Below are 144,179 nucleotides of genomic sequence, written 5' to 3'. Positions count from 1 at the left end.
GGCTCTCATGAGGGCCGCCACATGAATGGAAGACCCAGAGTTACCTCTGCTGCAGAGGATAATTTCATTAGAGTTAGTTACCAGCCTCAGAAATTGCAGCCCAAATAAATGCTTCATAGATTAAGTAACAGACACATGTCAACGTCTCCTCTGAACAGTTGATTGCGTGAATCAGGCCTTCGTGGTCGAATTGCAGCAAAGAAACCACTACTAAAGGACACCAATAAGAAAATACTTGAGCTAAGAAACACAGGCAAAGACCATTAGACCGGTGGAAATCTGTCTTTTGGTCTGATGAGTTCAAATTCGAGATTTTTGGTTCCATTCGCATATCTTTGTGAGACGCAGAGTAGGTGAACGGATGATCTCCGCATGTGTGGTTCCCACCGTGAAGCATGAGGAGGTGTGATGGTGTGAGGGTGCTTTGCTGGTGACACTGTCAGTGATTTATTTAGAATTCAAGGCACACTTAACCAGCATGGCATCCCATCTGGTTTGGGCTTAGTGGGACTATCATTTGTTTTTCAACAGAACAATGACCCAACAAACTTCCAGGCTGTGTAAGGGTTATTTGACCAAGAAGGACAGGGAAGGAGTGCCGCATCAGATCACCCGACCTCAACCTAATTGAGATGGTTTGGGATGAGTTGAAGGAAACGCAGCCAGCAAGTGCTCAGCATATGTGGGATCTCCTTCAAGACAATTGAAAAAGCTGGTTGAGAGAATGCCAAGAGTGTGCAAAGCTGTCATTTAACACTTTTTTGGTTACTACATGATTCCAAATGTGTTATTTCATAGTTTTGATGTCTTCAATATTATTCATCAATGTAGAAAATTGAAAAAAATAAAGAAACATCTTTGAATGAGTAGGTGTGTCCAAAGTAAAATATATATATATACACACTGCTCAAAAAAATAAAGGGAACATTAAAATAACATCCTAGATCTGAATGAATGAAATATTCTTATTAAATACTTTTTTTGTTACATAGTTGAATGTGCTGACAAAATCACACAAAAATTATCAATGGAAATCAAATTATCAACCCATGGAGGTTTGGATTTGGAGTCACACTCAAAATTAAAGTGGAAAACCACACTACAGGCTGATCCAACTTTGATGTAATGTCCTTAAAACAAGTCAAAATGAGGCTCCGTGGTGTGTGTGTGGCCTCCACGTGCCTGTATGACCTCCCTACAACGCCTGGGCATGCTCCTGATGAGGTGGCGGATGGTCTCCTAAGGGATCTCCTCCCAGACCTGGACTAAAACATCTGCCAACTCCTGGACTGTCTGTGGTGCAACAAGGCGTTGGTGGATGGAGTGAGACATGATGTCCCAGATGTGCTCAATTGGATTCAGGTCTGGGGAATGGGCGGGCCAGTCCATAGCATCAAGGCCTTCCTCTTGCAGGAACTGCTGACACACTCCAGCCACATGAGGTCTAGCATTGTCTTGCATTAGGAGGAACCCAGGGCTAACCGCACCAGCATATGGTCTCACAAGGGGTATGAGGATCTCATCTCGGTACCTAATGGCAGTCAGGCTAACTCTGGCGAGCACATGGAGGGCTGTGCGGCCCCCCACAGAAATGCCACCCCACACCATGACTGACCTACCGCCAAACCGGTCATGCTGGAGGATGTTGCAGGCGGCAGAACGTTCTCCACGGCGTCTCCAGACTCTGTCACGTCCGTCACATGTGCTCAGTGTGAACCTGCTTTCATCTGTGAAGAGCACAGGGTGCCAGTGGCGAATTTCCCAATCTTGGTGTTCTCTGGCAAATGCCAAACGTCCTGCACGGTGTTGGGCTGTAAGCACAACCCCCACCTGTGGACGTCGGGCCCTCATACCACCCTCATGGAGTCTGTTTCTGACCGTTTGAGCAGACACATGCACATTTGTGGCCTGCTGGAGGTCATTTTGCAGGACTCTGGCAGTGCTCCTCCTGCTCCTCCTTGCACAAAGGCAGAGGTAGCGGTCCTGCTGCTGGGTTGTTGCCCTCCTCCACGTCTCCTGATGTACTGACCTGTCTCCTGGTAGCGCCTCCATGCTCTGGACACTACGCTGACAGACACAGCAAACCTACTTGCCACAGCTCGCATTGATGTGTCATCCTGGATGAGCTGCACTACCTGAGCCACTTGTGTGGGTTGTAGACTCCGTCTCATGCTACCACTAGAGTGAAAGCACCACCAGCATTCAAAAGTGACCAAAACATCAGCCAGGAAGCATTGGAACTGAGAAGTGGTCTGTGGTCACCACCTGCAGAACCACTCCTTTATTGGGGGTGTTTTGCTAATTGCCTATAATTTCCACCTGTTGTCTATTCCATTTGCACAACAGCGTGTGAAATTTATTGTCAATCAGTGTTGCTTCCTAAGTGGACAGTTTGATTTCACAGAAGTGTGATTGACTTGGAGTTACATTGTGTTGTTTAAGTGTTCCCTTTATTTTTGAGCAGTATATATATATATATATATATATTTTTTTTTTTTCTTCTTCCAAGAACTACAGGAAACGTATGATCTCTGTAATTGCAAACAAAGGTTTCTGTACCAAATATTAAGTTCTGCTTTTGTAATATATCAAATACTTATGTCATGCAATAAAATGCCAATTAATTACTTTAAAATCATACAATGTGATTTTCTGGATTTTTGTCTTAGATTCCGTCTCTCACAGTTGAAGTGTACCTATGATAAAAATTACAGACCTCTACATGCTTTGTAAGTAGGAGAACCTGCAAAATCGGCAGTGTATCAAACACTTGTTCTCCCCACTGTGTGTGTGTGTGTGTGTGTGTGTGTGTGTGTGTGTGTGTGTGTGTGTGTGATATATACAGACACACACTAGAGGTCGACTGATTATGATTTTTCAACGCCGATTCCGATTATTGGAGGACCAAAAAAAAGCTGATACCGATTAATCGGCCAATTTTTATTTTATTTATTTATTTGTAATAATTACAATTACAGTAATAGTGAATGAACACTTATTTTACCTTAATACCATACATCAATAAAATCAATTTAGCCTCAAATAAATAATGAAACATGTTCAATTTGGTTTAAATAATGCAAAAACAAAGTGTTGGAGAAGAAAGTTAAAGTGCAATATGTGCCATGTAAGAAAGCTAACGTTTAAGTTCCTTGCTCAGAACATGAGAACATATGAAAGCTGGTGGTTCCTTTTAATATGAGTCTTCAATATTCCCAGGTAAGAAGTTTTAGGTTGTAGTTATTATAGGAATATTTCTCTCTATACGATTTGTATTTCATATACCTTTTACTGTTGGATGTTCTTATAGGCACTTTAGTATTGTCAGTGTAACAGTATAGCTTCCATCCCTCTCCTCGCCGCTACCTGGGCTCGAACCAGGAACACATCGACAACAGCCACCCTCGAAGCAGCGTTACCCATGCAGAGCAAGGGGAACAACTACTCCAAGTCTCAGAGCGAGTGACGTTTGAAACGCTATATATATATATATATATGCCATTTAGCAGACGCTTTTATCCAAAGCGACTTACAGTCATGCGCTCACCCCACTAACTAGCTAGCCATTTCACATCGGTTACACCAGCCTAATCTCGGGAGTTGATAGGCTTGAAGTCATAAACAGCGCAATGCTTAAAGCACAGGGAAGAGCTGCTGGCAAAACGCACAAAAGTGCTGTTTGAATGAATTCTTACGAGCCTGCTGGTGCCTACCATCGCTCAGTCAGACTGCTCTATCAAATCATAGACTTAATTATAACATAATAACACAGAAATACGAGCCTTAGGTCATTAATATGGTCGAATCCGGAAACTATCATCTCAAAAACAAAACTTTTATTCTTTCAGTGAAATACTATTTTATCTAACAATTGGCATCCCTAAGTCGAAATATTGCTGTTACATTGCACAACCTTCAATGTTATGTCATAATTATGTAAAATTCTGACAAATTAGTTCGCAATGAGCCAGGCAGCCCAAACTGTTGCATATACCCTGACTCTGCGTGCAATGAACGCAAGAAAATAACAATTTCACCTGGTTAATATTGCCTGCTAACCTTTCTTTTAGCTAAATATGCAGGTTTAAAAATATATACTTCTGTGTATTGATTTAAAGAAAGGCATTGATGTTTATGGTTAGGTGCACGTTGGAGCAACGACAGTCCTTTTTCACGAATGCGCACCGCATTGATTATATGCAATGCAGGACACGCTAGATAAACTAGTAATATCATCAACCATGTATAGTTAACTAGTGATTATGATTGATTGATTGTTTTTTATAAGATAAGTTTAATGCTAGCTAGCAACTTACCTTGGCTTCTTACTGCATTCGCGTAACAGGCAGGCTCCTCGTGAGGCAGGTGGTTAGAGTGTTAGACTAGTTAACCGTAAGGTTGCAAGATTGAATCCCTGAGCTGACAAGGTAAAAATCTGTCATTCTGCCCCTGAACAAGGCAGTTAACCCACCGTTCCTAGGCCGTCATTGAAAATAAGATTGTGTTAACTGACTTGCCTCGTTAAATAAAGTTGTAAAAAATATATATTTTTTTCTTTAAATTGGCAAAATTGGCATCCAAAAATACTGATTTCCGATTGTTATGAAAACTTGAAATCGGCCCTAATTAATCGGCCATTCCGATTAATCAGTCAACCTCTAATATATACACACACACACACACACATTTCACCCTGATCCCAAAGTTGACATTAGAAAGTTACATCTTAATAATCATACCTGACTCTTCGTCCCCTTCACTGTCTGAGTACTGGTCTGCATCCCCTGTGCCACCGTTCTGCCTGGGCTGGGCAGGTTTTAGTAGCCTCTGCAACTTCCTCTCATATATAGACCTAGTGGTGGCTATCACACACACAAACATAAGATGAGAATACATTGTATAATAATATAGGTAAATAGACCGTCTGTAAACAGTATAGTCTGGGAATAATCTCACCTACAATGGGTCCAGCTTCCACTCCATATTTGAGTAGTGTGGTCTTAAGCTCATCATCTGTCAGTACACTGGGGTCTAACATCTCTGGATCTTTCTCCTCTTCCTATGGGGACAGGAAACTACCATGTATGATGAAAAGACATTACACAACTTTTACCATAACTGAGAACTATCTCTTAAACTAGACAGGGTAAAACACAGTCATGTTGATCGTACTAATAGAAACATATACACTGCTCAAAAAAATAAAGGGAACACTTAAACACAATGTAACTTCAAGTCAACCACACTTCTGTGAAATCAAACTGTCCACTTAGGAAGCAACACTGATTGACAATACATTTTACATGTTGTTGTGCAAATGGAATATTTTATTTATTTAACCTTTATTTTACTAGGCAAGTCAGTTAAGAACAAAATCTTATTTTCAATGACGGCCAAGGAACAGTGGGTTAACTGCCTGTTCAGGGGCAGAACGACAGATGTGTACCTTGTCAGCTCGGGGATTCGAAATTGCAACCTTTTGGTTACTAGTCCAACACTCTAACCACTAGGCTACCCTGCCGCCCGGCAAATTATAGGCAATTAGCAAGACAACCCCAATAAAGTAGTGGTTCTGCAGGTGGTGACCACAGACCACTTCTCAGTTCCTATGCTTCCTGGCTGATGTTTTGGTCACTTTTGAATGCTGGTGGTGCTTTCACTCTAGTGGTAGCATGAGATGGAGTCTACAACCCACACAAGTGGCTCAGGTAGTGCAGCTCATCCAGGATGGCACATCAATGCGAGCTGTGGCAAGAAGGTTTGCTGTGTCTGTCAGCGTAGTGTCCAGAGCATGGAGGCGCTACCAGGAGACAGGACCGTACATCAGGAGACGTGGAGGAGGCCGTAGGAGGGCAACAACTCAGCAGCAGGACCGCTACCTCCGCCTTTGTGCAAGGAGGAGCAGGAGGGGCACTGCCAGAGCCCTGCAAAATGACCTCCAGCAGGCCACAAATGTGCATGTGTCTGCTCAAACGGTCAGAAACAGACTCCATGAGGGTGGTATGAGGACCCGACGTCCACAGGTGGGGGTGCTTACAGCCCAACACCGTGCAGGACGTTTTTCATTTGCCAGAGAACACCAAGATTGGCAAATTCGCCACTGGCTCCCTGTGCTCTTCACAGATGAAAGCAGGTTCACACTGAGCACGTGACAGGCATGACAGTCTGGAGACACCGTGGAGAACGTTCTGCTACCTGCAACATCCTCCAGCATGACCGGTTTGGCCGTGGGTCAGTCATGGTGTGGGGTGGCATTTCTTTGGGGGGCTGCACAGCCCTCCATGTGCTCGCCAGAGGTAGCCTGACTGCCATTAGGTACCGAGATAAGATCCTTAGACCCCTTGTGAGACCATATGCTGGTGCGGTTGGCCCTGGGTTCCTCCTAATACAAGACAATGCTAGACCTCCTGTGGCTGGAGTGTGTCAGCAGTTCCTGCAAGAGGAAGGCATTGATGCTATGGACTGGCCCGCCCGTTCCCCAGACCTGAATCCAATTGAGCACATCTGGGACATCATGCCTCGCTCCATCCACCAACGCCACGTTGCACCACAGACAGTCCAGGAGTTGGCAGATGTTTTAGTCCAGGTCTGGGAGGAGATCCCTCAGGAGACCATCCGCCACCTCATCAGGAGCATGCCCATGCGTTGTAGGAAGGTCATACAGGTACGTGGAGGCCACACACACTACTGAGCCTCATTTTGACTTGTTTTATGGACATTACATCAAAGTTGGATCAGCCTGTAGTGTGGTTTTCCACTTTAATTTTGAGTGTGACTCCAAATCCAGACCTCCATGGGTTGATAATTTTGATTTCCATCGATAATTTGTGTGATTTTGTTGTCAGCACATTCAACTATGTAAAGAAAAAAGTATTTAATAAGAATATTACATTCATTCAGATCTAGGATGTGTTATTTTAGTGTTCGCTTTATTTTTTGAGCAGTGCATGTATCATGTCTACTATAATGATAATTGAATACTGAATCAAACATCATGATAAACTAGCTGTTACAGCAGAACATCAATATAACGGCAAGTTGTACAAATTGGTTTAACAGAAGTTCAAATTCCACCCCCATTATAGCTTCCATCGAAGACACCCTGTTTTGTCTACAATTCAACTTATCCATAATGCTTGGTTCTAGCCTTTATTGAAAAATACTTCAGTGTTCATATATATTCATTGACAGACGAGCAGACTAGCTGACTGTGCTGTAAGTTGCAAAGACAATCCGGTACAGCAGCAGCAGCCTTTGAAAGCATCAAGCATGTGTTCGACCAGAGAAAGCAGCTGAGAAGACATCGGAGAACACAACCCCGGGTGTCGCTAGTTACCAGAGCCAGTCACCATTACAGCTAAACCAAATCAAATCGGATTTGTCAAATGCGCTGAAAACAACAGGTGTAGTAGACCTTACCGTGAAATGCTTACTTACAAGCCCTTATCCAACAATGCAGTTAAGAAAATATTTACTAAATAAACAAAAAAAGTAACACAATAAAATAACAATGAGGCTCTATACAGGGGGTACCAAGTCAATGTGAATGGTTATACAGGTTATATGTACATGTAGGTAAGGGTAAAGTGACTATGTATAGATAATAAACAGCAGTGTAAAAAAAAAGGGGGGTCAATGCAAATAGTCCGGTTATCCATTTGATTAGTTGTTCAGCAGATTTAAGGCTTGGGGGTAGAAGCTGTTAAGGAGCCTTTTCGGCCTACACTTGACACTCCGGTACCACCTGCCATGCGGTAGCAGAGAGAGCAGGCTATGACTTGTGTGGCTGGAGTCTGACAATTTTTTGGGCCTTCCTCTTACACGCCTAGTATAGAGGTCCTGGATGGCAGGAAGCTTGGCCGTACTAGGCTGTATGATAGTGATGCCCGGGTTGACTCATAACCACCAGTCCCCGCAGGCTGGGTTTAGGGTCATTAAATATTGTGTGGCTGTAGGGCGGGTGGGTGGCGGGCAGGTGGAATAAAGAGAAACAAAACTTTAAAAAAAACAGAAAATGTATAATTATTGTGCAATTTACATAATATACACCAAGGTTTTTCTTTCATTATCTTAGGCTATTTTGAATTAGTGCATAACCCTAAACTTTAGGTCTTAAATTAACTGTATGCGCGCCAAATTGCCGACACAGCCAATCCCCAAATGATGCTTTTGGTAATGGGCAGAAAAAGTTAACATCAATCCCCGGAGGCAAAAGAATAAGATAAATGCTGCGAAAGGAGAGTTGAAAATAAAGACAAGGGAGGGCCAGACAAGTAATGTTAGAAAAAGATTTGGTGAAGTGGTAAAAGAGAATGATAGTAGTGTCGACTATGTTATGTGACCCGATTCCGGAAACTAGGTGTAGGACACAAATTCACAGGAGAGCTGTTTGAATGTAAAAATATATATTTTTTATGTGATGATTGTGAGGTGCGTTACAAATTTGACAGTCACAAGACAGGACTTCAAATAGGCCAATGGCAAGTCAGGGGAACTGTAACCTACTGTTTAGATGGGTTAAATGAAAACTGACATCTGGACGACTAACCAGAATAACCTACTGTTAATAATAGTAGTCCAGTGTGAATCGACATCCCTGTGTTTTCAGTGAAAATGTCTGAGTTTTACAGGTGTTGCTCACGGTTTGAGCAAGAAAACAAGACCTGAGTGGATAAATTGTGCTACGCATAGCCTATATATGAATGGCCTACACGTAACAACTTTGACAGTGAATGCTTTTGTTTATATGTTTTGTGCAAATGAATTGAACATGGCCAAATGCATCATTAACAAAAATATTGCGCCTGTTTAATGCAACCCTTGCTGTTAATAGATCGCAAAGCAGCATACAACTGAGCTACACGTTTGGAACAAGTTCACTTTCTCATCTATAGCCTAAAAACACATATCAAGTGCAAGTTAACTGTTAAACACATCTGAAGGCTGGGGGGCATTTTGGAAGTCTTCTACTGCGGATCGGTAAAATATCCTAATGATTATGATCACACTTCCTCAATTCAAATATTATGGCGACACTATAATAAAGATGGTTTGGTATGGTTTAGAAACTTGGGAACCAAGCTGGAGTTATCAGTGTATCCTATTATCACCTGGACTTGTTGAAATATCTTCACACCTAGAAAAACAAACCTCCAGGATTCGGTCAAAACGGTCCATTTAAAAAACAATAATTACAGGGGGCATATCCCGTCTGAATTGTCCTCAGGAATAACGGATATTCTGGGGTAATAAATACATAACCAACGTTCTCTGGTAAAAACTAGTCCTGTGCAAATTGGGCTATCGTCTTAAGTAATAAGGCACGAGGGGGGTGTGGTATATGGCCAATATACCACAGCTAAGGGCTATTCTTAGGCACAACGAGTGCCTGGACACAGCCCGTAGCTGTGATATATTGGCCATATACCACGAACCCCCGAGGTGCCTTATTGCTACTGGTTACCAATGTAATTAGAGCAGTAAAAATAATGTGTTTTGTCATACCTGTGGTATACTTTCTGATATACCACGGCTGTCAGCCAATCAGCATTCAGGACTGGTAGCACACAGTTTATAATTCATAATAACTCCTGCAAAATTAAGCATTTTTTTGCAGTAAAATAATACACCAAATGTCGGCAAAATTGGGATTTGGGAACAGGAGTGGAGAAATATGATTGAGAGAATGCAATGCTCAGTTAGATACGATCTGTAGAGGTGCTGTCTTCATCATAAAAGCATAATAAAAGTTGATAGTATTTCAACCACATAAAATATGCATTGCTTTATTGTATTTTCATCCCAGTCCATAAACGTCTTTGCTCCGCAAAAGATGACAGAGAAGACTTTACCGATGTTAACTACTATAGATTGAAGAATTCATTCTATCGATCTATTACATTGTTCTTTTGTGCAATGGTATATTTAGTCGTCAAGGGCAACATATAATGACAAAAGAAAAGCTACAAGTATCTCATTATAGACAAGTTGACTAACAAATAGCCTACCAACATGTTGTAAATTATAAACAGAAACATATCTAAATCGGGCAAAACAAAATCCTGCACCCTCTGTCAAAAAAATAATTCTGCCATCTTTGACTGTAGCCTATAGCGCATTTTCTATATTTGCGGGTTAGGGTTGGGTGGGGGCCTCAGATTTTCACTTTATCACATATAGTCGTGCGGTTGCGGATGGGTTATTAGAAATTGCGGCCAGTGAACAAACAGCTGACCCGAGCACCACTACAGTAAGCACTACCCCCAGTAGCGCCTTACAGTCGGATGCCAAGCTGTTGCCATACCAGGCGGTGATGCAACCATGCTCTCGATGGTGCCTATTTCAACAATGTATCTTCTTAAAATCTGACTTGAAATCTAACCTTTAACACACTGCTAACCTTAAATTAAGACCAAAAAACGAATTCTTGTTGAAAGCTCTAGTTAAGTGTGAAACCACACTGAATGATGGCATGGCATTGTTGACCCAGTTCTGGAAGACCCACCCTTCATGGGCCCCTCCCTGCCCCCCTCTGCAGACCAGCCAGCCAGGCCGAATATATAGCTGACCTTGCAGAGTTCAGGCTATTAGTTGATATGGGGTTACAACAGCTGCATGCAACCTTGTGTCCTCCCTTTACTATTAGGCAGTCACCCTGGGACAGTATCAAGAACATGTTTAACTTAGTTTACCAGAAAATCTGACCCCATAGACATAGTAAACACTGTATGCTAAATGTTAGTATAGAATAAAGTACAGTAAAGTATAGCATTCGTTTATAGTTGACTACCTCTGCTAAACTAAAACCATTTGAACGTTCCCTAGTGAGCAGATGACTGAATAAGGGAGGAGCACATAATATTATACAACGGGTGGGTCTAATCCTGGATGCTGATAAAACCGCATAAATGATTTATGATCAGAGTTTATATGAGATCGATTCCTATTCCCAAATAGGTTAGGAGGACTGGGTATAGAAAGCTCAAATGATCTAGATCAGAACACATATGTTGGCTTGAACCAGTCAGTCAGTATACGTTATAAAGCGTTTCACTCGAGCTACTTGATACAAAATAATTAACGAGCCATCCGATTGACATGATAGCTCTACTTACAAAGTCCTGACTGTCCTGTACTTCCACAACATCGTCATCTTCCTCATCACTAGAGAAATCTGCAGCACTTTTCTGAACGATATGTTTCAAATATAGTTCCACATAAACTTGCTTCTTGCTCTCCACCGCAGGCAGGGTGACGTTGTGGGCTATTAACTCCGACTTCAGTCTCGGCTTGGAGAACTGAGCGGGGTCTTCTACAAACACGGGCATGTCACGCGTCCAGGGGCCGACCAATACACCAAAGCAAGCAATATGCCAACTTGTTTAGCAAGCTAGCTATTGAAGTAAAGAGACGGTCCAATGCCAATGAACCAGCAATCGTTGCTAGCTAGCTACCGCGTCACCCAGCGGGAGAAACAGGTGCTGCCTGAAAGAGGGCAGAGGGCACGAGTTACTTGATTTGCCAGCCAACACAGTCAAGCAAGCAGCTGCAACTGTAGGAGCTACAGTAAGTTAAGCTAACTACGCTAATTGAGTCAGACTAGTCATGATTCCTTAGCTACGTCAGTAGCATTTCACTTTAATAGTATTAACTGACATTAGTTGTTGATACCGTTTTTATGCATTATTTAGCGCTTGTACCCTTAAAATAGTTACCTTTGTTTGGCTGGTACTGCAGTGAAGGCACGGTTGTCGGCTGTTTCTCTGATTTGGCGCCGAATGACTTGTGTTGCTTCTTGATTAAATGCTTTTTCAAATCACACTTGCTTGCGTTTACAAATGTCACTTTGACGAAATACTTTTCTACATTTACATGTGATGCTGGCTGGGGCATCATTTGGGGAAGCGACAGGTACATTTTTCTACTTTACCAGGTTTGTCATATATATATATATTTATTTATTTAAATTGTATTATTATTTTTATATTTTTTATATTAGTTAATGTCGGAAGTTCACCTACACCTTAGCCAAATACATTTAAAGTAATTTTTCACAATTCACGACATTTAAGACTAGTATAAATTCCCTGTCTTAGGTAAATTAGGATCACCACTTTATTTTAAGAATGTGAAATGTCAGAAAAGTAGAGAGAATTCATTATTTCAGTTTTTATTTCAGTCATCACATTCCCAGTGGGTCAGAAGTTTACATGCACTGCCTTTAAATTGTTTCATTTGGGTCAAACGTTTCGGGTAGCCTTCCACAAACGTCGCACAATAAGTTGGGTGAATTTTGGCCCATTCCTCCTGACAGAGCTGGTGTAACTGAGTCTGATTTTTAGGCCTCCTTGCTCACACATGCTTTTTCAGTTCTGCACACACATTTTCTATAGGATTGAGGTCAGGGCTTTGTGATGGCCACTCCAATAAGCTTGACTTTGTTGTCCTTAAGCCAATTTGCCACAACTTTGGAAGTATGCTTGGGGTCATTGTCCATTTGGAAGACCCAGTTGCGACCAAGCTTTACCTTCCTGACTGATGTCTTGAGATGTTGCTTCAATATATCCACATAATTGTCCTTCCTCATGGTGCCATCTATTTTGGGAAGTGCGTCAGTCCCTCCTGCAGCAAAGCACCCCCACAACATGATGCTGCCACTCCCGTGCTTCACGGTTGGGATGGTGTTCTTCAGCTTGCAAGCATCCCCCTTTTTTCTCCAAACATAACGATGGGCATTAAGGCGAAACAGTTCTATTTATGTTTCATCAAACCAGAGGACATTTCTCCAAAAAGTACGATCTTTGTCCCCGTGTGCAGTTGCGAACCTTAGTCTGGCTTTTTTATGGCGGCCTTTCAGGTTATGTCAATATAGGACTCGTTTTACAGAGGATCTAGAATCTAGATGCTTTTGTACCCGTTTCCTCCAGCATCTTCACAAGGTCCTTTGCTGTTGTTCTGGGATTGATTTGCACTTTTCGCACCAAAGTACGTTCATCTCTAGGAGACTTCTTCCTGAGTGGTATGATGGCATGGTCCCATGGTGTTTATACTTGCGTACTATTGTTTGTACAGATGAAGGTGGTGCCTTCAGGCGTTTTTAAATTGCTCCCAAGGATGAACCAAACTTGTGAAGGTCTACATTTATTTTCTGAGGTCTTGGCAGATTTCTTTTGATTTTCCCATGATGTCAAGCAAAGAGGCACTGAGTTTGAAGGTAGGCCTTGAAATACATCCACAGGTACACCTCCAATTGACTCAACTGATGTCAGTTAGCCTATCAGAAGCTTATCAAAAGCCATGACATAATTTTCTGGAATTTTCCACGCTGTTTAAAGGCACAGTCAACTTAGTTTATGTAAAACTTCTGACCCACTGGAATTGTGATACAGTGAAATAATCTATTTGTAAACAATTGTTGGAAAAATTACTTGTGTCATGCACAAAGTAGATGTCTTAACCGACTTGTCAAAACTATAGTTTGTTAACATGAAATTTGTGGAGTGGTTGAAAAACAAGTTTTAATGACTCCAATCTAAGTGTATGTAAACTTCTGACTTCAACTGTATGTGTGTATATGTGTGTGTGTGTGTGTGTGTGTGTGTGTGTGTGTGTGTGTGTACATATATACATACATACATACATATATATATGTATGTATGTATGTATGCATGTGTGTGTGTATATATATATTTGTGTGTATGTGTGTGTGTGTGTGTATGTATGTATGTATGTATGTATGTATGTATATATATATATATATTAATGTGTGAGTATATGTTATAGATGTTTCATTCTCAGGATAAACCTAAACATGCCCATACAGTACCTATGAGGAGGTCCACAGGTGACGTAACCTACCTCTGGCCCAGTCGTTTTCCATATCCTCCGGACCCTCCATAGTTATCCATTTTTCCTGTCGTCTTCTGTCATTTAGGCTGGCATAAAGAACGCAAGACATAAAAAGAATGTGGAAGTTTGAGCATACAGTCATGCTTGCAGAAGAGAAGATGCTTATTGGTTTACCGGCTTCGAAAGGTATGCCCTGTAGTATAGGACCCGAGTAACAAATATCCTTTTACCAGTTTGCCTACCTGTATGTAGGCTATTTGTCTGGGTTTGGTTTGTTTCCCATGAGATCACAGTGGCGGACTTGGGTCCTCATTTTGTACAATTGTCTTACATTATTACACCCAGTGGCTACAGCAGCCATTCCCATCCTCGTTGGCAGTTTTCTCAGAGACAGGTTTCATTTACTCCTTGAAAAGTGGGATTATGTGTGTATAACAGCGGTTTCAAAAGGATATACATGCCAAACAAGGTGACTGAGACAGATTTACTGGCATGTGGACATAGACAGTGATAGAGTACCAACCTCATTGCATTTCCTCCAGGCAGGGAGGAATGCCAGGTTTTTAAACCGTGATCTAGGCAGATGTAGACAGGGGACTGAGCAGCTGGAGGGAGGATAATGATCTGACAGGATACTACATCCTATCTCCAACACAAAGGATAGAAGGTGTTTATGCTTTAGGCTATCACTAAATGATGGACAGCTGATTTTAATTAATTATTTGACAAAAAATATTATTTGGCTATTTAAAATGTTATATGAAGCTCCTACTGTTGATTTGGAGACCAGATTTTGTGATATCTATGGTTATTTTAATTTTATTTAACCTTTATTTAACTTGTCAGTTAAGAACAAATTCTTATTTTACAATGATGGCCTACCCCCAGCCGAACCCTCCACTAATCCGGACAACTCTGGGCCAATTGTGCGCCGCCCTATGAATCAATAAATAATAGATGTACAATAATTAAAGAGACTATGACTATATGCAAGTGATAGAGGCAAAATTATATTCCTTCCTCATGGTCTATGTTTAGAATACAGTCGGTACCCTGGTTGCGTTTCCACTCTGTACACAATGGCTTTAAACCCTACATGACATACCAGAGAGAAATCACATAGGAATAGAAAGCCATAGAACACAGGCGTGACTAAATGATCAGGGAAAACAACAAACTTCTGAATAGTCCCAATGTGCTTCTTTTGTTTATTAACCTCCAAAATGTTATGCAGCAATATGTTGAGACGCATTATTTTAATATCAAAAGCTGGAAAAGGAGTAACAAGGGCAGGTTGCAGGGAGGCACTGGTCAGGATTTAAAACTCATATCCCTTTGAATAATTGACCAAAGACACTGAACTGGTAGTCTTCAAGGCCTCGGAGGAAATAAATTCTAGTATCTCATTATTCTTTTATTTTTCTAACTGATTCCTCGGTGAATGAAGAAGAAATGTGTTTTTGACAGAGGAAACTGAAATATTCGGCTATACGTACAGTGATCCCTATTCAACACATCATTCTACAATATCTATCTGCAAGCCATTTAATACTCAATTACACAAATACTCTTTCCAAATCTTTCAGTCAATGTCTAAAGGAAAAAGGTAAAGTGTTAATCAAAAGGGTGTTTGTGGTGTTAAAGGAAAGCAGTGAATACAAGACAGATTATATAAACAGTCATTTCTATTCAGTGGCAGGCCTCTTCCTGACGTTTGGAACCACAGACAAAGGATCGGAGAATGACCTCAGCATTGATTCATTCATGACTGAGACACAGAGAGCTAAGCAGTTTTGGGTAATTAACTAAATCTTTGTGCAAACAGAGGCAATATTTGGGATTGGGAACTGGACGATAAGCTTTAGTTGCATGGACAGAACAGTCTGCCCATTTAAGATATGCTATTTTTAGAGACTCAGCCTTGTCCAATCAAAACTGGTAGCCTAACAGTGTTTCCAGGATAAGTCCAAAACACACAACCCTCACACCTCAAGATTTTTTTTTTGAATTAAAAACAATGCAATAGATAGGATTTTTCTTCTGTTGTAAACCAATTCCCTATACAGCATACCCAAAGCTATAGAGACAGACATCCAAACATGTTATTTAACAAAGGGGCCAACTGAACCTACCATTAGTGCAATGTCTTCTGTGCAGCCCTTCTGACTGAAATACATACATAAATCACTGTTAAAGGTCCAATGCAGCCATTTTTATCTTAATATCAAATAATTTCTGTGTAACAATTAAGTACCTTAATGCAATTGTTTTTGTTTAAAATGTTCAAATGTTCAAATTTTTTCAAATTATTCTTAGTAAAGAGCAATTTCTCAAGCAAGAATTTTTCTAGGACTCTCTGGGAGTGGGGAGGGGGAAACTGAACACTAGCTGTTTTTGACAGAGAGGTTTGAAACTCTGTTTCTTATTGGTCTATGAACTAATTCACCACCTGCTGATGTCACTAGGAAGGCCACAAGAACAGGCTGAAATTTCAGGCTCTATTTTCTAAATGTCCTGACACTAAAATGGCATTATCATAATTTTCACAATTTCATAGTGTGGAAATATATATAAAACACAGGGAAATCATGTTTTTGACTACATTGGGCCTTTAACTCAATCACTATTAACTCTCCCCTTCTCTTTATTGGTCTGTACCAGTCAGACACGTCCCCTGTTCACTTTATTCAGGTCATTCAAGCTGGCCATCTCTGTTGAGGAAAAAGTACAAACATGGATGCTGTAGTCTAGCTCAGGGAAGAAAATGGGGAACTGAGGAGGACAGAGGCAGTATTTGTTGAAATTGTATCAAGAGCAAAGCTGAGGTATTTGAGGCACAGGGGGGCCAGGTATTTGTCAGTCAGTGTTCAGGGTTTCTGGTGCTTTCTGTGTCTCCAACTCAAACAACAAAAGCCCCATTGAGGCAAGCTTTTTTTTCTCTGAACTCGAGCACAAAGCTTCCTGTACGGCTATGACTGTCCACTGCAGAACAGGGCTTCTGCTCTGCAGTGGACAGTTATTCAGACAAAGCACAAAGAGGGTAGGACGATTATAGACTGCCAACCAATTTTGTTCTTAAACCTGCACTTTTCCATGTGGGGTTTGTAGACTGAGTATATTAAAACATTAAGAACACCTGCTCTTTCCATGACATAAACTGACCAGGTGAATCCAGGTGAAAACTATAATCCCTTATTGATAGTAAATCCTCTTCAATCCTTGTAGATGAAGGGGAGGAGACAGGTTAAAGAAGGATGATTAAGCCTTTAGACAATTGAGACATGAATTGTGTATGTGTCCCATTCAGAGGGTGAATGGACAAGACAAAAGATTGAAGTGCCTTTGAACGGGGTGTGGTATTAGGTGCCAGGCGCACCGGTTTGTGTCAAGAACTGCAATGCTGCTGGGTTTTTCAGTTTTAATTTCCCGTATGTATCAAGAATGGTCCACCGACCAAAGGACATCCAGCCAACTTGACACAACTATGGGAAGCATTGGAGTCAACATGGGCCAGCATCCCTGTGGAACGCTTTCGACACCTTGTAGAGTCCATGCCTTGACAAACTGAGGCTGTTCTGAGGATAAAAAGAGGTGCAACTTAATATTAGGAAGGTGTTCCTAATGTTTGGTACACTCAGTGTATATAGCCAGGCCATCTTAAGACAGAAAGTGTGTAGAGAACAGGCCAAAATGCAATAGAACTAAGGCTACAGTACATTCAGAGCTTTATTTGCACTGTCCTTTGTACCTGGAATTAATGCTTTAGATATGAAGGCCCTACAGTACCTACAATTATATGACAATGCTCTAGTAACTTACTGTACTATCTTGCCTGCCATTGTACTATTGTCCCATCTCATTATTATTCTGTTCTAATAGTCCCCCAGCCAGCCAGGGTGATCATTCATTTGTCTGGCAGACATTAGATGGCTATTATTGGTGAGAATATTCCCTGCTTACTTTTTTGGAAAGCAGTGAGCTCTCACACCCCTAATAAGTCTTCTTTCCCCAGACACCCAATTCAAACCCTGGGTTGACAGCCCCCTCTGGCCCCCTCCTTCCTCCAGATCCTATAACGCCAGGGAGCCTACTGATGCATGTCCAGGCATAAATTAGCAAGGCCTCTGCTCTGCTGTGTGTCAGACACTGGCCAGACGATAAGGTGAATCTCAGGGAAGCACAGCCAGGAGGATTAGCACTAATCCCAAACATCCTACAATGTTTCATCTCCACTGGGAGCCAATTGAAGTCATTGTCACACTGTCAGACACACCAGAAGTGTATGTCAGTGTGTTTATGTAATATATGTCTGTGTGGAATGTAATCACATACATACTGTGGAATAATGGACAAAACAAAATGAAGATAAAAATAAATTCTGGGTTGCTCTTCACTATTACAGTGCAGGATATGATACATTCCATTATTTGCAGTTGTGTTTTAAACTCCATCTCACAGAGGTATTTGCTTGTTTCTCTAATACACAGGAATAAGGGACAGCAATCAAATGTCTAGCGAGTCACATTGCAACCCACTATTCATTCAATACACATGCACCTACTACTACTGTCAGACTACATAGTCACTATCACAGACCAAACACTGCATTCTGTAAGCAGAAGAACAACATTAAGATCTTCTCATTTGAAGCTGCCTTTTTCATACAACCAGATAACAATTACCAAAACATGGACAAGTAGCTTTCACACACTAGCCCTAAGTCCACAGTTTACTGATGGGCAGATTTATTCGATGTAATAAATCTTTCACTTACCTCCATTTCCTCATCTTCTGGCTGTGTCCTCACTGGAGCGAGTAGGCTATGGCATCCCCTCAGCCTGATACTGTAGAGAGACAATGGGTAGTGGGGAGGAGGAGTTAATGTGTAAGCAGGAGGCGAGAGAAGAGTGGAGAGACCGAGGGAGTAAAGCAGAATGAAAACTGAAAGAGAGAGAGACCTTTGAAGGATCAATTGCTGACAATACTCACAAATTCACAAATCTGACGAAATGCTGCTGGAATGACAATTTTAGAAACCCTAGTTGCCATGATGGAGAATAATCAAGCAAAAATCCCTCTTCACATGGGGAAATGAAAGGGGAAAAACACAAGGACTGGGAGAGAGAATGTGTCCTGGCTTTTAACAAGTCCTTATTTTAGGGGGTTTCTTTGAATGAGAGTTCTTAAGATTCCGAGTTGGCAGTGTGCCCATGTGTGTTGGATGGAGAGGATAAAAGAGAGGGTTGAGGTAGCGGGGTGTCTATTGTGTCCCCTTCCTTTCAACCATAGCACTCCAGTTGATCCTTGCAGGCAGTGGGCGGCTGCTGATTATTCTCAAAGAATCTTACTTTATCAACCTCCAGATTGGAAGGTTTTGTACATTTTGTTTAATCTGTGAGATTATAAACTGCCAAAATTGACATAAACTTTGACATCTATTCCCAGCACAGAAAATTAGTTGATTTACAGGGAAGAAAAGAGCAGGCAATCCAAACATGTCAGAGAAGCACTGGGACTCAAATCAATGCAGGACAATCCTCATTCCTCAAAGAGCTTTTTCACTATTCTTTGTTCAGGCCTTCTTTATTCCTTTTTTGTCCTCTTAAACAGTCCATCACTGGCAGAGGAAGAATGTAGTTTGCAGTGTGCAGGGATGAAGCCAGCAGGTGCTGTGCCCCTCTCTGAGCCACATTCACACTCTCTCTCTCAGCTTTCTCCTCCCTCCTTCCTTCCGCTTCCCCTGTTAACACATTCCCCTTTGAGAAAACGGGGTGAAAGGAAGGGGGGAGAATATGAGCTACTGTATACGTAAGTAGAAGGGGAGATAAATAAAGGGCAAGAAACCAGAGGGAAGAAGAAATGTGTGTGAATTGTTGAAGATTTAATTAGTTAAAAGGTTTAGGTCATGATGTCCCATGAGGCTCAGTTGGTCCGAGCATAGCGCTTGCAATGCCAGGGTTGTGGGTTCGATGTCCACATTGCGACAAGTAAGGGAAAAAAATGAACAAGCCGCTCTGGGTAAGGGTGTCTGCTAAATAACTAACATGTAAAATGTCACGACATCTTGATCAGCTCTGTAGTACAAGACTGATGAGGAAAAGGAGAAGTATGTTGGAGAATGGTTAGATGGTGGGGATAAATAAATCTGCATCCCTCCTCTTCTCCCCAGCTCCCTGTACATTCAAGAAAAGCCCAGTTTCACTGTCTCCCTGCCGCTGCCAGCTCCAGACCCAACTCTATTATGTCTCTCCTTCTCCCTTTCCATCAAATAGACACACAGGCTCAGTTCATTACTATTCACCAGGTCTCACTAAGACAAGCTTCACTGCCCCACTCACTACCACTGGGGAGGGGAGGGAAGGTAGAGGCACAGATCAATCTTACAATGGAGGAGAATAAATCACAATAGACTATCCAGATGTGTGTAAAAAAACACTTACTAGACTGTTATGTGCTAAGCATCATCTGGTGGTTTGTTTTTCTATTGTGTGACAGCATATATCCAGGTAAACAACAATGCTAGTTTTATTCTAATCCGCACCACTAGCAACAAATGCAGTGAACAAATGGAGCTTTCTGCTGTTTAGATGGACTCTCCATTACTAACGCAGAATACAGATGTACATTCAGAAAGTATTCAGACCCCTTCCCTTTTTCCACATTTTGTTACATTACAGCCTTACTCTAAAATTGATTAAACAAAACATTTTTCCTCATCAATTTACACACAAGACCTCAGAATGACAAAGTGAAAACAGGTTTTTAGAAATTTGAGCAAATTTATTGAAAATAAAAAACAGATTACTTATGTAAATAAGGTTTCAGACCCTTTGTTATGAGACTTGAAATTGAGCTCAGGTGCATCCTGTTTCCATTGATCATCCTTGAGATGTTTCTACAACTTGATTGGAGTCCACCTGGGTTAAATTCAATTGATTGCACATGATTTGGAAAGGCACACACCTGTCTTTATAAGGTCCCACACTGGACAGTGTATGTCAGAACAAAAACCAAGACATGAGGTCGAAGGAATTGTCCGTAGAGCTCCGAGACAGGATTATGTTGAGGCAAAGATCTGGGGAAGGGTACCAAAATATTTCTGCAGCAATACTTTTGATATAAAAGTTTGCTTTGTCAAGAACAATTTTAATATTGTTTTTCAAAATAATCTAAAAGAATGTCTTAATAAAGAGGATCTTGATATGATAATGGACTTACACTGGGTATACAAAGTATTAAGAACTCCTGCTCTTTCTATGACAGACTGACAAGGTGAATCCAGGTGAAAGCTATTATCCCTTATTGATGTCACTTATTAAATCCACTTCAATCAGTGTAGATGAATGGGAGGAGACAGGTTAAAGAACATTTGAGACAGTTGAGACATGTATTGTGTATGTGTGCATTCAGAGGGTGAATGTTCAAGTAAAAAAATGTATGTGCCTTTGGCCGGTGTATGGTAGTGGGTGCCAGGCTCACCGGTGTGTCAAGAAATTCAACTATGGGGTTTTCACGCTCAACAGTTTCCTTGTGTATCAAGAATGGCTCACCGGTGAAAATGGCGCCAGAGGAGATGGCCGCCGTTTTACGGTCTCCTAACGAATTATGCTATTATGTGGGTTTTTTTGCGATATTTGTAAATTATTTTGTACGTAATGTTTCTACAACCGTATCTTACGGAAGAAAATAGCTTCTGGATATCAGGACAGCGATCACTCACCTCGAATTAGACAAAGATTTCTTCAACAGCAGCAGCGAGCAGGACTCACACGATATTCTCCAAACACCCCACAGGCCAGACATCCCAATTATTCGCAAAAGGAAGCGACACAGAGGACGAAGAGCCAGATGCCTCGTCCGGACCCACAAAAGACAACTGGGAAAGCTGCCGTTATTGTCAATATTACTCGCCAACGTGCAATCATTGGACAATAAACTAGACGAGGTACGATCACGAATATCCTACCAACGGGACATCAAAAACTGTAATATCCTATGCTGCACGGAATCGTGGCTGAATGACGACATGGATATTCAGATAGCGGGATAAACGCTGCACCAGCAGGATAGAACAGCACAGGGGGGGGGGGTCTGTGCATATTTGTAAACAACAGCTGGTGCACGAAATCTATGGAAGTCTCTAGATTTTGCTCGCCTGAAGTAGATTATATTGTGATAAACTGCAGGTCACACTACTTGCCTAGAGAGTTCTCAACTATACTTTTCGTGTTTATTTACCACCACAGACAGATGCTGGCACTAAGACTGCACTCAGTCAGCTGTATAAGGAAATAAGCAAACAGGAAACCACTCCCCCAGAGGCGGCGCTCCTAGTGGCCAGAGATTTTAATACAGGGAAACTTAAATCAGCTCTACCAAATCTCTATCAACATGTTAAATGTGCAACCAGAGGGGAAAAAATATTGATTGTACTCCACACACAGAGACACGTACAAAGCTCTCCCTCGCCCTCCATTTGGTAAATCCGACCACAACTCTATCCTCCTGATTCCTGCTTACAAGGAAAAATTAAAGCAGGAAGCACCAGTGATTCAGTCTATAAAAAAAATGGTCAGATGAAGCAGATGGTAAACTACAGGACTGCTTTGCTATCACAGACTGGAACATGTTCTGGGATTCTTCCGATGACATTGAGGACTACACCACATCTGGCTTTATTAATAAGTGCATTGAGGACATTGTCCCTACAGTGACTGTACTACATACCCCAACCAGAAGCCATGGATTACAGGCACCATTCGCACTGAGCTAAAGGGTAGAGCTGCCGCTTTCAAGGTGCGGGACTCTAACCCGGAAGCTTACAAGAAATCCCGCTATGCCCTGCGACGAACCATCAAACAGGCAAAGCGTCAATACAGGGCTAAGATTGAATAATACTAGACCGGCTCCGATGCTCGTCGGATGTGGCAGGGCTTGCATACTATTACAGACTACAAAGGGAAGCACAGCCGCGAGCTGCCCATTGACACGAGCCTACCAGATGAGCTAAATCACTTCTATGCTCGCGTCGAGGCAAGCAACAATGATGCATGCATGAGAGCATCAGCTGTTCCGGACGACTGTGTGATCACGCACTCCGTAGCCGACGTGAGTAAGCCTTGCCAACATACACAAGGCTGCGGGGCCAGACAGATTACCAGGACGTGAGCTCCAGACATGTGCTGACCAACTGGCAGGTGTCTTCACTGACATTTTCAACATGTCTCTGATTGAGTCTGTAATACAAACATGCTTCAAGCAGATCACCATAGTCCCTGTGCCCAAGAACACAAAGGCAACCTGCCTAAATGACTACAGACCTGTAGCACTCACGTCCGGAGCCATGAAGTGCTTTGATAGGCTGGTAATGGCTCACATCAACACCATTATCCCAGACCCTAGACCCACCCCAATTTGCATACCGCCCAAACAGATCCACAGATGATGCAATCTCTATTGCACTACACACAGCCCTTTCCCACCTGGACAAAAGGAACACCTATGTGAGAATGCTGTTCATTGACCACAGCTCAGTGTTCAACACCATAGTACCCTCAAAGCTCATCACCAAGCTAAGGATCCGAGGACTACTCACCTCCCTCTGCAACTGGATCCTGAACTTGCTGACAGGCTGCCCCAGGTGGTGAGGGTAGGTAGCAACACATCTGCCAAGCTGATATTCAACACTGGAGCTCCCCAGGGGTGCGTGCTCAGTCCCCTCATGTACTCCCTGTTCACTCACGACTGCATGGCCAGGCATGACTCCAACACCATCATTAAGTTTGCTGACGACACAACAGTGGTAGGCCTGATCACCGACAACGACAAGACAGCCTATAAGGAGGAGGTCAGAGACCTGGCCGGGTGGTGCCAGAATAACAACCTATCCCTCAACATAACCAAGACTAAGGAAATGATTGTGGATGACAGGAAAAGGAGCACCGAGCACGTCACCATTCTCATCGATGGGGCTGTAGTGGAGCAGGTTGTGAGCTTCAAATTCCTTGGTGTCCACATCAACAACAAACTAGATTGGTCCAAACACACCAAGACAGTCGTGAAGAGGGCACGCCAAAGCCTATTCCCCCTCAGGAAACTAAAAAGATTTGGCATGGGTCCTGAGATCCTCAACAGGTTCTACAGCTGCAACATCGAGAGCATCCTGACCGGTTGCATCACTGCCTGGTACGGCAATTGCTCGGCCTCCGACCGCAAGGCACTTCAGAGGGTAGTGCGTACGTCCCAGTACATCACTGGGAAAAAGCTGCCTGCCATCCAGGACCTCTACACCAGGCGGTGTCAGAGGAAGGCCCTAAGAATTGTCAAAGACCCCAGCCACCCCAGTCATAGACTGTTCTCTCTACTACCGCATGGCAAGCGGTACCGGAGTGCCAAGTCTAGGACAAAAAGGCTTCTCAACAGTTTTTACCCCCAAGCCATAAGACTCCTGAACAGGTAACCAAATGGTTACCCGGACTATTTGCATTGTGTGCCACCCCCCAACCCCTCTTTTACGCTGCTGCTACTCTCTGTTTATCTTATATGCATAGTCACTTTAACTATACATTCATGTACATACTACCTAAATTGGCCCGACCAACCAGTGCTCCTGGCACATTGACTAACCGGGCTATCTGCATTGTGTCCCACCACCCGCCAACCCCTCTTTTTACGCTTCTGCTACTCTCTGTTCATCATATATGCATAGTCACTTTAACGATACCTACATGTACATACTACCTTAATAAGCCTGACTAACAGGTGTCTGTATATAGCCCTGCTACTCTTTTTTTAATGTCTTTTTACTGTTGTTTTATTTCTTTACTTACCTACTCACACACACAAACATATTTTTTTTCGCACCATTGGTTAGAGCCTGTAAGTAAGCATTTCACTGTAAGGTTTACACTTGTTGTATTCGGCATACGTGACAAATAAACTTTGATTTGATTTGAATGGTCCACCACCCAAAGGACATCCAGTCAACTTGACACAACTGTTGGAAACGTTGGAGTCAACATGGGCCAGCATCCCTACGGAACACTTTCAACACCTTGTAGAGTCCATGACGAAATGAGCCTGTTCTGAGGTGGGACGCCGGGTGGCGCCGCAAGAGGGGGAGGTACTGTCACGTCTGCTCCCGCTCTTCCCTCTCGCTGGCGCTTGAGGGCGCTCGGTTGCCCTGCATCACGCACTCCTACCATCCATCACACACACCTGCCTTCCCTCGTCACGCACATCAGTGTTATTGAACAGGGCTCCGGGCAGCCGAGCGGAAATGGAGGAAAACTCGCCTCCCTGCGGATCTGGCATCCTTTCACTCCCTCCTCTCTACATTTTCCTCCTCTGTCTCTGCTGCTAAAGCCACTTTCTACCACTCTAAATTCCAAGCATCTGCCTCTAACCCTAGGAAGCTCTTTGCCACCTTCTCCTCCCTCCTGAATCCTCCTCCCCCTCCCCCCCTCCTCCCTCTCTGCAGATGACTTCGTCAACCATTTTGAAAAGAAGGTCGACGACATCCGATCCTCGTTTGCAAAGTCAAACGACACCGCTGGTTCTGCTCACACTGCCCTACCCTATGCTCTGACCTCTTTCTCCCCTCTCTCTCCAGATGAAATCTCGCGTCTTGTGACGGCCGGCCGCCCAACAACCTGCCCGCTTGACCCTATCCCCTCCTCTCTTCTCCAGACCATTTCCGGAGACCTTCTCCCTTACCTCACCTCGCTCATCAACTCATCCCTGACCGCTGGCTACGTCCCTTCCGTCTTCAAGAGAGCGAGAGTTGCACCCCTTCTGAAAAAACCTACACTCGATCCCTCCGATGTCAACAACTACAGACCAGTATCCCTTCTTTCTTTTCTCTCCAAAACTCTTGAACGTGCCGTCTTTGGCCAGCTCTCCCGCTATCTCTCTCAGAATGACCTTCTTGATCCAAATCAGTCAGGTTTCAAGACTAGTCATTCAACTGAGACTGCTCTTCTCTGTATCACGGAGGCGCTCCGCACTGCTAAAGCTAACTCTCTCTCCTCTGCTCTCATCCTTCTAGACCTATCGGCTGCCTTCGATACTGTGAACCATCAGATCCTCCTCTCCACCCTCTCCGAGTTGGGCATCTCCGGCGCGGCCCACGCTTGGATTGCGTCCTACCTGACAGGTCGCTCCTACCAGGTGGCGTGGCGAGAATCTGTCTCCTCACCACGCGCTCTCACCACTGGTGTCCCCCAGGGCTCTGTTCTAGGCCCTCTCCTATTCTCGCTATACACCAAGTCACTTGGCTCTGTCATAACCTCACATGGTCTCTCCTATCATTGCTATGCAGACGACACACAATTAATCTTCTCCTTTCCCCCTTCTGATGACCAGGTGGCGAATCGCATCTCTGCATGTCTGGCAGACATATCAGTGTGGATGACGGATCACCACCTCAAGCTGAACCTCGGCAAGACGGAGCTGCTCTTCCTCCCGGGGAAGGACTGCCCGTTCCATGATCTCGCCATCACGGTTGACAACTCCATTGTGTCCTCCTCCCAGAGCGCTAAGAACCTTGGCGTGATCCTGGACAACACCCTGTCGTTCTCAACTAACATCAAGGCGGTGGCCCGTTCCTGTAGGTTCATGCTCTACAACATCCGCAGAGTACGACCCTGCCTCACACAGGAAGCGGCGCAGGTCCTAATCCAGGCACTTGTCATCTCCCGTCTGGATTACTGCAACTCGCTGTTGGCTGGGCTCCCTGCCTGTGCCATTAAACCCCTACAACTCATCCAGAACGCCGCAGCCCGTCTGGTGTTCAACCTTCCCAAGTTCTCTCACGTCACCCCGCTCCTCCGCTCTCTCCACTGGCTTCCAGTTGAAGCTCGCATCCGCTACAAGACCATGGTGCTTGCCTACGGAGCTGTGAGGGGAACGGCACCTCAGTACCTCCAGGCTCTGATCAGGCCCTACACCCAAACAAGGGCACTGCGTTCATCCACCTCTGGCCTGCTCGCCTCCCTACCACTGAGGAAGTACAGTTCCCGCTCAGCCCAGTCAAAACTGTTCGCTGCTCTGGCCCCCAATGGTGGAACAAACTCCCTCACGACGCCAGGACAGCGGAGTCAATCACCACCTTCCGGAGACACCTGAAACCCCACCTCTTTAAGGAATACCTAGGATAGGATAAAGTAATCCTTCTCACCCCCCTTAAAAGATTTAGATGCACTATTGTAAAGTGGCTGTTCCACTGGATGTCATAAGGTGAATGCACCAATTTGTAAGTCGCTCTGGATAAGAGCGTCTGCTAAATGGCTTAAATGTACATGTTAAATGTGCTCATTTGACCACAGCCATTTTCTACTGTAAGTGACACTTCTCACATTCAACCACATTTTGACCCCCATCCCTGAAACTGATACATTCGTTGACTTGTTTCTGTGAACCATGATTACAAAAACAACTCCTATTAGTATTTTGGATAATTAATCTTGCATCATGTTGTTATTTTAAGTATGTCATATTGTAATACACCAGAAATGAGTCTTATTGAAACCCTAGGATTCATTCATTGCAACCGTCAAGGTCCTGTAAAGATGGAGAACTTGCAGGCATTTGTTGCTGCCACTTAATAACCTGATTAAATGAGCTTCTACCTAGCATTCAGAATTAGTCAAATATACTTTTTTTTCCTGAGGGGTAATGCTATTTTACACTGCAGTGCTAACATTATGCTATTGCTCAGCTGCCTGTCTTCTGCATTCGATATATCCTTGACTCTATTTTTGGCCTTGGAGATGGGTAGCATGGGGGCATCTTTGTCCGAGGGGGAGGGGTGGGGCCAGGTTTGACACAACTCGTGTCTCTGTGCCCTCCAAAGCACCGAAAGGTGTGTGACAGATTGCTAGAAGCGTGAAGAGTCCATTTCAATTCCAGAGCCCATTTAGAATCTAAATTGAACATGGACATTTATGGCTTATCGTTATAGCTCTCTGGACAATCTGAACATTACCTCAGAATGGAGCCCTGTCTGGTTGGGACAAGACATCTTTAGTCTTATAACTTATTTACTCTTTAAAAATCATTGGCACTCTTCTCTTTAGGCATTTTAGTCAATTCTAATTTCAAAGTAGGACTACATTAAAATGTACTTTTAGATCATGTAGCTAGTGCTATTGACATTTATCTTAAGCGATTTTAGGGCTGGTGTGAGTTATAGCAGTATAAATGTCTCTTGATGAATGAAGTGAGGCAACCTGTTCTCCTTCTTATTACAGTGACAGCTTCAATAGCAAAACAATCTGCAGTCCCTCCCCCTTACTGCAGCCAGTCTTACTAGAACCCTGGGGGAAATACAAGAGAGACCCGCAGCCTGCAGCAAAAACAGAGTGAGGAAGAATAGGGGGCCGGGAGTAAAAAAGTGAAACTAGCAGATTAAGATTCCATACACAGTTTGACCTCACACTGTCTTAGGCCTCTGATTAAGTGTTGGCTAAATGTCAGACTATGGAGATGAGACGGAGAGGAGTTGAGAGGCCTGAGACGCTTCTCTCTAGTTTATGCCCGGCTACTGACGTTGATGTGGCCAGCATACTAAATGTCAGAAGGCTTCAACAGAAAAACATGTGTGTGTGTGCATGAGCGAATGTGTGCCTATATGCGACACACCGAGACAAAAGATGTGACAAAGAGAAAAAATATTAGAGGTTGATTCATGGGCATTAATCCTGCAGAGAAAATGAAAAACTGTCTGCCAGAACTCAAGTTTGTTTTCATTTAATATGATCGATAACGTATGGATCAAGATACGTGACAAAGTTTGTCTGCTATTCAGAGTGTAAAAGTGTTCATCTCAGAAACATTCAGTATTAGAGACATCTGACTTGCAGGATTAATCAGCATATTTTCTCTTCACTAAATCTATTTACAGAACATCTACTATGGCTAAATAAATCATTCTGTGTCATAATCTTGTTTCATTTCTACATTCTGTCACCAATCTTTATCAAGAAGAGCCGTCTTTATGTTGATATTGCCATAATTGGCATTTAATTTCATTGGATACAATTACTGAGCAGTAAATGTAATTTCATGTTGACAAAACGCAACCACCCAACCATCCAATGATGGGATTTATAAATCAATTATCTGGGCTCCTGAAAGGACTGATCTCTATAATATACAGTCTAAACAACTTTTGGAAAGCTCATATTCTAAGCTAGCCATTAAAACAAGTATGGTACACAGACCTAATTGAATCTGAACAACCCTTTAAGTTAACTGGAACAGAGTATGGAAAAATGAGTTTCAAGTTTTAATGTCATGTGCACACGTATAGTGAAATTCCTTTCTTGCTAATTTAAAACCCAACAATGCAATAATCAATAATAATGTATTACTAGAAAAAACACACAAGTAATATGAGATACACAAAGTAAATAAGTATGCATACTATATAAAGGAAATATTTAAAAAGTCAGTTCCGATACCATATTTAAATGTGCAGAGATACTGGAGTGGTGGAGGTCAATATGCATAGGGGTAAGGTGACTAGGCAACGGGATATAAGATAGAGTAGCAGCAGCTTGTATGTGTGCGGGTGTCAGTATAAATGTATGCATGAAAAAAGTATGACAATGTATGCACACAGTACTATAAGTTGCTCTGGATAAGAGCATCTGCTAAATAACAAAAAGGACAAATGTGTGTGCATATTATGTGTGAGTGAGCAGATGATGGAGTGACAGTGTGTGTGTAGGCCCTGTCAGTGTGCATAGAGACAGTGCAAATACTGAAATAAAAGGTCAATAAAGATACAATGCTAACTCAGTCTGTGTAGCTATTTTGTTAGCCATTTATCAGTTGTATTGCTTGAGGATAGAAGCTGTTCAAGAGCCTGTTTGTGTCACACTTGATGTACTGGTATCTCTTGCCGTGCGGCAGCAGTGAAAATAGTCTATGGCTTGGGTGGTTGGAGCCTATGACGATTTTCCAGGCCTTCTTTTCACACCGCCTGATATATAGGTCCTGGATGGCAGGGAGCTTGTTCCCAGTGATGTACTGGGCGTCCGCACAACCCTCTGTAGCTCCATGTGATCGAGGGTGGTGCTGTTGCCATACCTAGCAGTGATGTTTGTGACTTCTTCACGACTGTGCGGGTGTGTATGGACTATTTTAAGTCTTTAGTGATTTGGACACAGAGGAACTGAAGCTGTCTACCTGCTCCACTGTCCCCCCTCCCCCAGTTTTTTTTATCTTTAGTGGCAATCTACGGGTACATGCTTCATAAAATTATAATTTGAAATGGATAATGTATCCCCAACAAAAAATGGGGTCCACATTTTTTTAAGGTAAACTGTAAAGGAAATGTGCACCATCTAGTGTTTAAAGTCAACAACCTCAACCCCACTATAATCAGAGCGTTAGTAAGCAAGTGGTACTTCATTTGACGTGATATTTGGATGATGTAGTTGTGGATTATAACTCTGGGATATAATAAAAAGATATACAGTATTAACACTTTAAAATATATATATATTATAATAGTAGTATGTAACAAATAGTGATTGTGATAGGTAGACCAGATTTCTTAACCAAATATTTGAGAGATTGAGTAAAAAATAATACTTTGTTTGCAATAGACACCAATTCTTATAATTCTGCTTGTGACAACTTTGGCAGAACCAGTTCTACTAACCATGGAAAACCACCATCTTCAGCCTCATTCAAATTATAATGCAGTTGAAATTTAACAACCGCCTTACAAATCTCTGCAAGGATGTTAGTTTGTTGACATTGTTAGTTGACAATTACCTAAAAAGTTACTTGTGTGTTGGTGTAACCTTGAAAGAGGAAGTGTGCAGGCTGATTGTCGTTAATCAATGTCTTTTATAAAAACATATACAGTATTTCTCAGGGCCATGACTCAACCAGCATCTCCGCTCCAAGGAAAAGACTTGGCAAATCAGTTACACAATATGAACCCAGCAAGTTGTTAAATTTTGGGCACAATTTATCCACTTGCACACACATGGAACTACATTGCCTTCGGAATATATTCAGACCCCATAAATTTTTAGGACGGTTAGGACATATACTTTCTGCATGACACAAGTCATTTTTCCAACAATTGTTTACAGACAGATTATTTCACTTATAATTCACTGTATCACAATTCCAGTGGGTCAGAAGTTTACATACACTAAGGTGACTGCCTTTAAACAGCTTGGAAAATTCCAGAAAATTATGTTATGGCATTAGAAGCTTCTGATAGGCTAATTGACATCATTGGGGCGGAAGGGTAGCCTAGTGGTTAGAGCGTTGGACTAGGAACCGTAAGGTTGCAAGTTCAAACCCCGAGTTGATAAGGTACAAATCTGTCGTTCTGCCCCTGAACAGGCAGTTAACCCACTGTTCCTAGGCCGTCATTGAAAATAAGAATTTGTTCTAAACTGACTTGCCTAGTAAAATAAAAATTGGAGTCAATTGGAGGTGTACCTGTGGATGTATTTGAGGCCTACCTTCAAACTCAGTGCCTCTTTGCCTGACATCATGGGAAAATCAAAAGAAATCAGCCAAGACCTCAGGAAATAAATTGTAATGTCCACAAGTCCGGTTCATCCTTGGGAGCAATTTCCAAACGCCTGAAGGTACCATGTTCATCTGTACAAAAGTACGCAAGTATAAACACCATGGGACCACGTCATACCCTCAGGAAGGAGACGCGTTCTGTCTCCTAGAGATGAACTTACTTTGGTGTGAAAGGTGCAAATCAATCCCAGAACAACAGCAAAGGACCCTGTGAAGATGCTGGAGGAAACGGGTACAAAAGTATCTGTATCCACAGTAAAACAAGTCCTATATCGACATACCCTGAAAGGACGCACAGCAAGGAAGAAGCCACTGTTCCAAAACCGCCATAAAATAGCCAGGCTACGGTTTGCAACTGCACATGGGGACAAAGATCGTACTTTTTGGAGAAATGTCCTCTGGTCTGATGAAACAAAAATACAACTGTTTCGCCTTAATGACCATCGTTATGTTTGGAGGAAAAGGGGGGAGGCTTGCAAGCCGAAGAACACCATCCCAACCGTGAAGCACGGGGTGGCAGCATCATGTTGTGGGGGTGCTTTGCTGCAGGAGGGACTGGTGCACTTCACTAACTAGCTGGCACCATGAGGAAGGGAAATTATGTGGATATATTGAAGTAACATCTCAAGTCATTAGTCAGGAAGGTAAAGATTGGTCGCAAATGGATCTTCCAAATGGACAATGACCCAAAGCATACTTCCAAAGTTGTGGCAAAATGGCTTAAGGACAACAAAGTCAAGGTATTGGAGTGGCCATCACAAGGCCCTGACGTCAATCCCATAGAAAATACGTGGGCAGAACGAGCAAGGAGGCCTACAAACATGATTAAGTTACAGCAGCTCTGGAGGATTGGGCCAAAATTCACCCAACGTATTCATGGAAGGTTGTGGAAGGCTACCCGAAACGTTTGACCCAAGTTAAACCATTTAAAGGCAATGCTACCAAATACTAATTGGGTGTATGTAAACTTCTAACCCACTAGGAATGTGATGAAATAAATAAAAGCTGAAATAAATCATTCTCTCTACTAGTTTTCTGACATTTCACATTTTTAAAATAAAGTGGTGATCCTAACTGACCTAAGACGGATTTTTTACTCGGATTAAATGTCAGGAATTATGAAAACTGAGTTTAAATGTATTTGGTGCGTATGTAAACTTCCGACTTCAACGTATTCAGACCTTTTTCTATGCGACTCCAAATTGAGCTCAGGTGCATCCCGATTCCATTGGTCTATGCTAAATTCAATTAATTGGACATGATTTGGAAAGGCACCCCTGTCTATATAAGGTCCCACAGTTGACAGTGCATGTCAGAGCAAAAACCTAGACATGAGGTCGAAGGAATTCACCGCTGAGCTCCGAGACAGGATTGTGTCGAGGCACAGATCTGGGGAAGGGTACCAGAAATGTCTGCAGCATTCAATTTCCCAAATGGAAGTAGTTTGGAACCACCAAGATTTTTCCTAGAGCTGGCCGCCCGGCCAAACTGAGCAATCGGGGGAAGAAGGGCCTTGGTCAGGGAGGTTACCAAGAACCCAATGGTCAATCTGACAGAGCTCTCTGTGGAAATGGGAGAACCTTCCAGAAGGACAACCATCTCTGCCCACTTTTTTTGTATCCATTTTCGAATAAGGTTGTAACATAATCAAATATTGACAAAGTTTAGGGGTATGGAAACTTTCCAAAGGCACTGTATTTAGCCTTTCACAAGGATATGAAGCATATGTAGCATATTGCAGCATGAATGTGTAGTAAATGTGTAGCATTACATAAATCTCTTCCAAATTACATGAAGGTCGTTGTGTTAGCATCTATGTGGAAGATACTGGCCTGGGTGCAATATGGTAAATGGTAAGGAATCGGATTCAATAAATGCTTGTGATTGTTCGAATTGCTCCCATTTGTTGGTACCCATTCCTACTCTTTGACCTTGTTGTGACCCGAAAATTCATAACTGGCCATGAGCCTCAGTAAATCAATTCAGGGATGAGTTGTAAGCCAGCAAACCAAGACACACACCAAGACCAGTCTTGGGGACGTCCCTGCTGCTAAACAATTTTATCTTCCTGTCATGGTTGAAGTTTTACAACAAATGTAAGTCAATATAAAACTAGTGGTGTTGTGTGATGCACATCCTCCAACCCCAGTCAACCTCCTAGACTTTAGACCTGCAAACAAGTTCATGTTGGTATACTTTATTTAACCTATATTTAGCTGGGGAGTCATTGCTAAAGTCTGCCATTTTAAATATACAACTGACAGCGAGTATAAGTGACACTGTCAATGACTTGCGATAATCATTTTCCCCACCTTGACTCTCATCATCAGTACTTTCCCTTGCAGCCCACACAGAGAAAGTCTCGGAGGAGGAGAGTGCCATAGAAATGATCAAGAGCATGTTGTAGTCCTTTTGAAGTTATATTCCAATCATTTATCAAGTATGATGCTTTTACATCTATGGGAAGTTATTTTGGGCCCTCCACAGGTTAGGTCCCCTAAGCCCTCCTGGTGATACAACTCCATGCTGGCACCAAGGGAAGCCAAGGCACCCTTTCATCCTGTGTCATTTCCTGACCTATATGAATGAATGAATGGACATGACTGACTATGACAGATAAAACAATAGTTAGCTTTAAAATATAATGTTGACACAGTTTGACGTTTAACAGCAAATCATTGACAATTGAAAGATACCCAATGTTCATAGAGTCTCCTCTACCCATTAACTACAAAGGACATCCTTTCAGTTAAGTAATTTTGGTGGGAACTTGAAAATATTTAAAAGAGAGTGAATCACTCAAATATTATACTGCAAGACCTTCAGCAGGAAGAGACAGAGTAGTTACTAACCATACTGTTGACTGGACACCCAATAACATAGAGGCTAGTTAGGTCTACTACTGGCAATTCTCTTTGCAAAATTGTGGACTGACTTTTGTTCATAATTTCTCAATTTGAATTTCTGAAGCTTTGGAACAATAATGTTTATAGAAGAGCGGATTATAACACTTTTTAAAAGGAACTTTCACCACACCTGTACATACTGGAGTGTGTTCTTCAGTTTTGGACTGTGTATAGCCTTCCTGGGACCCACCATATTGGACTTGCGATGTCAAACCCAGTCTACACTGAGCCAGATCACCTGGGTCTTCTTCTCCCAGCAGTTCTGTCTGCTCATCGGCAGCTCAATCGGAGGGGTCTTCAAGAAAACGTGAGTGACTATTCAAATAGTTCTCTAATCCCTGTGTGAAGCATAGGGTCGAAAAATTCCGGGAACTTAAAAAAAAAACAATCTCTGGTTTTCCCAAAATCCCGGTTGGTGGATTCCCGAGATCCATAATGTGCAACCCTACACTTTTAGAAAAAAAGGTGCAATCTAGAACCAAAAAGGGTTCTTCGGCTGTCCCCATAGGAGAAAACTTTGAAGAACCCCTTTTGGTTCCAGGTGGAACATGGAACCCAAAAGAGTTCTACCTGGAACCAAAAAGGGTTCTCCTACAGTATGGGAACTGTGTTCCCTGGATTCTCACTTTAAACCAATTACAAAAAGATAGCTGTAATTTAAAGGTCTTTCTACGTAGTTCTAGATACTGCATTTTTTAAAAACACAATGCAAACAGTTCCGTAGCTTCTTTTTGCTTAAACTGTGAAATCACTTTGCAGAGCCTTTAAGAGTGTGAAGGTGTGTGTATGCATCAGTTGGGAATTATCTCTGTAGCCTATTCTATCAACAGTGAGCCTCTAGCCAGCAGTCCTTTGCATATTTCAACCATAGTGTTGGCTAACATCTTGTTCAATGTTTGAGCCATTCAAACCTCTAGTATATGTGTATGTTATTTCTAGTAGTAATAACTCCTCCCCTCTCTCCCAAAGGTTGTTCAGTGCTCTAGCTGCACTGTTCTTGTCCTCGCTACTCATCTCTGTAATATTTGCAATCATCCCCCTCTGCCATAATGTGCTGCTGTTGGCTATTGCCATGGCTGTGTCCGGTCTGGCCATGGGCATCATTGACACCATCGCCAACATCCAGCTGGTCGCCATATATCAGAAGGACTCGGCTGTCTTTCTCCAGGTGAGAGAGTAACTATGCCCAGTTCAATTCAGCTTTCAGAATATACCCAAAGTGCATTATATTTAGAATGAATGATAGAAACTTTGTTGTTTTTGCAGGCCCTCCACTTCTTCATTGGGTTCGGAGCGCTGGTGAGCCCTCTGATTGCTGATCCCTTCCTGTCGGAGACAGGCTGCAGGGTGGGGAATGTGACAGAAAATGTGACCGAGATCATGCACCACTTCAGGAACACACTGAGGAACAGCCCCATTATGATGCACAACGTGTCCATGGACCAACTGCCCCTAGCAGAGGAGCCAGAGGAGTCCATCGTGTCCTACGCCTTCTGGATCATGGCAATGATCAATGTAAGATCTTGGCCAAGCATAGTGAGGTGAAACATAGTGTGTAAGCTCAAGCATAACGGCTCCTAATATTGATTCCGCTCACTCCAAACTTTTAATAATGTTGATTGATTATTGCAAAGGCTTTGATCCAAGATCTTACATTTCTTCCCATGATACATCATTTGAATGATATTTTCCTCTCCCAGCTGCCAGTGCCAATGGCAGTGTTATTCCTGATGTACCAGGAGCAGTTGATCCCCTGCTGCCGCAGCACCACACCTCTTTTGCTGGACAAAGACGAGCTGTCCATGGAGAACCAGGGGGCCGAGGGGTCTGACACAGAACCTAAAGAACAGGAGGAGGGAGGAGGTAAAGGGCAAAACTGGATCTTTTGGATCTGATCTGAACTCCTCATTTCCTCTATAAGATAACAGTATACCCAAGATCATTTGATTATAATACTTGGATCACATCAAATTCTGAGTTCGGATCAGTTGAGAATTCACACCCACTGTACTAGCCAAGTGGTTTAGATCTCTCCTAATGTTTCTCTCGGTTTGCAGGTCATGGGGATATCTTCAGCTGCTGTCAGAATAACAACCTGCGTGAGTTGCCTGTGTCCTTCTTTGGGATTCATATCGTTGGTGGAATGGTCCTGTTCATGACCGATGGCATTGTGGTGAGTAGTACCGATTCTGTTATGCAGTCTGCTCCATATTAGTGCATGTATGCAGCAATGGATTAATCTGAGGACCTCCACTTTCTATTCCTAGGGTGCGTATGCAGGCTTTGTGTACACATATGCAGTGTCTCCCCCCATTTCTCTACCTAATAAGACTGCGGGATACCTGGTTAGTATCTTCTGGGCAGCCATTACTGCAGGACGTCTGGTGTCCATCCCTCTCACCTTCCGCTTCCAGCCCGTTCGACTGCTCATGATTAATCTGGTAATGTCAATGATATAATATTTTATTAATCCCTAAGGAAAACGAATTAACATTAATGAAGGCTTGTAATAAAATATTTATTGTCTTTCAATTCCAATATGTTTATATTTAAATGGGCATTTCTCTCAATAATTGATTGTCTATATATCCAATTGAAGTCTTTCTTCATCTCTGCAGGCTGGTGTCATTGTCACAGTGTTGTTGCTGCTCGTCCTCGACACCAGCAGTATATTCCTGTTTGTTGGGACCACTCTTCTGGGCCTGTTCCTCAGCAGCATCTTCCCCTGTATGCTGGCTTACACTGAGGACATCCTGGACTACCAAGGTACATTCTTCAATCGCCAGCACAATAAGTGTCAATGACTCAGTAACAACACAGTAACGACTCAGTAACAACACAGTAACGACTCAGTAATGACACAGTAATAGAGTGGTTTGATAAATGATGATGAGATACTACAGTATATAATCTCTCTGTCTTACTCTGCTTATCTTTTCTCTCTTGGCAGGATGTGCAACCTCAGTTCTGGTAACAAGTGCTGGGATGGGAGAAATGGTCATGCAAGTCCTTGTTGGATCGGTAAGACTGCACAGAGACGTAGTACATGTTAAAGAGAGGGGAAGATTAACAGTCTAAAATTGTGCTTTTTATTCTCCAGATCATCCAGAGTGAAGGCAGCTATAGTTTCCTGCTCTGTGGAATGATAATCGGTTGTATGGGCTCCATCCTCTTCTTCGGGCTGCTGTTCTTACATCGCATGCACAGGAAATACCTCACTGGTACTAGGACCACCTCAGCCATATCACAGTTGAACAACTGTACATAGAGGAAAAAGTCCATAATTGATCTGTAACCCATCTGTTCACATTCTAATCTTTCTCCACCCCACAGGAACCTCAGTGAAATCAGCCATGGTGGAGGAGCTCCCATCAGCAGCAGCAGTAGTAGTAGTAGACAGTAAAACAGAACAGAAGGAGAGTAGCTGAGAGGCTATGTAGCTGGGGCTATTTGGTGCTCAGTATTGTTATTGACCAACAATGTGAAGAGGAAGAAAACACGCCGTCAGTGAAGACAAATACATCCAGTACCAGGACATGTGTAATGTTTTAGCCACCCTGAAGGCTGCAATAGCCAGAGGAATGAATAAGTCATGTTTAAGTTATTAATATATTCAAAATGATTTAGTCCCTCCTTTTTTCCTTCCTGAAAATGCCGCTACTGCTTCTTATTCCAATCATCATCATCCCTTTAGATATGCTAATGTTACCTTCTGTTTAAAGCCCCTATAGATAATGACTTTGTAATAAGTGTGTGAGCAAGGGGTAGTTAGGTTACAGTATATGAAAATAATGTGCTTTATTTTCAAGGCATTTGGATTTGTATTCATTGTTGCTCATTGTCACAATGTTGAAATGTTTAAATGTTTAAAAACATGAGTTGAATGACTACTTTTTTTATTTCAATAGATAAGACAGTGAACTCTTGCTTTCATTAATAGTTGATCACAAGAAGGGGATAATTCAAAACATTTTAGAACAATTTATTGAAATAAGTCGTTTTTTTATTGCTATCTGAAATATAATGTAGGATATATAGTCAAAAAGGGATGCCTCCAGTTCTGAAATGGAGGGTATCTGACCATGAAATGTCACCTGCCATTCTGAAATAGGGACTTTAGGACCAGTTGCAGCAAGAGCATGAGGTGTCGAAGACCAGGCCAGTAGCACAGTACTGGAAGTAGGTCTTGCCCTGACTGCAGTTGTAGAACTGGTTCTTGTTCTTGGGGTCGGCGTACAGCCCAGCAGCTTTGCCAACACAGAAGTTACTGTTCATGCCACTGGTCCCACTGGGGGTCCCACCGCTGGGGCTGCCTCCACTGGAACTGCCTCCGCTCGAGCTGCCTCCAGAGTCCCCACCATCATCACCTCCATTGGTAGTTCCCTTAATAAGGGGCAGGGGAGTTGCAGGGGGATTGCAAGCTGAAATGGGTATTAAAAACAAAATCATGAATTGAAAGAACACATTTTAGGTGTTTGATATAATTCTGTAGCACAGCAGTCAGAGATGTCATACTTTTCTGCTATTGAACCCAATCTAGTGTGCAGGTCTCTTACGTGCTGATTCCAGATTGAGGCCTTTCTTGAGGACGTTGATGAGAGGATATTTTCCCTGGCCACAGTAGGTGCCGGTATAGTCATCCATATCAAGAGTCCAGACCATGGCTCCTCCAAAGTTGTTCTTCTTCAGCCAGTCAACCTATAAACAGTGGTGTAAAGTAACTAAGTAAAAATGATTTGAACTACTACTTAAGTAGTTTTTTGGGGTATCTTTACTATTTATATTGTTATTACTTTTACTCCACTATATTCCTAATGAAAATATATACTTTTTAGTCCCATACATTTTCCCTGACACCCAAAAGTACATTTCGAATGCTTAGGCAGAACAGCAATATGGTCCAATTCACACACCTATTAATATAACGCATTGTCATTCCTACCCACTGGGCACACACTGGTTGTTTCATTTCAATGAAATTACCTTGAACCAATGTGGAATAGACATTGACGTGCCCAGCGTGTACTGCCTCTGATCTGGAGGACTCACTAAACACAAATACTGCATTTGTAAATGATGTATGAGTGTTTGAGTGTGCCCATGCAGTCCGTAAATAAATAAAAACTAGAAAATGTTGCCATCTGGTTTGCTTTCATATGAGGAATTTGATGTATTGCTTTTACTTATTCAAGTATGACAATTGAGTACTTTTTTCACCACTGTACTTAAGTACCAGATACATTTAGACTTTTACTCAAGTAGTATTACTAGTTGACTTTTAGTCATTTTCTATTAAGGTATCTTTACTTTTACTCAAGTATGACTAGTCAGTACTAGTTCCACAACTGCCAAAAGACAGCAAGGGGAACAACTTAAAATGTTAGCTGGCAAAAAGGCGCAACATTTTTGGTGGAGTTCAACACATGCAGACCCAGTAGAACAACTTGGTGCACTACTATAAGGTAATCCCTAGAGAGCAGCCGCACTAATCATTTCCATGTTATGAATGCACATTCATGTGCAGTGAAATATTGATGCTGTTGTGTGTGTTGAATGTACGTACTCGCGTATATAAAAGCATGCCATAAATACATATTTTTCATATTACCCTCTTAAGGGTGTATGTGTTGGAAACACATTTAGCAGACTGTTTGATCTAGTCTCGCCACTCACGTTTTATACACTGAGTGTATGAATCATTAAGAACACCTTCCTAATATAGAGTTGCACCCCGTTTTGCCCTCAGAACAGCCTCTATTTGTCAGTGCATGGACTCTACAAGGTGTTGGAAGAGATTTACAGGGATGCTGGCCCACGTTGACTCCAATGCTTCCCGTAGTTGTGTCTAGTTGGCTGGATGTCCTTTGGGTGGTGGACCATTCTTGACACACACGGAAACTGCTGAGCATGAAAACCAATCACCATTGTAGTTCTTGACACACTCAAACCGGTGTGCCTGACACCTACTTCCATACCTCGTTCAAAGGCGCTTAAATAATTTTCTTGCCCATTCACCCTCTGAATGGCACACATGGACTATCTATGTCTCAATTGTCTCAAGGCTTAAAAATCCTTCTTTAACCTGTCTCCGCCCTTTCATCTACACTGATTGAAGTGGACAAGTGACATCAATAAGGGATCATAGCTTTCACCTGGATTCATCTGGTCAGTCTATGTCACGGAAAGAGCATGTTCCGAGTGTTTTGTACACTCAGTGTATGTCACCATAATGCTTAACGAAAAGTAGTTTCACATTGCAACAAATACTATTTTTTTATTGTATTGTTCTTACCTTGATCCCAAAGCTCTTGACATTGTCATAGCCCACCCACTGGGTTCCTTTGTAGGCGTACGGCACGTCCTGTGGTGTGTCCCAAACCTCTGTGGCTCCGTCTTTCAAAAACCCACAGATCTGTGATACAGTTGAAGTCGGAAGATTACACACATCTTATCCAAATACACTTAAACTCAGTTTTCACAATTCCTGACATAGAATCCTAGTAAAAATGCCCTGTTTTAGGTCAGTTAGGATCACCACTTTATTTTAAGAATGTGAAATGTCAGAATAATAGTAGAGATTTATTTCAGCTTTTATTTTTCATCACATTCTCAGTGGATCAAAAGTTTATATACACTCAATTAGTATTTGGTAGCATTGCCTTTAAATTGCTTAACATGGGTCAAACGTTTCGGGTATCCTTCCACAAGCTTCCCACAATAAGTTGGGTAAATTTTGGCCCATTCCTCCTCACAGAGATGCTGTAACAGAGTCAGGTTTGTAGGCCTCCTTGCCCTTGCACACTCTTTCTCAGTTCTGCCTACAAATTTTCTAGGATTGAGATCAGGGCTTTGTGATGGCTACTCCAATACCTTGACTTTGTTGTCCTTAAGCCATTTTGCCACAACTTTGGAAGTATGCTTGGGGTCATTGTCCAGTTGGAAGACCCATTTGCGACCAAGCTTTAACTTCCTGACTGATGTCTTGAGATGTTGTTTCAATATACCCACATCCTTTTCCTTCCCTCATGATGCCATCTATTTTGTGAAGTGCACCAGTCCCTCCTGCAGCATAGCACCCCCACAACATTATGCTGCCAACCCCGTGCTTCACGGTTGGGATGGTGTTCTTTGTCTTGCAAGCTTCCCCCTTTTTCCTTCAAACATAACGATGGTCATTATGGCCAAACAGTTACATTTTTGTTTCATCAGACCAGAGGACATTTCTCCAAAAAGTTTGATCTTTGTCGCCATATGCAGTAGCAAACTGTAGTCTGTCTTTTTTTATGGCGGTGTTGGAGCAGTGGTTTCATCCTTGCTGAGCGGCCTTTCAGGGTATGTCGATATAGGACTCATTTTACTGTGGATATAGATACTTTTGTACCTGTTTCCTCCAGCATCTTCACAAGGTCCTTTGCTGTTGTTCTGGGATTGATTTGCACTTTTTGCACCAAAGTACATTAATCTCCAGGAGACAGAACGCGTCTCCTTCCTGAGCGGTATGATGGCTGGTGTTTATACTTGCATACTATTGTTTGTACAGATGAACGTGGTATCTTCAGGTGTTTGGAAATTGCTCCCGAGGATGAACCAGACATGTGGAGGTCTACAATTGTTTTCCTGATGATTTTCCTATGATGTCAAGCAATGAGGCACTGAGTTTGAAGGTAGGCCTTGAAATACATCCACAGGTACACCTCCAATTGACTCAAAAAATACTTGTGTCATGCACAAAGTAGATGTCCTAACCGACTTGCCAAAACTATAGTTTGTTAATTAACAAGAAATTTGTGGAGTGGTTGAAAAATTAGTTTTAATGACTCCAACCTAAGTGTATGTAAACTTCCGACTTCAACTGTACATGAAAGCACAGGGGATCAACAACACCTATCTCCATCAAGTGTCATCACTTTCTTTTGTTGTTCTTGAAAGTACACTGAACAAAAATATAAATGCAACATGTAAAGTGTTGGTCCTATGTTTCATGAGCTGAAATAAAAGATCCCAGAAATGTTCCAGAAGCACAAAAAGCTTTTTTCTCTCAAATCGTGTGCACAAATTTGTTTACACCCCTATTAGTGAGCATTTCTCCTTTGCCGAGATAATCCATCCACCGGACAGGTATGGCAGATCAAGAAGCTGATAAAACAGCATGATCATAACACAGGTGCACCTTGTGCTGGGGACAATAAAATGGCACTCTAAAATGTGAAGTTTTGTCACACAACACAATGCCACAGATATCTTAAGTTTTGAGGGAGCATGCAATTGGCATGCTGACTGCAGTAATGTCCACCAGAGCTGTTGCCAGAAAATGTAATGTTAATTTCTCTACCATAAGCCGACTCCAACGTAGTTTTAGAAAATTTGGCAGCACGTCCAACCAGCTTCACAATCGCAGACTACATGTATGGTGTTGTGTGGGCGAGTGGTTTGCCGATGTCAACGTTGTGAACAGAGTGCCCCATGATAGCGGTGGGGTTATGGTATTGGCAGGCATAAGCTACGGACAACGAACACAATTGCATTTTATTGATAGCAATTAAAATGCACAAAAATACTATGACGAGGTCCTGAAGCCTTTAGTGGGGCTTTAAAGGTATCTGTGACCAACATATGCATATCTGAATTCCCAGTCATGTGAAATCTATAGATTGGGGCCTAATGAATTTATTTCATCATATGAACTGTAACTCAGTAAAATCAATGAAATTGTTCCATGTTGCGTTTATATTTTTGTTCAGGATGATTTCCCTTGTTATGATAAAGACATCAAATAAGAAGCAACCAGTTGAGTCGAAGTTGAGATACAATTGAAACCAGATCATAAGGAGGCCTTCAACAGTTAGAGTTCACTTTTTATGATGAAAGAAAGAAATATCACCATTTAAAGTACCTCAAAGTAAGCCAGCTCTCCAGCCTCCTGTGTGTATTTGCCTGGAGTTCCAGCCCCGGCAATAGATGCTCCGATTCCGTTGTTAGCTGCATTCGTCAGGGTGAATGTGTTGCCGTAGGTGGGGAACCCAACCATCAGTTTCTCTGCTGGTGCTCCATGGTTCTTCCAGTAGTTCATAGCATAGTCCTGGAACACAATAGCTTTATATGTTAGTGTTTGCTGCCTGCTGGATTAACTTTGCTCTTCAGCAGACTCATCACACCCACAAAGAGCCATCCACCCTTGTCCTGACATACTCACCACATTGAAGTAGATGAAGCCACCATTGTCAGCAGGGCTCTTGTACAGGGGGCTGCACTCTCCAGTGAAGGGATCCCAGGAGCCGTGGAAGTCATATGACATGACATTGATCATGTCCAAGGCCCTAGAGTTTGCAAAAGTGGCAAACTGTTATTATATGGTCAGTATTATAGCCTGAATAGCAGTAATATCTTTTTGAGAAAGACAATGACTGTATGGCAGTATACAGGCTACAAAGTACAGTAGATAGGCCACGACAGAGTGAGTGTAGAGTGGATAGGTAACTACAGAGTGGATGATGCCTACTGTCCAAGCTTGGGGATTTCGTAAGCAGAGCTGATGGTATCCCTTCCAGCGGAGACAGCAGCAGACAGCAGGAGACGGGCCTTGTTAGTCTGCTTAGCCTCCTTCTCAAATGCTGCCCTCATTTCCTGTTATAAACACATTTTTATTTTTAATATTTTTTATTTAACCTTTATTTAACTAGGCAAGTCAGTATTAGGGTTTTACTATTTACAATAACTATTGCAAAATAAATATATTAAACTCTCTCAGTTGTATTATTGTTGTTCTTGTTTAGTCAACTTTACCTCCACGAGAACAGAGTAGAGCTGCTGATCCTGAGGAGGGCTCCCTCTGTTGGCTGGGTACTCCCAGTCGATGTCCAGACCATCAAACTCATACTTCCTCAGAAACACTATCACAGAGTTGATGAAGGTCTGGCGGTTGGTGGGGCTGGCCACCATGGCAGAGAATCTGATGGGGGAATGACTCAAATCACGTTTCCATCCACAGTTTTTAGGCGAGTAAAGACCTTGTAAAAAAATCACGACAGCTGTGATGGAAGCATTACCTTTCGCTAGAATGTTATAAAAGCCTACAGATAATTTGTTCGTTTGACATGGTGGAATCGTTTTGTATCTGTAAAATTATTTTTTTTGCGAGAAATGGCGGTGGAAACGCCTCTATGCTCAAATAATAATATAATGACCATCATATTGAAGTAAATTTTGGAGTCACGCGATGATATGCTGTGTGGTCATCCCACTATGACTCGGGAGACCATGCAGTTTATTAGGCTACAGATTAAATACAGTATGAACTTCACAGGGTGGTGAAAGTGTGCAGTGATGAGTTTGATGCTCCTTTCAATAAATATCGAGGGAATGATTTTTTTTTACATGATCGATGCTCTTAACCATAATAATATCATAATGTAGACTGGCCTACCGGCACTGTCGGCCTGTCTGCGAGCTGTTGGATAGGTCTCACATTCCAAGACCATATTTGCTATTTTGCGCAACAGTTTTTGTGACAAAACTATCAGTAGAGTCGAAATGCAATGGAAACAGATTGAACTTCAGATTTGTATTTGGTACATGAAAATGTAGGGTTAGGGTTAGGGTTAGGGTTAGGGTTAGGGTTAGGGTTAGGGTTAGGGTTAGGGTTAGGGTTAGGGTTAGGGTTAGGGTTAGGGTTAGGGCTAGGGTTAGGGTTAGGGTTAGGGTTAGGGTTAGGGCTAGGGTTAGGGTTAGGGTTAGGGTTAGGGTTAGGGTTAGGGCTAGGGTTAGGGTTAGGGTTAGGGTTAGGGTTAGGGCTAGGGTTAGGGTTAGGGGGTTAGGGTTAGGGTTAGGGTTAGGGGTTAGGGTTAGGGTTAGGGTTAGGGTTAGGGTTAGGGTTAGGGTTAGGGTTAGGGTTAGGGTTAGGGCTAGGGTTAGGGTTAGGGTTAGGGTTAGGGTTAGGGTTAGGGTTAGGGTTAGGGTTAGGGTTAGGGTTAGGGTTAGGGTTAGGGTTAGGGTTAGGGTTAGGGTTAGGGTTAGGGTTAGGGCTAAGCTAAAAAGTACATCTTATCTGCAACAAGTCTGTTTGTGGAAACACAACTGGGGGGAAAATACATATTTTCACCATGCCAATTTTAGAATATTCGCATGAAAGAAATCTGAGAATATTCTGATGAATATACTGATGATCTATAGAGAGAAATAGAGGGAAATAGAGAGACTCTGATTACCGTTATCAAGAGGAAAGGATGCGAACAGATATAACGGATCATCTTACCCAGAAGAGCCGAAGTTCCATCCTCCAACAGACAGAAGAGTCTTCAAGTTGCCATTCCTGTTGAAATACAATATGTTATTCCATATTAAGGGAAATTAAAGTAGTAAATTGATGACATTTGTCTCTCTTGACACAATCTCATGAGGTGTTAGTTTCTCAGTAGGGGCTCACTGGTTCTTCAGGCCATTGAACTGGCTATAGAGCTCTACGTCATTCCACTCGAAGGTGGCCAGTTCGTTGTTCTTCATAGTGGCGAAGGCATAGAGAAGATGGGTACACAGACATGGGTCAATGTCATTGGGCATGTAAATGGCGGGGGGTGGTCTGTACTGTGCCCAGTTTGTGAAGTAGCATGACAAAATGTAGGAGGACCCTGAGACACAAGTTAAAACAGGATATGAATAGTTTGTTATTTGCTCATTCACTTGTTTATAGGATTGAATTACTCAATTGTCAACTATAGTCTCATAATCCACCTAGTTTACATATTCTATTGCCCCATATTTAGTCAATTACAGATATAGGATCTTAATTTGATCACTCTGTTGCAGGAGAACTTTCCATCAATGCAGGAAATGTAAAACATGTAGTGTATTTGAGGTTTAAAAAGGTTTCTGAAGTTTGTAATTTTCACTTAGACATTTCAGACTAGATTTTACCTTGTGAAAAATGCATACACCTCTACAACAATGAATGTAAATTAATTATAATCCACATAATAATTCACATTTCCTGTTACTGCAGGATTATTTTCCTGCTGTCGTAATCTGGCTCAAATTAAGATACTACATACAGTATGTACTGTACTTGGTCTATGGACCAATTGAGTTCAATTGAGACCCCTATCCCCAGCCCACAAAGAGTTTGTGTTCTGGAGTCCACTTACCGAGCTGTGCATGCAGCAGCAGGGCTAGACCTATGGAAAGAGAAGACATAGATTACATTTTGTTATGCATACGTTGGATACCATACAATAATGTAGTGTTGAGCTTTCACCATAACTACTTACCCGTCACAAACAGTACTTTGCCCATGATTGCCTTGAATAAAGACTGTGTCTACGGTTAACACTTTTATACAATCTGCATTTGCTCAAAACGCCTTGATGTGCATTTTTGCAAAAAAAGGGAATATTTACTAAAGATTGTTGTGCATTACCAAAGATTAACATATTTGCTGTGCTGGCGTAAGCTGTGAGGTGTGATTACCTATCTTTCCATTATGTTCTGCAGGTACACTGCCAAATTGGATTTCTCCTTGTGTGAAGGACCTTTACGGTAGATTGTTTCATGAACATACTGATCATAACAGTAACTAACAAGTACATGTGGCCTACTTTGGGCCTTGTTTTGGTTGATACTTGGCAACTAAGAAAAGATGTATGCACATATTGGCACTGAGAATTTAGGGGAACACAATATCCCAAATATTAAAACTACAGGGGTGGCAGGTAGCCTAGTGGTTAGAGCGTTGGGCCAGTAACCGAAAGGTTGCTGGATTCCCAAGTTGACAAGGTAAACATCTTTTGTTCTGCTCCTAAACAAGGCAGTTTACCCACTGTTCCCCAGTAGGCCATCATTGTAAATAAGAATTTGTTCAATCAAAATAAATAAAAAACACATTGACTGGAAAATGTGTTGAAGATTCGGCTGTGTTTTTTTATTGCACTATAAGCCAGAATAATGTAACCGTCACGTCCTGACCTTAGTTCCTTTTTTATGTCTCTATTTTGGTTTGGTCAGGGCGTGAGTTGGGGTGGGCATTCTATGTTTTGTTCTAGGTTTTGTACTTCTATGTGTTTGCCCTGGTATGGTTCCCAATCAGAGGCAGCTGTCAAACGTTGTCACTGATTGAGAACCATACTTAGGTAGCCTGTTCCCACCTGTGTTTGTGGGTAGTTGTTTTCCGTTTCAGTGTTTGCACCATATTTTTGTTTATGCTCTTGTTCGTTTGTATTTAGTGTTCAGTTCATTTAAGGAAATATGAACACTGTCACGTTCTGACCTTTATTTCCTGTGTTTTTGTATTTAGTTAGTATGGTCAGGGCGTGAGTTGGGTGGGCAGTCTATGTTTGTTTTTCTAGGTTTTGGGTATTTCTATGTTTCGGCCTAGTATGGTTCTCAATCAGAGGCAGGTGTCATTAGTTGTCTCTGATTGAGAATCATACTTTGGTAGCCTGGGTTTCACTGTGTGTTTGTGGGTGATTGTTCCTGTCTCTGTGTGTGCACCAGATAGGACTGTTTTGAGTTTTCACATTTCTTTTTTGTAGTCAGTTGTTCATGTGTACCTTAACGCATTAAAAGGAACCATGGACAATTACCACGCCGCGTATTGGTCCTCTGATCCGTTTCGCCTCTCCTCTTCGGAAGAAGAGGAGGAAATTCATTACAAACACGTGCTGCGCTTTGGTCTACTACTTCTTCCTCAGACGAACATCGTTACAGTAACATTGAATAAATGGTGAAGTTTTTCTGTTTGAACAGCTAAGTGGTAACCTAAAAAACATATACTGTTATCGCACTGCTAACATAAACAAGGCACAAAACAGAGATGCTTACACTGTAGCTATTCAACCTATGTGATACGTTAAAGTCAATAGATTACTTATCTCAATCTTTCCTTCCTTATTTCAGGCTTCCGTTATTTCAGACTGCATCAGATTATGCAACAGAAATGCTGATGCTAATGGAACATGTTGAACAGTGATAGTTATAGTGTGAGTAAAAACCTTAAAGCAAAAGTTATTTTAATAAGTGACCATTTGTTTTATGGATTTCCCATAGAAACCTTGTTTGTTCTGCTGGAGGTGTATGTAAAGTGAACAGGGACGCTAACCAGATGTTAGTGGGACAGCAGCAGGGGATCCCTCCTAGTATCCTCATTGGATCTCAATTTACCAAGGTCAAATGTAGGCAATGTTAGTCAGGAGTAGCTGTGTGCAGCTACAGTATTTTGTTAAACACTGGCCACAATCCAAGGTCCTCTATTAAAACCTGGTGAATTCATGGTGAACTAATCTGAGGTCAGATTCACACCAAACCAGGTTTCAACATCTCTTATTGGCCTATAACTACTGAAATTAGTCCTTGGTGGGTGATTATAATGCCAATGGACAAATGTTACATAATGAATCATTAATAACCACACACTTCTCTGCTCTCTCATTTGCTGCGTTCTTGCTTAAGCAAATAGCAAATGTCCTATTTCTCATTTTGGAATCACTTCCCCTAATACATGTACTTTGAGCTGACGAAACTGTAATTTGAAGGAATACTTGTGATTTTGAGACATACATTATCACAATAGTGAGATTATAGGCACATTTAGAAACTTCAGACTTGGCTCATTCTAGAAGTGTTACTAAAGGTAAGAACTTTTATATTTTGGGGAATGTCTGCATATTCTCCTTATAACCCCTTAAGCCATAATAGTATACAAGTTTACTTAGGCTACTGTATAACCAGAGACCAAGTTTTCAGCTTGATTAATGCATTATGCCATGTAACATTTTCACGGTTAGTTTAGACAAAGATGTGTTGAAATACATTTGAGGATTATTCATTTCCCTGTACGTGCGTCACTAATTTGTTCCGTTCACTTATAGAAAACAACAACCTTTTCTGATGAAAATGGGAAACAAACCATCAAGTAAGTCATTTCCCAAAATGAGATAGAAAATCCAGAGTATCCCTTCGATCATGGTTCCCCAACTAGCAGCATGGGGGATTTTAATCTGATCCCAAATATTCCCACATATAATAGAAAGAGATAAAATATCATATACAAAAGTAAGCAAGGTTTGAAATGATTATGTTTTAGTCAAATAATATCTGTTTGGGATTTTGTAGTCAATTTGCAGGTCTTCAATTATTTGTAATAATGTTCCGGCCCCCTGATCATCTGCTCAAGAAAAAATTGTCCCGAGGCTGAATCTAGTTGATGTTCCCTGCCTTAGATAATATAATGTACACAACATAAATCTTTACATTGCGATGTGATCAAAGGTGTGTATTTAGTTGTAATAGTCTACATGTGGGACTCACACCTCAGACAGGTTAGTGGTTTTGCATCATTGTTTTGGTCCTTGGTTGAACATGGATAAGTAAAAGGTGACCTTGTGGTGGTCGTGATGGGACTTTCAGAAACATTGTCATGAACACATGTTTCTGTTATTTTGTATTCTTCTTTTGACAATATTTTAAAGCACTAAGTGGCCTACTTCAAATGTACTAATATCCTTTATAGCAACAACAACTACAATAGCACCAACAACAGCAGCAACAACAACTATTCCTACAACCACATACATGCCAACAACACCATTCATTGACCAAAGGTAAGCATTGAATTCTACGACTAATTCATACAGTCGCTTAAAGTCATACATTTTCTTCACACACACCAAATCAGATAAAACATGTTTACGGCTTATATTATCACTCTTAAATCACTGTTTTTCTCCTTCCTTTTTACTCTTCAGGCCCGTATCAGCAGAGCAGATCATAATTGGCCTGGTCACCTGTATTGGTCTACTTCTTGTTGTGGCTGCATCAGGTCTGTTCGTTTATACCCTCTGGAGAAAGACAGTTTTGCGTGAGTAACATCTTCTTTTAAAACATATTTATCCTTTTGAACCTAACACAGACAAAGATGTATATTGATTTATTCTAAGAAAGATTCTAAATGTTTTCCTTTTCTTCTTTTTTCCCCTTGTATGTTTTTTTCTCCAGCATGTGTGTCAAAATCAAGAGAGTTGGATGATGAAACAAATACCCCAGACAAACCACAGGTACAGAAATGCATCACTCAACAACATGAGCACAAAAGCAGACCCTATTCCTAAGCATTTAGACACATTTATGTTATATGTACAGGAGATAAAAGCAACATTTTAACTGTCTGTCATGAAAGACACATTTAGTCTGTAACTTGGTTGTATATTATTTTCAGGTGTTTGTTATTGCAAATGAGCACACACATGCGAACGCTGGTAAATCCAAGGTGCAGAGGATGGAAGACCACATTACTTACAGTGACCTGACCATCCTAAGGGCTGACGCCAAACCATCGCCAGCCACAGAGATGACTGAATATGTCAGTGTTATAATCTGCACTTCTGAAATTTAACATGTATAATAATGCACAAATATACATCTCTTCAAGGATAATGCTCTAAAGTCACAAGGGTGGGGGCAGCTCAGAATTGGAATCTTTTGAAGTTTATTTTGTATGGTTTTAAAAATATGATTTAGATTGCAATGATTCTACTTATCATAATGTTTTGTATTCTATACATTTAATATATTAGTATTAGTATGTATCCTTTTTGTAAATGTTTTGAATCATGAGAGTAAAGTAGCCTATAATATAGTTTAGATACCATGTACTGTAGCTTAATGAAAAAAACTGCATTACACTAATTTAGTTGTTTCCTCACAACTTTACCAATAAACCATTGTTTCTAAGTAAATCAAACCTAACTCTTTATGGGAACACCTTGGCTCTAGTGTCATTAATTGGCCTTGTGGCTCAGTTGGTAGAGCCCCTTACGAAAAAAAAGACATGTTTTGCACACAACGTTTAATTTCACATGTGAAATCATGTGAAACCATGTGGTTTTGGAACACTTCACATGTGATGATATTTCATCTGGATATTTTCCACAATTAAACAAAAATGTCCCCTCAATGTCATGTTATTGCAGTGTTTTCAAATGACCTATTTGACACACAGTAAATGATTACATTGTGTATGTTTATTTATACTGTATTTTTTTATTCAACATGTCCTCACCTGGGATTTGAACTCACAACCAAACCTCTTGGTTCATGGCATTTTGAGCTTCCTGCTACGCCACCATGTCTGTGTCAATGACTGATTTCACCTGTATTCCTACACTTTGGAATTCAAAATAACTCTCAGCTTTGTTAAAAATACACTCAAGTAAAACTATTATATTTATCATAGTGATTCAGGAGTTACATAAAACATATGCACACCAACTATACAAAAAATACTCCAATTGGTGAAATTATCACATTTTAGGGAAGACCCAGATGCAGACAGCTACAATGTATTAACTTAAGGGGGCTGAATAATTTTGCACGCCCAATTTTTCAGTTTTTGATTTGTTAAAAAAGTTTGAAATATCCAATAAATGTCGTTCCACTTCATGATTGTGTCCCACTTGTTGTTGATTCTTCACAAAAAAATACAGTTTTATATCTTTATGTTTGAAGCCTGAAATGTGGCAAAAGGTCGCAAAGTTCAAGGGGGCCGAATACTTTCGCAAGGCACTGTAACTGATAACTAAAAGTGGTGCCGATGGCACTTTTTTGCTAAGTGCAGAGATCTATTATATGTCACGAACCAGCTCAAAGCCCGTAACAAAAGGGAGACAACGTGGAGATAAGGAGTAACAAAAAATATGTTTATTAACTAAAGCAACTAAGGAAAATATACAATGGTGTGTGTAATCAGTAATCAGTAGTGTAAGTGAGTGTTTTGCATGCATGAATGTGATAATGCAGGGTTTTGAAAGGTGTTAAGGCAAACAACCAAAAACCACCAAGAAACACAACAAAAACTATCAAAGTGTCTGCATGGAGAGAGTCTCCTCCATGAATGGGGAAGTGGTGTATTTATCCTGGGAGACACCGGGCCCAGGTGTTTCCCATGTAGCTGATGACCCTCCCAACTCCGCCCACCAGCATCCTAATGTTTATTTATTTTATTTATTTCACCTTTATTTAACCAGGTAGGCAAGTTGAGAACAAGTTCTCATTTACAATTGCGACCTGGCCAAGATAAAGCAAAGCAGTTCGACAGATACAACGACACAGAGTTACACATGGAGTAAAACAAACATACAGTCAATAATACAGTATAAACAAGTCTATATACAATGTGAGCAAATTAGGTGAGAAGGGAGGTAAAGGCAAAAAAGGCCATGGTGGCAAAGTAAATACAATATAGCAAGTAAAACACTGGAATGGTAGTTTTGCAATGGAAGAATGTGCAAAGTAGAAATAGAAATAATGGGGTGCAAAGGAGCAAAATAAATAAATAAATTAAATACAGTTGGGAAAGAGGTAGTTGTTTGGGATAAATTATAGGTGGGCTATGTACAGGTGCAGTAGTCTGTAAGATGCTCTGACAGTTGGTGCTTAAAGCTAGTGAGGGAGATAAGTGTTTCCAGTTTAAGAGATTTTTGTAGTTCGTTCCAGTCATTGGCAGCAGAGAACTGGAAGGAGAGGCAGCCAAAGAAAGAATTGGTTTTGGGGGTGACTAGAGAGATATACCTGCTGGAGCGTGTGCTACAGGTGAGAGATGCTATGGTGACCAGCGAGCTGAGATAAGGGGGGACTTTACCTAGCAGGGTCTTGTAGATGACATGGAGCCAGTGGGTTTGGCGACGAGTATGAAGCGAGGGCCAGCCAACGAGAGCGTACAGGTCGCAATGGTGGGTAGTATATGGGGCTTTGGTGACAAAACGGATTGCACTGTGATAGACTGCATCCAATTTGTTGAGTAGGTTATTGGAGGCTATTTTGTAAATGACATCGCCAAAGTCGAGGATTGGTAGGATGGTCAGTTTTACAAGGGTATGTTTGGCAGCATGAGTGAAGGATGCTTTGTTGCGAAATAGGAAGCCAATTCTAGATTTAACTTTGGATTGGAGATGTTTGATATGGGTCTGGAAGGAGCGTTTACAGTCTAACCAGACACCTAAGTATTTGTAGTTGTCCACGTATTCTAAGTCAGAGCCGTCCAGAGTAGTGATGTTGGACAGGCGGGTAGGTGCAGGTAGCGATCGGTTGAAGAGCATGCATTTAGTTTTACTTGTATTTAAGAGCAATTGGAGGCCACGGAAGGAGAGTTGTATGGCATTGAAGCTTGCCTGGAGGGTTGTTAACACAGTGTCCAAAGAAGGGCCGGAAGTATTCAGAATGGTGTCGTCTGCGTAGAGGTGGATCAGGGACTCACCAGCAGCAAGAGCGACCTCATTGATGTATACAGAGAAGAGAGTCAGTCCAAGAATTGAACCCTGTGGCACCCCCATAGAGACTGCCAGAGGTCCGGACAGCAGACCCTCCGATTTGACACACTGAACTCTATCAGAGAAGTAGTTGGTGAACCAGGCGAGGCAATCATTTGAGAAACCAAGGCTGTAGAGTCTGCCGATGAGGATGTGGTGGTTGACAGAGTCGAAAGCCTTGGCCAGATCAATGAATACGGCTGCACAGTAATGTTTCTTATCGATGGCGGTTAAGATATCGTTTAGATATCGTGAAACCAGATTGCATAGCAGAGAAGGTATGGTGAGATTCGAAATGGTCGGTAATCTGTTTGTTGACTTGGCTTTCGAAGACCTTAGAAAGGCATGGTAGGATAGATATAGGTCTGTAGCAGTTTGGGTCAAGAGTGTCCCCCCCTTTGAAGAGGGGGATGACCGCAGCTGCTTTCCAATCTTTGGGAATCTCAGACGACACGAAAGAGAGGTTGAACAGGCTAGTAATAGGGGTGGCAACAATTTCGGCAGATAATTTTTGAAAGAAAGGGTCCAGATTGTCTAGCCCGGCTGATTTGTAGGGGTCCAGATTTTTCAGCTCTTTCAGAACGGATTTGGGAGAAGGAGAAATGGGGAAGGCTTGGGCGAGTTGCTGTTGGGGGTGCAGTGCTGTTGACCGGGGTAGGAGTAGCCAGGTGGAAAGCATGGCCAGCCGTAGAAAAATGCTTATTGAAATTCTCAATTATGGTGGATTTATCAGTGGTGACAGTGTTTCCTATCTTCAGTGCAGTGGGCAGCTGGGAGGAGGTGTTCTTATTCTCCATGGACTTTACAGTGTCCCAGAACTTTTTTGAGTTAGTGTTGCAGGAAGCAAATTTCTGCTTGAAAAAGCTAGCCTTGGCTTTTCTAACTGCCTGTGTATAACGGTTTCTAGCTTCCCTGAACAGCTGCATATCACGGTGGCTGTTCGATGCTAATGCAGAACGCCATAGGATGTTTTTGTGTTGGTTAAGGGCAGTCAGGTCTGGGGAGAACGAAGGGCTATATCTGTTCCTGGTTCTAAATTTCTTGAATGGGGCATGTTTATTTAAGATGGTTAGGAAGGCATTTTTAAAAAATATCCAGGCATCCTCTACTGACGGGATGAGATCAATATCCTTCCAGGATACCCCGGCCAGGTCGATTAGAAAGGCCTGCTCGCTGAAGTGTTTCAGGGAGCGTTTTACAGTGATGAGTGGAGGTCGTTTGACCGCTGACCCATTACGGATGCAGGCAATGAGGCAGTGATCGCTGAGATCTTGGTTGAAGACAGCAGAGGTGTATTTAGAGGGGAAGTTGGTTTGGATGATATCTATGAGGGTGCCCGTGTTTAAGGCTTTGGGGGGGGGGTACCTGGTAGGTTCATTGATCATTTGAGTGAGATTGAGGGCATCAAGTTTAGATTGTAGGAAGGCTGGGGTGTTAAGCATGTTCCAGTTTAGGTCGCCTAGCAGCACGAGCTCTGAAGATAGATGGGGGGCAATCAGTTCACATATGGTGTCCAGAGCACAGTTGGGGGCAGAGGGTGGTCTATAGCAGGCGGCAACGGTGAGAGACTTGTTTTTAGAGAGGTGGATTTTTAAAAGTAGAAGTTCGAATTGTTTGGGTACAGACCTGGATAGTAGGACAGAACTCTGCAGGCTATCTTTGCAGTAGATTGCAACACCGCCCCCTTTGGCAGTTCTATCTTGCCTGAAAATTTTGTCATTTGGAATTAAAATTTCAGAATTTTTGGTGGTCTTCCTAAGCCAGGATTCAGACACAGCTAGAACATCCGGGTTGGCAGAGTGTGCTAAAGCAGTGAATAGAACAAACTTAGGGAGGAGGCTTCTAATGTTAACATGCATGAAACCAAGGCTATTACGGTTACAGAAGTCATCAAAAGAGAGCGCCTGGGGAATAGGAGTGGAGCTAGGCACTGCAGGGCCTGGATTCACCTCTCTACATCGCCAGAGGAACATAGGAGGAGAAGAATAAGGGTACGGCTAAAAGCAATAAGAATTGGTCGTCTAGAACGTCTGGAACAGAGAGTAAAAGGAGGTTTCTGGGGGTGATAAAATAGCATCAAGGTATAATGTACAGACAAAGGTATGGTAGGATGTGAATACAGTGGAGGTAAACCTAGGTATTGAGTGATGAAGAGAGAGATATTGTCTCTAGAAACATCATTGAAACCAGGAGATGTCATTGCATGTGTGGGTGGTGGAACTAATAAATTGGATAAGGTATAGTGAGCAGGACTAGAGGCTCTACAGTGAAATAAGCCAATAAACACTAACCAGAACAGCAATGGACAAGACATATTGACATTAAGGAGAGGCATCCTTAGTCGAGTGATCAAAAGAGTCCAGTGAGTGGAGTGGTTGGTTTGGGGGTCACGGCGATTTAGACAGCTAGCCAGGACATCGGTCGCAAGCTAGCATAGGATGGAGGTCTGTTGTTAGCCACCTCTTGTGTTCCGTCAGTAGATTAGTGGGGTTCCGTGTGGTAGAGGGGATTAGTCCAAATCACACAACAACAAAAATAAAATAAAAACAATAGAGGATAAGGAAACAACAAAGAGAGAATATGGCAGACAGAGTGGGAGGGTCGTCACATATAGCTAATGAATCTGTGGGGGACTTCGTAACACAGCAGATCAGTTTACCCCAAATCCCAGGTGGGGTCATAAAAAAAAGTCAGCACTAAGTGATCATGTCAAATGTAATCATATTACACGATTTTAGCTGAACAGCGTACCACTAACCTTAAAACTCCTATACCATTTAATTACTTCCCGTCCCCCCAAAAATGTGAAAATCTAATTTGCAGTTTTACATGTGAAAACGTTCAAATGATGTCACATGAAGTTTCATGATATCACTTTTAAATATTTAAATGGTGTCTCTCAAAATCAATGATATAAAGAAGCCAAGATAAATTATATCAATAATTATTTGAAAAAAATGTAACTACTTTAAATGTAAATATAGGCAGAAAGACAAATTCAACTCCATCTTAAATTGAATCAGATGGTTTATTCATCACAAAACCATTTGATGTTGCTAATTATTTCTATGATTACTTCATTGGTAAAGTAGGCAAACTCAGGCAGGAAATGCCAACAACGAACAGTGAGCCACTGTATTCATGCATTTTAAAAAATGTACAGAAAGAAAATCATTGTAAGTTTGAATTTTGTAAAGTTAGTGTGGGAGAGGTGGAAGCAAATATTGTTATGGATCTATAATGACAATCCTGGCATTGACAACATAGATGGAAAGCTACGAAGGATGGTACTGTAGCTGACACTATAGCTACTCCAATCTGTCATGTCTTTATTCTGAGCCTAGAGGAAAGTGTTTGCCCTCAGGCCCTCCGCTCTTTTTTTAAACTTCTTTTTTTACCAATGACCTGCCACTGGCATTTAACAAAGCCTGTATGTCCATGTATGCTGATGATTCAGCAACCACAGCTAACACAGCTACTGAAACCCTTAACAAAAGTTTCAGTCATTTTTGGAATGGTTACAAACCTTACCCTAAATTCTAGACCTCAGCTAAATCTGGTAATGAATGGTGTGGCTATTGAACAAGTTGAGGAGACTAACTTGGTGTTACCTTAGATTGTAAACTGTCAGGGTCAAAACATATTGATTCAATGGTTGTAAAGATGGGGAGAGGTCTGGTCGTGACACCACACTCCACAAAGCAAGTCCTTCAGGCTTTAGTTTTATCTTGTGTGCTGCAAAGAAGGACCTAGTTAAGTTGCAGCTGGACCAGAACAGAGCGGTACGTTTTGCTCTTCATTGTAATCAGGGGGCTAATATTATTACTATGCATGCCCGTCTCTCTTGGCTAAGAGTTGACGAAAGGCTGACTGCATCACTTCTTGTTTTTATAAGAAACATGAATATATTGGAAATTCCAAATTGTTTGCACAATCAACTTACACACAGCACTGACACAAACACTTACCCCACCAGACATGCCACCAGGGATCTTTTCACAGTCCCCAGGTCCAGAACATATTCAAGGAAACATATAGTATTATACAGAGCCATAAATGCATGGAACTATCTTCCATCTCATATTGTGAACAGCAAATCTGGTTTAAAAAAACAAATACAACAACACCTCACAGCACAATGCAGCTCCATCATGTGACCTACATGTTGTGTGTATGTACTGACATCTATGTGTCACATACATGCACACACTCGCACACTACATGTTCATGTTTTTAAATGTATGTAAATTGTAACGTTTTTTGTCTGTAATGTCTTTTTCCAGTAAGACAAACCCAAGTAAGACTAGCTGTCACCGTTGCCGTCTGCTAATGCGGATCCTAAAAAAATATACACTACCGTTCAAAAGATTGGGGCCACTTAGAAATATCCTGGTTTTTGAAAGAAAATCACAATTTTTGTCCGTTGAAATAACATCAAATTGATCAGAAATACAGTGTCGATATTGTTAATGTTGTAAATGAAAGTGGAGATCTCGTACAACGCTGTCTACTACTCCCTTCAGAGAACAGCGCAAACTGGCCCTAACCAGAATAGAAAGAGGAGTGGGAGGCTCCGGTGCACAACTGAGCAAGAGGACAAGTACATTCGAGTGTCTAGTTTGAGAAACAGACACCTCACAAGTCCTCAACTGGCAGTTTCATTAAATAGTAACTGCAAAAGACCAGTCACAACGTCAAAAGTGAAGAGGCGACTCCGGAATGCTGGCCTTTTAGGCAGAGTTCCTCTGTCCAGTGTCTGTGTTCTTTTGCCCATCTTAATCTTTTATTTTTATTGGCCAGACTGAGATATGGCCTTTTCTTTGCAACTCTGCCTAGAAGGCCAGCATCCCGGAGTCGCCTCTTCACTGTTGTCGTTGAGACTGGTGTTTTGCAGGTACTATTTAATGAAGCTTCCAGTTGAGGACTTGTGAGGTGTCTGTTTCTCAAGCTAGACACTCTCATTTTATTTTATTTTTTATTTTATTTCACCTTTATTTAACCAGCTAGGCAACCTGGCCAAGATAAAGCAAAGCAGTGCGACACAAACACAGAGTTACATATGGGATAAACAAGCGTGCAGTCAATAACACTGTATATAGAAAAATCTATTACAATTTAGCGAAATATTACAATTTAGCAATTAAACATTGGAGTGATAGATGTGCAGAAGATGAATGTGCAAGTAGAGATACTGGGATGCAAAGGATGTACTTGTCATCTTGCTCAGTTGTGCACCGGGGCCTCCCACTCCTCTTTCTATTACGGTTCGAGCCAGTTTGCACTGTTCTGTGAAAGGAGTAGTACACAGCGTTGTACGAGATCTTCAGTTTCTTGGCAATTTCTCAAATGGAATAGCCTTCATTTCTCAGCACAAGAATAGACTGACGAGTTTCAGAAGAAAGTCATTTGTTTCTGGCCATTTTGAGCCTGTAATCGAACCCACAAATGCTGATGCTCTAGATGCTCAACTAGTTTAAAGAAGGCCAGTTTTATTGCTTCTTCAATCAATACAACAGTTTTCAGCTGTGCTAACATAATTGCAAAAGGGTTTTCAGATCAATTAGCCTTTTAAATGATCAAATTGGTTTAGCTAACACAACATGCCATTGGAACAGAGGAGTGATGGTTGCTGATAATGGGCCTCTGTACGCCTATGTAGATATTCCATAAAAAATCTGCCATTTCCAGCTACAATAGTCATTTACAACATTAACAATGTCTACAGTGAATTTCTGATCAATTTCATGTTATTTTAATGGACAAAAAATGTGCTTTTCTTTCAAAAACAAGGACATTTCAAAGTGACGCCAAACGTTTGAACGGTAGTGTATATATGTGGGTTTTCTCCTAAGGGGCATGACAGTTTTGAGCTCGATTCCCACAGGGGACCAGTACAAAAAAGGTATGGAAATGTATGCACTCACTACTGTAAATCAGTCTGGAGCATCTTCTTAATGACTCAAATGTAAATGTCAAATTCCTTTCAATCGATAATCTGCCATGACAAAACACATTTCAGAAGGAGGCCTTTACTGCCACCTACTGCAGATAATTTGTCTAAGCAGTACACTCGGAGTAGTGCCCATCATTTGAATGAGGAACATAATATTACACCCACCCACCCACACACAGAGAGAGAACTGGCAAGCAGATTGCTCAATGTGTTTTAAGGGGAAGGACAGACAATAAACCACATACACAAAGTGAAGAACACATAGTTCTACATAAATATTTCACATAGTATTTTCCTTCTCATCATGAAGACGTCTGTGATATACAGTATATTACATTTGTCAATGGTAAAGTTTATATGTCACCGTAAGGCACGAGGGGGTGTGATATATGGCCAATATACCACGGCTAAGGGCTGTTCTTTTGCACCAAGCATCGCAGAGTGCCTGGACACAACCCTTAGCCATGGTATATTGGTCATATATCACAAACCCCCGAGGTGACTTATTGCTATTATAAACAGGTTACCAACGTAATTAGAGCAGTAAAAATACATGTTTTGTCATACCCGTGGTATACCGTGTGATATACCATGGCTGTCAGCCAATCAGCATTCAGGGCTCGAACCACCCAGTTTATAATAGATAGTTATATTTAGAAGATGATTATTACGAGCTTCAAGAGAAACATGATTAAGTCAACAATTGTGATTCTATTGTGATTAAGATATCAGTTGGAAATGGTTAAAAGAAAATAGTAAAAATGGACTAATTTAAACTTAAGTATTTTTCCAAAGTTTACTTTGCATCTCCTGACCATGTTAAATGTTTGTACAGCTCTCTTCATTCTCCTCCCTCTAGCATGGAGGAGTGTGGGCTCGATTCAGCTGTTTGCTCCCAACGTGGTAACCAGAGATGTAACCATCTCCTGCCAGTACAATTCCAACTACAGGCAGAACACAAAGTACTGGTGTAGGGGACCAGTCTATGATTATTGTCAGATTGTGGTGAAGACCAGCAAGCCCAGAGTGAGAGAGGGGAGGATCAGGAAGCTGGGATCTTCACTATCACAATGAGTGCACTGAGGTAAAGTGATGAGGGGAAGTACTGGTGTGTCATCTCCAGACCAGGGAGGATTGTCTACACAGGTTTGAAGCTACAAGTCCTCAACGCAGGTAATGCCACTCAGATTGTCCTGCTTCAACTTCAGAATGTTCTACCCACAGTGTTGTAAGACCATGCAATAAGCCAGATGAGTATGATCTGAATGAAGTTTATCATTGAATTTAAATTCAACTACTGTGTTCCTTCCACATAGCTTTCTGGAGAAAATGAGAATATGCAAACACTGTATGTCCTTGTATTTGATCATATTGTAAATTACAACATGGCATTGTTATTTTTTGCATATATTTTTTACAGGCATATCTTCTTCAACTGCTACAACTACATCTATAAATTCAACAACAAAACTGGAAGAGAGGAAAGTGCAACATCGTGAGTTCTAAAAAAATAAATATTTTTAATGGTTAGAATATTAGGTCTATAGGGGGAAAACAAAAAGTATCATTGTATCCTTCCAATATTTATAGGGTAACCAACTCAAACAAGCATATCCAGGTGTTTGGTAGACAGACACGCCAAGTCAAGTAATTATACTAGACTACTTTTAGTTTTTCCTGATGTAGTTGGTGGGGTATTCTTCGGTGGATCCTCTTCATTTTGCTGTTGGGGAGTTTTTGGCAACAGGTGTTGAAGACAAAAGCTACATGCACCACCAGTAATTGCGAGATCACCGCAGGGACAGCACAACTCCTATGTTTTTTTATGCACTGTAGAAAATCAGGGTGGACCAGATTGATGAGCTCGCCCTACAATTTCTTTCTGCAGTGAGGATACACCCTCTTAAGATAATTATTTTGTAACGTATCTGCAGAAACACATTGTTTTGAGCTCAAAAAGCAGTAGAAGAAGAATGCAAACCAGCAGAATTAAAATATTTCACCGACGCGATACGGCTCCCCACTTTAACCAAAAAGATCAGTTCAAAAAGAGCCATTAGTTTGTGAACGACTCATCACTAGTGTAAGGTACGTTTTCTGTGGATCCCAGCTCATGCTGGGGTATGGGGAAATGAGGCAGTGGATAAGGTTGTGAAGAAAGCTCTGGTTGACACAGGACTGGTCAGGAGGACTGGACAGGAGTGGGAACGTAAATGGGGGATTCTTTCCAGAATTCTGTGAGAAAGTTCAGTAGGTATGTGTGGAGTGAAAGGAGGGATGAGGTTCTGTTGACAAGGCTGAGGTTGGGTCATTGTGGATTGGGAAGTGGGTTATTGTTAGTGGGGAAACACCCAGATGAGAAGTGTAAGGCATATGAAGACATAGAGACTGCCCTGTTAAATTTTTTATTTTATTTTACCTTTATTTAACCAGGCAAGTCAGTTAAGAACAAATTCTTATTTTCAACGACGGCCTAGGAACAGTGGGTTAACTGCCTGTTCAGGGGCAGAACAACAGATTTGTACCTTGTCAGCTCGGGGGTTTGAACTTGCAACCTTGCGGTTACTAGTCCAACACTCTAACCACTAGGCTACCCTGGCGTAGCAGTCTAAGACATTGCATCTTAGTGTAGAGGCATCACTACAGTCCCTGTTTCGAATCCAGACAGAGTCACACCTGGCTGTGATTGGGGGTTCCATAGGGCATTGCACAATTTCTCCAGTGTTGTCCGAGTTTGGATGGTGTAGGCCGTCATTGTAAATAATAATTTGTTCTTAACTGACTTGCCTAGTTAAATGAAAAATATTGCTGAGGACACTTTTCTGCGAGTTGGGTGTAACTGAATTTTTGCTTGTAACAATCTTGGGCTCAAATGACAGGCAGAGACAAAATAGAAAGGAAACTGTTGTCGGTCTTTATTGCACCAGCCTTCGCCTACAGTTGATAGGCTATTAGATATTTAAATGTGTAATTCTCCCTCCGATCTGAGACCGGCAGCAATACAGCGTCTAGTCTGCCGGAAACGCACAAGAAGAAGAAAGAGGTAAGGGAAATCTTTCGAATTACATGTTATCATCATCAATAGGGTATCAATTGAAATGATACCAACGCTGTTCATGAAGGTGTTTTAGCTATAGGTTTGTCATTCATCGTTAGTAACAAATAAAATTAATATGAAATTGAGAATGAGATCTGCGAACACCAACCCAGATAGCTAGCAAACATTAGCGACGTCAGTTTAAATTAGTTAGAGAAAAGTATCTATTGTAGCTAGTTATCTTTTGTCATAGATTTCTATTGAGTCTAGTTGGTTGTTGCTACAACTTCTTCATTTAGACCTGGCTTGCTAGACACATAGGAAACCAGTTTCAGACGTTAGCTAGCTAACGTTCGTAGCATACAACCAGCTACTACTGGATACGTCTTCCCTGCCACTCGTCTTAAGTCTTGTAGCTAACTTATGCGGAACTTTTTTCTTTGTCTTTTCTCTTTCAGACATACAGTAAACATAACACAAATATGCAGACGATTAAATGTGTTGTGGTTGGAGATGGAGCGGTGGGAAAAACCTGCCTTTTGATTTCATACACAACCAACAAATTCCCCTCTGAATATGTACCAACAGTATGTGTATCTTCTATACATTGGGTTTATCTCAGTCACAGTGATTATTGATCACCAGAGTTAGGTGTCTCATTCTCGTGTTTCACACGCTTTAAAGAGACGTAGCTTGTTCTTCTCAATAACTACCATTCAGAATAATCATGAAACAGGACAGGATATCTCATTCTTTTCATTTTCTCATCACAGGTGTTTGATAACTATGCAGTAACTGTCATGATTGGAGGTGAACCTTACACCCTAGGATTATTTGATACTGCGGGTAAGAGTGGATCCTTTTCAAGGACATGTTCACAATTTGAATAGATCATATTTTTCGTTGAACGCTATTCATTTAATCAACACGTTATCTGTTTCCTTAGGTCAGGAGGATTATGACAGGTTACGACCTTTGAGCTATCCCCAGACTGATGTTTTCCTAGTTTGTTTCTCTAGTGTTTCACCCTCTTCATTTGAGAATGTTAAAGAAAAGGTGAGTACAACGCCAAGCCCTTGAAGCATACAATGCACACGTTTTAATAAAGCAATATTGACTAAATTATACATTATTTCTAGTAGGTTAAATATAATGTTAAATTGGTAACATGTGAAGTGATGGGGAAGATGCTAGTTATGACACATTCTGATGGACTAACTTTTCTGATTGTTTGAAAATAATGTTTTCTCTCTCTTGCAGTGGGTACCTGAAATCACTCACCACTGTCCGAAGACACCATTCCTGCTGGTTGGAACTCAGATTGACCTGAGAGATGACCCTTCCACAGTAGAGAAGCTGGCCAAGAACAAACAGAAGCCCATCAGCCCTGAGACAGCTGAGAAGCTCGCCCGTGACCTGAAAGCAGTCAAATACGTTGAGTGCTCTGCCCTAACACAGGTGAGACTTCTATCTAAAACATATAGAAAATAGGGAATAGAGTTATGACTTGCATAATAGCAACTTATGTTAATGTGCATCTAGTCTGTGTTGTCTTTGTGCTAAGCTTGTCTTGCCTTCATTCTTTCTGTGTTAGTGGTGGCCTAGTATTGGAAACCCATCCGAAATCACTTTACTCTTGTATGTCTGCTAACTAACCTCTATCTAACACTGGTCATATTCCCCTCTTTCTCCTCCTTCTCTATAGCGAGGTCTGAAGAATGTATTTGATGAAGCTATCCTAGCAGCTCTAGAACCCCCTGAAACCCAGAGAAAGTGCTGTCTGTTTTGACAGCGGTCTTTTAAAATATTTGCTTTGCATCTGATCGTCTGCTGCGTCTTTTAATGTAAAGGAATGTCTATTTGTCAAGTAAATAACCAAGATGCTCTTTTTAAATGCGTGCCCATTAACATTCATTTCATAGTCGATTTTGTTTACGCCTAGTCATAATAACCCATACTACCTTGGCCTTCATGGTAAGGATGCTAACCTGTATTTTCTATGGGAGAGAACATGTCCAGTTTGGCACTTAATTGGCAAGTTTACGTAAGAGAGCAGCTGAGTTTGTTTTCCTTTTAAAAGATGTGGTTACACACTGCAAGGTAAAAAATGTATTTGGTACATTCATGTTTTGTGTTTGCAGAAAGGACTAAAGAATGTGTTTGATGAGGCAATACTGGCTGCCCTGGAGCCTCCGGAACCCAAGAAGAGGCGCAAATGTGTGCTGCTCTGAGCATTTCCTCTTCTATTGGTTAGAGCATTTCATCAACACTACTCGGAGAAAAGCAAACCATTATTGCACAACGTTACTTCACTCCTATTGGTAACTGACACAAATATTTTTACAATGTTTGCAAAGTAGTGTGTGAACTTAACTGAACTAGATTGCTCTCTACTAGAACCTTTGCAATATAACCCTCTTATGTAGTAGTACACATCATTCCTAGAGCCATCTCAGTATTTTTCAGTTAAACAGATTGGTGGCTGCATAGTCTTATCAGAAGTGTGGAAGGGTCACAGACACACACAGCTGATGATTGGGACCAGTGACAACGAGACAACAATTTTACCTTCAATACTGTCGGCAATATTCCCCAAGTTTTTTTCTTTTTTAATGATTCCCTTTTTTCAGGTGTATATAATGTTTTCATGAACACCTGAGGTGAACATAAATCCCCTTTCAATTGGGAAAGTGATAATAGATTCTGTAACAGTCGGTAGTAACAATGATATGTTTGTGCCAACCCAGTTACAACATATGCTATGTTTGTCAGGGTAGTATAGTATTTTTTTTTTTTTTTTTTGTGTCTTTTAAAGCAAATGCCTTGTCTGATGTCACATACTCTATTGCATTCTAGGCACTTAAGTCTTTACTGCTCTGAATGAAACGGCTCATTGTTGCAGTGTAAAACCACCATGAGACTTTTGCTTTAGAATTTCACTCAGTTGACAAATTGTTCCTCCTTTGACAGGAACAGAATCTTACAGGATGTTTATTTGTTTTATACAAAAATGTACATCTCCCGTTGTCACAATTTGAGTATAAGTGAATTTCTTGAAATGTATCAACCAAATAAAGTTTAGAATTCTCAAGTGTGCATTATTTTTTGATTCATTCTCAGAGTAGGAGTGCTGATATGCCCCTGATTTTAAGTATGGGCTCTCAGTATATTGTATTGTCAGTGTTCTGGCATAGAGGATGACACTCAATCACACTAGTTGAAGAAACAAGGACAGTACACTTACATTTATTTAATATTGTAAAGGCATAAGAAGCAATCTCGATAGGATTGCAGTACAACCAAATTTGCCTACATTATATTATTGAATTGAAAAGTATTAGTTTTACAAACAGTTATACCAACACTTGAAATAATGATCTTCATACATATAGTAAGGTAGTGCACCATGTTCTGTGTATCCTCAATATACTGTACATGTTAACAAATAAAATGTTTACAAAAGTGTTAACTATGTTTCTTAAGGTGTCCTTTGTCAGCTGGTTATGTACATACAAATTTACATTCAAGTTCACTTTGCTTTCTTTCCTTTGGTCGGCCTGCCTTGTTTAAAGCCTCCATGCAGTCTTTTTAATAAAAATGAAATCCTTGTCTAATTCACCTACAGTTGAAGTCGGGAGTTTACATAGTTAAATATATTTAACTAAGTTTTTCACATTTCCTGACATTTAATCAGAGTATAAATACCCTGTCTTAAGTCAATTAGGATCACCACTTTATTTTAAGAATTTGAAATGTCAGAATAGAGTGATTTATTTCACCATTTCTTTTATCACATTCCCAGTGGGTCAGAAGTTTACATACTCAGTATTTGGTAGCATTGCCTTAATTGTTTAACTTAGGTCAAATGTTCCAGGTGGCCTTCCACAACCTTCCCATAATAAGCTCCTGACAGAGCTGGTGTAACCGAGTCAGGTTTGTAGGCCTCCTAGAGCGCACGCGCTTTTTCAGTTCTGCCCACAAATTTTCTATAGGATTGAGGTCAGGGCTTTGTAATGGCCACTCCAATACCTTGACTTTGTTGTCCTTAAGCCATTTTGACACAACTTTGGAAGTATGCTTGGGGTCATTGTCCATTTGGTAGACCCATTTGCGACCAAGCTTTAACTTCCTGACTGATGTCTTGAGATGTTGCTTCAATATATCCACATCATTTTCCTTCCTCATGGTGCCATCTATATTGTGAAGTGCACCAGTCCCTCCTGCAGCAAAGCACCCCCACAACATGATGCTGCCACCCCTGTGCTTCACGGTTGGGATGACATTTTCTGGAATTTTCCAAGCTGTTTGAAGGCACAGTCCACTTAGTGTATGTAAACATCTGACCCACTGAATTATAAGTGAAAATTTTTTTCTGTAAACAATTGTTGGAAAAATGATCTGTGTCATGCACAAAGTAGATGTCCTATCCGACTTGCCAAAACTATAGTTTGTTAACATGAAATTTGTGGGGTTGTTGAAAAACGAGATTTAAGGCCTCCCTGGTGGCGCAGTGTTCTAAGGCACTGCATCGCAGTGCTAGCTGTATACCACCAGAGATTCTGAGTTCGAGTCCAGGCTCTGTCGCAGCCGTCCAGGTTAGGGAGGGTTTGGCCGGCAGGGATATCCTTATCTCATCTAGTACTAGCGACTCCTGTGACGGGCCGGGAGCAGTGCACGCTGACCAGGTTGCTTGGTGTACGGTTTTTCCTCCGACACATTGGTGCGCGCTGTGTTAAGAAGCAGTACGGCTTGGTTGGGTTGTGTATTGGTGGACGCATGACTTTCAACCTTCGTCTCTCCCGAGCCCGTACGAGAGTTGTAGCGATGAGACAAGATAGTAGCTATGAAAAACAATTGGATGCCACGAAATTGGGGAGAAAAAGGGCAAATTATATATTTTTTTAGACACAAAAAAAGAAGCAGTGCGGCTTGGTTGGGTTGTGTTTTGGAGGAAGCATGGCTCTCGACCTTCGCCTCTCCCGAGGCGTACGGGAGTTGCAGCGATAGGAAAGCAACTACTACCAATTGTACACCACGAAATAGGGGATTAAAATAAAATCTACAAAAAGATCGAGTTTTAATGACTCCAACATAAGTGTATGTAAACTTCCGACTTCAACTGTACATTACCAGTCAAAAGGTGACACCCCATTCCAGGGTTTCTTTATTTTCTGCATTGTAGAATAATAGTAAAGACATCAAAACTATGAAATAACATATGTAATCATGTAATTACCAAAAAAAGTATTAAATCAAAATATATGTTGAGATTCTTCAAAGTAGCCACCCTTTCCCTTGACGACAGCAGCTAGATGTGGTTGTAATAAACAGTGGTTTCTGTTTTCTTACTACAAATGTGGCTATATCCTTCTTACGGTTTAAAATACAAAATACTCTAACCCCATCACTGAAAGACAAGACTGAGGAACACGTTCTTGTCTTCTGTTTCTCTCTAGTGTCCACAAGGACTCACTAGAACAGAGTGGACAAAAACAGGCACTAAATCAGACTAGGGGAAAATGAATATTAATATATAAAAAAGTATATATTCTACAGCTAGAATTGTCTATATCCACATGGAAACAGGGTGCCAAAGGCAGAAAAGACAGAACAAGGTGTACACTATGCTAAGGTACAGATGCTGAAGTAAAGCTTGCAGGTAGGCACAATGTTCACATGTAACCTCTTGGGAGAGTAAATGGGAACACCGAAAGCTATCTGTCCACCGATGGGCAGATCTCGATGCTACTGTTGGTGACCCGAATTCCATACCAGCCGGCCCAGTACAGAGTATCCTTTCCTCCATGAATGAATCGGATGTACCGCACACCTGGTCCATAATTCTTGAACACATGAGTCATCTGAAACATGGAAGAGGATCATTGAAGAGACCATATTTTCATGTTCAATTGTAATTAGTATGCTTTGTTTAATTGGGAACAATCTGTTTTGCATATACAGTTGAAGTCAGAAGTTTACATACACCTTAGCAAAATACATTTAAACTAAGTTTTTCACAATTCACAAACATGTAATCCTAGTAAAAATGCCCTGCTTTAGGTCAGTTAGGATCACCACTTTATTTTAAGAATGTGAAATGTCAGAATAATAGTAGAGAGAATGATTTATTTCAGCTTTTATTTATTTCATCACATTCCCAGTGGGTCAGAAGTTTACATACACTCAATTAGTATTTGGTAGCATTGCCTTTAAATTGTCTAACTTGGGCCAAACGTTTGGGTAGCCTTCCTTCCACAAGCTTCCCACAATAAATTGGATGATTTTTGTCCCATTCCTCCTGACAGAGCTGGTGTGTACAGTCAGGTTTGAAATAATAGGTGTGAAATAATCTGTCTGTAAATAAATGTTGGAAAATTGTGTCATGCACAAAATAGATGTCCTAACCGACTTGCCCAAACTATAGTTTGTTAACAAGACATTTGTGGAGTGGTTGAAAAACAAGTTTTAATGACTCCAACCTAAGTGTACGTAAACTTCCGACTTCAACTGTACATTACCAGTCAGTGTACTGTGCTTTCTGGAAAGTATTCAGACCCCTTGACTTTTTCCACATTTTGTTATGTTACAGCCTTATTCTAAAATGGATTAAATAGTATTTTCCCCTCAACAATCTACACACAATACCAAAAAAATCAACGCAATGAAATGTTTGCAAATTTATAAAAAATACAAAAAACTGAAATATTACATAAGTATTCTGACTCTAATGTTTACATAACTTGCACTCATCTCATATACTGTATTCTATACTATTCTACTGTATCTTATTCTATGCGCCTCTGACATTGCTCGTCCATATATTTATATATTCTTAATTCCCTTCCTTAGATTTGTGTGTGGTATATGTTGTGAAATTGTTAGATATTACTGCACTGTCGGAACTTGAAGCACAAGATTTCGCTACACCCGCAATAACATCTGCTAAACACCTGTATGTGACCAATACAATTTTGTTTAATAACAAAATGTGGAAAAAGTCAAGGTCTGAATACTTTCCGAAGGCACTGTATATACAGTACCAGTCAAAAGTTGGGACACCTACTCATTCAAGGGTTTTCTTATTTTTTTTACTATTTTCTACATCGTATACTAATAGTAAAGAGATCAAAACTATGAAATAACACATGAAATCATGTAGTAACCCCCAAAAATCTATATTTTATATTTGAGATTCTTGAAAGTAGCCACCCTTTGCCTTGATGACGGTTTTGCAGACTCTTGGCATTCTCTCAACCAGCATCACCTGGAATGCTTTTCCAACAGTCTTGAAGGAGTTCCCACAAATGCTGAGTACTTGTTGGCTGCTTTTTCTTCACTCTGCAGTCCAACTCATCACAAACCATCTCAATGGGTTGAGGTCGGGTTATTGTGGAGGCCAGGTCATCTGATGCGGCACTCCATCACTCTCTCTCTTGGTCAAATAGCCCTTACACAGCTTGAAGTTGTGTTGAGTCAGTGTCCTGTTGAAAAACAAATGATAGCCCCACTGAGTGCAAACCAGATTAGATGGCAAAACACTGCATACTGCTGTGGTAGCCATGCTGGTGAAGTGTGCCTTGAATTCTAAATAAATCTAGATCTCGGCATGTGTAGTTCCCACCATGTCACCAGCAAACGCACCTCCTCCTCCATGCTTCACGGTGGGAACTACACACTCAGAAATCATCCGTTCAACTACTCTGCATCTCACAAAGACAAAACGGTTGGAACCAAAAATCTCAAATTTAGACTCATCAGACTAAAGGACAGATTTCCACCGGTCTAATGTCCATTGATCGTGTTTCCTGGCCCATGCAAGTCTCTTCTTCTTATTGGTGTCCTTTAGTAGTGGTTTCTTTGCAGCAACTTGACCATGAAGGACTGATGCATGCAGTCTCCTCTGAACAGTTAATTCAGATATGTGTCTGTTACTTGAACTCTGTAAAGCATTTATTTGGGCTGCAATCTGAGGTACAGTTACCTCTACCGAACTTATCTTCTGCAGCAGAGGTAACTCTGGGTCTTCCCTTTCTGTCCGGGTCCCCATGACAGCCAGTTTCATCATAGCGCTTGATGGTTTTTGCCACTGCACATGAAGAAACTTTCAAAGTTCTTGAAATGTTCCCCATGTCTTAAAGTAATGACGGACTGTCGTTTTGCTTTGCTTATTTGAGCTGTTCTTGCCATAATATGGACTTGGTCTTTTAACAAATAGGGCTTTCATCTGTATACCACCCCTACCTTGTCACAACACAACTGATTGGCTCAAACGCATTAAGGAAAGAAATTCCACAAATTAACTTTTAACAAAGCACACCTGTTAATTGAAACGCATTCCAGGTGATTACCTCATGAAACTGGTTGAGAGAATGCCAAGAGCAAAGCTGTCATCAAGGCAAAGGGTCGCTACTGTGAAATCTCAAATATAAAAAGTAAAAAATAAAAAAAATTGGTTACTACATGATTCCATATGTGTTATTTCAGAGTTTTGATGTCTGGAATGTAGAAAATAGTACAAATAAAGAAAAACCCTGGAAAGAAAAACCCTGGAATGGGTAAGTGTCCAAACTTTGACTGATACTAATATATAGTTCTTTCTTAGGTCTACAACCTCACATGCACACCTTTTTACCTTGTTTTTATCTGCACTGTTTGTCTTTTAATAGTATTTTTTGGTGCAAATAAATAAAACAAACATCTTACAATGCAATCACTGAAAATGTCTAATGCACACAATCTTAGTAAAACACAAGACAAGGAGAAACCACATTGTTGATTGTGTACTGAGCTATTTACAGACCCATGTATATGGAGAATTATCTTAAAGTCTGAAGGTTTTACCTGATTCCATTTATGATCATCCCAGTTTTGAAAGATGACAGTTCCTGGACTAAACTTCTTAATTGGCTGCTTCTTATGATTTAGCAACTCAACACAGATCTCATATTTAGCGCCACATTCCCTCCGTGGAGCATACCTGATATGGACACACAAACATACAAGTTGTACAGTAGTCTATTCCTCTGACAAGTATAGAGTAGCAGACACTGAATGACAAAATTCTAATATTCCTCTCACCAGTCAGATATAATGATGTCGGGTTGAAAGTCATCCATGAAAGAAGGCCTGTAACCCTCTTTCTCCAAGTCAATCAGCTGAGACTTCCTGCAGGTCCTGAGATGAACCAAAGACAAGACGACACACACAGACAACACATTTACCAAGGTTGATAGTAAGCAGCCATCTAAGTGTCCATATAGGCTAGACCAGGGATGGGCAACTCATTGTAAATAAGAATTAGTTCTTAACCGACTTGCCTAGTTAAATAAAGGTTCAGTAAAATGTAAATAGTAGAATACACAAGGTGCAATCTCAAAATTAGGTTGTGCATCAGCAGTTTCTCTCTTATGTTAGTCACTGATAGTCACTCAACTAGCTTACGTCAGCAAAAACCTTTAAGGTTGATAAGTTAGTCCCGCGGCGAGCTATCTAAACTTGTCTTAATCATGGTCGTATTACCGACCCGGGCCCTCATTGATTTTGTTCATCACCATCAAAAATATTAAATACCGCGAACATTTCTCTCCGCCCTTTGGCACAAGTTGGAGAATTGCTGGAAATACGCTGTAGAACTGCATTTCTCTCTCCGCCCCATTGCAAAATGCCTTCTTGATTTAAAACCACCACAATTTTTCTATGCCCCAAGGCAAAATGTGTCGAATTGCAGGAAATTAAATCTAAAACTTTTTCTCTCCACTGTCAAGAGGGCCGCTAATATGTTTTGCTCGCACGCTGGGGGTATGGATGTGGGTATGCAGGCCCGCGAGCCACTGAGGACTCCCATGATGAGTTCAGATTTTTTTGTGGCTCCCAACCCTGGGCTAGACAGCAAGGTCATTGTCAATTGCACTGTATCGATCTTGCATCATAGGAATTATTACCATTCAAATGTATTAGAAGAGCTGGAAAAGAAATACAACACCAATGTGGATGTGAAACAAGGTGGGACAGGGTGATATTCTCTCACTGAAAAACTAAAATGGTATAGTAGTATACTCACGAGTAAGAAGTCGCAAAGTACTTTTGGACAGTGTTGTCAGGAAGCGGCACTTCTTCCACTGACTCTATTTTCCATTTATCCCCTCCATTCTCCATAATTTGCCAGCCCTTGAATTTATCTGGAGAAAAATAGTAAGGGAGGGATTTGAAATGTGGGTTCTGGGGTTAATAACAGGACCCCCATACACCAACAGATAATTTAGACATTGTTGTTTTGACTCCTACCATCTGCTCTGGGGTTCTTGAGAAGATTACGTCTCTTCTTACACAAGAAGTAAAACAAACGCCAGTCTTTAGGTAGTTTAGTCACATATGTCTGGTATCCTTCTCTTCGGCACCTCTCTCTCCAAAGAGAATCACTGTCCACCACTTCTTTCCACTCACGACACACAAGTCGACAGACACACACCACCTGCTGTGGAGGGACATTTAGGAGCATCTCCTCCAGGACTTCTAGAGGGAGCACAGGTAGCATGCCTGTGAACTGAACAAGAGAATGGATGTTTTCATTGACATGGGAGACAAATTATGTACTATGGACTAATAAAACATTATAGCTATTTGGCAATACAGATGAGTGTTGTGTTTACTTATGACCAAATTAAGTGAAAATAAAATAACTCCCTAGAATAAGAATAAAAGATGGGGGAGGTTTGATAAAGCTGTGAGGTTGCTTTGCTGCCTCTGGTACTGGATGTCTTGAATGTGCACAAGGCATCATGAAATCAGAAGATTACCAGCTGTTTGAGTCCAATGATCAGCACAGTGTCCAAAACTGGGTCTTCATTAAAGGTTGTAGATCTTCCAGCAGGAGAACGACACCAAACACACATCAAAAAGCAACCAGGAATGGTTAACAAGAGATGCTGGACTGTTCTGGGGTCCAGATCTGAATCAGCAACGAGTCCAGATCTGAATCACATCCAAAACCAAAAGATGAAAAAAGCAGTTGGTGGAGGGCACCCCTCAAACATTGAAGAGTTAGAGCAGTTTGCTGCTGAAAAATTGTCAAAATTCTCAGTAGCGGGTGCAGCAAGCTCATTGACGGCTACAACAAACGTTTATTTTACTCTTTCAATGAGCTTATAATATAAACTCCAAAGCGAAAGGTACTGTTCATTAATAATAAGAGAATCTCTTGTTCGTATCCTGATAAGAGCTTGGCAGCACTAAATTGTTATAGGTTAGGATGTCTCTGGGCCTCCTCTGCCAGGCTGAACCCCCTGTCCTCTTCGTGGGTCTCCCTGAGGACAGGTTGGCACTCCACAGTGAAGTTTCTATCAGTCTGATCATGTTCCTCACTATTATCGGATACCAGCTGTGTGCTACTCTGTCTGCTTTCGTCATCCATAAGTGGCCTGTTGATGAATACTGGATAAGAATCCTCATCTGAGCTCTGACTCAGCGCTCTCAGCATTTCCCTTCTCCACAGACCTCTACGCTGGGGCGGTTCCCTTCTCCACAGACTACGCGGTGCTTGAAATGGTTCCTCAAATGGTAGAGAATTACCTGACAAGAGCATATTGCAACGCAAAACCCAGGCCCTGTCTGTACCCCTCTTGGGTTTGACCTCCTAGACAGGGCAGTCACCTTTCCTTGTTACTACCATGTGTATTTGGTCCTCCCAGTGTGATCTTGGCTTTCCCGGTGCCCCACGTTCTGACATGATCCCCTGAGAACAGAACCAAACTCATTTTATTCCAATCGTAGTAGGCTTTTAACTTTGCTGTTGATTTCTCCATGTTTCTTATGGCGATATCATAGTATTCCGCCATCTGTTGCTGCAACTTCTTAGCATGATTTCTCCTGTTCCTTTATCTGTAACCCAAAGAAAGGGTCAATAGGTAGCAGTGGAGCCTTTCCAAATAGCAGGAAATGTGGTGCGAATCCAGTAGCTTCACTTGTGGTACAATATATGCATGAATGACCTTAGTGTACGGTTAAATCTCTCCACCGGATTCCTCTGTGGACAATATGGAGAGGTTCTGGAAGGCTCTGAAGAACTGATTTTCAAACTCTTCCCTGATCATGATGGTTTATGACAAAGCCAAAAACTTCAGGAAAAAGTCCTCGAAAAGCTTTTTTTTCTGCAGTTTTCCCTGACTTATTTCTGGTGGGGTTGGCATGTGCATATTTTGTAAAGTTATCTAAAATAACTCAAATGTACTCATAGCACCCTCTGCTCTTCTCCAAACGCAGTCAATTGAAATCTGGAAAGGACCTGTAGCCCGTACATGTTGCATTGGAGTCCTAGTTATTACACAGGGTCTATTTTGTTTGATACACACTTTAGTGATAAATTGTTCAATGCCATGTTGCATGCGTGGCCAATAAAAGTGTTTGTGTTAATAAGTTCAACACTCTTTCTGTTCCTAGATAGGCCATTTCAGTGCCTAAGTACTTGTCATTTAGTGTTCTGTACTGACAAATTGTGTCAAATTGTGTCAAATTGTGCTGTTTCCCTTTGTGCTGTTTCCCTTTCTGTTGAGACATGGAGTAACTGGCTTAGCATGAATTTTTAATTTAATTTTACCTTTATTTAACCAGGCAAGTCAGTTATTTTCAATGACGGCCTGGGAACAGTGGGTTAACTGCCTGTTCAGGGGCAGAACGACAGATTTGTACCTTGTCAGCTCGGGGTTTGAACTCGCAACCTTCCGGTTACTAGTCCAACGCTCTAACCACTAGGCTACGCTGCCACCCCAATGTTGTTGACATTGTTGGTTTTGTCTTAGTCCTTTGCCTTTTCAGTTCCAAGATTCACCATACAGCTGCATCCTTTAACTGAGCCTGCATGAGATCGTGTGGAGACAGTCGGTCTGTAACTGTTCCCACCCACCTTAACAGCTCCTCTTGCGCTGATGGCCTTAGTGTGACTGTGGATATCCAAGTTACACAGTCATTCTGTTGTGTCTGAACATTATTGAGTGTTGCTTTTACCGTCTCAGGTGAGTGTTTCTCGGTGCATTCTTCCATTTAATGTTCAGCATGCAAAAAAGAACATGACAAAGTCTGCGTCAGTGTTTACATTTTCATGACGATACTCCAGTGTGGGATTAAAGTCAGATCGGTGACATTCAGTCTTGCTGTAGTTAGTATATATATATCAAGGGGTCAGAGGTCATCTCGGAACTGCTTCGTCACTGTCCATTTGAGGGACAAGAATTCCAGTTTCCCCGGGTGAAGGTGATAGTTTCTCTGCTTGTGTCAGAGTGCGGGAGCCATATGCAATGACTCTCAGTTGTGGGTTTTAGCTTGCTTGAGCCTGCTAACTGAGGAGTGTTAATTCACCTGTTTCCATACATGTTTCATTTTAAAACATGCATCTTAGAAAGGAGTCGTTTAATCTAACTGCTTAACTATTTATCTGTACATGGAACTTTATTTAAAAAAAATGTTTTACTCACTTTCTTCTGATCTATACAGGAAAATGCCACGGGCACTATCTGACGTGTGGATACATTTCACGGCAGCTAATGTAGAAGGAAAAGCAGTGTACATTTGCAAATACTGTGCCAAATCATGTGAAGAATTCAAAGATGCAGAATCATCTGGCCAAGTGCATAAAGTTCCCTCAGCGCTCACAACAAGCAACCTCTGACAAAAGTCTCTGGACTTCTATTCGAGTTTTAAATTATGAATCAGACATCTTATCGATAACAACAGCTCAGGGTCCTCCTGGAATCAGAAGTTTTTTTGACTCAATGGAGGAATGTATTCAGAGAAATGCTGATGAATGTCTTGCTTGAGCTGCGTATGCAACTGGTTCACCTCTGATGCTCACAGGAAATGTGTATTGGAAGAGATTTCTGAATGTTCTTCACTCAGCATAAACCCATTGAACCAGACATGCTTTATCTACTAATGTGCTGGATGCAGAATTCAACAGAGTTCAAGTGAAGGTCAAGCAAATCATAGAGAAAGCAGACTGTATTGCAATCATCTCTGATGGGTGGTTAAATGTTTGTGGGCAAGGAATAATTAAGTACACCATCTCCATCCCTCAACCAGTATTCTACAAGAACACAGACACAAGGGACAACAGACACACTGGTCTCTACATTGCAGATGAGCTGAAGGCAGTCATCAATGACCTTGGACCACAGAAGGTATTTGCACTGGTGACAGACAAGGCTGTGAACATGAAGGTTGCTTGGTCTAAAGTGGAGGAGTCCTACCCTCACATAACACCCATTGTCTGTTCTGCTCAGGAATTGAATCTGCTCCTCAAGGACATTATGGCACTGAAAACAATGGATACACTCCACAAGAGCGCCAAGGAAATGGTTAGGTATGTGAAGGGTAATCAAGTTATAGCAGCAATCTTCCTCACCACGCAAAGTGCGAAGAATAAGAGCAACACATTAAAGCTGCCCAGCAACACCCACTGGAGTGGTGTTGTCATCATGTTTGACAGTCTCCTGGAGGGGAAGGAGTCTCTCCAAGAAATGGCTATATCAGTCTGCCGATATGAACAGCCCCATCAAGAGGATCCTCCTGGATGATGTATTTTGGGAGAGAGTGGTAAGCAGCCTGAAACCTATAGCAGTAGCCATTGCACGGATTGAGGGAGACAATGCCATCCTGTCTGATGTTCAGACTGCTGACAGATGTAAGAGCAGAAATCCGTACTGCCACGCCCTCTTCACTGTTGCTCCAAGCAGAGGAAACTGCAGTTCTGAAATACATCAAAAAGCGTAACGACTCCTGCCTGAAGCCCATACACGCCGCAGCGTACATGTTGGACCCAAGTATGCTGGCAAGAGCATCCTGTCTGGTGCAGAGATCAACAAGGCCTATGGTGTCATCACTACCGTGTCTCGCCACCTTGGCCTGGATGAGTGCAATGTTCTTGGTAGTCTGGCAAAGTACACTTCCAAGCAAGGAAATTGGGATGGAGATGCAATATGGCAGGGGTAACAACATATCTCATCAGCCACCTGGTGGAGACACCTGATGTTCAAGGGGTGAACATAGGAGAGGTCCAGGGAGAAGACATGGAAGCCTGAGAGGAAGACAACCAAAGCTTTAGTTTCTAGACTATCATTCAACAGATGCATGTTGAAAACGTTTTTGGGAGATGCGATGGATCATTGGGGATCATTCAATATTCCCTTTCCTTTGTTGTTCAGTGAAATCATCCCATGAGTAAACTCATTTAATTAAAGTTCAATTTGTAACTAAATGTTGTTTTTTTCTATTGGAAGGATTGAATCATTTGCAATTAAGTCTACTTATAATAAGATAAAATGTGTATGTTTCTGTCTCCATATGATATGGTAAATATATCCAATGCAAAAAACATTACATTTAAATGGTATTAATATTAATGTGCATATATTTCCGTTAATTCCCATATATTCCCACTGAAAGTTTCCACCTCTGAATATTCCACAAAATGTGCAACCCTGGTATTGCTTATGATTTCTGCCAGAGGTCTAATGTGTGTGTTGCAAATTCAATCTTCTCCATTCCTCACCTATGATGGATACCTGATTCCGTGTCCTATTGTGCTCGTCTTCTCCATTCCTCACTTATGATGGATACCCAATTCCCTGTGTCCCATAGTGCTTGTCTTCTCCATTCCTCACCTATGATGGATACCTGATTCCCTGTGTCCTATTGTGCTCGTCTTCTCCATTCCTCACTTATGATGGATACCCAATTCCCTGTGTCCTATAGTGCTCGTCTTCTCCATTCCTCACTTATGATGGATACCTGATTCCCTGTGTCCCATAGTGCTTGTCTTCTCCATTCCTCACTTATGATGGATACCCAATTCCCTGTGTCCTATAGTGCTTGTCTTCTCCATTCCTCACTTATGATGGATACCCAATTCCCTGTGTCCTATAGTGCTTGTCTTCTCCATTCCTCACTTATGATGGATACCTGATTCCCTGTGTCCCATAGTGCTCGTCTTCTCCATTCCTCACTTATGATGGATACCCAATTCCCTGTGTCCTATAGTGCTTGTCTTCAGCTTTATGAACACATCTTAAACTCTGAGGTTCTCTCTCCCTTTACACTGCAGCAACACTGGATGGAACTAGACGTATCTAAGGTCACACACCGTTCCATGGTTGTGACCCTCAGGCGTTTCCCGATGGCTGTGCGTTGCCCCTGAACCTACTGCCCAATGGCTATCACTGCCACAATTGTAGCAATGCTGACAAGTCTGATGACCAGTCTGTTGACCAGTCTCATAACAACTTTTGAATTCTCTTCTCTCCCTGTTGGTTGTACTTGGTTTTCTGTTGGAGCGATTCCAAACTGTCACCCTGGCCTTGCACTGACTGTACTAATGATGCTACATGTCAGTTCTTTGATCGCGTGCATCAATTGTATTTATTTAGTTTTCAGACTGTGGTCTGTGGGGGCTCTGCCTGTGCACATTCCTCTCCGTTATCCCCATTATCCTCACTCTGTAGTGCGTTCACTCATGTGGGTGTGAACTCACGTCAAATCCTGGCCTTTTGCATGTGTTCGCTTTCATTGCCCTGAGCAATTTTCATTTTCTCAAGCAACAGTTCATGACTGGTGTTAAAATTCTGGAGATGCACTCTCATCTCAGTCCTGACGTTATCGTTTGTTAATCCAGTAATGATGGCGTGCAGGCACTGGCTCTTGACTAACTCACCCATATTTCATTCCTGATTGGGCACGAGCTAAGGCTGATAACACTGTCTCAGGTCGAAGACTAGGAAGTTCAAGGCAGACTCTCCATGCTCTTTTTGTTGCCTTAGTGAACTTGTGATAGAATTCAGTGGTGTCCTTCTCTGCATAATGTGTCCTCAAGATTTGCCTTAGTGTGTAGAATGTCATGTCTGTTTTCCCCTCCATATAAGACCTCATCTTAAAACCCTGGGCTCACAGCTCTGATTACTGCTTCTATGATTTATAATTCAGTGTATCCTTTTCTCAGTACATTTTCAATCTGATGTTCTAGGCTGCTGAAGCTGAGCTTCGCTTTCTGATTCTGATCTATCTGTCCGTGGATTTTTAAAAGTCTTTATGACTGGGCATACTAACTCCACTCTCTCTCTGTGGTATATGCTTTTCAGTAGCTGGGCTCACCTTTCTGCTGGACTGAGGACCCCCTACCTCCTCTTTCCGTCCTGCCGCAGCTCCTGTCTCTCCGCTGGGTTCACTGTCCAAGTGCGTCGTTGGCGCCGACTGGCTAGGACTTGTAGGCAGACGGTTCGCAGCATCCTCCGAGTCTGATATTACTTTTATTTCGTCTTTCAGTTGTAACAGACAAAATATTCCCTCATCCTCTGATTCCATTAAATCCTCCTTCTCACAGTAATCTTGAATCAGTTTGCGCCGCAATGCGCGACGGCTCTTTCCTTTCACTTCAGAGTCATCTACACCTCCTATTCCACAACGTACACACAGGTGCCGTAAATTGTCCTCAGTTAAAGTCCATAAACTCTGTTCGATTTCATCCAACAACGTTTCTCTTTCTCGATTCATATTTTCCTACTCACGTGGAAATAACGACAATGCAGGCAATGGCAAGATAGCTAGAAATCCGTTGTGTGGTTAGCCCGCTAACTTTAGCTAGCTAGTTACTCTCAAACGTCTCTCATTTGTTTTCCGTTCAATGAATGGGCCTGTGCTCACATGTAAATAACTCCCAGCTGTGCCTCCAAATGTGTTACCCTTTCTATGAGCTTGTACTATAAACTCAAACGCGAAAGGTACTATTTACTTGCATGTTAATCACGTCAGCACGACTTAACATAAGTTTACAGCATTTTTGTTAGTTTTCCTTCCTCGCCCCTGTCCTTCTTCGATGAGGTTTAACGGCGGTTGGCATCCAATAAATGTTGCATTACCGCCACCTACTAGACTGGGGTGTAACTCCCTTATACATTGATGAAATAAATAAAAATACCCTACCATTTACACTACACTCACAAAAAAACCACATCAAAACTAAACACACAATACTACACTATTTAAATCTATTTAGTCATACTTCAGGCCAACAGCATGAAAGGATGGGACACCAGCCCTTAACACACCCTGTAAATCTTCTGATTTTCAACCCAGCTAGCACAGTGGATCTGGGCCAATTCCGTCTGAGTCGGGGCACTCGAGAGTCAGACTCGGCCGACGTCATGTGACCCTGGGCCGCCTTAGGCAGTATTACTTATTTCTAGGATGTGGGGATTGAGCTTGGGCCGATTCTGGTGTGAGTTATCTGGCCCAAATGTATTACTTGGTGTAGCTCCCTTCAGTAACCACGAGCACAACCGTTCCTTGATTTTAACTGGCGGCTTTATTCTGTAGTTTTAGTCAGAATTATCACCTTCCGTGAGAACTATAAAGTAAATGAAAAATACAGTTAAGCACAATCTTACAACCTTATCTTACGCGTGACTTATTAGCTTAGTATAACTCTGAAGTGCTTACATACATAACAGTTTAACCGGCGTTATAACGGGTTCAGATTAAACACATGAATAAAGGAAAAAATACCTCATTGGCTGCTTATTACAGAAGGGAGGAAATCAAACTTCACACGTATTATTCCTGGCATGAATTCACACTTCATCCTAACATACACTCTTCAACCTTTATGAACTACACCCGATGACATGAAAACTTAGCTAACGCAGCGCAGGATGGCCTTCCCTCCAAAAGTGTGTTGCTACAATAAGGATCCCCGTTACAACAGTATTAGCTACGTAGTTCTGCTTGTATTATCATTTCCCCCGCACAGCGGACACATAAACAATTCAAACAAAAGACAACGACATAACCTGTAAGTCTAACTGTCAGTTACACTCCCACCAATCACCGGTGATTTCTGTGAAAGGGGTCTGCAGGTTTCTTGATCGGCTTCCAGGAGGGTGACTGTCTTATGGATGGGCCTCTCCAGATAGGTGGGTTTGGTGATGCGTTTACCTCTCTCATCTAGGGTTGAGTCGCTGATCAGTAACTTGAATCTTCTCAACCGGCCATCCTGTCCCGGGTACACTTCTGTAACCTTTGCCAATTTCCACTGGTTGCGTGGTGCAGTATCATCTTGCAAAATGACAATGTCATTAATCCTTGCGTTTCTTCTGTCTTTACTCCATTTCTGTCTGTGTTGGAGGTTTAATGCGTTGAATACGGTTAGCTACAAAGACGTGGAATCTTCTGGTTTCATTGTTGATGTAGCCAAGAACTACCTTCGAGTCTGTCCAGAAGTATTCCTGTAGACCTTGTATCTCTAGCTCCTTTTTGAGCATGTCACTTGTTCGAACAGCTACCACCGCTGCTGAAAGTTCCAGTCGTGGTATGGTCGTAACCTTGGAGGGGGCGACTCTCGACTTCCCCATAACTAGGGAGCAATGAACTTCTCCTGCGGTGCTGATTGTTCTGAGGTATGAGCACTCTCCATAACCTGAGGTACTAGCGTCGGAGAAGTGATGAAGCTCATAACTCTGCACCTCCTTGAAACTTGATGGCAAGTAGCTTCGTTGGATCCTTACTTCAGACAAGTTTTGTAGACCTTGGAGCCAGAATTCCCACTGGGAACGTAGGTCATCTGGAAGGGGGTCATCCCAGTCGATTTTGTCACAACACATCCGCTGCAAGATCTGCTTCCCCGCCAGGACAAAGGGTGCCACAAACCCAAGCGGATCATATACAGAGGCTACTGTAGACAACACTCCTCTTCTTGTGAGTGGGCGTTCCTTGACAACTACTCTAAACTGGAACTCGTCTGATGCGACACACCACAGTACACCAAGCGCTCTCTCCATGTGTGGTTCACCCAGAGCCATATCCAGGTCTTTGGCACCCTTGGCACGTTCTTCCTTGGGAATTGTGGCTATAACTTCCTTGCTGTTAGAGATAAACTTGTGCAACCGAAGTTTGCCGATGCTGCAAAGCTCTCTTGCTTCTTTCACCAGCTGGGCCGCTTCAGCTTCAGACGATACGCTCGTCAACCCATCATCAACATAAAAGTTCCTTTCTATGAACTGGATAGACTTCTCGCTGAAGCTTCCTCGTCCTTCGGCAGCAAGATGTTTGAGACCATAGTTGGCGCAACCAGGAGATGAAGCTGCGCCGAACAAGTGGACCTTCATACGATACACTGAGGGTTGAGACTCTAGATCTCCGTTCTCCCACCAAAGGAACCGTAGATAATCTTGGTCTTCTGCTTTCACATGAAACTGGTGGAACATGCGCTCTACGTCACACATGATTGCAACTGGACCCTTACGAAAACGACAAAGGACGCCCAGCAATGTGTTTGTCAACTCTGGACCGGTAAGGAGATGATCATTCAAGGACGTCTCTCGAAACCTAACTGAGCAGTCAAAGACGACTCGTATCTTCCCAGGCTTTTGTGGATGATAAACCCCATGGTGCGGGATGTACCATGCTGGATGCTTGTTAATTTCCTCTTTAGAGACCTTCTCAGCATCTCCACAAGCTATAGTCTCTTCCATGAATGCTGTGTAGTCCTTGTAGTACTGCTTGTCTCTCCTTAGCCTCCTTTCCAGGCACTTGAGTCGGTGAACTGCACATGTTTTATTGTTCGGCAGATTGGGTCTTTCTTCCTTAAACGGCAGCGGCATCTCATAATGTCCATTGTCCTTACGTCTGATGCCCTCTTTCATTTTCTTCAGGAACCGGATATCCTCTTGAGATATGAGGTCCTCTTCTGCAGCTCTCTCGTTGAAGTCAGATTCAAGCGTCTTGATAATGTCCAGTGTTGTGATTACCTCTCTTACATGTGTTCTACAAACATAGTGTACTTGATTTGTGAGGTTGGAAGAAGATTGAAGGCTTGGCATCACCTGTCTAACGATAACCCGATGACTCACTCCAATAGGGTCGCCATAGTCGATACATGGATTTCCATAGCCGACTATGCTCCAGCCAAGATCTGTTCTCTGAGCAAAAGGCTGATTTCCCTTGCCAGACACAATTTCTCTTGGAAGGAGAGCCTGGGAGCAGTTGTAGTAGCCAATTAAGAGACCGACATCACAGCTCTGTTGAGGAGCAATCTCCTCTGCAATGTGTTCAAGATGAGACCATGCTCTTGCAGTCTCTGGAGTAGGAATATGATCTCTGTTTGCAGGAATAAACTCTCTCAAGTAGGTCGTTGGCAGAGGGATTTTCTTCTCCAAGTAAAACCCAGACAGCTTCTGGCAGGGCACAATGGTATTCCTTGAAGCCATTGTAGAGAGTTTCAGTTGGACTGGCTCCTTCCTTGTATTGAGAGCCTTTGTTGTCTCTTCAAGGATAAAAGTCGTGTCGCTCTGGGTGTCAAGAAGTGCATACACAAGAACTTCACAATCTGGCTCACTTGTGGTTGACACCCATACTGGAATGATTGTGGAGGTGTGAGTGTTGTGAATGTCCCTTACGACTCTGTTAGATATGGCCTCACTTGACACTCTTGTCCCCTTATCTCGTGGGGGCTCTGTCTTCCTATCCCTTAACCTTTCTTTAGTACGATCTTTGTGCAGGCAGAATGGATGCCTCCTCTGACACGTGTCACAGGTGTTCCTGTTATCACAATCTTTTAATCGATGCCCAGGCCTTAAACAGCCAAAGCACAATTTATTCTCTTGAACAAACTTCTGTCGCTCTGCGGTGGGCTTATACATGAACTTCCAGCATTTGTGGAGACTGTGACCTGACTTATCACAGAAGACACTACTAGTAACAGTATCTTTCTCATCAGAGTTAGTTGCTAATACCCTTGCTCCGGGGTTTTGAATCCTTGGCGTCTTAAGTTTCCCATTTTCACTTGGTTTCAAAGCATGAAGGGATGTTATAGGATTGCAAGCAATCTTGGCTTCTCTCGTGAGAAACTTCAGAAACTGACTGAAGCTAGGAAAGATCTCCGTTTCTTCTAAGATGTCTGTGACCTTTCTATTCCATCTTGAAGTTAGCCAATCTGGAAGTTTATCGAGGATCTTTTGGTTTTCATTACAGTCATTAAGCACCTCCAGGCCCTTATTCTGAGACATAGCATCTTCACAGCTGCGAAGAAAGTCTACAAGGTCTCTAAGTTCAAGAATGTCCTTGGATCCTATCGTAGGCCATGCATTGAGCTTATCTCTGAAAGACTTGGCGATGAAGAATTTTTTTCCGTACCTTTCTTCAAGAATGGTCCAAGCAGCATGGTAGGCTGATTCTGTTCCTAACATAAAGTAACTTTCGATGGCTTTCTTGGCAGGCCCACCGACATATTTTCTTAAGTAATATATCTTCTCAGTTGTTGGTATGTTCTTCCTGTCTATCAGAGTCTGAAAAGAGACCTTCCAGTCAGTGTACGAGAGAGGCTCTCCATTGAATGTTACTGGTTCTGGTATGGGGAGGCGGCTTTCACTGATTGCTTCCGCTAGTAACCTGAACATGGTCTTGGTGCCATCTTCTTGCTGTGTGCTTGTCACAACATGTTGTGGTGAGAGACTGTGAAATGAGCCACTTCTGTGCATGACTTCTTTCACAGATTTGCAGTTAAAGAGTAGTTCTCTCTCCTCGTCCTCTGAGTTTTCATCTTGCTCATACACTTGCATTCGTGCCTTGGCAGCATTTAGTTTCTTGAGCACTTCTAGGCGCTCTAACTCTCTACGCTTGTCTTCTAGCGTCCTTCGTCTGGCAGCATTTTCTACCTCTAACTTGACTCACAGCCTAGCTTCTTCTAAGCTGCGTTTCACAGCCTCAGCTTCTTGCTCCACTGTCCTCTTCTTATCTTCATCTTCAAGTCTCTGAAGCTCTTCTAGTTGGCGTTCTTGCTTAACTTTTACTTCTAAAGCTGCTTGGTTAGCAGCAACTTCCGCCGCAGGCTCTTGTGTCTTGACAGATGACACGCTTGAGCGTCTGGAGTTGACGTTTGAGTTGCTTTGAGACTGGGAGGAAGCACTTGAGGGCTGATAGTTGAGACTTGACTTATGTGAGAGTTCGGGACATGCACAAGGAATTGCTGTCCTTCCAGTGCAACTCTATCTGGTTACTTTGACCTTCTTCCCTGCCTTTTAAATGACACCTTACAGTCTTGATAATAGACATTGTAACTGCTTCACAAGTATCAACTCTGCGTCGTATATCGTTGTCGGGAACGTCGATTTGACGCAAATTTACATAGACAAGGTTTAGCTCTGTAGAGGTATGGCTAATCTTGTTTAAGAGGTCTTCTAGTAGGTCTTCAGAGCAACAGCCTGTCAGTGACAGTTTTGCTTCCTTTACCAGAGCCTTCCACTTCTCATAGATGACCCTGAAACGATGTTCAAGCTGTCTCCACCTTTCATCGCGCAGTTCTCTGCCCTTTTCAGTTAACCTGCGGACCCTCTCACCTTTTCGTGGCTCTTGTTGTGCTATCTCATTAGCAGCCTCTGTATCATCATTCACTGGCCAAAGTGACTCCACACCAGTCTGGGCCTCTTCCTGCTGTTCTGTTTGTTCTGATAAAGGCTCGACGTTTGCGAGGTGTTGCTGCCGCTGCTCAACTTGACCCACCCCATCTCTATCACCTTTAGTGAAACTACCTCTTTCTGACATTCTAAATCAAGTCAAATCAATTCTAGCTAAGGTTTGGATAAGTGAGTAGGTAATTTATACTCTAATTCACTGTAATTTAAACCTTAGTATGTGGTATAAACATGTATAATGCTTGTAACAAAGGCTTGAACAAACACCTTACCAAACAATTACAATATTAACTCACAGGTGAAAATATAATTAATAGGTGTACGCTGACCCTTAATGTTTGTGACTATATATATATTTTTAGTAAGTTTCAAATAATATTTTTCAGTAATACACATACCAGCGATACATTAAGATAGAAAGAGCAAATGCATAATACCAGAGTCTTTATGAAATAGACAACTATCTCCAGTCCTTACGAATTGTAATCTTAAAGTCTCTTATTAGCTGTTCACAAGGCTAGGACCACCTTCAAACACCTTGACTTGTACTTGCGTTTCTGACTTTCCTGTTCGTCTTGACCTTGTGTTGCCTCATGATGCTTCCTTATGTGGAGATGTTCTTCTTAATTTGCAGGTAGGTGCAAAACTCTTATCTGGCAGATGACAGGGTCTACCAGGATTTGGGAATCTTGTGATTCTCCCGATCTTGCGACCGGGAGACCCATGAGGCGACGCACAATTGGCCCAGCATCTTCTGAGTTAGGGGAGGGTTTGGCCGGCCGGAATGTCCTTATCTCATCGTGCTGTAGCGACTCCAGTGGAGGGCCAGGCGCATGCACGCTGACAGGGTCCCCAGGTGTACGGTCCAACATGTATTTTTAGGGGGTGGATGGGTATAATTTATATGCATAAAATGTATAATAGTAATATTTAAAATGACTAAATCAGGTAATTTTGTATACATTTATTTAAATTTGCATCGGGCCGCTTCTGGGGGGATTCTGGTAAGATGCCGGCAAAGTCAGCTGAATTCCGGTAGATGGAAACGGCCCGATATACTTGGGCCGATTCAGGGCAGTCATTCATTTTGATTCCAGGCCGAGTCCAACACTGGGCCAATTCAATCAGTTCCGGCCCCCCGGAAGAGGGCCGGCTTCTGGGCAGATTCTTCATTGCTAGCTGGGAAGTCTCGCACACCCATGTGCACACCCACCCTCGCACACACATACCAATACTTTCCCCAATGCTACACATTTCTTTGCTTCATGCCCTTCTGCACACTTCTCACACATAGGAACCTCCCTCCTTCACACTTCTGCCACATTCCCATAAGCTTGACACCTGTAACAATGTAATGTATTCAGCACAAAAGCTCGTACAGGATACCTTATACAGTATTTCCGAACATCTCTTTATCAGGTAAAGACACAACATCAAAACTCAAAATAACAGACAACGACTCTTCTGTTTCACCACTCACGCCACCCTTCCTGCGGGTCCCAAACGACAAGCATCACAAACACCAGGAATCTTCATTTGGTCAACTTTCACATTTACCGCTACCCCAGTAATCACTCCTTTCAATGGCGCCCTTTTCATGGGAGCAAAATAATTCACATCTCTTACCCCATTCATTTAAAGCGGAGTGCCTGCTCCCTCTGACCAGCAGAAACACAAATAATTATCACAAAGCCACTTCTGGTTACCCTGACCAATTCCACATCACCCAACTCTGTTTTCACCCACCCTGAAATTACAAATAGTTCAGCCAAAAGGCAAGGGTCCACTTTCTTCAAACACTTCAAAAATGTCACCCCTACTATCAGACTCATCTTTATCCTGACCCTCTGTGCAAGCCTCGGGCTCTGAGAACTTCACCACACCAACCACCTCCGATCATTCACTTCCATTTATCCTCCTGTCTTCAGCTCACTCTGCTTACACTTTCTACCATTCTTCTTTAACAAACCATCTCACCCTGTGCTGCGCCCCAACCCAACACATCCGACTCAGCTTTAGAATCTTAGTGAAATATTCATTATTGGTTTTGGGTGTGTTAGGCCAAGGCTAGAGTGACAACCCACAGGATGGCAGACCCCCAGGGCCAGGACTGAGAAGGCCAGCAGCTAGGGATTGCCTAAACACGTATCTCTCCTGACGTGGGCATTTTCTCAATGCAGACTCCTTTAGTCGTACTGTATTCCATTTAAGGCATCCAGGCCTTATGAAAGTTGCCCAGTATACCCATAATCTTGTATAAAATAAGATCTAGTGATACATAACTTGACATTTTAGGAGGATAACCAACCCTTGGTTACACAGTTTCTTCAAATAACAGTCTCCAGTATCAAGATTTCCAAGCAAACAAAAACAGGAAGAAGGGAGAATCTGTAGACATGCTAAGATAAGATACTCTTTTCCAGAATTCAGCCAGCCTTCACAAGACCATAACATGCAAATATGCCCCCTTTTGTGTTTTACAGCTCCGTCATGAGGCTGTGCATTATCATGCTGAAACATAAGGTGATGGCCGCCGATGAATGGCATCTCGTCATGTTCTCTCTAGGCATTCAAATTGCCATCAATAAAATGCAATTGTGTTTGTCTCCTGTAGTTTATGCCTGCCCATACCATATCCCCACCACCACCATGGGGCACTCTGTTCACAATGTTGACATCAGCAAATCACTCACCAACACAACGCAATACACATCTGCCCGGGACTGTTGAAACCAGCATTCATCCGTGAAGAGAACACTTCTCCAGTGTGCCAGTGGCCATCAAAGGTGAGCATTTGCACACTGAAGTCGGCAACGATGCCAAACTGCAGTCAGGTCAAGACCCTGGTGAGGACGCGAACATGCAGATGAGCTTCCCTGCGGCGGTTTCTGTCGGTTTGTGCAGAAATTATTCAGTTGTGCAAACCCAATTTTATCAGCTGTCCGGGTGGCTGGTCTCAGATGATCCCACACGTGAAGAAGCCGGAAGTAGAGGTCCTGGGCTGGCGTGGCTACATGTGGTCTGCAGTTGTGAAGCCAGTGGGACGTACTGACAAATTCTCTAAAATCACTTTGGAGGCAGTTTATGGTAGAGAATTAACATTCAATTCTCTAGCAACAGCTGTGGTGGACATTCCTGCAGTCAGGATGGCAACTGCACACCCTCAAAAGTTCAGACATCTGTTGCATTGTGTTGTGACAAAACTGCACATTTTAGAGTGGCCTTTTATTGTTCCCAGCACAAGATGCACTTGTGTAATGATCATGCTGGTGAATCAGCTTCTTGATATGCCATACCTGTCAGGTGAATGGATTATCTGGGCAAAGTAGAAATGCTCACTAACAGGGATGTAAACAAATTTGTGCACAAAATATGGAACATTTCTGGTTTATTTTATTTCAGCGCACGAAACATTGGACCAGCACTTTACATGTTGTGTTTTTATACTGTAGGTGATTAAAACAACTTGTATTGTATTTGAAAGTACAACTGCAAACTGTTATCCATTACTGCATTCAGTTAACAGATAATAATAATAATACAAATCTATGTAGTAATATTGTTGTAACAAGGCAACGTGCTGACTATGAACCGATACTTGGATAATGAAATAGATTTTTAGTCTCCTCTCACAATAACTAATCAATTTCTTTGATCTAGAGTCAAGCTAATACATCAACTTGCTTTTAGGGCCCATAGGGTCAAGAGTTACATTAAAAGTCTGGGGTGTTCAGAGTTTAGAAATACAGCCATCCCTAAAATGTAATTTTAATGATGCAGTGCAGGACTATCAAGACAATTCCACATATGTCTTCAATTCATTTTTATTCTCCATCATTTTGTAACATCCAAACATGGAAGAATTACAAATGGACACTTTGTTCCAGGCCTAAATTACCCTGCAGGCAAAACTGGTTGAAATGAAATCATCACAACCATCACATCCTTATAACCAGATTTGCCTGGAGGTATCCTGCCTTTTAGAAGAGGGTTTAGGGAAGGGACGTCCCAAGGATCACGGATATTGTGGCGGAAGAATCAGAAGAAGCTCGGTAACATAGATCATTAAGATGTCTTATCTGCATAATGTCACACCTTGATCTGTTTCCCCTGTCTTTGTGATTGTCTCCACCCCCCCTCCAGGTGTCGCCGATCTTCCCCATTATCCCCTGTGTATTTGTACCTGTGTTCTCTGTTTGTCTGTTGCCAGATCGTTTTGTTTCGTCAAGCCTACCAGGGTTTTTCCCCTCTGTTCCTGTCTTTCGATTGTTCCTGTTTTCTAGTTTTCCCGGTGTAGACCTTTTCTGCCTGCCCTGACCCTGAGAATGCCTGCCGTCCTGTACCTTTGCCCCACCTATCTGGATTATGGCCCCTGCCTGCCATTGACCTGTCTTTTGCCTGCCCCTGTTGGATTAATAAACTGTTGTTACTTCAACGTTGTCTGCATCTGGGTCTTACCTGAAACCCGATACATAATATGCTTATATGATTGAACTGTTGAACTCTTTTTATTAGAATGTATCCCTTCAGACTCTGGTGTTGGCAGTTGCACTTCCTCTTTCATATGGGCCTCAGTCACCTGGGGCCCAGAGAGGGGAGAAGTCAGGCTTGTCTATCATATGTCCCTGTTGCTATGCAAAATATCAGAAAGAAATGAGGACAGGAGGGAACATTGTCTTCACATGTAGATTAATGGGGAACCAATTACTCCACAATGTCTGTGCCCAGTCACTCCCTCCTTCGGCTTTGGGGGAGATAAGGTCTGAGACAGTATGTGTGTGGGGTAGTGTCTGGAAACATTGTAAGTCACCTCTGATGTTGCACCTGTCCTGGGATAGTGTAGGACCTAGAAGCTCACTCCCCTCCTTGAGTTCGTCTAGGCGTGTGGTCAAGGACATACATTTTTCTTGAGAAAGGGGTATCTGGAGTTGACAATTGATTTAAAAGTCTTGTCTTCGGAGCCAAACTCTGTACAATAAGAACAGTCTTCATGGCAAATGCTATCTGGCTGGGGGATTGCTCTTTCTCATATATCAAGTCTAACCTTGTGACCCATTCCACACATCTGCTGTTTGTCATGGAGACTAAGAGGGTGTATCCTTTGTGTCGGGGCTCTCAACGAATCATCTAAGAGTGGTTCGTAGACTAGCCATCGTTACGCAAAGCACGCAATCGTGCCCTCACCTGTCTGAACAGTCGGGCTATGAATGCCCTCACCCGCTATATAAAGTCAGCAAAAAAAGAAACGTCCTATTTTCAGGACCTTGTCTTTCAAAGATAATTCGTAAAAATCCGAATAACTTCACAGATCTTCATTGTCTTAGCGACCGTTGCACAATATCACTGTTTCCCATGCTTGTTCAGTGGACAATAAACAATAAACAATTCATGAACATGCACCTGTGCAACGGTCGCTAATACACTAACAGCTTACAGACGGTAGTCAATTAAGGTCACAGTTATGAAAACTTAGGACACTAAAGAGGCCTTTCTACTGACTCTGGAAAACACCAAAAGAAAGAGCAGGCTTCCTGCTCATCTGCGTGAACGTGCCTTAGGCATGCTGCAAGGTGGCATGAGGACTGCAGATGTGGCCAGGGCAAAAAATTGCAATGTCCGTACTGTGAGATGCCTAAGACAGCACTACAGGGAGATAGGACAGACAGCTGATTGTCCTCGCAGTGGCAGACCACATGTAACAACACCTGCACAGGATCGGTACATCAGAACATCACACCTGCAGGACAGGTATAGAATGGCAACAACAACTGCCCGAGTTACACCAGAAACTCTCAATCCCTCCATCAGTACTCAGACTGTCCGCAATAGGCTGAGAGAGGCTGGACTGAGGGTTTGTAGGCCTGTTGTAAGGCAGGTCCTCACCAGACATCACAGGCACCAACGTTGCCTATGGACACAAACCCACAGTTGCTGGACCAGACAGGACTGGCAAAAAGTGCCCTTCACTGACGAGTCAAGGTTTTGTCTCACCAGAGGAGATGGTTGATTTGTGCGTATCGTCGAAGGAATGAGCGTTACGGAATGAGGTCTGTACTCTGGAGCGGGATCAATTTGGAGGTGGTGGGTCTGTCATGGTCTGGGGCGGTGTGTCACAGCATCATCGGACTGAGCTTGTTGTCATTGCAGGCAATCTCAACGCTGTGCGTTACAGGGAAGACATCCTCCCCCCTCATGTGGTACCCTTCCTGCAGGCTGATTCTGACATGACCCTCCAGCATGTCACCAGTCATACTGCTCGTTCTGTGAGTGATTTCCTGCAAGACAGGAATGTCAGTGCTCTGCCATGGCCAGTGAAGAGCCCGGATCTCAATTCCATTGAGCACGTCTGGGACCTGTTGGATCGGAGGGTGAGGGCTAGGGCCATTCCCCCCAGAAATGTCCGGGAACTTGCAAGTGCCTTGGTGGAAGAGTGGGGTACCATCTCACAGCAAGAACTGGCAAATCTGATACAGTCCATGAGGAGGAGATGCACTGCGGTACTTAATGCAGCTGGTGGCCACACCAGATACTGACTGATACTTTTGATTTTGACTCCCCCTTTGTTCAGGGACACATTATTCCATTTCTGTTAGTCACATGTCTGTTGAACTTGTTCAGTTTATGTCTCAGTTGTTGAATCTTGTGTAAATATTTGTATGAACATAACATGTCACGTTTGCTGAAAATAAACGCAGTTCACAGTGAGAGGACGTTTCTTTTTTGTTGTTGCTGAGTTTACTTATTGGTTTGGTTCTGTCCTCTATAGTGCTGTCCGGTTAGAAGATGATATTGAGGCACATCACTGTACTCTTGATATTCACCACACGCACGCACGCACGCACGCACGCACGCACGCACGCACGCACGCACGCACGCACGCACACACACACACACACACACACACACACACACACACACCTGAAGATGTTTATATGACTTATGAATCTTATTGTTGTGATTCTATAAAGACAAAGATAAGCACACATGTAAACATAATTAGTTCATGGGTATAACTATGCAATATACATATGTACATGCAGGGGCGCAACTTTCACTTGGGATGGGGGCTGACATGTCCCCCCCACATTCTGAAATTTTGTCTCCCGGAGTTTTATCATTGGAATGTGATCAGTCGGGTAGGCTGTTTGGGGTGTTTATCTGACTGGATAAAAAAATAATACATACATACATACATATACACTGCAAATTTCACATGCTGTTGTGCAAATGGAATAGACAACAGGTGGAAATTATAGGCAGTTAGCAAGACACCCCCAATAAAGGAGTGGTTCTGCAGGTGGTGACCACAGACCACTTCTCAGTTCCAATGCTTCCTGGCTGATGTTTTGGTCACTTTTGAATGCTGACGGTGCTTTCACTCTAGTGGTACCATGAGACGGAGTCTACAACCCACACAAGTGGCTCAGGTAGTGCAGCTCATCCAGGATGGAACATCAATGCGAGCTGTGGCAAGAAGGTTTGCTGTGTCTGTCAGCGTAGTGTCCAGAGCATGGAGGCGCTACCAGGAGACAGGCCAGTACATCAGGAGACGTGGAGGAGGCCGTAGGAGGGCATCAACCCAGCAGCAGGACCGCTACCTCCGCCTTTGTGCAAGGAGGAGCAGGAGGAGCACTGCCAGAGCCCTGCAAAATGACCTCCAGCAGGCCACAAATGTGCATGTGTCTGCTCAAACGATATGAAACAGACTCCATGAGGGTGGTATGAGGGCCCGACATCCACAGGTGGGGGTTGTGCTTACAGCCCAACACCGTGCAGGACGTTAGGCATTTGCCAGAGAACACCAAGATTGGCAAATTCGCCACTGGCGCCCTGTGCTCTTCACAGATGAAAGCAGGTTCACACTGAGCACATGTAACAGACATGACAGAGTCTGGAGACGCCGTAGAGAATGTTCTGCTGCCTGCAACATCCTCCAGCATGACCGGTTTGGAGGTGGGTCAGTCATGGTGTGGGGTGGCATTTCTTTAGGGGGCCGCACAGCCCTCCATGTGCTCGCCAGTGGTAGCCTGACTGCCATTAGGCACCGAGATGAGATCCTCAGACCTCTTGTGAGACCATATGCTGGTGTGTTTGGCCCTGGGTTCCTCCTAATACAAGACAACGCTAGACCTCCTGTGGCTGGAGTGTGTCAGCAGTTCCTGCAAGAGGAAGGCATTGATGCTATGGACTGGCCCGCCCGTTCCCCAGACCTGAATCCAATTGAGCACATCTGGGACATCATGTCTCGCTCCATTCACCAACGCCACGTTGCACCACAGACTGTCCAGGAGTTGGCGGATGCTTTAGTCCAGGTCTGGGAGGAGATCTCTCAGGAGACCATCCGCCACCTCATCAGGAGCATGCCCAGGCGTTGTAGGGAGGTCATACAGGCACGTGGAGGCCACACACACTACTGAGCCTCATTTTGACTTGTTTTAAGGACATTACATCAAAGTTGGATCAGCCTGTAGTGTGGTTTTCCACTTTAATTTTGAGTGTGACTCCAAATCCAGACCTCCATGGGTTGATAAATTTGATTTCCATTGATACTTTTTGTGTGATTTTGTTGTCAGCACATTCAACTATGTAAAGAAATTAAATAATAATAATATTTAAATCATTCAGATCTAGGATGTGTTATTTTAGTGTTCCCTTTATTTTTTTGAGCAGTGTATGTAATACAGTTATGTCCCCCCCACTTCTAAAACCAAAGTTGCAACCCTGTGTACATTAATAAATGGCATTACAATTACAACATGTCTATAAAGGGCAATAAACACAGCATCAATGTTAACATAAACATTCACCTTTTGGACAGAGAAAGAAACCAATTACTTGGATTGACAAAGGGTAAAGATTTATGCCACTCTCTCTCTTCAGCCTTGCATGAGAATCTGCCAGGCTGAGACCTTGTGCAACCAATGTAATAACACTTATGGCAGTATGGAATAATACTACATACGACACACAATAGGCAAAGCGGTATTGGAAACGCTAACATTAAAGAAGAGTAACAGCCATAAAGTAGAACAAATGTCTGAAAGTTATCAAAGTAACAGTAAGTATTTAGTGGTAATTATCTATTATTACACAGCATGTAAAAACCCCAATAACCCGCCCTGCAACTTACATTTTGTTGTACGCACAACACTCAGACATTTGTGTTACTGTCAAAGATAGAAAGATAACACTCTGACCTGAGTGGGTGGGTGCAGTGTCCAGATGCGCATTTCCAAGGTTGGGAATGGCAGGGCTATGTAACTGAGTTTGATGCTCCATAAGTTTGTGCTATTAGTAAATAAAAATGAGAGACTGGGTTGCTTAGGTAAGGCTGAGGAGCCAAATTAACGAGACTTAGGGGAAATTGAAGGGAGTGTGAGAGGAAGTTAGGTAGGGGAAGTTAGGTAGAGGAGAGGAGCAGGACGGCCTCTTTTTACAATTCGTTTAAAATGGCCCTTGGCATGGTTTGTGAAATTATCTAAAATGCGCACAAATTCCATTAGGATAAAAAAAAGGTATCTCTGGTAATACGGGTCATATTTTTTTCAAACAATTTAGGCTAGACACAAGCTGCTATCTTTGCTGTGAAGCTGCTCCATTTCTCTGCTCTGGCACTCTGAGGCTGCGTGACAGCAAACTTGCAAAGTCTACTCAAGCTGGCCTGTGCTCTTGGTTATAACAGGTGATCAAATTATACAATGTATCAACTTTGCTCGTTCGGTGCACTGTTCCAATGTAACACATTTACTAATCTAACAGAATCCATATCAGGGTCTGCACCCAGCTCGTCATTACAGCTAAATTATATATTTTTAAACTGATGGAGGAATAAATGCTGTTGTGGAAAATTACATAATTAGTCATGCTATCCTGTGTTTTACTGCTTAAAGAATAATCTCTCATTATTCTAGTGTTTTTCTAACTTGATACAAACTTGTCTTTGATAGCCTATCTTAGGCTGATAGCCTATCTTAAATCTGCACAGACAACTAAGTGCCTTTTACACACACCATCTGCTGAATGCCACGTACACAAAAAGTATTTATTTTTCTATAAAAGCAGAGACCCGACTATGCTTGTTAAGTTTTTGAAGGGTTAAAGTTGATTTTGGGGATCTTCTAAAGACCCCCACCATTGATTATGTTATTAATTTGCTTACGTGCCATTGTACTTATGCTCACTGTATAGCTGAATATTGAGACCTCTGTCTGTGTCTAGCTCTCTGCCAAAACCCGCAGCCCCGCGTCTGTGAGAAAAGGGACTGTGGGTGATATTGAGACGGCGTCTGTTTTTCTCTGAAAAAAGGTCAGATTTGCATACCACTGAGACAGGTTCTCAGAAACCTTGTGTTAAGAATAGGTTTTGACATAGATCACACATAAGGTGTGATCTCGGGTATATAAGATCCTGTCTTTTGTTCGGGGCATAACTCAGAAGAGACATCAGTTGAATGTCTGATGTTTGACTTCTGTCTAAAGCTGAATTTTGATAAAAATTGTTATGATTTATAAGTGCACATTTTGAGTATTCCTTATTTGTTAAGTAAATAACAGAGCCCAGAAAAGTGGAACCAACACTTTCAACTCTGAACCATTCTTGGTGATGATTGATTGCTTCATATTTGCAAATCTTATAAAAGTGTTGTTTCCTTTGATTATAATTTCTACGGCAATGCACAGGAAATGGGACGGAGAGAAGCAGGTGAGTGAGGGCAGGTAGGGGATGCGGCTGGCTGAATACAGTTGAAAATGAAGTGGATATTATTGGACTGGCGCATACAAGAGACTAGCGGCTGTTGCTTAAATTTGAATTTATTAACAAAACAGACTTTATAAACATTTATAACCAGAGCCAGCAGGTTCTTTAGATTGGTAGGGCTGAAAAAATAGGTAGTATCATATGAAACGGTACTACGGTATTCTAAAACGTTGGTATCATAAGTATCATGAGTAACGGTTTCCATGCAAAAAAAGGAGAACACAAAAACAAGCCGTCTTTCAGTTATTATATATATAGTTTTAAACCAGGCCATTTTCAAGTAACCTAATTTTCCACTTTCACTCAGAAAACCATTGGCCACAAGGTACCTTCTGTCAATTGGTCAAATAATCCAGAATTGGACTTGTGTTGATTTTGTGAGTGTCTTCTGCCCAGGAGGAGAAGGCACTACGCCTTACGGTCCTCAGGAGGAGAACTGTATCCGGCTTTGCTCTCCAAAGCAGAGCGCCGCTGAAGGGAGTGATAATTGGGGCGTATTCAATCCGCTGATTCTGTTGCAAAATGTTTCTTAAATGAAGGAAACAGAACAAAACAGGGGTGGTCTCAAAGACTAGATGTAACATGGTAAACGTAAATCCGGGACACTCAAATGAGAATGATATGTTACATATTTGGTATGATTACATGAGATATGTTACCAGTTGCAATATACCTTAAGTAACCTATTCAACGAAATGGATGATGGACAACCACAAAATAACATTGTAACGGCTCTCTTCTATCTCCTCCTCTGACGAAGAGGTAGAACAAGGATCGGACCAAAATGCAGCGTGATGATGATTCGTGATATATTTTAATAAAGAAAAAACTATACATGCAGAAACTACAAAAGTAATGAAATTAAATAATGAAAACCGAAACAGCCCTATCTGGTGCAAACACAAAGACAGGAACAATCACCCACGAAACACTCACAGAATATGGCTGCCTAAATATGGTTCCCAATCAGAGACAACGATAATCACCTGACTCTGATTGAGAACCGCCTCAGGCAGCCATAGACTACGTAGACACCCCACAAAACCCCTAAGACAAAAACACACCACAATAACCCATGTCACACCCTGGCCTGATCAAATAAAGAAAGAAAACACAAAATACTAAGACCAAGGCGTGACAAACATATACAGTACCAAAGGAAATATAACAATTTATGTACAGAACAATACATAATGCTCTCGTTGACCCACTGGCCCACTACCAAAACATTTTGCATCATTGAAGCTCCCCAAGAACACAGTGGCTTCCATCATTCTTAAATGGAAGAAGTTTGGAATCACCAAGACTCTTCCAAGAGCTAGCCGCAAGGCAAAACTGAGCAATTGGGGAAGAAGGGCCTTGGTCAGGGAGGTGACCAAGAACCCGATGGTAACCCTGACAGAATTCCAGAGTTCCTCTGTGGAGATGGGAGAACCATCCAAAAGGACAACCATCTCTGCAGCACTCCACCAATCAGGCATTTATGGTAGAATGGCCAGACGGAAGCCACTCCTTAGTAAAAGGCACATGACAGCCTGCTTGGAGTTTGCCAAAATGTACCTAAAGACTCAGACCATGAGAAACAAGATTCTCTGGTCTGATGAAACCAAGATTGAACTCTTTGGCCTGAATGCCAAGCATCACGTCTGGAGGAAACCTGTCACCATCCCTACTGTGAAGCGTGATGGTGGCAGCATCATGCTGTGGGGTCGTTTTTCAGCGGCATGGACAGAGACTAGTCAGGATCGAGGTAAAGAAAAATGAGACCAGAAAAATGAGACATTGTTCTAAACTCTTCAAGGTTCTCTCTCTCGGGTAACACACCACATCTTGTCTATGGAATGCCAGCTTTTAGGTTGTTACTAAGTCGTTGTCAGCTCAAACTATCTCTAGCAGACTAACTGCAGGAAGCTGGAGTGGAAACCATCTCTTTACAGAAACAGAATTAAACAGAACAGAAATGTCCTATTTGTTTAATATTAATAGTTAGCAATCAATACTTAAATTAGGTACATGTTTAAACAAAAAATGAGTAAAAATTAGTTTAACAAGTCATAATCTTACATGGACTCACTGTGTGCAAGGGTTTAACATGATTTTGGATGACCTCATCTCTGTACCGCACACATACAGGTAATTGTAAGGTCCCTCAGTTGAGTAGTGAATTTCAAAACACAGACTTAACCACAGACCAGGGAGGTTTTCCAATGCATTGCAAAGAAGGGCACCTATTAGTAGATTGACATTGAATATCCCTTTGAGCATGAAGTTATTAATTACACTTGTGTATCAATACACCCAGTCACTACAAAAAAAGATACAGGCGTCCTTCCTAACTCAGTTGCCAGAGAGAAAGGAAACCTATCAGGTATTTTACCATGAGGTCAATGGTGATTTTAAAACAGTTACAGTTTAATGGATGTGATAGGAGAAAACTGAGGTTGGATCAACAACACTAGTTATTCCACAATACTAACCTAAATAAGTGTGAAAAGGAAACCAGCACAGAATAAAAATATTTAAAAACTTGCATCCTTTTCGCAGTAAGGCACCAAACTAAAACTGAAAAAAAGAAGAACAAAAAAACTGGGAAAATAAATGTATGTCCCGAATACAAAGCGTTATGTTTGGGGCAAATCCAACAACACATCACGGAGTACCACTCTTCTAATTTTCAAGCATGATGGTGGCAGCAGCATGCTATGGGTATGCTGGTCATCAGCAAAGACAAAGTTTTAATTTTTTATTTAAAGAAACAGAAGAGATCTAAACACAGGCAAAATCCTAAAGGAAAACTTGGTTCAGTCTACTTTGCAACAGACACTGGGAGACAAATTCACCTTTCCAACAGGACAATAACCTAAAACAAGGCCAACTATACACTGGACTTGCTTACCAAGACGTCATTGAACGTTCCTGAGTGGCCTAGTTACAGTTGACTTAAATCCTTTTGAAAATCTAATCTATGGCAAGACTTGAAAATGGCTGTTTAGCAATGATCAACAACCAACTTGACTGAGCTTGAATTTTAAAAAGAATGTGCAAATATTATACACCATGTGTGCAAAGCTCTTAAGAGTTACCCAGAAAGACTGCTGTAATCTCTGCCAAAGATTATTCTAACATTTATTGCCTCAGGGCTGTGAACACTTATGTAAATGAGATAGCTGTATTTAATTTACAATAAATGAGAAACAATTATTGGGTATTGTGTGTACATGTTTTAGAAAAATTGATTTAATACATTTTGAATTCAGGCTGTAACAAGACAATGTGGAGTAAGTCAAGGGGTATTAATACTTTGAAGGCACTGTAAGTGACAACAATTACATTATAGATGTTAAGATATAGGTGAGTACAAGCAAAAGTGTTCAACTACGTTTCTTAAAAGGTGTTTGTCAAAATGGGTCAGACGTTTACGTACCTAATACATTACATTGAAGTTCACACTTTCCTTTGGTCTGTCTTCCTCTGAATTGTACAGAGCAAACAGAAATGCACATTATATGCCTGTAATACATTGAAGTATTCCAGGCATATGTGAATTTTTGCTTTGCTCTGTACAATTCAGAGATGGACACAAATGATAAAGGTAACTGAGAAAATAAAGAAAACATATTGTCTTAATAGGGCGCTGGCCACCACTAGCTAGAACAGCTTCAATGTGCCTGAGCACATTCTGTGTGATGAACTCCATTGGAGGGAGGCGACACCATTCTTCAATGAGATATTCCATAACTTGGTGATTTATTGATGGTGGTAGAAAACGCTGTCTCAGGCACCGCTCCAGAATCTCCCATTAGTGTTCAATTGGGTTGAGATCTGGTGACTGACACAGGCAGACCTCTATGCTGCTTTGAGACCCCTCTTTCAAAGTCACTGAGATCTCCTCTAGCCATAGTAACCAAAATAATGGTCAGCTGGGAATTTTTATACATGACCCAAAGTACAATGGGATGTTAATTGCTTAATTAACTCAGGAACAACACCTGTGTGGAAGTACCTGTTTTCAATATACTTTGTATCCCTCATTTACTCAAACCTTTCCATTATTTTGGCAGTTACCTGTATTGTACAGCCAGAATCATTTATATCCACAGAGAAACATCAGTGTGCCTATTGCCTAAGGCTGAAAATACAGAATGATGTATATCCACAGAGAAACATCAGTGTGCCTATTGCCTAAGGCTGAAAATACAGAATGATGTATATCCACAGAGAAACATCAGTGTGCCTATTGCCTAAGGCTGAAAATACAGAATGATGTATATCCACAGAGAAACATCAGTGTGTCTATTGCCCAAGGCTGAAAAGACAGAATGATGTATATCCACAAAGAAACATCAGTGTGCCTATTGCCTAAGGCTGAAAATACAGAATGATGTATATCCACAGAGAAACATCAGTGTGCCTATTGCCTAAGGCTGAAAAGACAGAATGATGTTCACTACACTAAGAGAGGTTTCAAAGCGTGCAGGTCAGCAAAAAACATTCAAATGTAACCTCTTAGGAGAGTAAATGTGAACACCGAAATCTATCTGTCCACCGATGGGCAGATCTCGATGCTACTGTTGGTGACCCGAATTCCATACCAGCCGGCCCAAAACTGAGTGTCATTTCCTCCATGAATGAATCGGATGTAACGCACACCTGGTCCATAATTCTTGAACACATGAGTCATCTGAAACATTGAAAAGGTCATATGTTCAATTGTAATTCGTATGCTTTGTTTAATTGGGAAATATGTTGTATAATAATAAATTATATATACACATATATAAATATATATGTATACATACACATACATACATACATATAAATATATATACACACACAGTTTGGACACCTACTCATTCCAGGTTTTTTCTACATTGTAGAATAGTAACGACATCAAACTATGAAATAACACATATGGCATCATATAGTAACCAAAAGTATTAACAAATCAAAATATATTTAGTGAGATTATTCAAAGTAGCTACCCGTTGCACACTCTTGGCATTCTCTCAACAAGCTTCATGAGGTAGTCACCTGGAATGCATTTCAATTAACAGGTGTGCCTTGTTAAAAGTTCATTTGTGGAATTGATTTCCTTAATGCGTTTGAGCCAATCAGTTGTGTTGTGACAAGGTAGGGTTGGTATACAGAAGATAACCCTAATTGGTTAAAGATCAAGTCCAGGGGGATTGGTGGGACGCCATGTGCGACTGACGTGTTTTCCGTTTGCTCCCGTGGTATTCTTAAAGTTTGTGAATTTTGCAGCAGAACCGTATTTATTTTCAAATATTAATTTGGTGATCCCTTTCCGTAAAAAACAAGATTACTTTGTACTTTGCTTCCTAATGTCAGCATGTCGACGAAACATAAGGCCAAAAGCATGACTTTGAGAAAACCCGGCCTACAAGACCCACTCTCATCACCGCCCTCTCCTGAGTCTGAGGACCCGGGGACTCACACTTTACCCGGGGGTGCGGCTTGGCGGCGCTGAAATGAACATTCGAGGCCATCAAACTACTACGCTCTGAAATAGTTGAAATGAAAACAGAGGTGGTTGCTACGATTGAGGCCCGAATACAGGAGGTTTCTGATACTTTAAAAGCAGATTTAACCATCCTGCGGAACGGGACTATGCCAGCAATCACATCACTCAAAACAACAACGGCGTCGCACACTACAACGATTGCAGGACTGGAGACCTCCGCTACTAATGTCTCCGACTTAACTACATCCCTGGAGGCTGAAGTGAAACGCCTAGCTGCAGATTTGAAAAAGGTGAAGGAGAGCTGTGTGAGTTTAGAGGGATTCTCTCGCCGCAATAATCTGAGACTTGTATCGGTCCCAGAGTCAGCGGAAATGCATCGCGCCACGGATTTTGTTTCAGGGCTGCTGAAGGATGTTCTTACCTTAGATGAAAAGCCCCTGATTGATCATGCCCACCGGTCGCTGTGCCCAAAGCCCCAGGAGAGGCCCCGTGACATAATGCTTCGAGTGCACTTTTTTCATGAGAAGATGGAGATTCTCCGACGAGCCTGCAATACCACTGAGCTTTCAAGGACAGAGCTTCTACATCTACCAAGACTACTCCCCTACTGTTTCCAGGCAGCGCGCAGCCCACTAGGCTACCCTGCCGCCCCGGGTCCGGACGGTTTTCCAACTGAATTTTACAGGACGTTTTCTAGTCTGCTTTGCCCATTCTTGTCTCGACTATTTGCAGAGTGCCTTAATACCTCAAAGCTACCACCTAGTCTTTATCAGGCTTGAATTTCATTACTATTAAAGAAAAACAAAGACCCCTGGAATGTGGATCCTATCGCCCAATCTCGCTTTTAAACTGTGATTACAAAATCCTAGCCATGCTTTTAGCCATCCGCATGAAAGACTCGCTGCACCAAGTAATACACTCTGACCAGACTGGCTTTGTGAGAAATAGGCATTTATTTTTCAATATTAGGCACCTTATGAATATACTGTACTCCCCAGCGTCGGGGGGACCCGGAGGTGGTGGTCTCACATGATGCGGAAAAAGCGTTTGACCGCGTTGAGTGGGATTACGTAACAGCTGCCCTTTATAGATTTGGCCCCAAATTTATTGCGTGGATATAGATCCTTTATTTTTCCCCCATGGCTTCGGTACGGACTAATAACTTGTCCTCTGACTATTTTCCCTTGCACCGCGGATCTAGACAGGGTTGCCCACTCTCCCCCTTGTTGTTTGCTTTGGCAATCGAGCCACTCGCCATTGCACTAAGCTCTAATGATGCCATTCAAGGTATAATCAGGATGGGCTTAGAGCAGAATTTCTTGCTATATGCTGACGACCTACTTTTGGTTTATCTCCAACCCTGATACCTCATTGCCACGTGCCCTATCTGTTCATAAAAAGTTTGGATCAATCTCAGGGTACAAGCTGAATCTAGGCAAGAGTGAGCTTTTTCCGGTAAACAAGGCTGCTTTAAAGTGCTCGTTTACAAGTTCTCAGTTTATGATTGCCTGGGATCAATTCACCTACTTGAGAGTTAAAGTGACAAGGAAACATTCAAATTTGTTTCAGGAAAACGTTGTTGCTCTAGCAGACAGTTTGAAACAATCTTTTACTTTTTGGAACTCGCTACCCCTTTCTCTTATCGGAAGGATTAATGTCATTAAAATGTTGCCCAAATTTTTATATTTATCTCAATGTTTACCCATTTCTATTCCAAAATCTTTTTTTATTTCACTGGATCAAACATTCATGCATTTTATTTGGGATGGCAAGGTACCACGGATAGGTAGAAAACATTTACAGAAGCCTAGGTCATTGGGGGGTTTAGCTTTACCAAATTTTCAGACATACTACTGGGCTGCAAATTTCAGAGCCCTTCTGTACTGGCTGCAGACTGATCCTACTGGCCCTAGACCACTCTGGGTCCAGATGGAGTCTGAATCGTGTAAACCTGCAGCACTTTCCTCTGTGTTGTGCTCATCTCTCCCAGTGTCCCGAGGCAAAAGGTGTGTCAACCCAATTGTAAAGCAGTCTCTTAAAATTTGGAATCAGTTCCGTTTAGCCTCCGAGGCTTTTCTCTATCAGGCCCAATCAATCAGAACATTTTATTTCCTTTGAGTGATGGGGCATTTGGCACTCACAAGGCCTCTCCTCCCTAGCACAATTATTCTTTGATGATACATTTGCCTCTTTCTCAGCTGCAGGAAAAGTTCAATCTCCCCCAATCCCATTATCTCCAGACTAGAAACTTTGTCAGAGCTAACCCACCTGGATTTCCCCATAGGCCTGCGAATACAGCTATAGAGAGCATCTTGGAGCTGAACAAGCTTCCTAGGGGCGCAATTTCAGATGTATATGCAATCGTTCATGACTTACAGAACCCTTCTTTGGTGCCTTTAAAGACTCGATGGGAAAAGGATTTGGGGGAGGAACTTGGTGAAGACACCTGGGAATCTGTGCTGCACAGGGTGCACTCGTCCTCTTTTAGCACTAGACACAGCCTCATTCAATTCAAGGTGGTTCACCGTATCCACTGGTCGGGGGCCAAACTTGGAAGAATATTCTCTGATTTTGATCCTACCTGTGTCAGATGTAAACTGGAACCAGCCACACTGTTGCATATGTTTTGGGGCTTTCATAAACTGTCAGGTTTCTGGGAATTAATATTTAAATGTTTCTCTGGTATATATGACACTGTTATAGATCAGTCTCCGAATTACAGCCCTTTTTGGAGTACTGCCCATAGGTACCCCCTATCAAGAATCCAGTCAGACACTGTTGCTTATACAGCTCTTTTAGCTCGACGGCTAATACTACAGAACTGGAAGATGGCAGCTCCCCCATCTTATAAATATTGGGTGAGAGATGTGTTGTGCTCTCTGAAACTAGAAAAAAATGCAATTAAATTCACAAAGGAACCCCAATCTGTTTAATGAGGCTTGGGCTCCATTCCGGTCTCACTTTAAACAGTCCATCTTCTGATGTCATTCCTATTAAAACTAAAATAAGTCTGTATTTGACCCCCCTGTGACTTAAGGGTTGGAGGAGCTTTCCTCTGTGTTTTTGCTGGGGGGGCATCAAGGTTCATGTGCTTATTGATTGTGACCTGCGGATGCCTCCAAATTTGATATTTTTGGTTCCAACCGCCTCGTCTTTGAGACGCAGAGTAGGTGAAAGGATGATCGCCACATGTGTAGTCCTCACCGTGAAGCATGGAGGAGGAAGTGTGATGGTGCTTTGCTAGTGACACTCAGTGATTTATTTAGAATTCATGGCACACTGAACCAGCATGGCTACCACAGCAATCTACAGTGATTGCCATCCCATCTGGTTTGCGCTTAGTGGGACTATCATTTGTTTTTCAAAAGGACAATGACCACAACGCACCTCCAGGCTGTGTAAGGGCTGTTTGACCAAGGAGAGTGATGCATCAGATGATCTGGCCTCCACAAATCACCTTACCTCAACCCAAATGAGATGGTTTGGAATGAGTTGGACCGCAGAGTGAAGGAAAAGCAGCCAACAAGTGCTCAGCATATGTGGGAACTACTTCAAGACTGTTGGAAAAGCATTCCAGGTGAAGCTGGTTGTGAGAATGCCAAGAGTGTACAGAGCTGTCATCAAGGCAAAGGGTGGCTACTTTGAAAAATCTTAAACATATTGATTTGTTTAAAACCTCTTCAACCTATGGGGGCGCTATGTCATTATTGGATAAAAAAACGTGCCCGTTTTAAGCGCAATATTTTGTCACGAAAAGATGCTCGACTATGCATATAATTGCCAACTTTGGAAAGAAAACACTCTGACGTTTTCAAAACTGCAAAGATATTATCTGTGAGTGCCCCAGAACTGATCTTACAGGCGAAACCAGGATGAAACTTCAAACAGGAAATGAGCAGGATTTTTGACGCTCTGTTTTACTATCGTCTCCTTATATGGCTGTGAATATGCTGTGAACGAGCTTATGCGCTCTGCCGTTCGTCCAAGATGTCTGCAGCATTGTGACGTATTTGTAGGCATATCATTGGAAGATTGGCCATAAGAGACTACATTTGCCAGGGGGCCGTCCGGTGTCCTTTGTCTAAATTGTTGCGTAATTCCCAGTGGCAATCATTTTACCATGCGATACAGAAGGAGACGCATACTTCCAGGAACGATACATCATTGAAGAGATATGTGAAAAACACCTTGAGGATTGGTTCTAAACAACGTTTGCCATGTTTCAGTCGATATTATGGAGTTAATTTGGAAAAAAGTTTGGCGTTTGGATAACTGAATTTTCGGGTTTTTTTGGTAGCCAAACGTGACGCACCAAACAGACCGATTTCTCCTGCACAAAAGATCTTTCAGGAAAAACTGAACATTTGCTATCTAACTGAGAGTCTCCTCATTGAAAACATCCGAAGTTCTTCAAAGGTAAATTATTTATTGAATGTTTTTGCTGGTTTTTGTGAAAATGTTGCCTGCTAATGCTAACGCTAAATGCTAATGCTAAATGCTAAATGCTAGTTTGCTATGGTAGAGAAGCATATTTTTGAAAATCTGAGATGACAGTGTTGTTAACAAAAGGCTAAGCATGAGAGCTAGCATATTGATTTCATTTCATTTGCGATTTTCATGAATAGTTAACGTTGCGTTATGGTAATGGAATTGAGGCTGTAGTCATGATACCGGACCTGGGTTTGCTCGACGCAAGAAGTTAACACTTTTTCTGTTTACCACATTATTCCATGTGCCAGTTCATAGTTTTAATGTCTTCACCTTATCATGAAGTTGCCCTCTTTGGGTACAGCGAGCACTATTTCCCCCTCCCTCTGCACTATTACCCCCCTCCGCACCAGCCCTTTTCTAAGCACCATCCCCCTACCTCTGTCTCCCACACCCAGGGCTGCTGTGGCCAGAGATATCGTAAATTCCTAGAGAAGATCCTGCCTCATGGCCAGACAGTATAGAAAGAGAGTGAGTTTCATAGAGAGAACAAAGGAATTTCTTCCACCTCAGAACTGGAGAACGGAACGACATTTATGTTCTGGAGAAGGTATAAAAGATCGGTGAAGAATCCAGCTACAAACTGGTTCGTTTGGTATAATTTTGTGAAACTCATGGGAGACAATACGGCCACATTGCCATAACGCTGTTTATACAATAGCCTCAGTTATGAGGCTTACATCTAATTGTTGTATAAGATGAATGAGTGATACTGTTTGTGAAATTGTGTAATGTGGTTTTGGACTTTTCATGACGTTTCATGAAGAAAACTCCAATTCCCTAAAAAGTTTCACTAAGTCATTGGGACGCCCCCAGGGGTACAGACAGGACCTGGCAACATGAGACAGCCTTTTTCTATGTCCAGAATAAAACCCCCACCTGGGTTTTCTATCACCAGACCGAGCTTACCTCAATTATGAGCGGGCTAATGTTGAGACGAGACCAGTACCTCTATCATAGAAGGAAATAAGGTTTAAGTAGATTGCTGTATCTTTTAACCATCCCACGTGGTTAAACTCTTAGACTATCGATATAATAAGAACAAGTCTTTGATATTAATTACTAGTCTACAGCTAGGAATTCGGTATCATTGAACGCGAAGACCAACAACCGCCGAAACATCTATTCTATAACATTAATAAATGTCACTCTGAACTATCCATCCTAACCATGACAGAGAGAGAGGGTGGACAAACTCTCCAACAGAAATTAACTTTTCAACAGAGATCACGACGACACACTGAGCGTAAATATATATGTATTGATTGCAATTATTCCTGAATGAGTGAGCGTTCATGTGCAGAGGATTAGCATTTCAATTGTTATAATTATCAACTTTGTAGTGTCTCATCTCAGTTGACCCCCACTCCCCTTTCGTCTAACAAGCCGCCATGCCGGTTTAGCCCACTGGGGCACATTCCTCTGTCATTTCTTTGGAACCATATCTACTTTGTTTGTGTGATGCATTTCTGTGAGTACTTAATTAGTAAATAAATTATTTTAAGACAATTGATGTATGGATGACTCACTGAAGACTGGGTTCGTGCAGATAACCAACAATTTACGATGTTTGGAATGAGACTAAAGCGAGGTAAATAATAAGTCATTAATCAGAAGACTAAGTGATCAGATATTAAAATATCTGAAAGTTATATTAGGAAAATTATAATTTTGTAATCTGAATATTTTCCTTGGTGCCCCGACTTCCTAGTTAATTACAGTTACGTGATTAAGTAGTTTAATCACATAATAATAATAATAATAAATAATAAAGTTTAATCTTCAGTTTAATGATGCCAAAGACATGAAAACTATTATTCTACAATGTAGAAAATAGTAAAAGAAAAACCTTGTCCAACAAAAAGTGTGTATGCATGTGCATATATACACATACACACTAAGATAATTCTCCATATACATGGGTCTGTAAATAGCTGAGTACAAAATCAATGTGATTTCTCCTTGTCTTGTGCATTAGACATTCTCAGTGATTGCATTGCACTAAATAAATGTGCACACTAAACATTTAAAGTTAAATAGTGTAGATAAAAACAAGGTAAAAAAAAAAGTTGTTGTATGTATGTACAGTATATCACAAAAGTGAGTACACCCCTCACATTTTTGTAAATATTTGAGTATATATTTTCATGTGACAACACTGAAGAAATTACACTTTTCTACAATGTAAAGTAGTGAGTGTACAGCTTGTATAAGTGTAAATTTGCTCACAGCCATTAATGTCTAAACCGCTGGCCACAAAAGTGAGTACACCCCTAAGTGAAAATGTCCAAATTGGGCCCAATTAGCCATTTTCCCTCCCCGGTGTCATGTGACTTGTTAGTGTTACAAGGTCTCAGGTGTGAATGGGGAGCAGGTGTGTTAAATTTGGTGTCATCGCTCTCACACTCCCTCATACTGACTGGTCACTGGAAGTTCAACATGGCACCACATGGAAAATAACCTTGAGGATCTGAAAAAAAAAAGAATTGTTGCTCTACATAAAGATGGCCTGGGCTATTCGAAGATTGCTAAGACCCTAAAACTGAGCTGCAGCACAGTGGCCAAGACCATACAGCGGTTTAACTGGACAGGTTCCACTCAGAACAGGCCTCGCCATGGTCGACCAAAGAATTTGGGTGAACGTGCTTAGCGTCATATCCAGAGGTTGTCTTTTGGAAATAGACGTATGAGTGCTGCCAGCATTGCTGCAGAGGTTGAAGGGGTGGGGGGGGGTCAGCCTGTTAGTGCTCAGACCATACGCCGTACACTGCATCAAATTGGTCTGCATGGCTGTCGTCCCAGAAGAAGATGATGCACAAGAAAGCCCGCAAACAGTTTGCTGAAGACAAGCAGACTAAGGACATGGATTACTGGAACCATGTCCTGTGGTCTGATGAGACCAAGATAAACTTATTTGGTTCAGATGGTGTCAAGCGTGTGTGGCGGCAACCAGGTGAGGAGTACAAAGACAAGTACGTCTTGCCTACAGTCAAGCATGGTGGTGGGAGTGTCATGGTCTGGGGCTGCATGAGTGCTGCCGGCATTGGGGAGCTGCAGTTCATTGAGGGAACCATGAGTGCCAACATGTACTGTGACATACTGAAGCAGAGCATGATCCCCCTCCCTTCGGAAACTGGGCCGCAGGGCAATATTCCAACATGATAACGACCCCAAACACACCTCCCAAGACGACCACTGCCTTGCTAAAGAAGCTGAGGGTAAAGGTGATGGACTGGCCAAGCATGTCTCCAGACCTAAATCCTATTGAGCATCTGTGGGGCATCCTCAAACGGAAGGTGGAGGAGTGCAAGGTCTAACATCCACCAGCTCCATGAGGTCGTCATGGAGGAGTGGAAGAGGACTCCAGTGGCAACCTGTGAAGCTCTGGTGAACTCCATGCCCAAGTGGGTTAAGGCAGTGCTGGAAAATGATGGTGGCCACACAAAATATTGACACTTTGGACCCAATTTGGACATTTTCACTTTGGGGTGTACTCACTTTTGTTGCCAACGGTTTAGACATTAATGGCTGTGTTTTGAGTTATTTTGAGGGGACAGCAAACTTACACTGTTATACAAGCTGTACACTCACTACTTTACATTGTAGCAAAGTGTCATTTCTTCAGTGTTGTCACAAGAAGATATACTCAAACATTTACAATGTGAGGGGTGTACTCACTTGTGTGATACACACAACTTTATTTAGCCTATTTTTTATCTGCACTATTTAACTTTCAAATGTTTAGTGTGCATTTTTTTAGTGCAATGCAATCACTGAAAATGTCCAATGCACAAGACAAGGAGAAATCACATTGTTGATTGTGTACTGAGCTATTTACAGACCCATGTATATGGAGAATTATCTTAGTCTGAAGGTTTTACCTGATTCCATTTCTGATCATTCCACTGTTGAAAGACAACAGTATCTGGACTAAACTTCTTAATTGGCTTCTTCTTACGATTTAGCAACTCAACACAGATCTCATATTCAGAGCCACAGTCCCAGCGTGGAGCATACCTGATATGACACACAAATGTACAAGTTGTACAGAACTATTCCTCTGACAAGTATAGAGTAGCAGACACTGAATGACAAAATTCTAATATTCCTCTCACCAGTCAGATATAATGATGTCGGGTTGAAAGTCATCCATGAAAGAAGGCCTGTAACCCTCTTTCTCCAAGTCAATCAGCTGAGACTTCCTGCAGGTCCTGAGATGAACCAAAGACAAGACGACACACACAGACAACACATTTACCAAGGTTGATAGTAAGCAGCCTGAAAGCCATTTCAATTCAATGCATCATATCTAGGAGGCCATTTTTATTCTTATTTTTTTAATTTCACCAGGTAGGCCAGTTGAGAACAAGTTCTCATTTACAACTGCAACCTGGCCAAGATAAAGCAAAGCAGTGTGACAGTTACATGGGATAAACAAATGTACAGTCAATAACACAATAGAAAAATATATGTACAGTTTGTGCAACTATAGTAAGATTAGGGAGTTAAGGAAATAAAAGGCAAAATAATTACAATTTAGCATTAGTGATAGATGTGCAAGTAGAGATACTGGGGTGCAAAATAGCAAAAACACAAATTAATAACAATATGGGAGGAGGTAGTTGGGTGTGCCATTTACAGGTACAGTGATCGGTAAGCTGCTCTGACAGCTGATGCTTAAAGTTAGAGAGGGAGATAAGTCTCCAGCTTCAGTGATTTTTGCAATTCGTTCCAGTCATTGGCAGCAGAGAACTGGAAGTAAAGGCGGCCAAAGCAGGTTTGGATTTTGGGGATGACCAGTGAAATATACCTGCTGGAGCGTGTGCTATGGGTGGGTGTTGCTATGGTGACCAGTGAGCTGAGATAAGGCGGGGCTTTACCTTGGAAAGACTTAGACGACCTGGAGCCAGTGGGTCTATAACAAGTGGCAACGGTGAGAGACTTATTTCTGGAAAGGTGGGTTTTTAGAAGTAGAAGCTTGAATTGTTTGGGCACGGACCTGGATAGTATGACAGAACTCTGTAGGCTCTCTCTGCAGTAGATTGCAACTCCGCCAGTTCTATCATGTTGGAAAATGTTGTAGTTGGGGATGGAAATTTAAGAATTTTGTGGCCTTCCTAAGCCAGGATTCAGACACGGCCAGGACATCAGGGTTGGCGGAGTGTGCTAAAGCAAAGAATAATACAAACTTAGGGAGGAGGCTTCTGATGTTAACATGCATGAAACCAAGGCTTTTACATTACAGAAGTCAACAAATGAGAGCGACTAGGTGACTAGGAATATGTGTGGTGCTGGAGGCTACAGGGCCTGGGTGAACCTCTACATTACCAGAGGAGGAGTAGGATAAGGGTAGTGCTAAAGGCTATAAGAACTGGTCGTCTAGTGCGTTGGGACCAGAGAATAAAATGATTTCTGGGCGTGGTAGAATAGATTCAGGGCATAATGTACAAACAAGGGTATGGCAGGATGTGAGTACAGTGGAGGTACACCTAGGCATTGAGTGACAATGAGCAGTTGTCTCTGGAGGCACCAGTTAAGCTAGGTGAGGTCTCATGTGTGCGGGGATGGACAAAAGACCTAAGGCATGTTGGGTGGGGCTGGGGGCTCTACAGTGAAATAAAACTAGAACTAACCTAAACAGAAGTAGACAAGGCATATTGACATTAGGGAGAGGCATGTGTAGCCAAATGATCATAGGGTCCAATGAGCAGCAATAGGTGAGTCAGGGAGCTGTTCGGTAGCCTCTACTACGCTGGGTGAGCTGGAGACACCGCGATTCAGAAAGCTAGCGGGCCAGGGCTAGCAGATGGTATTTCGAAACGGGAAAGCCTGTTGAAACACCCTCGGACGATTACAACAGCAGACCAGTCATGATGGATTGGCGGGGCTCCTTGTCGGCAATAAAGGGTCCAGGCCAATTGGAAATAGAGGTATTGTAGCCCAAGAATTAGCTGGTAGACCTCTTCAGCTAGCCGGGAGATGGGCCTAGCTCAAGACTAACTGGTGCTTGCTTCGAGACAGAGGCGTTGGCCAGCAGTAGCCACTCAGGTTGCAGCTAGCTAGCTGCAATGATCCGGTGTAATGGTCCAGAGTTTGCGATGATGGGGAGGAACACCCCATGTACATAAGCCGGAAGTTGATAGCCTGAGAAAATACATACTTGATTGTCGCAAAATAGCTGTGAAGTGGGAGCTAGACACTCCTAAGTATTACCTGTTGGGCACCTACTTCACCCTGGCCATAGACCATCCTCCCCTGGTCTGGATGGCCAGGGGAAAGGCCACAAACGATCGAGTCACCAGGTGGTTCTTGCAACTTCAATGCTTCCCTTTTTCTGTTGTGCACTGTCAGGGGAGAAGCATGAGAACGCGGATGCCCTATCGAGAAGGGAGTCTCCCCGGCAGGGCTAAGGGGGCGTACCGCGGACAAGCCACCGAGGGGAGACACTTCAAGGCCTGGTGACAGAGCCTGTATCCCGCAGCGGTGGTTCCCTCTGCTGGACGTGCCAGGTTGACAGGTCCTCCGGCCAGGACTAAATTGGAGCTGATTGTTCAACAGCCGTACAGTGTCCATAATGTTGCCAGGAAGACAGCACACGGGAGGGTTGGAGGTAGTAAGAGGTTACTACCGGATAGACGTAGAACCGAGGGGCTAGGTGTTCTACCCCAGAGGAGACAGCATTCCCTGGATTCCAGAAGGAGGTAACCCAGAAAAGGTCTCCTGGAGGAGACCTGTGTGTATTATTCTTTATTGTTTTAAATCAAACAAAAAAAAACACTTGAAACTGAAGTACCACACTAGTGTCGGGGCCTGATCTGTGTAAACGTCTAGATAAAACCCCCTGGTTTGCCACTATAAGTACCAGTCAAAAGTTTGGACACCTACTCATTCCAAGGTTTTTCTTAATTTTTACTCTTTTCTATGTAAGACATAATAACTATGAAATAACACATATGGAAACACTGGTTAAACATATCTAAATATATTTTATGAGATTCTTCAAAGTAGACACCCTTTGCCAAGTGTGCAAAGCTGTCAAGACATTCTCTCAACCAGATTCATGAGGTAGTCACCTGAAAATGCATTTCATTTCATGCATGTGCCTTCATAAGTTAATTTGTGTGATTTATTTCCTTCTTACTGCGTTTGAGCCAATCAGTTGTGTTGTGACAAGTTGGGGGTGGTATACAGAAGACAGCCCTATTTGGTAAAAGACCAAGTACATATTATGGCAGGCACAGCTCAAATAAGCAAACAGAAACGACAGTCCATCATTACTTTAAGAAATGACTGTCAGTCAATCCGGAAATGTTAAAAAACGTTCAAAGTTTCTTCTAGTGCAGTCGCAAAAAACATCAATCGCTGTGATAAAACCACTCTCATGAGGACCGTCACAAGAAAGGAAGACCCAGAGTTACCTCTGATGCAGAGGAGACTGTGAATCAGAACTTCATGGTCGAATTGCTGCAAAGAAACCACTACAAAAAGAGATTTGCTTGGGCCAAGAAACACGAGCAATGGACATTAGACCAGTGAAAATGTGTCCTTTGGTTTGACTAGCCCAAATTTGAGTCAACTGATGAACTCTGCATGTGTGGTTCCCACCATGAAGCAGGTGTTGTGGTGGTGCTTTTATTGGTGACACTCCCACCTCTTTAAGGAATACCTAGGATAGGATAAGTAATCCTTCTCACCCCCCCCCCCTAAAAGATTTAGATGCACTATTGTAAAGTGGCTGTTCCACTGGATGTCATAAGGTGAATGCACCAATTTGTAAGTCGCTCTGGATAAGAGCGTCTGCTAAATGACTTAAATGTAATGTAAATGTGATTTATTTAGAATTCAAGGCACTCTTAACCAGCATGGCTACCACAGCATTCTGCAGTGATACGCTATCCCATCTGGTTTCGCTTAGTGAGACTATTATTTGTTTTTCAACAGGACAATGTCCAAAAACACACCTCCAGCCTGTGTAAGGACTATTTGACTAAGGAGCGTGATGAGTGCTGCATCAGATGACCTGGACTCCACAATCACCTGACCTCTGGACCGCAGAGTGAAGGAAAAGCAGCCAGCAAGTGCTCAGCATGTGGGAACTCCTTCAAGACGGTTGGAAAAGCATTCCCCATGAAGCTGTTTGAGAGAATGCCAAGCGTGTGCAAAGCTGTCATCAAGGCAAAGGGTGGCTACTTTGAAAGAAACCAAAATATATTTTGATTTGTTTAACACTTTTTTGGTTACTACATTATTCCATGTGTTATTTCATAGTTCTGATGTCCTTTATTATTCTACAATGTAGAAAATAGTACAAATAAAGAAAAACCCTTGTAGGTGTGTCCAAACTTTTGACTGGGACTGGATGTATGCATGTTCTTTATTTATGTACATTGTTGACAAAAATGGACAACTCAATTAATTTTAAATCCAACCTTGTAACAGCAAAACGTAGAAAAATTGAAGGGGTGTGAAAACTTTCTCAAGTCAATGTAAACTAGACAGCAAGGTCATTGCCAATGATAGGCATTATTAGGTGTTATCATCCAAATGTATTTGAAGAGCTGGAAAATAAGTCAACACCAATGTCGATGTGAAACGAAGTGGGACCAAGTGATATTCTCTCACTGAAAAACTAAAATGGTATAGTAGTATACTCACGAGTAAGAAGTCGCAAAGTACTTTTGGACAGTGTTGTCAGGAAGCGGCACTTCTTCCACTGACTCTATTTTCCATTTATCCCCTCCATTCTCCATAATTTGCCAGCCCTTGAATTTATCTGGAGAAAAATAGTAAGGGAGGGATTTGAAATGTGGGTTCTGTGGTTAATAACAGGACCCCCATACACCAACAGAGAATTTAGACATTGTTGTTTTGACTCCTACCATCTGCTCTGGGGTTCTTGAGAAGATTACGTCTCTTCTTACACAAGAAGTAAAACAAGCGCCAGTCTTTAGGTAGTTTAGTCACATATGTCTGGTATCCTTCTCTTCGGCATCTCTCTCTCCAAAGAGAATCACTGTCCACCACTTCTTTCCACTCACGACACACAAGTCGACAGACACACACCACCTGCTGTGGAGGGACATTTAGGAGCATCTCCTCCAGGACATCAAGAGGGAGCACAGGTAGCATGCCTGTGAACTGAACAAGAACATCAGTTTTCATTGACATGAGAGACTTTAGACAAACGATGTACAGTTTAGAATATGATGTTAGCTCTATGTTAGGATGATGATAGCTCTAGCAACAAGTTGTTTTTTTAATCTTAAGGGGTGGATCAGCTTTAATATTGCAGAACGATTGTTGCTTCCATCAATGTAATTGTCTACATCATTTCCAATCCCCCATACCTTTTTTGGGAAATACACTGCTAAAAAAGGGAACACTTAAACAACACAATGTAACTCCAAGTCAAACACATTTCTGTGAAATCAAACTGTCCACTTAGGAAGCAACACTGAATGACAATACATTTCACATGCTGTTGTGCAAATGGTATAGACAACATGTGGAAAGTATAGGCAATTAGCAAGACACCCCCAATAAAGGAGTGGTTCTGCAGGTGGGGAACACAGGCCACTTCCTATGCTTCCTGGCTGATGTTTTGGTCACTTTTGAATGCTGGCGGTGCTTTCACTCTAGTGGAAGCATGAGACGGAGTCGACAACCCACACAAGTGGCTCAGGTAATGCAGCTCATCCAGGATGAAACATCAATGCGAGCTGTGGCAAGAAGGTTTGCTGTGTCTGTCAGCGTAATGTCCAGAGCATGGAGGCGCTACCAGGAGACAGGCCAGTACATCAGGAGACGTGGAGGAGGCCGTAGGAAGGCAACAACCCAGCAGCAGGACCGCTACCTCCGCCTTTGTGCAAGGAGGAGCACTGCCAGAGCCCTGCAAAATGACCTCCAGCAGGCCACAAATGTGCATGTGTCTGCTCAAACGGTCAGAAAATGCTAGACCTCATGTGGCTGGAGTGTCAGCAGTTCCTGCAAGAGGAAGGCATTGATGCTATGGACTGGCCCGCCCGTTCCCCAGACCTGAATCCAATTGAGCACATCTGGGACATCATGCCTCGCTCCATCCACCAACGCCACGTTGCACCACAGACAGTCCAGGAGTTGGCGGATGCTTTAGTCCAGGTCTGGGAGGAGATCCCTCAGGAGACCATCTGCCACCTCATCAGTAGCATGCCCAGGCGTTGTAGGGAGGTCATACAGACACGTGGAGGCCACGCACACTACTGAGACTCATTTTGACTTGTTTTAAGGACATTACATCAAAGTTGGATCAGCCTGTAGTGTGGTTTTCCACTTTAGTTTTGATTGTGACTCCAAATCCAGACATCCATGGGTTGATAAATTTGATTTTCATTGATAATTTGTGTGATTTTGTTTTTAGCACATTCAACTATGTAATGAAAAAAGTATTTAATAAGAATATTTCATTCATTCAGATCTAGGATGTGTTATTTTAGTGTTCCCTTTATTTTTTTGAGCAGTGTATATATAATCCAACTGCATTCTGTCCCCTATCAACACTAACTTTTGGTGCCAGAGAGAATGACAAAGTAATCAAGACGACTAGCTCGATTAAGCCTCCGCCAAGTAGATCTCACTAGGTCAGGGTATTTAAGACTCCATATCTCCACCAATTCCAATATATCCATTACATTCATGATTTCCTTAAGTGCCTGAGGGTGATAGTTTGTAGTGTGATTTCCTTTATGGTCCCCAGAGGTATTTAAAACCGTATTAAAATCCCCCACCATAATAGACTAATGTTGCTTGCCGTTTACATGCATCTTAGCCAAATACATTTAAACTCAGTTTTAGAATTCCTGACACTTAATCCTAGTAAAGATTCCCAGTCTTAGGTCAGTTAGGATCATCCCTTTATTTTAAAAACGTGAAATGTCAGAATAATAGTAGAGAGAATGATTTAGTTCAGCTTTCATCACATTCCCAGTGGGTCAGAAGTTTACATACACTCAATTAGTATTCGGTAGCATTGCCTTTAAATTGTTTGACTTGGGTCAAACGTTTTGGGTAGCCTCCTTGCTCGCACACGCTTTTTCAGTTCTGCTCACAAATTCTCTAAATGATAGAGGTCAGGGCTTTGTGAAGGCCAAACCAATACCTTGACTTTGTTGTCCTTAAGCCATTTTGCCACAACTTTGGAAGTATGCTTTGGGTCACTGTCCATTTGGAAGACCCATTTGTGACCAAGCTTTAACTTCCTGACTGATGTCTTAAAATATTGCTTCAATATATCCACATCATTTTCCTTCCTCATGAGGCCATCTATTTTGTGAAGTACACCAGTCCCTCCTGAGCAAAGCACCCCCACAACATGAGGCTGAGACCCCCGTGCTTCACGATTGGGATGGTGTGGTCTCCCCCTTTTTCCACCAAACATAAATGGTCATTACGGCCTAACAGTTCTATTTTTGTTTCATCAGACCAGAAGACATTTCTCCAAAAAGTACGATCTTTGTCCAGATGTGCAGTTGCAAACAGTAGTCTGGCTTTTTTAATGGCGGTTTTGGAGCAGTGGCTTCTTCCTTGCTGAGCGGCCTTTCAGGTTATGTCGATATAGGACTCGTTTTACTGTGGATGTAGATACTTTTGTACTCGTTTCCTCCAGCATCTTCACAAGGTCCTTTACTGTTGTTCTGGGATCGATTTGCACTTTTCGCACCAATGTACATTCATCTCGAGGAGAAAGAACATGTCTCCTTCCTGAGCGGTATGACGGCTGCGTGGTCCCATGATGTTTATACTTGCGTACTATTGTTCGTACAGATGAACGTGGTACCTTCAGGCATTTAGACATTGCTCCCAAGGATGAACCAGACTTGTAGAGGTCGTCTACTATTTTTCTGAAGTCTTGGCTGATTTCTTTTGAAGATCCCATGATGTCACAAAGAGGCACTGAGTTTTAAAGTAGGCCATGAAATACATCCACAGGTTGTGTCAATTAGCTCAAATTATGTCAATTAGCCTGTCAGAAGCTTCTAGAGCCATGACATTTTCTGGAATTTTCCATGCTGTTTAAAACGTCTTATGGATCAAATCCCGTTAGCGCGATCGATTTGACATCATCCGGTGAAATGGCAGAGCACCAAATTCAAATTAAATTATTTAACTTTCAGAATCACAAGTGCAATACACCAAAATGAAGCTTAACTTCTTAATCCAGCCACCGTGTCAGATTTAAAAAAGGCTTTACGGCGAAAGCAAACCATGCTATTATGTGAAGACAGCACCCCATCATACCAACACATGACAATCATATTTCAACCCGCCAGGCGCGACAAAACTCAGAAATAACAATATAATTCATGCCTTACCTTTGAAGATCTTCTGTTGGCACTCCAATATGTCCCAGAAACATCACAAATGGTCATTTTGTTCGATTAATTCCATCATTATATCCCCAAAATGTCAGTTTATTTGGCGCGTTTGATTCAGAAAAGCACCGGTTCCAACTCCCCCAACATGACTACAAATGATCTAATATGTTATCTGTAAACTTGGTCCAAACTTTCCTTATCCAACGTCAGGTATTTTAAAACGTAAATAATCGATACGATTTAAGACTGGATAAACTGTGTTCAATAGCAGATAAAATGAAAGTTGAGCGAGCTTCAGGTCGCGCGTCCCAAACAAAACAGTCCACTTGGCTCGACTCCCAGAAAGGAAAGGGCTCCTTCTTCCTTTCTCAAAGGAAAAACATTAACTAATTTCTAAAGACTGTTGGCATCTAGTGGAAGCTATAGGAACTGCAACCAGATGCCTCAAATCTAGTATCTCATAGAAAGCCAATTGAAAACAGTCATCTCCAACAAAAAAAATCCTGGATGGTTTATCCTCGGGGTTTCGCCTGCCAAATAAGTTCTGTTATACTCACATACATGATTTTAACAGTTTTAGAAACTTTAGTGTTTTCTATCTAAATCTACCAATCATATGCATATCACAGCTTCTGGGCCTGAGAAACAGGCAGTTTACTTTGGGCACGCTTTTCATCCGGACGTGAAAATACCACCCCCTAGCCCAAAGATGTTAAAGGCACAGTCAATTTAGTGTATGTAAACTTCTGACCCACTGGAATTGTGCTACTGTGAATTAAACATGAAATAATCTGTCTGTAAACAATTGTTGGAAAAATGACTTGTGTCAAGCACACAGTAGTGTTAACAAGAAATTTGTAGCGTGGTTGAAAAATTAGTTAATGACTCCAACCCAAGTGTATGTAAACTTCCGACTTCAACCTTATCTTCAAAGAAGCTTGGATCATCATCATTATTTGGACCGTATAGGTTAATAAGCCATATCTGTTTATTGTCCAATAACATATTTAAAATAATCCATCTACCTTGATCTGTTTGGACAATTTGCACATTTGGATCAAAATTACTGTTAATTAATATCACCCCTTTTGAATTTCTTTGCCAATGGGATAAATATATTTTTCTCCACCAGTCGTTTTTCCACAAAACTGAATCTAAAATTGTTGAGTTCCCTGTAAACAATAGTATATTCCTTCTCTTTTAGCCAGGTAAATATTGATAGTATTTTCTTATTATCTGCTAAGCCATTACAATTATAACTGGCTATACTCACTCCATCACTTAACATAAGACACGTTTAAATGATATTTATCTATACATGTTTGTAAACATACCATTAAAAAAAGTAACATGATGTTTGAGTGTCTATATAGCTGTACCATGATATTTGCATTGCTGATAAGCAAACCTCCTATTGGTTCCCACTATTCCACCACTAAAATCCTTCCTCATCCCGAGTTGGGTTGTCATCCCAATGTCCGGCAGCCCACCCCCAACCCCCCGGATCCCATAGCCCTGGAGAGACCGGGATCCATCGAAAAGAGCACACAGTGCCATCCATAGAACAGAAGCAGATCAACCGCCAAATGCATTTCCATTGCCCTCACCTCGATTTGAATTATATATAGCCTTTAAATATATTACATCCTGTTTCTTATTTTCCATAATTAGTTATTAACATTTGTAGTAATGTAGGCAATTTATGCAAACAATTTTTACCTCACTAGTCTCGCCATTACCAAAATTACATTATGGCAAGCAATTATTATTTTAGCAAACAATTATTGTGAATCGTCCTATATTGTCCCCAACACCTTTTACTCCCTCGCAACAGTTGTATAATACTAACACACTCAACCCCTTTCCCCCACAACAACCAAAGACTCAGATTCTCAACTGTTGCACCATCCCAGAGCCCACCTCAATAAAAGGTATTGATTTACAAATGCATATACAGTTTCAGCGGTGTGAGAAGGCCTGCAAAGCTGTGCCCCAACAAATAAAAAGGAGATTTTTTAAAATTGTCGTCACATCCTAGATGGAGGTCAGATTTCCTCCCTTACCCTGAAACACCCACAAGATGGTCCTCCGTAGTGACCATATTACCAAGCATCTCTGTGCAGCCAGACCTTTGATTTTGTGCCACAATTTGCCCCTTCTCTGAATGTCTGAGTGTGACCCCCCCCCATGGGTTACTGCAGCTTACTGCAGCTAGTGTTGCCAGCACTGCCACTGGCCGGGTGGGGGCACCCAACCAGAATCCCCACCGGCTAGGTACAAGTTCGTCAAGGTTCTCATTAGCAGCTTTAAGAATTTCCTTGTATATTATGCTCTCCCTTCAGGGGGCTTTGCAGGACCAACCCTGCCAAGCAGAGTCAGAATCATGAGGGGGCGGTGCTGCTCTAGGTCTCTGACTGCATTATGGCTGCATACAGGCCGCTTACAGCAGGCCCATAAAACAGTTAGGGACTTCTCCTTAGTATTTGGGTCATTCAGATGGGTGTCTAGGGTATTAGATTGTGGACTAGTCCATCAATATAGGATCATAAATTATTTTTAAATCCCCATGACAGGACAATAAATAAAATATATTTTAAACACTGTTCCACCACGTTAGGACAATAAATAAACGTGTATCATTCATCATAAAATGTATATCCCACATCTGAGCAAAGTTGAAAGCTCTCACAACCCCTGCTCACAGCAATACATTGGTTCTGGTATATGCAACTATTTCCTTTCTGTGCCTTCTGTTTAATGAGTTTCTCCACCATGTTGAATTAGTACTTTTGTGTTCCAATTAGTTAAATTTGAAGATAAAAAAATATAGCTTTTCTGTTTGCTCCTTATTTGCCTCCTCTATGAGAACTTAAATTTTTAAAATAGCCATGGAGTAGTCTGTGTCTCTGAACAACTGGTTATCAATATACAGTTTAATGACAACGAGAGCTACGCGTTTCCCTTTCAATCTGTATTCCTTGAAAATTGGATATAGAACTTTACCCGCTCTACAATTTACTTTGGTAACTGGTCCTTCATGCCTATTTTCATGCCAGCAAGTCTTTTACCCAGGCTTTTAACCATTATTTTATCTTTAAAGAAAGCAAATTTGACAACAAATGGGTGTTCATACCTCTGCCCGAAGCGGTGTACACATTCGAGTTGGATTTTGTCGATGGCTTCCCGTGGAATCTGAAGCGCTGTAAGGAGGAACTCAAACTACAGATTCAGGAACTTCTTTCTCTTGGATACCTGTAAGTACCAGGTTCTCTGTCATGGACATAGTCTTTATGTCAAGTAAGGCTTCTCTCAGAACGGTGTTTGCCTTTTTAAATTCATTAACTTCGGTTTCAATCTTACTGTCCCTTTGAGCTCGTTTGTGTCTTTCTACAATGTTGCAGCTTTTTCGTCACTCATCTCGAGGCTTGCCTTCAACTCTTTTATATCCTTACTGACTTGTTCAAATATATCCAGTTTATCATTTATTGATTTTAACATGTCGGTTTCGACCTTTACCATTCCCGGTGGTGAAAATATTAAAATTGTCTGTCTGTAGAAGAGTCACGTTTTCATTTTGAAATAGATTTCCTGTCTTATTCTGTCATGTTTGGGTGTTGCTCGTTTTCATAATATTTGTCAATACATTTCTCTAGTCTTATGATTTGTTTGGTGTTGTTATCCAGATTGGAGGTTATTACCTACCAGATTGTGTTCAGTCCACCATCTTGCCGCTTCTGTACAGACAAGTTGACAGACATGATTAGAACGTCTCTTCCTAGACATTCTGTCTTGACTCAGATCTTTCACTTAAAATGTATGCCAAGCAAAACAATGATTTCAGAGTTTAACAAAGGACTACTTTTAACAATTTACACAACGATTTACAAAAACAGACTGATGAAAGAACTGTGCAGATGCAAAGTTTGTTAATATAATTTCTGTCATATTTCCCTCAGTTTCTTACTTGACAACATTTTCCAAAAACTCTTAAAATCATTTTATAAGATCTAGAAGAATTTAACAAGATTCCTGTATGTTATACCCGGAACTGGTCAGTAATCCCTATGGCAGTAAATACGCAAAGATTATTTAAAAATCTGATTTACATGGTTGGATAACATTTAGACATAACAGAAATGTTGCAAGTACTGCATTAAAATCAAACAGCTAAACCTTCTAAGGTCTCACATACATATTTCAAAGCGCTTGCATACCACTGACACATGCAACGTCACAAAGTCCGCCGCGAGGAGTAGTAGGAGAGGAGGGGAAGAGATAGAGGGACACAGTTGGGGAGGAAGAGTAATGACTCCGATAACAGCAGTGAATCCATTTCATTATTAAGTGGAGACTACTCAATCGTTCTCATGATAGCACATTGGTAGTCAGTGACAAATATCAAAGCTAAGCAGGGCTTGGTTAAAATCCTGGATGGGAGACCAAAGGCATAGCTGTACAGTTGAAGTCAGAAGTTTACATACACTTAGGTTTGAGTCATTAAAACTCGTTTTCAACCACTCCACAAGTTTCTTGTTAACAAACGATAGTTTTGGCAAGTCGGTTAGGGCATCTACTTGGTGCAGAACAAGTAATTTCTCCAACAATTGTTTACAGAGAGATTATTTCACTAATAACTCACTATCACAATTCCAGTGGGTCAGAAGTTTACATACACTAAGTTGACTGTGCCTTTAAACAGCTTGGAAAATTCCAGAAAATTATGTCATGGCTTTAGAAGCTTCTGATAGGCTAACTGACATCAGTTAAGTCAATTGGAGGTGTACCTGTGGATGTATTTCAAAGCCTACCTTCACACACAGTGCCTCTTTGCTTAACAGCATGAGAAAATCAGCCAAGACCTCAGAATTTTTGTTGTTGTTGACCTCCACAAGTCTGGTTCATCATTGGGAGCAAATGCCTGAAGGTATCACGTTCATCTGTACAAATAATAGTATGCAAGTATAAACACCATGGTACCACGCAGTCATACCGCTCAGGAAGCAGACACGTTCTGTCTCCTAGAGATGAACGTACTTTGGTGCGAAAAGTGAAAATCAATCCCAGAACAGCAAAGGACCCCAAGAAGATGCTGGAGGAAACGGGTACAAAAGTATCTATAGCCACATAACCTGAAAGGCCTACAGTTTGCAGCTGCACATCGGGACAAAGGTGGTACTTGTTGGAGAAATGTCCTCTGGTCTGATGAAACAAAAATAGAACTGTTTGGCCATAATGACCATCGTTATGTTTGGAGGAAAAAGGGGGGGGGGGGCTTGCAAGCAGAAGAACACCATCCCAACCGTGAAGCACAGGGGTGGCAGCATCATGTCGTGGGGGTGCTTTGCTGCCAGAGGGACTGGTGTACTTAAAATAGATGGCCTCATGAGGGAAGGGAAATGATGTGGATATATTGAAGCAATATCTCAAGACATCAGTCAGGAAGTTAAAGCTTGGTCGCAAATGGGTCTTCCAAATGGACAATGACCCCAAGCATATTTCCAAAGTTGTGGCAAAATGGCTTAAGGACAACACATCATCACTCAATCCTAAAGAAAATTTGTGGGCAGAACTGAAAAAGCGTGTGCAAGCAAGGAGGCCTACAAACCTGACTCAGTTACACCAGCTCTGTTAGGAGGAATGGGCCAAAATTCACCCAACTTATTGTGGGAAGCTTGTGGATGGCTACCAGAAACCTTTGACCCAAGTCAAACAATTTAAAGGCAATGCTACTTGAGTGTATGTAAAATTTTGATCCACTGGGAATGTGATGAAAAATAAAAGCTGAAATAAATCACTCTGCTATTATTCTGACATTTCACATTCTTAAAATAAAAGGGGTGATCCTAACTGACCTAAGACAGGGAATTTTTACTAGGATTAAGCTAGTTAACAGTAACATCAGGGGTTGGAACCTGAACTATTTTCCATTAGTTTAGTTTTGAACGGAACCACAATTTTTTTCCCGTTCCACTCGTCCAACCAGCAAAATACATTCTGGTACCGGTTCAAAAAAAAAAGGAAAAAAAGGTGTTTATATCGTTTCTTTCAGTTTCATTTTTTTTACCTGTGAAATCAAGTTTATATTTAGCTCATTAAATTACTTTACCCATCAGTTCAGATGGACAAACAACTACCTTGCCTATAGCGCAAAATGCGACTGAAATTTTAGGGTGGGGAGAGAGGATTCAGGAGTCTAGAAGCGCTGGGCATCTTGTTATGACATGCATTATCTGAATCAGGTCCACAGAATTATACCTAGGAGGAGCGGTTTCTAAGGAGAAACTTTGAATGTCCATTGAGCTAACTAGCTAGATCTACCGAGCTAACAAGCTTGTGTGTGCAGAGCAGCACCAGAATGAAAAACACATCTTACCTTTTGTAGTTAGTAAATCCAACGTATCCATACATATAGCATTGAAAAGGTAAAAAAAAAAAAAAAAAATTTCTGAATAACGCTTGAAACGTAAGTACAGTAGCCTATCCTTCGGAGGGGGGAGGGGCCTAAACACGCTCTGTCAAAGATTTGCAGCTTGCAGGTCAACACTGGAATAACTTTTGTTACAGATTGAGGGCTTTGCATTGGTGCTTTGTTGCGTTTTTTTGTGGGACTAGAAAAAACGGATTGTAAAATAACGTTATTAACCGTTTCCCATGTTTTTAAAATAACGGGTCTGTTCCGGAACAGTACGGATCACCTTCGTTCCTGTTCAGTTTCTGTTCATTGAAACGTATTTTAATGTTCTGTTCCCTGAACTGGTTCCAACCTCTGACACATATACAAATACACTGACATAAGGCTAAATATATTAAGTCTTAGATACTAAATAGGATTGTTTGCGCCATACAAGATTCTTATTTGTTTTTCATTATTATTTTCCATGTGGGATATCTGTTCCGAATTAAGACTCAAAGATGTCTGCAGAAAGAATGGGGTGTCAGCTATGACATGACTCCTTGAGTTTGAAAACATCCATTTTGGTTATTGAACTAGAGTAAGTGAAGTGTCTTTACACCCGGTAACAGAATAGAGGAAACTGAATTTCCTCATGGGTCCCTGTTCTGATTTGTATTCAGAAATGCATAATTATGGATATCAATGTAATTCTTTACATGGTGATTTATCCTAAATAGGTGATATATGCTAAATAATCCTATCATGATTATGTACCAATAAAACATTGTGATATAAGATGGTATCGCCCCCTTTTGGCAAACCAAATAAATGTTTATTTCATGAAAAATAAAACAAATGACCATTGGGCTATAGCACGAAATTGAATGCTACAACTGGACGAATCATGACAAAAGATAGTTGTTGAAAGAATTGGCAAATGCTAATTGCAGACAAATCTTATTTAATATTCCTTTCTGGTGGAGGAGCTTAAGCATTGAACACGTGTGTGGCACGCACATGATGGAGCAGTGAGTCTGACGAGGAATGGTCCATATTGAGTTAGGTTATAGATCATGGGCTGGATAGAAGCAGTCTACAGTCTTCAGAACTGGATAATAATTGCTTTATTTGGCCTAGGCATAGGCTAGACTTTCATTCTTGTTATTTTTTTTTAAAGCAGCTGCTTAAGAGAATTTGGCAGTAGGTCCAACCGGCCTCAACTGCAGACCACGTGTAACCATGCCAGCCCAGGATCTTCTTCACCTGGCGCCCACCCGTAGCTGTTCCCCTGCCCAGTCATGTAAAATCCATAGATCAAGGCCTAATGAACTTATTTCAAATGAACTGATTTTCTTATATGAACTGTAACTCAGTAAAATCGTTGCAATTGTGTCATGTTGCGTTTATATTTTTGTTCAGTATATTCTGGAGTGGACAACATGCGCAGGTAGCCTACTTTAAGTGATTCGTTTTACAATCTGATGAAAACATGCCTGGTTGTGTTCATGCCACATTAAACAAGGTAATAAGGTTTTTACTATTGGGGCGATCAAAAAACGTAGTGCACGTGCAATGTGGTTTGTGACTACAATAATTTCCCATTGTAGCAAATTCCATTGAATAAATCCCATTAACTATTTTTCAGAAATCTTGTTACTGATTTGGTAACATAATTTAGTTTAAATAACTTAATGATTAAACTAAAATGATTACCAGTAAAACAGTCTAATTGACAGGTCTACCTTAATTGTTACTTATGTGAACTTTCATTACCTTCCCTCCTGAGACAAATTATAAAATATCTTAACGACCTGGGGTTTTTGGTAACGGAATTACAGGCACAGGGCAATTTATCTTAAATTTACTGAAGACGGGAGAAGAAGAAAAAACTAAATAAGTGTTGATATTAATTACCTTTTTTTGACTTTCTGGTACTGTTTTCTAAGACTCCTTTTCAATCTGTTTGACAAAGAACATATGACTTTTGTTAGAGTTGCGTCAATTCAAATCTGGTATCAGGATAAATATGACAATGAGTCACCGATTGTATACTATGTATTTTTTATTAGCTAAGTAATAAATGGTAAATGCAATTTTCGTATATACAGCCCGTATATACGAAAATTGCATTTACCATTTATTACTTAGCTATTATTACTGTAATACCACGCAGGGCAGAACAGAGAACTGACAAGACTTGTGTAAAACAGTATTCTTTATACTGTGATTGACAGTTCCAACCCGTCTGTTGGCCTATCACAGTAGAGACTGGGCGTGGTTTAAACTTGCTCAGCCTATTGCAGGCGCTCAGGCGGGTCCCCGCCTCTTGGCGCTTCTGTTGATAGATGTAAGTGTTGCTGTGAAGAACATCCATGCGCTCATACCGTTATCTCGCACCTGGCTCCTGTTATCTAACAAAAGACCGCTTGCTCTCGCAACACCCCGCTCTGAATGTGCCCCCCTCCCAACTCATTGAACAGTTCCTGTCTTCATGCTACTTTTCCATAATGAAAAAGGCCAATGGCCTTGAAACTGTTAACAATGTTTCAAGTCAGCTATGTTGCATAACACATACATACATACATCCACACAAGCCAACAGCAGATAATATTCAATGATATATATGGTAATGGCTATAGTGTAAAACACAGAAACCTCATACTTTGGACATACTTACGTTTTCCTGGACCAAACTCGAGTCCGAATGGCTTTGTAATTGGCAATTTCTTGCTCTCCTTTCCATCACGAAGAGGTGTAGTCTACATACAAGGGCTCCTGTGTTGTTATAGGTTCGTCAAACTAAATACACAAGTGAAACGTTAGAACGCTAGTTAACTCGTATACTACTTATGTTTCACACTACCGTGAACGAAACAGGACGCAACGTTGAACTTGCCTGTATATAGTACATCGGGCTCAAACTCCCCTAACATGACTGTGTTTCCCCTGACATAAACGGCTACGTTTCAAACCTACGCCCTTGGGGGAATCCCCGCGGACATATTTGTCGTCAGGCAAGTTAGGGAAGTTTGCAACAATAAGCCCCTCAGCACTCGTTTTTAATGTTGGTTGTGGAGTCATTCTATCTAAAAAATAAATAAATAACATAGTCGCCTGTGCTTCCCCAGACATAACGGCTACGTTTCAAACTCATAACAGGCTGACTACAACGGCAAAATACATTTTGAAATCTATGTTATTCAATTATTGCTTGCACCAACGAGCATCTAAATTTCCAAGGACTAAAATAGAAAACAGTTATTTTTCTGACTCGATGCTGCAAGTCCTGCCTCTCCCATCTCCTCATTGGTTTATAGAAGCAGGAACCCACATGCCATCTGCTCATTGGTTATACCCACATGGGTGACTGAAAGACGAATGAGGTCAGTGGCAGTAATGCACCAAATTTACGAAAGTTGCCAATCGTAATATAAAGTCAAGAGCAGAAAAAGCCTAGGGGTAGAGATGACTAGAAAATATTCGGTTGGCCATTTTATGCGTGGATTAATTGTCAGAGTAGAGGACCTTGTGCATTTCAGGTAAAATAACAACGCAATGTTTATATTCCAGGACAAATTAGCTAGCAAGTGCAAGCTAGCTAGCTAAATTATGATAACATTTTAATGCTTTTCGACCTGTCCCCAAATTAATATAATTGGTTCAGAGTTTCTTTTGATATTTTAACCTGCGCGTCGTGATCACGTTTGGTGCGGACAAAATACATTTATGCACGATGGCGCACGCACGCATGCAGCCGGTTTGGGTTCCGTGTTATGCCCTTGGGGGAATCACCGGGGACATATTTGTCGTCAAAGTTTGCAACGTAAGCCCCTCAGCACTCGTTTTTAATGGAGTTTGCGAGTGAACAATTATGTTCACTTCGGGGCCTGAAATGCCCCATAATTCAATTCGCAATGATTGTGCATCCGCTAAGAAATGTCCACCAAAACTTAAAACCTCAACATACAAGTGTAAGTAAAAACGAATGTATATAAGTTAGAAATTCTGCTACTAATGCACAAACACGTCTTGTAAAAGTAATTATGCTTTTGTTTGGTTAGCTTTTGGAAATTGTACAAATAAAGCATTTTACTTCAGAAGTAGCTAGGCAGGCTAACATTAAATAGCTAATTAATTTGCTAGCTATCATTTAAAAAAAAAAAAAAAAATGTTACCTTTATTTAACCAGGCAAGTCAGTTAAGAACATATTCTTATTTTCAATGACGGCAGAACGACAGATTTGTACCTTGTCAGCTCGGGGGTTTGAACTCGCAACCTTCCGGTTACTAGTCCAACGCTCTAACCACTAGGCTACGCTGCCACCCCAGTAGATAAACAGTAGATGTTTATTAAAAATGATATAGTAAATATAAGTAGACATGCAAACATAATTGACTGTACAGCATAAAGCAAGCTACTGGTGGCTGAAAACAACACGAATTTCTGGGCAAGTACGGTCCATTTAAAATTAATTTGTTCCTCCCTCGTTTTTAATTTATTTTTAATTTAACAAACATCAACAAACAAAAGAGGAATAGTCACTCATTTGGCCAATTTTACTGGGATTTTATCAACATCAAAATTACATTGAAGCAAAAATTCTAAACCACCAACAGAGTCAAATAAATACTTAGGGAAGACATTCCAAATACTGTTCTGGTTCTTAATATACTTCAGAATCCAATTTATTTTAAAAGTATTATTTAGAGTATTGAAATCTAAAACCTCAAGACCTCCTTGTTCTTCAAATCAAAATCAAATCAAATGTATTTATATAGCCCTTCGTACATCTGCTGATATCTCAAAGTGCTGTACAGAAACCCAGCCTAAAACCCCAAACAGCAAGCAATGCAGGTGTAGAAGCACAGTGGCTAGGAAAAACTCCCTAGAAAGGCCAAAACCTAGGAAGAACCCTAGAGAGGAACCAGGCTATGTGGGGTGGCCAGTCCTCTTCTGGCTGTGCCGGGTGGACATTATAACAGAACATGGCCAAGATGTTCAAATGTTCATAAATGACCAGCATGGTCGAATAATAGTAAGGCAGAACAGTTGAAACTGGAGCAGCAGCATGGCCCGGTGGACTGGGGACAGCAAGGAGTCATCATGTCAGGTAGTCCTGGGGCATGGTCCTAGGGCTCAGGTCAGTTGAAACTGGAGCAGCAGCATGGCCAGGTGGACTGGGGACAGCAAAGAGTCATCCTGTCAGGTAGTCCTGGGGCATGGTCCTAGGGCTCAGGTCCTCCGAGAGAGAGAAAGAAAGAGAGAAGGAGAGAATTAGAGAACGCACACTTAGATTCACACAGGACACCGAATAGGACAGGAGAAGTACTCCAGATATAACAAACTGACCCTAGCCCCCCGACACATAAACTACTGCAGCATAAATACTGGAGGCTGAGACAGGAGGGGTCAGGAGACACTGTGGCCCCATCCGAGGACACCCCCGGACAGGGCCAAACAGGAAGGATATAACCCCACCCACTTTGCCAAAGCACAGCCCCCACACCACTAGAGGGATATCTTCAACCACCAACTTAACATCCTGAGACAAGGCTGATTATAGCCCACAAAGATCTCCGCCACGGCACAACCCAAGGGGGGGGGGCGCCAACCCAGACAGGATGACCACAACAGTGAATCAACCCACTCAGGTGACGCACCCCCTCCAGGGACTGCATGAGAGAGCCCCAGTAAGCCAGTGACTCAGCCCCTGTAACAGGGTTAGAGGCAGAGAATCCCAGTGGAAAGAGGGGAACCGGCCAGGCAGAGACAGCAAGGGCGGTTCATTGCTCCAGAGCCTTTCCGTTCACCTTCCCACTCCTGGGCCAGACTACACTCAATCATATGACCCACTGAAGAGATGAGTCTTCAGTAAAGACTTAAAGGTTGAGACCGAGTTTGCGTCTCTGACATGGGTAGGCAGACCGTTCCATAAAAATGGAGCTCTATAGGAAAGACCTGCCTCCAGCTGTATGCTTAAAAATTCTAGGGACAATTAGGAGGCCTGTGTCTTGTGACCGTAGCGTACGTGTAGGTATGTACGGCAGGACCAAATCAGAGAGATAGGTAGGAGCAAGCCCATGTAATGCTTTGTAGGTTAGCAGTAAAACCTTGAAATCAGCCCTTGCATTGACAGGAAGCCAGTGTAGAGAGGCTAGCACTGGAGTAATATGATCAAATTTTTTGGTTCTAGTCAGGATTCTAGCAGCCGTATTTAGCACTAACTGAAGTTTATTTAGTGCTTTATCCGGGTAGCCGGAAAGTAGAGCATTGCAGTAGTCTAACCTAGACTACTAACCCTTTCATTGACAATTACATGAAGTTGATGCAAAGAGTCAATATTTGAAGTGTTGACCCTTCTTTTACAAGACCTCTGCAATCCGGCCTGGCATGCTGTCAATTAACTTCTGGGCCACATCCTGACTGATGGCAGCCCATTCTTGCATAATCAATGCTTGGAGTTTGTCAGAATTTGTGGGTTTTCGTTTGTCCACCCGCCTCTTGAGGATTGACCACAAGTTCTCAATGGGTTTAAGGTCTGGGGAGTTTCCTGGCCATGGACCCAAAATATCAATGTTTTGTTCCCCGAGCCACTTAGTTATCACTTTTGCCTTGTTGCAAGGTGCTCCATCATGCTGGAAAAGGCATTGTTTATCACCAAACTGTTCCTGGATGGTTGGGAGAAGTTGCTCTCGGAGAATGTGTTGGTACCATTCTTTATTCATGGCTGTGTTCTTAGGCAAAATTGTGAGTGAGCCCACTCACTCCCTTGGCTGAGAAGCAACCCCACACATGAATGGTCTCAGGATGCTTTACTGTTGGCATGACACAGGACTGATGGTAGCGCTCACCTTGTCTTCTCCGGACAAGCTTTTTTCCAGATGCCCCAAACAATCAAGAAGGAAATTCATCAGAGAAAATGACTTTACCTCAGCCCTCAGCAGTCCAATCCCTGTACCTTTTGCAGAATATCAGTCTGTCCCTGATGTTTTTCCTGGAGAGAAGTGGCCCTTCTTGACACCAGGCCATCTTCCAAATGTCTTTGCCTCACTGTGCGTGCAGATGCACTCACACCTGCCTGCTGCCATTCCTGAGCAAGCTCTGTACTGGTGGTGCCCCGATCCTGCAGCTGAATCAACTTTAGGAGACTGTCCTTGCTGAAGCCTTCTTCACAACAATTGAACCACTCTCCTTGAAGTTCTTGATGATCCGATAAATGGTTGATTTAGGTGAAATCTTACTGGCAGCAATATCCTTGCCTGTGAAGCCCTTTTTGTGTAAAGCAATGATGACGGCACGTGTTTCCTTGCAGGTAACCATGGTTGACAGAGGAAGAACAATGATTCCAAGCACCACCCTCCTTTTGAAGCTTCCAGTCTATTCAAACTCAATCAGCATGACAGAGTGATCTCCAGCCTTGTCCTTGTGAACACTCACACTTGTGTTAACAAGAGAATCACTGACATGTCAGCTGGTCCTTTTGTGGCAGGGCTGAAATGCAGTGGAAATGGTTTTTGGGGATTCAGTTCATTTGCATGGCAAGGAGGGACTTTGCAATGAATTGCAATTCATCTGATCACTCTTCATAACATTCTGGAGTATATGCAAATTGCCATCATACAAACCGAGGCAGCAAACTTTGTGAAAATTAATTTGCGTCATTCTCAAAACTTCTGGCCACGACTGTATATACAGTTGAAGTCAGAAGTTTACATACACCTTAGCCAAATACATTTAAACTCAGTTTTTCACAATTCCTGACATTTAATCCTAGTACAAATTCCTTGTCGTAGGTCAGTTAGGATCACCATTTTATTTTAATAATGTGAAATGTCAGAATAATAGTAGAGAGAATGATTTATTTCAGCTTTTATTTCATTCATCACATGCCCAGTGGGTCAGAGGTTTACATACACTCAATTAGTATTTGGTAGCATTGGCTTTAAATTGTTTAACTTGGGTCAAATGTTTTGGGTAGCCTTCCACAAGCTTCCCACAATAACCTGGGTGAATTTTGGCCCATTCCTCCTGACAGAGCTGCTGTAACTGAGTCAGGTTTGTAGACCTCCTTGCTCGCACAAGTTTTTTCAGTTCTGCCCACAAATTTTCTATAGGATTGAGGTCAGGGCTTTGTGAAGGCCAAACCAATACATTGACTTTGTTGTCCTTAAGCCATTTTGCCACAACTTTGGAAGTATTATTGGGGTCATTGTCCATTTGGAAGACCCATTTGTGACCAAGCATTAACTTCCTGACTGATGTCTTGAGATGTTGCTTCAATATATCCACATAATTTTCCTTCTCTCATGATGCCATCTATTTTGTGAAGTGCACCAGTCCCTCCTGGAAGCAAAGCACCCCCATAACATGATGCTGCAACCCCTAGTGCTTCACGCTTGGGATGGTGTTCTTCGGCTAGCCTCCCCTTTTTCCTCCAAACATAACGATGGTCATTATGGCCAAACAGTTCTATTTTTGTTTCATTAGACAAGAGAACATTTCTCCAAAAAGTACCTACTTCTGTACCCGTTTCCTCCAGCATCTTCACAAGGTCTTTTGCTGTTGTTCTGTGATTGATTTGCACTTTTCGCACCAAAGTACGTTCATCTCTAGGAGACAGAACCTGTCTCCTTCCTGAGCGGTATGAAGGCTGCGTGGCCCCATGGTGTTTACATTTCCGTACTATTGTTTGTGCAGATGAACATGGTACCTTCAGGCGTTTGGAAATTGCTCCCAAGAATGAACCAGACTTGTGGTCTACAATTATTTTCTGAGCTCTTGGCTGATTTCTTTTAATTTTCCCATGATGTCAAGCAAGCACTGAGATTGAAGGTAAGCCTTGAAATAGATCCACAGGTACACCTCCAATTGAGTCAAATTATGTAAATTAGAAGCGTCTAAAGCCATGATGTCATTTTCTAGAATTTTCCAAACTGTTTAATGGCAGTCAACTTAGTGTATGTAAACTTCTGACCCACTGGAATTGTGACAGTGAGTTATAAGTACAATAATGTCTGTAAACAGTTGTAAAAATGACTTGTGTCATGTACAAAGTAGATGTCCTAACCGACTTGCCAAAACTATATTTTGTTAACAAGAAATTTGTGGAATGGTTGAAAAACTAGTTTTATTGACTCCATCATAAGTGTATATAAACTTCAACTGTATAAATGGCATTTCATGAACACATTCATTACCGGTGAAAAGTTTAACACATACTCATTCAAAAGGTTGTTCTTTACTTTGACTCTTTTCTACATTGTAGAATAATAGTGAAGACGTCAACTATGAAATCATATAGTAACGAAAAAGTGTTAAATGAAAATATATTTTAGATTCTTCAAATAGCCACGCTTTGATGACAGCTTTGCACACTCTTGGCATTCTCTCAACCAGCTTCCAGGTAGTCACCTGGAGTGCATTTTCATTAACAGGTGTGTCTTAATATAAGTTCATTTGTGGAATTTCTTTCCTTAATGCGTTTGAGCCAATCAGTTGTGTTGTGACAAGGTAGGGTTGGTATACAGAAGATAGCCCTATTTGTTTAAAGATCAAGTCCATATTATGGCAAGAACAGCTCAAATAAATAAGCAAAGAGAAACGACAGCCCCTCATTACTTTAAGATATGCAGGTCAGTCAATCCGGAAAATTTCAATAACTTTGAAAATTTCTTCAAATGCAGTCGCAAAAACCATCAAGTGTTATGATGAAACTGTCTCTTATGAGGGCCGCCATAGGAAAGGAAGACCCAGAGTTACCTCTGCTGCAGAGGATATGTTCATTAGAGTTACCAGCCTCAGAAATTGTAGCCCAAATAAATGCTTCAGAGTTCAAGTAACAGACACATCTCAACATCAACTGTTCAGAGGAGACAGTGTGAATCAGGCCTTCATGGTCAAATATCTGCAAAGAAACCAATACTAAAGGACACCAATAAGAGACTTGCTTGGGCTAAGAAACACAAGCATTGGACATTGGAAATTTGAGTCCAAATTTGAGATTTTTGGTTCCAACCGCCTTATCTTTGTTAGACGCGGTGTGGGTGAACGGATGATCTCTGCATGTGTATTTCCCACCATAAAGCATGGAGGAGGTGGTGTTATGGTGCTTTGCTGGTGACACGGTCTGTGATTTACTTAGAATTCAAGGCACACTTAACCAGCATGGCTACCACAGCATTCTGCAGCGATACGCCATCCCATCTGCTTTGCGGGACTATAATTTGTTTTTCAACAGGACAATCAATCAAATGTATTTATAAAGCCCTTCTTACATCAGCTGATGTCAAAGTGCTGTACAGAAACCCAGCCTCAAACCCCAAACGGCAAGCAACGCAGGTGTAGAAGCACCTCTGTTCTGTATTTTTCTGCTATTTTACCAAGAAAGAGAGTGATGGAGTACTGCATCAGATCACCTGGCCTCCACCATCCCCCGACCTCAACCCAATTGAGATGGTTTGGGATGTGTCGGACCGCAGTGAAGGAAAAGCAGCCAGCAAGTGCTCAGCGTATGTGGGATCTCCTTCAAGACTATTGGAATAGCATTCCAGGTGAAGCTGGCTGAGAGAATGACAAAAGTGCGCAATGCTGTCTGTCATCAAGGCAAAGGATGGCTATTTGAATAATAACAAATACATTTAGATTTGCTTAACAATTTTTTGGTTACTGCATGATTCCATGTGTGTCATTTCATAGTTGAGGGCTTCACTATTATTCTCCAATGTAGAAAATAGTAAAAATAAAGAAAAAACAATGAATGAATAGGTGTTCTGAAACTTTTGACTGGTAGTGTACTTTTTCTAATATATTCCCATCTGTCAAGTTACCCTAAAACTTGTGACTACAGTGAATTAGATCTAAAATGTCAAAAATAAACCATTTAAATGACATAACTGATTATAGCCCTACACCTGGTCTGTTATTTTCTGTACTTCTAAGTACAGTATGTCATGTTATCAGAGTGTGATTTTATACTGCATGAGAAGGGAGATAGTGAATAGTACAAGGCTGACTAACCAGTCAGGCACTGGACACCCAGATGTCATAGGCTTACCATACAGAAGGTGGGGCACACTTCCAATCATCTTTGGGTTTATGTTTTGACAAATATTTGATTATTTTGTACAAATGTGCAGGCCAATAATCCTTATACTCTTGTATCATTATTTATATTTCAGAAAGCCCATTAGTTTGTTTAATAAAAAATAAAGTAAAAAAATAAAACGAAATTGTGACAAAATATTGTTTCAAGCACAATTTCCCAAATGAGTTATTGCAGCTTGAAAAATATAGACTTTAATAATATGGCATATACAGAGATGCATTCATACCTTCAATAGGGTCACATAGGCACTGCAGTGTTAGTACAGTACAGAGTCAGACATTACAAGCCATACCTGAAAGGAGAGTACTTTAAAGATCCATAGACTACTGTAGGCTGAGGAAAGCGAGATTATGACCATCCCATTTTTAGACTGAATTTAGACTTTAGACTGAATTTCATTCAAAAGGGCAACCCCTGTGGAGTACATTTCTGACATGTCTCATCGGCATAATTAGATGGACAACATGAAGGTGGATATGCATGACTTTTTAGGGCACAACGAGTAACTCCGTGTCTCTACAATACAAGTCTGTCCATCCATTGTCAAAGTTTAACATTGTGTCGTGTCCCTTTTGGTCCAGAAAAGAGGCTCCTATGTGTCAGCATCAATCCTGTGAGCTACATGAAGTAAAAAAAGAAAAGAAATAACAAAACCAAGAACAAATCTATGAAACACATTCAATTGCAAATCTTGAATACAAATACACTGTATTTTAAGAAATGTAACTGATTTAGTTGAGCAGACACATTGATAAGGCTACCTACATTGTTTTGGTATCCTGAGTGCTTCCCCATCAGGGGAGAGAACTTGATGCATCACCCCCCGGAACTGATACAGGACTTTCAGGCTCTTCTCCTCCCCCACACAGGGGTCATAGAACCCAGGTAATCCAGTCTGGGAGAACAACACAATAACATCTGTCATCATCACAGACCTGTTAACACTACTTTCTACGCCTACGGTGGTTTATAGTTTCAAGGTGAGTTTCTGTAATCACACAATTGCAGTAGCATTAGCAGTACCATGATCAGTATCATACTCTGAAAAATGTTAATCAACACATTACTCAACTGACATTTTGCATTCAGTCATGCAAAAACATGTTTGTTTTTTTAAGAGGGGATTTTTTTTATTCAGACATTCAGGGCAACCGAGCTATGATAGAGTTAGTCCAGTAACTATAGCTTTATACCTTTGTAGCCTCGGTGAGGATGAGCTTGGAGTCCTTCACCAAGCATTGCAGTGGAACAGACACATCAATGACCTTTGCCCGCTCATGCCTCCGACTGTTGTCGGTCACAAACTTGCCATACCAAGCGTTGAGGATGATGAGACCTGATCCAGGACATAACATCCTGTCAGCATGTTGAGTCAATCAACTAGTTTGATATATTTTCTAATGTTTTCTTATACTGATCATTCTGGTGCTGACAGAAGCCCATTTACTTACCCATTCTGGATTCCTCCGTTTCAATGATCCTGCGCACAGACTCCTGCATTAGCAAAACCTTCAGAAGAGAAGAGAGATGTCAGATTTGCTAAAATTCACACAAAAAAGGAGACCAATAGAGCATCCAGTCCTAGTGTTTTAATCATGTATCAGAAATGTATTTGCTTGACACCAATATACATTATGTACTTCTATGAGGAGAAGTTGTTTCTGTATGTCTATAAGGAGACATCGTGCACTCACAGCAGATTCTGCCTCCTGCTTTTTCCTAGCAATGTCCGAGGCTGAACTCTCCCGGTGCTTCTCTAGGTCCCTATACAGTGGAGAGGAATAATGGAATAATTAGGAGAGCTTCACAAGATTTCATTGCACACAATTTGTTTACTTCTTACTTCTATTAGTAAAGCCAAGCTAGGATGCTGTAAGGCCATCACACACTATCCATTATGTGTTTTAGGTAGGTTGACAGAAAGTAGTACGTACGCATTTTGAGCAATTGAAATACTGTCAGAGTGACACAGACTAACATTAACTGTAGATAAGTGGGCAATCTTACTGTTCCTGCTGGGCACGCACGTAGGGCCTTATGATGAGTCTCTGGATAGCGAGGTAGAAGATGAGTGGTCCAACCGTGGCGTAGAACACTGCACTGGGCAGGAGCTGGTCAGTCAGATGGATGGGGAAGAAATATGTCTGGCTGGCACGGTTCAGCCTGCACAAATAAGATGCATCAACAATAACCATGTTTCGACCCAAACATTTTTAGAGTTAAATACCTGAATATAAAAAAAGTATAACTTTCGGTAAACTCTAAATGTCGACAGAACCAAATACGCTTGACAGGTGTGGATATTTTTTTGGTTGGTGAAATAGATCATACAACAAATGGCAGTGTAAATGTTTTCTTGCGCATTTGGTGATAGAAAAAACTGTGGCAGTAAACTTGCCGCAGTCACCGTTAGCAGTGTTGTGGGGTCCCCCCACTACGACTTGGAAAAACATGTTGAGTTTTAGGCTACATACGAAATAAGTAATAATGAACATCACAGGGTGCTGAAAGTGCATGGTGATGAGCTTAATGCTCCTTTCCAATAAATATTGGGGGTCTTCATTTGTATGCTGGTGACATGATGATGGCTGCCAATTGGCAAATGATCTTGCTGTTATCCATAATCTACCCTCTTCACTGGATCTGCAAACTGTTGGCTAGAGTGCAAGTATCAAGATCAGAGTAGACACGTGCTATTTATTGCAGACATTTTGTGCCAAAACCAACAGAGTTGGGATGGAAACAGAGAGCACTGTTTTTTATTTGGGCTATGTCATTACGCACAGCCTTTTATTAGTAAATGTATTCAAAATAAAAAACTGAAATACAACATTTACCTAAGTATTCAGACCTTTTACTCAGTACTTTGTTGAAGCACCTTTGGCAGTGATTACAGTCGTGAGTCTTCTTGGATATGACGCGACAAGCTTGGCACACCTGTATTTGGGGAGTTTCTCCCATTCTTCTCTGCAGATCTGTCAGGTTGCACAGCTATTTTCAGGGCTCTCCAGAGATGTTTGATCGGGTTCAAGTTCAGACTCTGGCTGGGCCACTCAAGGACATTCAGAGACTTGTCTCGAAGACACTCCTGCATTATCTTAGCTGTGTGCCTATAGTCGTTGTCCTGTTGAAAGGTGAACATTTGCCCCAGTCTGAGGTCCTGAGCGCTCTGGAGCAGGTTTTCATCAAGGATCTCTCTGTACTTCGCTCAGATCATCTTTCCCTCAATCCTGACTAGTCTCCCAGTACCAGAAAACATCCCCAAAGAATGATGTTGCCGCCACCATGCTTCACTGTAGGGATTATATCGGCCAGGTGATGAGCATGCCTGGTTTCCTCCAGATGTGATGCTTGGCATTCAGGCAAAAGAGTACAATCTTGGGTTCATCAGGCCATAGAATCTTGTTTCTCATGGTCTGAGAGTCTTTTAGGTGTCTTTCGGAAAACTCCAAGTGGGCTGTCATGTGTCTTTTACTGAGGAGTGGCTTCCGTCTGGCCACTACCGTAAAAGGACTAAAGGCTCTCCCATTTCCATAGAGGAACTCTGGAGCTCTGTCAGAGTGACCATTGGGTTCATGGTCACCTCCCTGACCAAGACCCTTCTCACACGATTGCTCAGCTTGACCAGGCAGCCAGCACTAGGAAGAGTCCACTAGAATGGCGCCGGAGGGATGGCTGGCGTTTTACGGGCTCCTAACCAATGTGCTGTTTTGTTAGTTTTTTCGTATGGTTTGTTATTTATTTTTTTACTTATTTTGTACATTAGGTTTCTGCTACCATCTCTTATGACCGAAAATAACTTCTGGACATCAGAACAGTGATTATTCACCTCGAACTGGACAAATATTTTTTCTTTCGAGAGTCTGACGCGAAGGATATAGTGCTTTCTCGCGAACGGGCCCAAATCCCCGTCATTTGCGTGAAGTCAGCGAAAAAGCGGGCGGAGGTCAAGGTGCCTTCTGAGAATTTGTAGGTGAGTGAATAAACCTCCACTACCATCCGTTCTATTGGCCAACATGCAATCATCGGAAAACAAAATGGATGATATACGAGACTCTCAAGACTATCCTACCAACGGGACATTAAAAACTGTAATATCTTATGTTTCACTGAGTCGTGGCTAAACAACGACAATGGTGGGATTTTCCATGCATCGGCAGGACAGATGTCAACCTTTGTTCATAAAATATTGTGATATACGATGGTTGGCCAACCAATTTACCTTGTTTATTTTGGGGGACGAATCATAATGAACTGGACGAATCATAATGAAAGCGAATGTCGTTGAAAGCCTGGAGAGAGGCCAAGTGCAGGCACATGTTTTACATTTTCCTTTCTGGTGGAGCCTCAGCATGAAACAGCTTTGTGCGGCACGCACATGACGGAGCAAAGTGATAGTCAACTGATGAGGAACATGCTGTCTTGCTGTAGTGAGTTAGGTTATAAATCATGGGCTGGAGAGAAGCAAAGTCTACCGTCTTCAGAATTGGATAATAATTGCTTTATTTGCCTCAGAATGTATTCATAGCCCTTGACTTATTCCACATTTTGTTGTGTTACAGCCGGAATTTAAAAAAATAATCTCACCCATCTACACACATTACCCCATAATGACAAAGTGAAACTATGTATTTCAACATTTTCCAAATGTATTGAAATACAGAAATCTCATTTACATAAGTAAATGAGTCAATACATGTCAGAATCACCTTAGGCAGCGATTGTTTACAGCTGTGAGTCTTTCTGGGTAAGTCTTAACATAATGACCAGACCGCAAGTCTGCATGCGTTGATTTTGTCCCCCAACACCAGACGCGATCAGGACATGCAGTTTGAAATATCAAAACGAACTCTCGACCAATTATATTAGTTTGGGGACAGGTCGAAAAGTATGAAACATTTATGGCAATTTAGCTAGCTAGCTTGCTATTGCTAGCTAATTTGTCCTGGTATATAAAAAAAACATTCTCGCGCACACACTGCGCATGTGCGCGGGTTCACTTTACGCTCTTACAATGTGGTTACCATGGGAACAAAACAGCCGAAGTTTTGCCTTATACTCCAACTCTCCCATTTCTCCCCCTTCAGGCTTCTTCTTCTTTGGACTGGCACCAACTTTAAAAGGTGCATTACCACAACTGACTGAAGTGTGGACCTCAGTTCATCTTTCAATCACCCACGTGGGTATATGCTCCTAAAAACCAATGAGAAGGTGGGAGAGGCAGGACTTGCAGTGTGTCACAAATAGAACCAAGTTCTATTTAGCACCTGGCCACGCAGACGCTAGCGAGCAGTGTGGGTGGAATGATTGAATAACGTGTACATTTATTTTGCAACGCTCGCGCACATGACGCGTCCGGTCTAGTCACCATATAAAAGCTTTGCACACCTGGATTGTACAATATTAGCACATTAAAATTCTTCAAGCTCTGTCAAGTTGGTTGTTAATTGCTAGACAGTCATTTAAGTCTTGTCAGATTTTCAAGATGATTTAAGTCAAATTTCTAACTAGGCCACTCAGGAACATTCAATGTCATCTTGGTAAGCAACTCCAGTGTATAGTTGGCCTTGGGTTTTAGGTTTCTCTCCTCCTGAAAGGTAAATTTTGTCTCCAAGGATTTTGCCTTTGCCTAGCTCTATTCCATTTATGTTTATCCCCAAAAGATTCCCTAGTCCTTGCCAATGACAATCATACCCATAGCACAACGCAGCCACCACAATGCTTAAAAATATGGTACTCAGTGATGTGTTATGTTGGATTTGTCCGAAATGTTGGATTTGTCCGAAATGTAACGCTTTGTATTCAGGACATAAAGTTACATTTCTTTGCCATGTTTTGCAGTTTCACTTTAGTGCCGTTTCGCAAACAGGATGTATGATTTGAAACGTTTTTATTCTGTACAGGCTTCCTTCTTTTAACTAATTTAGGTTAGTATTGTGGATTAACTATACTGAACAAAAATATAAAACGCAATGTAAAGTGTTGGTCCCATGTTTCATGAGCTGAAATAAAAGATCCCAAACATTTTCCATATGCACAAAAAGCTTGTGCACAAATTTGTTTACATCCCTGTAAGTGAGCATTTGTCATTTGCCAAGATAATCCATCCATCCGACAGGTGTTACATATCAAGAAGCTGATTAAACAGCATGATTATTAGACAGGAATCGGGATTCGTCGAACCAGGCAATGTTTTTCCACTCCTCAATTGTCCAATGATGGTGATCGCATGCCCACTGGAGTCGCCTTTTCTTATTTTTAGCCGATAGGAGTGGAACCCGGGATGGTCATCCGCTGCAAAAACACATTTGCCTGTTTGTGGCCCGCCAGTTAGCTTGCACGATTCTTGCCTTTCTCCTTCGACCTCTCATCAATGAGCTGTTTTCCCACACTGGACTGTTGCTGACTGAATGCTTTTTGATTGTTGCACCATTCTCGGTAAACCCTAGACCATGGGGTATTCAACTCTTACCCTACGAGGTCCAAAGCCTGCTGATTCTGTTCTACCTGAATATTAATTGTACACACCTGGTGTCCGAGGTCTAACTCAGTCCGTGATTAGAGGGGAACAATGAAAAAAATGCAGTGGAACTGGCTTCGAGGTCCAGAGTTGAGTTTGAGGGACCTAGACACCCATGAATCCGACAGAGAGAAACAATATTTTCTGACTGGACATTTTGTGCTCTATAGCCTTACATTCCTCTCTTGCTTTCTGTATATAACGTTTACTCAAATAGGATAGGCAAAGTAGTCGGAATATCACTCGTGTGCTGCCTGACTCCGTTCTTTACTGCACAGCGCCAGTCAAGTTAAAATATGCTAAACCAATGTCTGTCACATCAAGATGTCGTTACCATCTATGATGACTGTCAATCATTATTGTTACTAATTGAAGCTACTGCATCCTGTCCTTTGTCCAACTGTGTTTTGACTGCAGTTACTACGGTTTACCATCAGGCTCAGAGTTCAGAAAACTTTAAAGACATTTTTCTCAGTTTTACTGTTTGCATAGTTACTGCGCTTTGCATTTGCAGAGTAGTAGTGACAGGTTTTGGGGGATATAGAGATATCTATTATTTTAAATACTATTTAATATATTAATAATAATAATACATATATTATTTTACAACTATGTGTCCCTAAGTTATGTCATTGGTGTTACCACCTTGCAAATCACTAATTAAAAAGAGATAAGGGCCTTGAGCATTCACTCCAGTGGCAACCTTATCATGGGAGGGGTATATTTGAAAGAAAATTATTAGCTAATCACACTATTTTAGGATTCCATTGATAATTTGGTGCGTCTAAATGCAAAGTGTCATTGGTATTAATCAAGTTAAATGAAGGGAAATTACATGACCTTAGCTTTGAGCACCTGTGACATCCATTTTAGAAAATCCTTAATGACCTGAAATGTGTCTCTGGTGTTACAATGATATGATAATGGTACAAATATTTAAAGTCTTTAATCTACCATATTAGCTTATTTAGAAGGGTAAGATATACCAAATACATTTAACTAAAACAATCTTGAAAAATAAAGTAAATATTTTCCAATAAGCC

At 41.8% G+C, this 144,179-nt stretch overlaps 6 protein-coding genes and 1 long non-coding RNA gene across 32 annotated transcripts in view; 3 read left to right on the top strand and 4 right to left on the bottom strand.

Moving 5' to 3' along the window:
• Window positions 1-18,905, bottom strand: part of lemd1 (LEM domain containing 1) — a 24,155-nt gene extending 5,250 nt beyond the window's left edge. For 2 of the 8 annotated variants that reach the window (XM_052485160.1, XM_052485159.1), the window contains exons 1-4: window positions 11,715-11,860; window positions 11,115-11,484; window positions 4,957-5,059; window positions 4,740-4,862 (exon numbers count right to left, since the gene is read on the bottom strand). In XM_052485160.1, the coding sequence (XP_052341120.1) occupies window positions 4,740-4,862; window positions 4,957-5,059; window positions 11,115-11,327 (439 nt within the window). In that variant the 5' untranslated portion in view covers window positions 11,328-11,484; window positions 11,715-11,860. Of the gene's footprint in view, window positions 1-4,739; window positions 4,863-4,956; window positions 5,076-11,114; window positions 11,485-11,714; window positions 11,876-13,857; window positions 13,982-18,622; window positions 18,693-18,837 lie in introns of those variants that run through there. The other 6 variants (XM_052485161.1, XM_052485164.1, XM_052485158.1 and 3 more) reach the window with 6 other exon arrangements.
• Window positions 18,906-33,705: 14,800 nt separating this feature from the next.
• On the top strand, window positions 33,706-38,179 carry mfsd4ab (major facilitator superfamily domain containing 4Ab). Its single transcript, XM_035740366.2, has 10 exons — window positions 33,706-34,623; window positions 35,286-35,484; window positions 35,583-35,831; window positions 36,017-36,179; window positions 36,374-36,489; window positions 36,584-36,757; window positions 36,935-37,082; window positions 37,267-37,337; window positions 37,417-37,537; window positions 37,650-38,179. Exons 1-10 carry the CDS (start codon window positions 34,394-34,396, stop codon window positions 37,742-37,744), a joined length of 1,566 nt encoding a protein of 521 aa, XP_035596259.1. The 5' UTR covers window positions 33,706-34,393; the 3' UTR covers window positions 37,745-38,179.
• Window positions 38,180-38,195: 16 nt separating this feature from the next.
• On the bottom strand, window positions 38,196-46,685 carry LOC118360871 (acidic mammalian chitinase-like). The gene is made up of 11 exons (XM_035740371.1): window positions 46,577-46,685; window positions 46,454-46,483; window positions 45,739-45,940; window positions 45,568-45,624; window positions 44,100-44,265; window positions 43,816-43,940; window positions 43,510-43,633; window positions 43,210-43,395; window positions 40,609-40,728; window positions 38,873-39,014; window positions 38,196-38,737 (listed from the first exon to the last, which is right to left on the bottom strand). Exons 1-11 carry the CDS (start codon window positions 46,599-46,601, stop codon window positions 38,433-38,435), a joined length of 1,482 nt encoding a protein of 493 aa, XP_035596264.1. The 5' UTR covers window positions 46,602-46,685; the 3' UTR covers window positions 38,196-38,432.
• Window positions 46,686-62,306: 15,621 nt separating this feature from the next.
• Window positions 62,307-65,686, top strand: LOC118360867 (cell division control protein 42 homolog). Of its 3 annotated transcripts, none has more exons than XM_052485153.1 (6): window positions 62,307-62,601; window positions 63,054-63,182; window positions 63,369-63,441; window positions 63,542-63,651; window positions 63,856-64,053; window positions 64,301-65,686. In XM_052485153.1, exons 2-6 carry the CDS (start codon window positions 63,078-63,080, stop codon window positions 64,382-64,384), a joined length of 570 nt encoding a protein of 189 aa, XP_052341113.1. In that variant the 5' UTR covers window positions 62,307-62,601; window positions 63,054-63,077; the 3' UTR covers window positions 64,385-65,686. The 3 variants fall into 3 exon arrangements, with proteins under 3 accessions (XP_052341113.1, XP_035596255.1, XP_035596256.1); XM_035740362.2 differs by having other exon boundaries at window positions 62,341-62,601; window positions 64,737-65,686; XM_035740363.2 differs by lacking the exon at window positions 62,307-62,601 and adding an exon at window positions 62,620-62,695 and having other exon boundaries at window positions 64,737-65,686.
• Window positions 65,687-65,825: 139 nt separating this feature from the next.
• Window positions 65,826-128,739, bottom strand: LOC118360864 (F-box only protein 6-like). Of its 16 annotated transcripts, none has more exons than XM_052485148.1 (7): window positions 123,332-123,492; window positions 122,820-122,923; window positions 72,880-73,138; window positions 72,656-72,773; window positions 71,674-71,769; window positions 71,437-71,572; window positions 65,826-68,456 (listed from the first exon to the last, which is right to left on the bottom strand). In XM_052485148.1, the coding sequence occupies exons 1-7, from the start codon at window positions 123,453-123,455 to the stop codon at window positions 68,310-68,312; spliced, it is 984 nt and encodes a 327-aa protein (XP_052341108.1). In that variant the 5' UTR covers window positions 123,456-123,492; the 3' UTR covers window positions 65,826-68,309. The 16 variants fall into 16 exon arrangements, 15 of the variants coding, with proteins under 15 accessions (XP_052341108.1, XP_052341109.1, XP_052341110.1 ...); XM_052485149.1 differs by lacking the exon at window positions 123,332-123,492 and adding an exon at window positions 123,082-123,106; XM_052485150.1 differs by lacking the exon at window positions 123,332-123,492 and adding an exon at window positions 123,082-123,106 and having other exon boundaries at window positions 122,820-122,851.
• Window positions 128,740-130,582: 1,843 nt separating this feature from the next.
• LOC127913261 (uncharacterized) lies at window positions 130,583-131,687 on the top strand. Its single transcript, XR_008085448.1, has 2 exons — window positions 130,583-130,652; window positions 130,749-131,687. It is a non-coding gene; the product is annotated as an uncharacterized LOC127913261 (long non-coding RNA).
• A 5,053-nt stretch (window positions 131,688-136,740) lies between these two features.
• The window catches only part of LOC118360863 (dnaJ homolog subfamily C member 11), a 10,575-nt gene continuing 3,136 nt past the window's right edge, over window positions 136,741-144,179 (bottom strand). For both annotated transcript variants that reach the window (XM_035740347.1, XM_035740348.2), the window contains exons 11-16: window positions 138,624-138,779; window positions 138,311-138,380; window positions 138,068-138,125; window positions 137,810-137,952; window positions 137,382-137,511; window positions 136,741-137,234 (exon numbers count right to left, since the gene is read on the bottom strand). In XM_035740347.1, the coding sequence (XP_035596240.1) occupies window positions 137,209-137,234; window positions 137,382-137,511; window positions 137,810-137,952; window positions 138,068-138,125; window positions 138,311-138,380; window positions 138,624-138,779 (583 nt within the window). In that variant the 3' untranslated portion in view covers window positions 136,741-137,208. The remainder of the gene's footprint in view (window positions 137,235-137,381; window positions 137,512-137,809; window positions 137,953-138,067; window positions 138,126-138,310; window positions 138,381-138,623; window positions 138,780-144,179) is intronic.

The sequence above is a fragment of the Oncorhynchus keta genome, chromosome 28, assembly GCF_023373465.1.
Source record: "Oncorhynchus keta strain PuntledgeMale-10-30-2019 chromosome 28, Oket_V2, whole genome shotgun sequence".
Classification (NCBI taxonomy): domain Eukaryota; kingdom Metazoa; phylum Chordata; class Actinopteri; order Salmoniformes; family Salmonidae; genus Oncorhynchus; species Oncorhynchus keta.
This window is presented reverse-complemented; position numbering and strand designations above follow the sequence as displayed.

What these genes read in the sequence shown, in the direction of transcription:
- mfsd4ab (XM_035740366.2), top strand. Translation starts at nt 34,394, where the DNA reads ATGTTTATAGAAGAGCGGATTATAACACTTTTTAAAAGGAACTTTCAC. An exon ending in ACTCGGCTGTCTTTCTCCAG is followed by an intron (nt 35,485 to 35,582) that starts GTGAGAGAGTAA and finishes TTGTTTTTGCAG; the next exon opens with GCCCTCCACTTCTTCATTGG. An exon ending in TGCAAGTCCTTGTTGGATCG is followed by an intron (nt 37,338 to 37,416) that starts GTAAGACTGCAC and finishes TTTATTCTCCAG; the next exon opens with ATCATCCAGAGTGAAGGCAG.
- LOC118360871 (XM_035740371.1), bottom strand. Translation starts at nt 46,601, where the DNA reads ATGGGCAAAGTACTGTTTGTGACGG. An exon ending in GAAATCCCCAAGCTTGGACA is followed by an intron (nt 43,634 to 43,815) that starts GTAGGCATCATC and finishes TGCAAACTCTAG; the next exon opens with GGCCTTGGACATGATCAATG. An exon ending in GCTTCATCTACTTCAATGTG is followed by an intron (nt 43,396 to 43,509) that starts GTGAGTATGTCA and finishes ATTGTGTTCCAG; the next exon opens with GACTATGCTATGAACTACTG.
- LOC118360867 (XM_035740362.2), top strand. Translation starts at nt 63,078, where the DNA reads ATGCAGACGATTAAATGTGTTGTGGTTGGAGATGGAGCGGTGGGAAAA. An exon ending in AGGATTATTTGATACTGCGG is followed by an intron (nt 63,442 to 63,541) that starts GTAAGAGTGGAT and finishes CTGTTTCCTTAG; the next exon opens with GTCAGGAGGATTATGACAGG. An exon ending in TTGAGAATGTTAAAGAAAAG is followed by an intron (nt 63,652 to 63,855) that starts GTGAGTACAACG and finishes TCTCTCTTGCAG; the next exon opens with TGGGTACCTGAAATCACTCA.
- LOC118360864 (XM_035740360.2), bottom strand. Translation starts at nt 80,127, where the DNA reads ATGAATCGAGAAAGAGAAACGTTGTTGGATGAAATCGAACAGAGTTTA. An exon ending in GTCCTCAGTCCAGCAGAAAG is followed by an intron (nt 73,139 to 79,728) that starts GTGAGCCCAGCT and finishes TCTCTTGTTCAG; the next exon opens with TTCACAGGCATGCTACCTGT. An exon ending in TACTTTGCGACTTCTTACTC is followed by an intron (nt 71,770 to 72,655) that starts GTGAGTATACTA and finishes GGTTCATCTCAG; the next exon opens with GACCTGCAGGAAGTCTCAGC.